Source organism: Haliotis cracherodii, unplaced genomic scaffold (assembly GCF_022045235.1).
Source record: "Haliotis cracherodii isolate W230 unplaced genomic scaffold, xgHalCrac1.p SCAF_18, whole genome shotgun sequence".
Classification (NCBI taxonomy): Eukaryota; Metazoa; Mollusca; class Gastropoda; order Lepetellida; family Haliotidae; genus Haliotis; species Haliotis cracherodii.
Window position 1 is genome coordinate 13,015,962 of NW_027266273.1, and position 144,179 is coordinate 13,160,140.

Below are 144,179 nucleotides of genomic sequence, written 5' to 3' on the forward strand. Positions count from 1 at the left end.
TCTCCCATCGTTTTATGCAACTATGGAGACTTCGCTTGTAAAAGCGTCTCAAACCAGGACTTGACTTCAGAAATCAGTGTTTCATCATCTGTGAAACGTTTTCCCTTCAAAAATGACTTCATGGTTGGAAAGAGGTGGAAGTCAGATGGTGCAAGGTCAGGAGAGTAAGGGGGATGTGGAAGGATTTCATAGCCACAGGACCGCGCTTCTGTCTGGGCAACATGAGAGTTGTGTACTGGAACATTGTCTTGCAGGAGACGGACACCCTTGGTTGGCATGCCACGTCCTTAAGCTTGATAGCGTCCCGCAATTTCCGCAGCAGTGAAGCATAATAAGCTCCTGTAATTGTGGTACCCTTTGCCAAGAAATCCATCATCACTACCCCATACTGGTCCCAAAACACCGTGAGCATGACCTTGCCTGCAGAGGGTTGGACACGTGCCTTCTTTGGGAGTGGTGACTCCACATGCTTCCATTGCATCGACTTACTTTTAGTCTCAGGATCATAGTGATGGACCAATGTTTCATCCTGTGTGATAAGTCTGTCAAAAAAGTTTGCCTGTTTTTTGGGCACATATCCAAAAGCTCCTTTGAGCTCGTTCCTGCTTTTGGATAGGTGTGAGCAACCTGGGAATCCATCGTGCAGACACCTTATGCATGTTCAAATTGTCATGGATGATTTTTTCCACAGACCCTACACTGATCTTGACATCTTGTGCTAACTGGTGAACAGTTATACGTCGGTCTGCCAAAATGGCGGTCTCCACTTGATGGATAGTGTCCTCATCAATGGCTGAATGGGGGCGACCAGGAATGGCAGCTGTTTCCACAGATGTCCGACCACACTTGAACTGGCGATGCCAGTGTTTAACAACGTCATATGATGGTCATCTTCCCCATAAGTTGCTTTCATTTCATCGAAAGTTTCTTTTGGTGTGCGACCTTTCAAATATAAAAACCTAATCACTGCTCGGTATTCTACTGGCTCCATTGTCACACCCTACTCAATCATAACACCTGTAAAAGTGGTAAGATTAATAGTTCGGTGCTGCAAATTCAGACATAACCCATAGATACATGTATCATCAACCAAATATGATAACCATAAGTGGTTTAGGGGAAATCTTTAATGAACACCCCTCGTACTACTGAAAAATATATAATGTAAACATTATTCCAGGTAACATGAGTTTGGACGCAATATTTTAACTTTTAATGACACGCCATGTTAAAAAACTGATTTATCTGTTCAGTGTCGTAGTTTTGCTGTTCAGTGTAATATAAATACATGTCATAAAGTTTTTCGCGGAGTTTGGCAACGGTGTTTAGTAGATCTCTGGTTTTGATGTAGAACAGCACCACAAGTAAGACTGGCGACTATGTTTAGACATGATAATGTTCCTGTCATTTTAGACTTTTTAATGACCTAATCGTAAAAACACCAGAAGAATAACCGGAACAGCATTTACTAAAACTTGGGAAACTTAGTGAAGACATGGAACAGAAACACCCCAAAGATGAGAGGGTGGCAAAGGATATTAGCATTCTATTATAGATAACTTACGTCAACAAACGGGAGTTTATCAATAATGATGTAATTACCCATACAGTTGTCAAAGCTGATGATGTAAACCTCTCTTCTTGTCCAACATTCAAAAGTCAGCGCTTCATTTGCTGGCAGTGTACTAGTATTGCTTGGATGTCAAATCCAAGACATTATTCTCAGGTTCTTGGCCTCTCACAGCAATTGGTTTTGGTAATGTGTTCACTGAACAGAAATCCAAAATGTATGTGCAGTTTTCTTACATTTTAAACAAATTTGTGGCCTGAGGAACAGAAGTTGTAAAGCCCATTGCATTCAGTGTCTTGTGGTATCGGGCTTTGATTTACCGACAGCGTTTAGAGTTATATTTGTTTGTTCAATATTGTGTGTTTTAGTTCTGCTATTCAGAGCGTAAAGTATGACTATGCGATACACAATTCCCTTTGTCACAATAATGATATTGTTCCAACAGTTAAATTTCTTTGTGAATAGAGGAGTTTATGTCACCCATGTTTGTAGTTGTCATTTGTTATATAACATGATATAATTATCAACAATAAAACTATTTACTTACTTAACATCTACTTTGTGTTGTCAACCGTTAGTGTGATTGTATTATTCCTCATTTCACTATTGCAAACCTTTGCTTTCCAGTATTTCTTTACACAATTTTATAAGCATTGTTTGCATCAGCGGCGGTCGGGTAGCCAACAGCGCTCGTTCGTCACGCCGAAGACCCGGGTTCGATTCCCGACATGGGTACAACGTGTGAAGCCCATTTCGGGTGTCCCCCGCCGTGATATTGCTGGAATATTGCTAAAATCGGCGTAAAACCTCACTCACTCACTCACTCATTGTTTACAGCAACAAGGAAGCACCAGGGGTAGGTACTAGCCTCTAGTGATAACATCTAATCATTCCTGTTCAGGCATAATCACCGCCTCAGTAGTCTAAAGGTAGAGCGTCCGCCCGGAGAGCGGAAGGTCAGGGGTTCGATCCAAAAGAGCAAAGACGTTCAAAGATGGTACTTGTAGTTACCCTGTCTGGCGCTCGGCATTAAAAGGCTAAACCAAGAACTGGTCGGCTCGGAGTCAGTATACTGTGTCTGAGTGAGGTATTGGTGTTAAACTGCGGCATGGTATCTCAGTGAGCTAGCACTATAAATCGGCATCAGTCCGGACTTGTACAAGCAGCCACACACGCGCGCTATATAAGTGCTATAATCTTGGATGCGACGTTTCACCTCACATCAAACAATCTGTATAATACATGAACTAGATCTCTGTAGACTGCAGTTCACGGACATCAGATGTACACACATTTACATCTACTTTGACAGCTCCTGTTTACTTGTTTTTAATCGTCAGATGTTTAATTCCTAAATACAAGTAGCAATGTAAGCACGCTCTTGCGCTTTAAAGGGTGAGACAATGGTAAAACAGAGTTAAGTGATTACACTGTAAGCACCAGTACTGTTTAGAAACTGAACTATTGTTTAGTTCGTAAACACTTGTTTATAACATACACATTGTTTACATAATAAACAAACACGCGTATATTTTGCGTTTGATATATAAACATTTTTAGATATTGTTATCGTCCCGAACCTCTCTCAGCTGATTGACCTTCGGGTAAGTGCCACCCTGCTTCGTTTGTTTCGAATAACTTCATCTCATTAAAAAAAAGGAAAATCAGGTCACACCAGAGCGGCTGCTTCACTGTGCGACGAAGCATGGAACGTATATGGATATAGGGTTGGTCTGGAAAACGAAGAAATACAGTCACCCATTTGTATAATTACGAAAATATATTTGGCATTGGAAAAGACACTTCAGCCAACGGCTGAAAGTAATGAAATGTCAGGCATTTCTGTGGAATCCTACAAAGGATATTGTTGCTCTTATCATCCGGAATCGATGATAGGGGTGTCTAGTGCATCTCGGGGACGCCGCTTTGTACATGGGAATCATGGATTTGAGCGGGTGGGCGAGTTTGGTTTAACGCTTAATGCCAACGAGCAATATTCAGTTATATCACAGCCTGCCAACTTGGAGTGGGAGGAAAGCCCTACATGGTGCACGTGTATGGTGGAATGCGAACCCACCATCACTGGTTTCTGGTACGCCTAGGGGACGCAACTCCCTACATGGAGTTAATCGATTGAACGCCGGGTATATGTTTGGTTTAAGGCCGGTTTAAATCACTTATTTCACAGCGTGTCAGATTAATGTGGCAGGAAAGCCGGAAGTGATGTAGATCCAAACCAAGAAACGTAATCGGGACAAATGGGCAATTGGAACCCACGAATCTCCTTTGGGTCTATAGCCTGTTTAAAAAAGGTTAGGCGTAATCTATTAATCTATTAATTATCTTTATAAAACGTGTTATAAATGTTGCTGTCCATTGTTGACAGATATTACATAACAAAAATCTTCTTGACATCGCTATATGGCTGCAATATTGCCCGATGCGATGTAAAAGTTTAGATCAATCACTCATTCGAATCCTGGATTTGAGGTTTCTGGCACGCCTAGGGGATCTAGATGCAACTCTGCACAGCGAATTCGTGGCTTTGAGCTAGTGAGCGAGTTCAGTTTAACGCCGCTTTGAACAATATTTCAGTTAATTCACAGTCTGTCAGTTTGAAGAGAGGAGAATGCCGTAAGTGATGCATGTGTAAGGTGATGGGATTCCATATTTCGAACTTGTCGGTCTTTGGTAAAAAAACAACTTTATTCAAAGCGCGACAATGCGACACTTTTTGCTTGTTTTTGCAAGGGCGACAATGCGACAATGAGACAACGCGACAATGTCCCTTCTAGGATTCGACAGATGTAAGCATGATAGATTACACAGAAATGACACGAGTGACACCCGAACAACGCGAGTGGAACCTGGGTATGATACATATGGGAGCCAACTATCCTTGAACTTGTGGTTGCAGTAACTAACCCGATGCAACGTTACAGACCGACCGGGCAAGAACAGTGTCGTATGGCGGAGGGGGCGTTGTGGCGTGGACAGAAATGTATGGACAGGAGATAACACCACTGGTCGTCGTTAACGGAAATCGGACAGCTCAGCATTACATGGATGACATACATAATTAGGCCAGAAACATACACCGAGGGAGGATATGGATACCGAGAACCATTCTTGACCATATGTTTTGCTTTGTTTGCTCGACAAAAATTGCTATCGCATTTTCCAATGGCATGGCACTTGATTACAATATGCTTCGTAACACCATTGTGTGAAACCTAATAGTTGTCTTTTAGATCATGAACTGGCGCAGTGGAAATGCAATGTGTACCATTCGTGTGCTTCTACGGACTTTGCTTCAGTAGTTACTACATAGTTCATCGTGAAGGGACCGCATCCGTGGTCTAGTGGTAGAGCGTCCGCCCGAAGAACGGACGGACAGGGATTCGATCCCCGGCCGCGTCATACAAAAAGACGTTAAAACATGGTACTTGTTGTAGCCCTGTCTGGCGCTCGGCATTAAGGGGATAAAACAAGGACTCGTCGGCTCAGAGTCAGTATACTGTGTCTGAGGGGGGTATTTATGTTATTGGTATCTCAGTGAGCTAGCACTATAAATCGGTATCAGTCCGGACTAGTACAAGCAGCCACACACACACACACACACACACACACACACACACACACACACACACACACACACACACACACACACACACACACACACACACACACACACACACACACACACACACACACACACACACACACACACACACACATACACACACACGTGCATAAACGTACCTATATAAGTGCAAAAATCTTGGACGCGACGTTAAACCCCATTTCACCTCACCTTATCGTGAAGGTACATGCTTTGTCAGTAACTATATCCTTTTGGTAAGTTATAAAGAACTTTATAGACAATGAGAGACAGTGGAAGGTCGGTGGTTCTGTCCCCTTGTCATACCAAAACAACTAAATATGATGGTATTTTTTGTTACGCTGACTGGCGCTCGTCATTAAGCTGGTAAAAGAACGACTTGAATAAGTAAACTTCATTTCCCCTCAACTGTAATGATACTCCAACAAAACAATACCAGTGTATTGGTTACACCCCTACATTGATTGCAAGAAGCACAAACACTGACACGCTGACATGAGACAAATAGTGTGAGGAATTCTAAGAGTGTTGCGAAACCGCCATACAAGGTAAGATCGATCAGTCCAGAGAACAGTGCCACAGTGCAGCAGAGTCACCAGCTTCGAGAGGACATCATGACGCCTTATACCACCGACGGCGTGGCAACTCTGGTCTGTATGTTGATGACTGGAACTGTTCTTGGCGTTCAAGGTAGGTTTCTGAATAATTTTAAGAAATGATATCAATTTTCGAAATGGGGTATTAAATTCACTCAGCCACATGCCAAAACCATCGGAGTTATTATGAATGATAATGATAGATAGTTTTTTTTCATTTTCCGCTTGTAGGTAACTTATGTTCGGTAACTACACATGTACTTTAAGTGGCATTTAGAAGATGTATGATGAATAAGGAAGATAGTTCTATAGATATACAACTTCTTTTTTGCAATAAATGCGACCTTTCGATGGAGAAACTATCCCCGTTATGAAGCAGTAGAAATTTTGAAGGCATATACAACACCAGGTGTCCTCACTGATGTTCATTGGTCCAATTATCATTTTCACAGCTATTTTGCAGTTTATGCCAAAATGGAATCTGTTCCACGGATAATCTGGACTGGTTATTCTCTTCAGGTCTTTGAAAGGCATTTAGAAGTGATACACATAAGGAAAAGAATATATGGATGTCAACTTCTTTATTATGAGGACGATTCGCTGTGCAGAGTTGCGTCCCTTGGGCACGCCAGGAAACCTATGATTGTGGGTTCGAAGCCCGGTTCGCCCCAATTATGTTTCTAGGTTTGTCAGCACCATACCCGTGCTCGTGGGTTTCACCGAAGTGGTAAACGTCTAAGATCTGCATCACTTCGGGCTTTCCTCCCACATTAAGCTGACACGCCGTGATAAAACTGGAATACTGTTAAAAGCGGCATTAAACCCAACTCACTCACTCACTCACTATTATGAGGAACATACATGTAATTAGAAGTTGACATCCATATATTCTCTTCCCCATGTTTATTCTCTTGCATTGACTATTTATACAATAGCGTGAAAACGGTGTTAATATTCGTTGTAATAGGGCAGCTGTATATCCATAGAACTATCTTCCTTGTTCAAGTTGTGCACGGACACGTTAATGAAACAAACGGTGCGGATAGATACGCCAGATGTCATTTTCTCAAATTAAACCATTATGGTCACGTCACGCTGTTGTTTCCCTAGGTGATTGTGCGCCATGAATTCACTGGGCATTCTGAACGCGCATTTTGTGTGAGTAACACTCACACAATAGATCGTTATGGAAAATTACAAAGACATTATTTACGAACGATACCATACTATAAGTCAAGGAAATCACTCGCATTGTTTTAGACCTTTAGACCTATTCTACCCCGGATCTTCACGGGCCGAATTAGTGATGCACGTCTTTTATATATTATAGTTTCTGTATATTAATATAAGGCTGAAAGAGACTTTCATCCTGTGAGTACAACGATAAGTGATAAAAAAAAATAACCCTAACCCTAACCCTAAGGGTCAGTATAGGTCAGTATAGGTCTGGGCCAGTATCCATTGTTCGTCAAAACGAGGAATTGGACGTTACTATGTGTCACGTGGTCAACTCTGTAGTTCTATGTCGGTCTTTGCTCATGCTATAAACCATTTGTCTGGCCCAGATTCAGATACTTGCAAGTCAAGTTGTAATATTTAAGGCTGCGGCATGAAACAACATTCGTTCACTCAGTCAGTCATAACAACTGACCATCACTGCCATCAAATCTCTACTTTTCGGGCGCACTGGTGGTCCGGTCGTCCAATGCGCCGAGGTTCGCTGTGCAGACATGTGTACTTTACGATGTGCCTAAAACCTATGATCTGAATGATTCGAATCCCTATTCTCCCTCATTATGTTTTAGGACTTACAGCACCATACCCATGCTCGTCGGTTTCACCAGAATTGTCAAAGTCTAAAACCTGCACCAGCTCGGACTTTTTTAGTGCGATATTGGGGCGAGTGTCTTATGGTTTTGTTCTTAATTAAGATAGTTGCTTGGTGAATATTTGTGTATGCCCAGGAGAAGCTTTGTTTGTGGATTCGTTATTTTCTATTTCATTTCTTGATGATTCAAATGAAGGTTTTAGTCCAAATGGTTGAGGATGAGGTCAGGCTCTCCCCAGCCACCCGGAGGTCTAAAATTTTGATTCATCCACATAGCATCTGTGTCGCCCCAATACATTGTTAAGTGTGAGCAACTGCATGTTTAAAATGGTTCCATTCCTGAATTGGCCATCCCACCGTGTTGTGGATATAAGCTTCGCGATCTCTGGCAAGCGTCGAGATTGACATGGTTACGTCAGATAGACAAACTAATGCATTTTGTTCATACATTAAACTGATCTCATAAATTTGAAATGTAAATATTATAGTCAATGTAAAGTTATACACACGGAATTTGGTCTGGAATCCTGTCAAACATATTCGTATAATTGTCAACAATATAGATATACATACATAAAATACATAAAATATATATTTTAATCGGCATACATTCCACCACATGACATAATTAAAATGTTCTAGTGCATTCAGATAAGGCGATTTCCAAAATGAAATTAGAATAAGGCTCGTTTCTAGAGTAAAACCTCTTTAAAAAATATTATCCGAAACAAATATATATGTGGAGTGTATTTAATGATTTGGGGTTGTCTAACTGAATTGAACCATGTTGTTTCTGTGGCTCTGTTGTTTGTTAATATTGGTTGTGAGGTTGTCTAGCTTGATTGAACCAATGTGTTCACATGGTTCTGTGGTGTGTATAGATCGGTTGTGGGGTTGTCTAGCTGGATTGAACCGTTGTGTTTACATGGTTTTGTGATGTGTATAGATCGGTTGTGGGGTTGTCAAGCTGGATTGAGCCATTGTGTTTACATGGTTCTGTGATGTGTATAGATCGGTTGTGGGGTTGTCTAGCTGGATTGAGCCATTGTGTTTACATGGTTCTGTGATGTGTATAGATCGGTTGTGGGGTTGTCAAGCTGGATTGAGCCATTGTGTTTACATGGTTCTGTGATGTGTATAGATCGGTTGTGGGGTTGTCTAGCTGGATTGAACCGTTGTGTTTACATGGTTCTGTGATATGTATAGATCGGTTGTGGGGTTGTCTAGCTGGATTGAACCATTGTGTTCACATGGTTCTGTGGTGTGTATAGATCGGTTTTGGGGTTGTCTAGCTGGATTGAACCGTTGTGTTTACATGGTTCTGTGATATGTATAGATCGGTTGTGTTGGATTTGTTCTGTGCATGAATATATGCTTAAGCGTAAACATAACAATTCTTTATCAGGGGTCACGTGTGGCCCAGTCGACTGAAGCGCCGCGACTCGCTGTGCAGAGTTGCGTCCCTTGGGCACGCCAGAAACCGATGATTAATATTCCATTAATTCATTGATACTGCCTGTAGTTGTGAATACAATATAACTGGAAAGAATGGGAGAACAATACTACAACCCACGGGAGACATGCTCTCTTGACCCAGTGGCTAGTATCTATTTGTATACTTCAGTATTTCCTCAAGCATATCTGCTCTTTTCTCCTTGAATGATCCATCATACTGAGCTCAGGTAGTCCTTAATATTAGCTGTCTGTTTTGTCTTTGGGGTTGCTGCACTTGTCTCCATCACCAGTCAATTAGATATGCTTATGTGTTGGTAAAGATTGAAACTGGAAACATTGGAGAATATTACTTCCAATGCCACAGTGAACTATAACGTTCTTCTTCCACTCTACATAAGCTGTTTCAAATGCATGTCGGGGATCTGAGTACTTCGTCAAGCATATCTGATCTTTTCATTGGAATGGTATTGCTTAGCTCAAAGAGTGCTAAATATTAGAAGTTTGTTGAGTTTGTTGAGTGGTTGTGTTGTTGTCAAGTTGGACTGAGCCATGGTGTCAATGTGGCTCCATGGTGTGAATGGAGTGGTTGTGTTGTTGTCAAGCTGGATTGAGCCATGGTGTCAATGTGGCTCCATTGTGTGCACGGAGTGGTTGTGTTGTTGTCAAGCTGGATTGAGCCATGGTGTCAATGTGGCTCCATGGTGTGCATGGAGTGGTTTTGTTGTCAAGCTGGATTGAGCCATGGTGTCAATGTGGCTCCATGGTGTGCATGGAGTGGTTGTGTTGTTGTCAAGCTGGATTGAGCAATGGTGTTAATTTGGTTCTATGGTGTGTACCGATTGGTTGTGGGGTTGTCAAGCTGGATTGAGCCAGAGTGTATATGTGTACGTATGGTGTGTATAGATTGGTTGTGGAGTTGTCAACCTGGATCGAGCCATGGTATAAATATAGCTCTATGGTATGTATAGATTGGTAGTGGAATTGTCATGCTGGCTTGAGCCATGATATAAATGTTATTCTGTGGTGTGCATAGTTTCGTAGTGGAGTTGTCAAGCTGTATTAAGCCAGAGTGAATATGTGGCTTTATTGTTTGTATATATTGGTTGTGCAGTTGTCTAGCTGAGTTGTGTATGAAGCTCTACGGTGTGAACATATTTTTTTGTGGAGTTGTCAAGCTGGATGAAGCCGTTGTAAAAATGTGGCTCTATGGTGTGTACCGATTGGTTGTGGGGTTGTCAAGCTGGATTGAGCCAGAGTGTATATGAGTCCGTATGGTGTGTATAGATTGGTTGTGGAGTTGTCAAACTGGATTGAGCCACGATATTAATGTGTCTCTATGGTGTGTACAGACAGGTTGTGGAGTTGTGAAGCTGGATTGAGCCATGGTATAAATGTGGCTCTATATGGTGTGTATATGTTGGTGGTGGAGTTGTCAAGCTTGGTTTAGCCATAGTGTTTATGTGTCCGTATGGTGTGTACAGATTGGTTCTGTTGTTGTCAACCTGGATTGAGCTATGATGTTAATGTGGCTTCATGGAGTGTATATATTGGTTGTGGAGTTATCAGGCTGGGTTGAGCCATGTGTATATGTGTCCATTTGTTGTGTACAGATTGGTTGTGGAGTTGTCAAACTGGACTGAGCTATGGTGTTAATGTGGCTCTATGGTGGGTATATTTTGGTTGTGGAGTTGCCAAGCTGGATTGACCCACAGTGTAAATGTGGCCCTATCGTGTAAATAGATTGGTAGTGGAGTCGTCAAGCTGGATTAACCCATGGTATAAATGTGGCTCTATGTGTGTGTATAGATTGGTTGTGGAGTATTCAAACTTACTTGAGCCACGATATAAATATGGCTCCATAGTGTGTATAAATTGATAGTGGAGTTGTCAAGCTGGATTGAACCATAGTATAAATGTAACTCTATGGTGTGTATATATTGGTAGTGGAGTTATCAAGCTAGATTGAGCCATGGTATAAATGTGGCTCTATGGTGTAAAAAACTGGTTTTGGAGTTGTCAAGCTGGATTGACCCATAGTATTAATGTGGCTCAAAAGTGTGTATATATTGGTAGTTGAGTTGTCAAGCTGAATTGAACCATAGTATAAATGTGGCTCCATGGTATGTATAGATTGGTAGTGGAATTATCATGCTGGCTTGAGCCATGATATAAATGTTATTCTGTGGTGTGCATAGTTTCGTAGTGGAGTTGTCAAGCTGTATTAAGCCAGAGTGAATATGTGACTTTATTGTTTGTATATATTGGTTGTGGAGTTGTCTAGCTGAGTTGTGCCATAGTATAAATGTGGCTCCATGGTATGTATAGATTGGTAGTGGAATTGTCATGCTGGCTTGAGCCAGAGTGAATATGTGGCTTTATTGTTGTGTATATATTGGTTGTGGAGTTGTCTAGTTGAGTTGAGCCATAGTATAAATGTGGGTCTATGGTGTGTATAGACTGGTTGTGTTTATGTTATGCTCGATTGCGCCATGGTGTTAATGTGGCTCTATGGAGTGTATATATTGGTTATTTGGTTGTCAAGTTGTATTGTGCGATGATATTAATGTGACTCTATGGTGTGTACAGACTGGTTGTGTTGTTGTCAAGCTGTATTGAGCCATGGTATAAATGTGGCTCGTTGGTGTGTATAGGTTGATAGTGGAGTTGTCAAGTTGGATTGAGCCATAGTGTACATGTGTCCGTATGGTGTGTATATATTGGATTTCGCGTTGTCAGGCTGGATTGAGCCATTGTGTTAATGTGGAACCATGGTGTGTATATATCGGTTGTGGAGTTATTAAGCGTGTGTGAGCGATATTCTTAATGTGGCTCTATGGTGTGAATAGATTGGTTTTGGAGTTGTCAAGCTGGCTTGAGCCATGGTATAAATGTGGCTCTTTAGTGTGTTTAGACTGGTATTGTTGTTGTCAAGCTAGATTGACCCATGGTATAAATGTGGCTCTATGGTGTGAATAGATTGGTAGCGGAGTTGTTAAGCTGGATTGAGCCATGATATAAATTTGGCTCTTTGGTGTGAATAGATTGGTTTTGGAGTTGTCAAGCTGGCTTGAGCCATGGCATAAATGTGGCTCTTTAGTGTGTTTAGAGTGGTTGTGTTGTTGTCAAGCTGGATTGACCCATGGTATAAATGTGGCTCTATGGTGTGAATAGATTTGTAGCGAAGTTGTCAAGCTGTATTGTGCCATGGTATAAATGTGTCTCTGTGGTGTGTAGAGACTATTAAAGTTAAATATCAAAGCTATCGTGGTTGTCATATGAGTTTATGTGGTATATGTTGAAGTATTGTCGATAATCGCGCCTGTCTGATGGTTGGAAGTAATTATGTGGTATATTCTAACTATTGTCAGTGTTTAAATGTCATTGCCAGTGTTGACATTAACTCATTGTTTAAACAAATTCGCTTCTTTGAGACATGTTATAGAATGGATGGTTACTGCTTTGGTATTTGATCCTGTGTAGGGTTTGTTTTGAGCTTGGGTATATGGTGTGTGGTAAAAAAGCCCATCTCTTTATCTTCGTCATGACTAAATATTCCATCAATGCCGTGCGTCCATGGCAAAGACAACTCTCAGAAGAGGAATGCAAGGTGCCAGAGCTGATGCATTCTTAACGTTAACAGGGGCATACGGGACTCCAGGCAGTAAACATCTTAGATATCTCATCAAAACAACACTCGCATCAAAGAAAGTCCAGCGGGAATAGAGATGTTTTTGTTTGCCATGCACGGGTGGCCACCATTAGTTTCAAATAATGCGCTCATAATAAATCGCAAATCAAATGGGTTTCTCTTTTATTCGTATCGTTAAAAATCGTTTTGTTTTCTACGGGGAAACTTCTCACCTGAAACAGTTGATGTGGGAAGAGCATTTTGAACACGACAATCGATTATCTAATGACATGTTTTGTAACTTATCCAGGAAAAAAAATTACGACTGCCCTTTTTCATATGCTTTATCTGCTTCCTTCTACCATACGCCGTGACCAAGAGACTCTTGGGGAAACATACATTGTTATTTTATCGTGTATCAATACTCTCTACTCGAGTACTGAGCTCACTGAAGTCCGGACCTATATGTTGGATAAGCTTGGGCGTTGAAATCCCCAGTGCCATGTGGCAATGCGAGTGGCTCCGAAACCCAAGGGCGACCATCACGACCTTCATTCCGAGAATGCCCAGACAATGTCAGGTCCTTGTGTGGGTCATCAAGTGTGGTTATACTAGTCACTCTTCAAAACAGTCATAAAGTCATGACCACAGGATTTACCTCCCTATGGAAAATACAAACACTGTAAATTTTAATAACAAAGAAGACACTGATTGCTTGAACCGCGTGTCAGCGTTTTGCTGATTATATTAACATCAACAAACCATGGTCCACCACAACCAACAGCAACTGAGCTATCTGATCTCAAGAAGATACAGAAGTTTTACAGTTGCTATTGAAACTCTTACGGCCACTCTATTGACTAAAGTAAATGGCTTGACAAGTAAAACTGATGATCTGGAAATTAGATCTCGCATGGATAAGATGGTAGTTCTTGATGTCCAAGAGAAGATAGGTGGTGACAGAGAAACATCGGTAGATTGTGAGGAATCTAAGAGGGATTCTTACAGATAAGTTGCATATGCCAGATGGTGGGAATGATAAAAAAGTGGGGATAGAGAGAGCACTTATATGTAGAATCGGGAGGAGGAATGCAGGTGGGAAAATCCGCCATATAGTTTACAGGTTGACAAGAAATAAACTTAATCCCCAGACTGGCCAGGATCAAACTGAAACAATCAACATTCAATTAAGAAGACAAGAAGAAATGTATGACGTGAATGCTAGAGAATAACCAGTTTCCGAGACAGATTTCATTTCGCGTAAAAGGTAAAGCTACGGTGAACATTATATGCATGGAAACATGTCCTGCCATACTGCCAGCACCCGTCACTCACACAATATTCATGTAACTGTTAGTGATTGATTTGCAATGCATGGCAGCACTACCCGACGGCGGTCTGACAACAAACCAGACAATCAAATGATAGATGGACCAGAATATAAAATAACACGATAGCGTGTTTTCTGATTTTGTTGACACTAAAAAGATATGTTACTTTTGAAGTATTTATATCATTATTTGAATTCTGCCGCTCATCCCACATATGGTGAGGCCCAGAGAGGGAGGGAATAAAGCCTTCATCCGAATTGATAATTTTGTGATATGTAACAGTACGTTTGATATCAATATGACCACTGGAGGATTAAAACCGTGACGGCTAAGGATGTGGCCGGGACCTCGCACTGCAGATGAAAACTATGAAGTCTACATCAACATCGCCCGTTGTCATTTCAACATGTTCTCATGGAAGTTACTTTCACTTAATAGACACTTTATTGACAACAATTGGAGTGAACCATTGTCAAAATTCACATTTGTTTCGGATAATTAAAACCTGGCTTTTCGCGAAAACCTGGTGTCATCACAGATTTTTAGTGATCCATTCAGGTCATGGATTCTGTTTTGTCGGATAATCGATACTTATTTTCTCTGGCCTTGACGTTTAATGTTTATTCTAACTCATATTATTCAGACTTTCACAAAAACTCACACAGTGTTCTCAGTGTCTAGCGACAAAGGTACTAGTATACATATAGCAGTGTGAGATGTATAGTGTATGCACATATATCTTCATCACATTATCACATAACATTATCACACCCTAACGATGCATCTGATATCAGATTAGATAGGTCTGTTTCCGCATGGATACGAAGGTCATTCATGGATTTGAATATATTTTACCAGAACTCTCTGTCTGTTATCATGGCAAAGACACAGCCTTACCAGCCAGATGACGTGTGAAGTTAGCTGTACGTATGATTTAGAGGTAATACTTGCTGGAGATTTTAATAGTCCAAATAGTGTCTGTTAAGTAACCGCAAGTAAATGTGCAATTGCGTATGTAATGAGTCAAGAGTTGAATGTTCTTGAAGAAGCATACATTGTTTACCTACAAAAGATCCACCATGGTCGCATCCGTGAAACTAGCAATCGTGTCCTTGTCCAACTTCTTCCCAAAAAGATTTTAATTTTGTTTTTTAAATTACAAAATAGCAAAAGGCACAATTTCAGCGTGTTCATCTTTCAAGTTTCGATCAAATGTACTGAATGTTTTTCGAATTCTGCCCCGGAAACAAACCCCATCTCCAATGGAGTCTATGTCCAAATTCTTTCCATAAAAACTTTAAAAAATAAAAATTCGAAAAATATCAAAAGGCACCACTTCAATAGGTGACTGACAAATGTGCCAAGTTTCGCTCAAATACACTGAATGGTTTTCGAGTTCTGCCACGGAAAAGGAAATGGTAATGGATAGACAGACGGACAGACGGACGGACAGTCAGACTGGCTCACCGCTATGTCCCCCCCCCCCCCCGCGTTATATGCCGGGGGGGGGGGGGGGGGGGATATACAGTAATGAACAATTTTGGACGTACATTACTACAAATTTGTAAAACTATACATTAAATGGCAGACACCCAGGAGATGAATGTGGAGAATAATACATATGCATAGCCAATGGAGATGTCAGTGCTGTGGAAGTGCTGTGGACTTGTTCAGCTTTGTTTCAACGTATAAATATAAAACGTCATTTGCGGAGGAAAGACAGTTTGCATAAACAGATTCCACTAGGCGTAAAATTCAAATTAGGGGTGAAAAGTTATATGAAAGGATCACCCCATTTCAACATATCAGACATTCATATTTCTGACCATTTTCCTTGTAAAGTGTAAACAAGAAAATACTGTCAAGCTTCTATAACTGTGTCTGGAACAACGATCAAGCTGTTGATTAATATAATACACTAAATGATGACCTGTCAACTTTACTGTGAAAAGACATTAACACTCACATATGAATTATTTGATGTTGATATATGCGCGACATGGATAACTGATCACCACCATGCGACGCAATCCGCGTTTTCGTTTCATAATACAAAGTAAAACTAAGCTGATAAAGAAACAATAGCCTATGAACCCAAATGGGTGTTTTATTGTACTAAAAACAACGACCCCGTGTCATTTCCTACACGAGTTGTCAACATTTTGTATAACCTCTTTAAAGGTGTTAATGCAATGTACAAACTTTGAAAATATTCACCCGTATTTACATGATGATGATTTCCTGAATACAAATCCTACCTCAGCAATGTCGGACAACCCTATTTTATGAACAGCGGGTAGAGGTTGGGGGTGGTGTGTGTGGGGGGTGGGGGGGGGGGGGGGGGGGGGGCTGGGGGGGGGGGGGGGGGGGTAGAGGTTGCTTTGTAACGACGCTTCACTGCTACTTATTGCCCCTCCATCACGTGAATGCTGAGTAGGCATACAGAGTTATATATACATATATGTATATAAGATAGAATCCGTGAAGACCCGGGTTAGAAAAGGTCTTCAGCAACCAATGCTTGCCGTAAGAAGCGACTATGCTTGTCGTAAGAGGCAACTAACGAAATCGGGTGGTCAGGCTCGCTGACTTGGTCGATGTATGTCATCGTATCCCGATTGCGTGGATCGATGCTCATGGTGTCAATCTCCGGATTGTCTGGTCCAGACTCGATTATTTACAGACCGCCGTCATATAGCTGGAATATTGCTGAGTGCGGCGTTTACAACCAACCAACCAACAACAAACAATCAAAAAGTTTTATGTGTTCACAAGTTGAGATGGTTGAGGTTACATGGCGTAGTATAATTGATTGCGAACAATCAACAAAAGTGTGTGCCTTGGATTTGGTTACACGATCTGGCGAACGTGTATTGTTGTTTTGTCGCACCATTATTAGGTAGACACTCGACACTATGTCCAGTGCCGATGAGACTAAATGCAAGCACTTAGAGCGAAGCCAGTACATAATTTTATATTGATTTTATGATTCCCAGTTATTAGTCGATGAGTGGTAAGACCATGGGTGAATGGTAAGTGTATTTCATATTTTAGGGCAAACCTTAGCACATGTGTTTATAAAAGACGCACTTCCGGCGATAAGATTGACACAGAGATGTTATTTTCACAACTGAAAAAAAAGTGATCAGATAATTTGGCTCCAAATTTGATTAGAAAGGCCGGGGAATCGTTAGATCAATAATTTACTATTGTTATACATCTTTTAAGAATCTTGCGATTGCATTTGTCAATCCGTACAACGTGACGAAACAACACATTTCAATGTCGACCCCGAAATCATCTGACAGACACTTACCACGAATATTGATTCGTCTCATGATCATTATGGACCTGTCACGTGATGAATATAGACTCGTCTGCTAGAAACCAAGATGGCGTCTGGTACGAACAAATCACGGTTCGCAGCTAAGTTACCGTAATGAAATAGAGGACGGCGCACATGTTTGTTTATCTAGTACAATATGCAAATAATAAGGCAGTCAGTAAGCGAAAACAAGGACCCTCGGACCCGACCCCTGCAAGGATCCTCTAATACAACATCAACTGGCCTTGGACATACATCTTGCGTTCGTGCTACGAAATGAAATTGTTACCTTGACTTTGTATCTTATAAAAAGTGTTATGTAAAACGATTGTAAATGGGGGTGGGGTGGGGGGACGGGAGGCCCAGTCGTCTCTAAGGCGCCGCGATTCGCTGTGCAGAGTTGCGTCCCTTGGTCACGCCAGAAACCTATGACTGTGGGTTCGAATCCCGGTTCGCCCCGATTATGCTACTAGGTTTGTCAGCACCATACCCGTACTCGTGGGTTTCACCGAAGTTGTAAACGTCTAAGACCTGCATCACTTTGGGCTTTTCTCCCACATTAAGCTGACACGCCGTGATATAACTGGAATACTGTTAAAAGCGGCGTTAAACCTAACTCACTCACTCACTCACTCACCATTGTAAATGGGCCTGTGGTCATACATATAATAAAGAATTGAACTGAATTGAATTGCCTCGACTGCTTCGGCGATCTGATGGGACCACCTAAGGCGTCGGGTCCTCTGGTCCTTGTTTTCGAATATTGACCTCGCCGAGAGTAGTTATTGTATGTTACGTAACATTAACAAGCATGCACTTTGTAGACTTATTCGGCACCAGGGGGATATTTCTAGGTGTAGTTGGAAAAAGACGGTGTGTCGATCAAAGACAATAACTGCAACATTCCCTCGGCTCCAAGATCAATATACAGGGTTAATAATGTATCACTGTATCTTTGGAGACAATGACTAAACTTTGTCAAGAGTGCAGTTCCTGTGTTCACTTGCACAAACAATCTTACCTCTATAATTATTGTAGATAATTAATTTCGCGATCTAAGGCTTCGGCTACAATCGCCATCTACTTGCACAAAGTGATTGTAGGCTAAGATCATTGTATGCTTCAATAGAAACTTACAATTGGTCCGGCCCAATCTTAAGAAGCTAAGATCGTTGTAGTACCTGAATAAACTTGACAAAAGTGCAAGACAGGGTTTGTTTCACATAAACAATCTGCTTTACGTTCAAACATAGCCTCTTTGTTTTGTTATGATGATGCATGATTCGAATCGACACTTCAACAACACGAAGAACGCACTACAGATTTAACGTCAGAAATATCGTTCATTGCGATAGTGAACCACATTACTATAGAGTCGATATCTAACACTACTATTCCCACCCGACTCAATGCTGGAAGAAGTGTGAAACAATATACCTTTTTCTATAATCAAGAGAAGGATACAAACGTAAGTTGTCAGTCTGACCTTTTGGATAACTCAAGGGCAACTAATGTTAATTTATACTCTGGGTGGGAGTGTTTTCCTTATGCATACGCCTGTTTGTAGAATCTACGGACCTTGCCCAGTGTATTAATGTTGTAGAATTGCTGAGCTCCACCTGTATTTCTTTTGGGTCACATTCGTGTCAGTGATTTTGTCTTGAGTTTATTATTAAAATAATCCACAATTAAACACAAGTTGAAGTACAATATCATACATGTTTACAACTAAAAACGAAATGGGACGAGGGACAAGCGGTTTTAGCACATGAACTTTAAAAAATGCACGTATCTATCAAACAAGGACATATACATGATGAGACATTTGAAATTTGTGCAATACCATCCTGTGAATAACAAAAGTAATTCACACTTTTAAAAAATAATTATCAACATACTCAGTAATTAATACCCAGTGAATATATAATAAACAACTGCTTTCTTGACATATTAATATATACTATTCTTATTTTCCGTCCATGCAGTCTTGAAACCCCCCGTCTATCAGTGTTTTAAAAAGGTAGCCATAACATCCTTTGTTACAGCGGCGAAACGAAAACATGACGACCATACATTATGTGTCACACAATCTTGGTATCGAACCGGGCCCTCAGTTAGACTAGCGATGGATTTAACCACTGAGCTACCCCACCACCCCCTGAGTCATTGACATGTGTTCATGCCAGTGTAGATGTATGGGAACCGATCAAAGCCATTTCAAACCCTTTGGTTTAGACACTCTACAAGCACTTGTGGGTAAATCCTATTAATCGCTAAAGGAGTATGAATAGGCGTTAAAAAAATTAAGTTTATATTATTCTCAAATACTCTTGTTCACTAAACAGCATCACTTTAATTCTACATTTTATGAAGTCTGAAACAGTAATAAAAGCGACAAAAAATCCACGATCAAAAGAACTAATGGCCATATGTTCGCGAACAGGTTAGCGTATCCTGTTACACAGATGGTAGCGGTCACAAATACATGCAACGGCAAGCAATGAATGTTGTAACCCTTCTCAGAAATCTTTTGAGCGTTGTGTGACGCTTTTTGAAATCTTCGTAGAAAGACCATGCTCGATTGTACATCCAACTCCCATGCCGTAACATAGACTGACGATAGTCATAGCGCTACGTCTGTCGTAACTGCCGCACTGTAACATAGACAGATGATAGTCATAGCGCTACGTCTGTCGTAACTGCCGTACTGTAACATAGACAGATGATAGTCATAGCGCTACGTCTGTCGTAACTGCCGTACTGTAACATAGACAGATAATAGTCATAGCGCTACGTCTGTCGTAACTGCCGTACTGTAACATAGACAGATGATAGTCATAGCGCTACGTCTGTCGTAACTGCCGTACTGTAACATAGACAGATGATAGTCATAGCGCTACGTCTGTCGTAACTGCCGTACTGTAACATAGACAGATGATAGTCATAGCGCTACGTCTGTCGTAACTGTCGTACTTTAACATAGACAGATGATAGTCAGAGCGCTACGTCTGTCGTAACTGTTGTACTTTAACATAGACAGATGATGGTCATAGCGCTACGTCTGTCGTAACTGCCGTACTGTAACATAGACAGATGATGGTCATAGCGCTACGTCTGTCGTAACTGTCGCACTTTAACAGAGACTGACGATAGTCATAGCGCTACGTCTGTCGTAACTGCCGTACTTTAACATAGACAGATGATAGTCATAGCGATACGTCTGTCGTAACTGTCACACTTTAACATAGACAGATGATAGTCATAGCGATACGTCTCTCGTAACTGCCGTACTGTAACATAGACAGATGATGGTCATAGCGCTACGTCTGTCGTAACTGCCGTACTGTAACATAGACAGATGATAGTCATAGCGCTACGTCTGTCGTAACTGTCGTACTTTAACATAGACAGATGATAGTCATAGCGCTACGTCTGTCGTAACTGTTGTACTTTAACATAGACAGATGATAGTCATAGCGCTACGTCTGTCGTAACTGCCGTACTGTAACATAGACAGATGATGGTCATAGTGCTACGTCTCTCGTAACTGCCGTACTGTAACATAGACAGATGATAGTCATAGCGCTACGTCTGTCGTAACTGTCGCACTTTAACAGAGACTGACGATAGTCATAGCGCTACGTCTGTCGTAACTGCCGTACTTTAACATAGAAAGATGATAGTCATAGCGCTACGTCTGTCGTAACTGTCGCACTTTAACATAGACAGATGATAGTCATAGCGCTACGTCTGTCGTAACTGTTGTACTGTAACATAGACAGATGATAGTCATAGCGCAACGTCTGTCGTATCTGCCGTACTGAAACATGGACACACAATATTCATAACTCTACGGTTGTCTTAGCTCCCATACTTTAACATGGACACACGATATTCATAACTGTACGGTTGTCGTAACTCCCACACTTTAACATAGACACATGAAGGAGGCCCTCATTTACAATTCTCCAAATAAGCAGTAGACTGATCGCATAACGTTTATGTTTCAAAAATGAAGTATGTGAAGAATGTAATTTCTTTAAAAGAGGGAAAAACATCCGTTAACGAAATTGATTATAAATTCGGTTTAGATACTGATCAGTATCAGTAAGGGTCGTTCTAAGGTTTACAGAAGAGAAAGATCAAGTAGGGTAACATCTTCAAAACTTCACGTGTTTGTATACACTGCGTTCCCACATCAACCGTAAATCCACACGGCAGCTTTGCGTCGTAGTTGCTATTTATAACCAAAGGATCCAGCCAGCCTGACCAATGAGCTCTCAGATCTCACAAACAGCAGCTTTTCTTACACTATAGCCTTATGGCTTCACTCTTTACGTTGCCTCACCTTAAGGCAACAGAAGGATTGGTAAAAATTCATGCACGAAGAAGGGCTAACATAACATCCATGAGTTAGTATTCTATCGTTGCTCGACTGAAAACAGACAAGCGCTTATATTGCATAGTATTTCGGCCTTATGTATTCAAGATGTATGAAAGATGAAAGTATAACGCACAAAGCCGTGAAGTACTAACGATGGTATGGTATAGCTTAAATCTTACTATATGATTCTCAGTTTCAGAAAGGACATACGTGACGGTTTTTACACAGAACTTTGATGGTACTGCCGGAAATATGTACCTGTACATAACCTCATCGCGCCCTCAACCAGTTACAGTTCAAGTGATTGTTCCGTATCTCAACAACGCAACTCCTTTCCAAAACCTCACTCTTGACCCAGGACAAAGAACCAAGGTCACATTGTCCCATGATGTACAGATGCCGACAGGAACTACGACGTCAAACAGGATAATCCGCGTCGTGGCCTCCGACGATGTTACAGTGCTGGCACTGAACGTTGAAGCGTCGAACCTTGATATGTATCAAGTGAAGGAGACGAGCCAACTGGGAAAGGAGTATGTGGTCGTGGCGCCTGACTCCTACAGTTCATACGGCGCAGCAACGGTGGGAGTAGTCTCCCCTTTCCCAAACACTCAGGTGAAGGTCACCCTTCCAGAGTCACATGCTAACATTTCTGCAGTAATAAATGGACTCCCGGAGATATTATCTAGGGAATTTTCAGTCACATTGCAGGAGAACCAAACGTTTCAGATGCAATCCGTCGATGAACTTTCTGGAACGTACATCACATCCAACAAACCTATTGCCGTTTTGACTGGAGTAAATAGGACCTCATCTTCCAAGGATCTTTGTGCGGACGGGCAAATAACTCAACTTCTTAGTTTAGATAAAATAGGTACTAAATACATTGCTTTTGGATTACCTTTGTCTGATGTCCAGGACTACATAAACATCGTCTCCACACAAGCCGACACAGAGATCTCGTTTGATGGAACAACGTCAATACTCGCCAATGCAAGGGAGATAACTAGGCTACGTATTCAGCGAAATCAGTTCAAATTGATTGAAATGTCGAAACCAGCAGTCGTATCCATGACAACCAAATCAGGTCGTTCTGGCAGTATCCAGGGTGATGTGTCCACGTACATGCTTCATCCCCTTCCACTGAAGGGCCTGCTTTACACAATCACAGTGCCGGATGACACAGCGTTCCCTGACCCTCATAGATACCTTGTCATCATGGTCGAGAACGACGGCGTGGACGACATTCTGTTGGACGACGCTGCCATCACAGGAGCAGCATGGATGCCAGTCACGAACACCAATATCTCAGCCTGCTTCTATCTGGTGACAGATAATATGGAGGCCAGAGTCCTGAGACACAGACGAGGGAAGCCGTTGGCTGTGTATATACTGGGCTTCGACTATTGTCAAGCATATGCAATTGCATTTGAAGCCAATGAAAGAGATGTAAGTAATATTTATTGAATTACACATATAGAAAAGCATAAAAGCATTATTATTGTGAATCTATAAACGGTATTGGGGCGTTCATCTAACAGCTAGAAATGTGGTAAAGAAACTATTGAATACTTTATAAAGAAATATTGCCAATTTTATTTATTTATTACAATTCAGTGACTACAATGGATATTAGCTCATCAAAATACACGCAAATATACACGTATCACTATATGTTCACATTAAACGACGATCCAGCTACAGAAACACAGAACCGTTAATGTAAGTTGGAACCTAAACATATGTTAAGAGAGTACCAAAGTCGCGACTAGTACATATTTGAAACCTCTACATGAACATATGCAATATCACAGAACCGTTAATGTATGTTGGAACCTAAACATATGTTAAGAGAGTACTAAAGTCGCGACTAGTACATATTTGAAACCTCTACATGAACATATGCAATATCACAGAACCGTTAATGTAAGTTGGAACCTTAACATATGTAAAGAGAGTGTATATATATACGCGACTAGTATATGTTTGAAACCTCTACATGAACATATACAATATCATAGAACAGTCAATGTATGTTGGAACCTAAAGACATATACAGTCAGTACCAAAGTCGCATTTCATAGCTTTTTAAAACTTCTGCACAAACACGGGCAGTATTAAAGGATACTTGATGTCATTTGGGGCCGTAAACATATTGACTGTGCAGTAATAATATGTAGACAGTTAACATATATTTGAAACCTCTGATTCCTCACTTCATATTGTTTGACTTTCTTCTGCGTTAACACATCTGAGTCAGGCATAATGATGATGTTTTGATGTTGACAATAAACCGACTACAAGACCATTTCAACACAATCACACACACACACACACACACACACACACACACACACACACACACACACACACACACACACACACACACACAAACACACACAAACACACACACACAAAAACACACACACACAAACACACACACACAAACACACACACACAAACACACACACACACAAACACACACACACAAACACACACACAATTGTTGAGTTCTGAATATTTTGACCAGCAAAGAAAAACATTAATTGATAATATATATCTAAACTGATCAAACATATATCCTTTAAGCATTTGATGTCAAATATGAGAACTTACCATCTTAAATTTTTTTTGTAAACATACTCTCTGTACTAAAGTAGACCGCTGTTGCCATTTGATCACATTGTATTTTTGTATATATGTATGTTATTATGTTGCTCATATACCACCGTCTGGTGGGTTGGGATAATAAAGAAATTGAATTGAAATTGAGATTGACAGCATGCGCTCCGTGAACACTGTTCACTGGCCCACATCAAGATTATTCACATAAGACGGGCAGTATCGGGTAAAAAATCCCGTTTCAGATAACACACTGAAAAATGCATACACTATAGGAAAGGCTGGAAAGCGAAGCTTTATGCCCAATGGACGTTTTATCGTTGTTTGCATAAAACTGATTTACACATTGTTTTGTTGCAGAAACTTCTCCCTGCAGTCAACCAGACTCAAGGTTCGTATTTCGAGCACAAACATCAAATCTATGCAAGCACGTATATGGTTTGGTGTCCCACTCTTATGACTCCATCATCAAATTGTAAAGGTTTAGAAATAAATGTTTACAATATAGAAATAACATGGGACCGTTAGTACGGTAGAGACAATAAAAAAAGCTGTTCAAAATAATATATACCAGAAAATACATTGTATACAATGTACATGTATTATTGTTTGGCTTATACATGTTGACTTAAATAGTAGTTCTAAATGGTAGGATGAGTGTTACCTTTATGCACTGATATAGTTCGCAAAACTTCTTTCTTGGTTTCTCTGCACACCAGTGCTCGTAGATTTCACCAAAGTTGTCATCGTCTAGGACCTGCATCAGTTCGATCATCTGAAATACTGTTTGCATGGGTATTTATTCTAAAACGAGTACGACCCTGACAGCCGAGGCTTTCGTGTTGCAGGCAAAAAGGATACTGTCAGCTTATTGATGTATGAGCAAATGACTTGACACTTGATGGTTCAATGTTTCACGTAAATACGATATGCCAGTTGATGGTTCAGTATTACATGTGAGGAGGATATTGCCAGTTGATGGTTCAGTATTACATGTGAGGACGATATTGCCGGTTGATGGTTCAGTATTACATGTGAGGACGATATTGCCAGTTGGTGGTTCAGTCTTACTTGTGAGCACGATATTGCCAGTTGATGGTTCAGTATTACATGTGAGGACGACTTGCCAGTTGGTGGTTCAGTATTACATGTGAGGACGACATTGCCAGTTGATGGTTCAGTGTAACATGTGAGGACGATATTGCCAATTGATGGTTCAGTATTACATGTGAGGACGATATTGCCAGTTGATGGTTCAGTGTTACATGTGAGGACGATATTGCCAATTGATGGTTCAGAATTAGACGTGAGGACGATATTGCCAATTGAAGGTTCAGTATTACATGTGAGGACGATATTGCCAGTTGATGGTTCAGTATTACATGTGAGGACGATATTGCCAGTTGGTGGTTCAGTATTACATGTGAGGACGACATTGCCAGTTGGTGGTTCAGTATTACATGTGAGGACGACATTGCCAGTTGATGGTTCAGTATTACACGTGAGGACAATATTGCCAGTTGGTGGATCAGTGTAACATGTGAGGGCGATATTGCCAGTTGATGGTTAAGTGTTACATGTGAGGACGATATTGCCAGTTGATGGTTCAGTGTAACATGTGAGGACAACATTGCCAGTTGATGGTTCAGTATAACATGTGAGGACAACATTGCCAGTTGATGGTTCAGTATTACATGTGAGGACGACATTGCCAGTTGGTGGTTCAGTATTACATGTGAGGACAACATTGCCAGTTGATGGTTCAGTATTACATGTGAGGACGACATTGCCAGTTGGTGGTTCAGTGTAACATGTGAGGACGATATTGCCAGTTAGTGGTTTGGTGTAACATGTGAGGACGATATTGCCAGTTGGATGTTCAGTGTAACATGTGAGGACGATATTGCCAGTTGGTGGTTCAGTATTACATGTGAGGACACTATTGCCAATTGATGGTTCAGTGTAACATGTGAGGACGATATTGCCAGTAGGTGGTTCAGTATTACATGTGACGACGACATTGCCAGTTGATGGTTCAGTATTACATGTGAGGACGATATTGCCAGTTGGTGGTTCAGTATTACATGTGAGGACGATATTGCCAGTTGGTGGTCCAGTGTAACATGTGAGGACGATATTGCCAGTTGGTGGTTCGGTGTAACATGTGAGGACGACATTGCCAGTTGATGGTTCAGTGTAACATGTGAGGACGACATTGCCAGTTGGTTTTTCAGTGTAACATGTGAGGACGATATTGCCAGTTGGTGGTTCAGTGTAACATGTGAGGACGACATTGCCAGTTGATGGTTTGGTGTAACATGTGAGGACGACTTTGCCAGTTAGTGGTTCAGTGTAACATGTGAGGACGACATTGCCAGTTGGTGGTTCAGTGTAACATGTGAGGACGATATTGCCAGTTGGTGGTTCAGTATTACATGTGAGGACGATATTGCCAGTTGATGGTTCAGTATTACATGTGAGGACGATATTGCCAGTTGGTGGTTCAGTGTAACATGTGAGGACGACATTGCCAGTTGGTGGTTTAGTGTAACATGTGAGGACGACATTGCCAGTTGGTGGTTCAGTGTAACATGTGAGGACGATATTGCCAGTTGGTGGTTCAGGGTAACATATGAGGACGATATTGCCAGTTGATGGTTCAGTGTAACATGTGAGGACGATATTGTCAATTGATGGTTCAGTGTAACATGTGAGGACAACATTGCCAGTTGGTGGTTCAGTGTAACATGTAAGGACGACATTGCCAGTTGGTGGTTCAGTGTAACATGTGAGGACGACATTGCCAGTTGATGGTTCAGTGTAACATGTGAGGACGACATTGCCAGTTGGTTTTTCAGTGTAACATGTGAGGACGATATTGCCAGTTGGTGGTTCAGTGTAACATGTGAGGACGACATTGCCAGTTGGTGGTTTGGTGTAACATGTGAGGACGACTTTGCCAGTTAGTGGTTCAGTGTAACATGTGAGGACGACATTGCCAGTTGGTGGTTTAGTGTAACATGTGAGGACGACATTGCCAGTTGATGGTTCAGTGTAACATGTGAGGACGATATTGCCAGTTGGTGGTTCAGTATTATATGTGAGGACGACATTGCCGGTTGATGGTGCAGTGTAACATGTGAGGACGATATTGCCAGTTGGTGGTTCAGTCTTACTTGTGAGCACGATATTGCCAGTTGGTGGTTCAGTGTAACATGTGAGGACGACTTTGCCAGTTGGTGGTTCAGTGTAACATGTGAGGACGACATTGCCAGTTGGTGGTTCAGTCTTTCATGTGAGGACGACATTACCAGTTGGTGGTTCAGTGTAACATGTGAGGACAACATTGCCAGTTGGTGGTTCAGTGTAACATGTGAGGACGACATTGCCAGTTGGTTGTTCAGTATTACATGTGAGGACGATATTGCCAGTTGGTGGTTCAGTGTAACATGTGAGGACGACATTACCAGTTGATGGTTCAGTATTACATGTGAGGACGACATTGCCAGTTGTTGGTTCAGTATTACATGTGAGGACGACATTGCCAGTTGATGGTTCAGTCTTACTTGTGAGCACGATATTGCCAGTTGGTGGTTCAGTGTAACATGTGAGGACGACTTTGCCAGTTGGTGGTTCAGTGTAACATGTGAGGACGATATTGCCAGTTGGTGGTTCAGTGTAACATGTGAGGACGATATTGCCAGTTGATGGTTCAGTGTAACATGTGAGGACGACATTGCCAGTTGGTGGTTCAGTGTAACATGTGAGGACGACATTGCTAGTTGGTGGTTCAGTATTATATGTGAGGGCGACATTGCCGGTTGATGGTGCAGTGTAACATGTGAGGACGATATTGCCAGTTGGTGGTTCAGTCTTACTTGTGAGCACGATATTGCCAGTTGGTGGTTCAGTGTAACATGTGAGGACGATATTGCCAGTTGGTGGTTCAGTGTAACATGTGAGGACGATATTGCCAGTTGGTGGTTCAGTATAACATGTGAGGACGACATTGCCAGTTGATGGTTCAGAGTAACATGTGAGGACGACATTGCCAGTTGGTGGTTCAGTGTAACATGTGAGGACGATATTGCCAGTTGGATGTTCAGTGAAACATGTGAGGACGACTTTGCCAGTTGGTGGTTCAGTGTAACATGTGAGGACGACATTGACAGTTGGTGGTTCAGTCTTTCATGTGAGGACGACATTACCAGTTGGTGGTTCAGTGTAACATGTGAGGACGACATTGCCAGTTGGTGGTTCAGTGTAACATGTGAGGACGACATTGCCAGTTGGTTGTTCAGTGTAACATGTGAGGACGATATTGTCAGTTGGTGGTTCAGTATTATATGTGAGGATGACATTGCCAGTTGATGGTTCAGTATTACATGTGAGGAAGATATTGCCAGTTGGTGGTTTGGTGTAACATGTACCATATGTTCCCATATTTTGGGGGGTGAACATATTGACTTGCCTTTGCATGTTTTTGTGATGGTGCCACCCGTGGGACAGGATAGGCTCACCTTTTCGCGAACACCTGGTATCATTACTATTTTATAGTGATTCATAAACACTTGCTCATGATATAGTCGGAATTGTACACTTAGAGTTTTCTGCCTTTGTGTATCGACAGTTGAAACTGTCGAAAAACAGTAAGGGGCGGTCGGGTAGCCTAGTGGTTAAAACGTTCGCTCGTCACGCCGAAGACCCGGGTTCGATTCCCGACATGGGTACAATGTGTGAAGCCCTTTTCTGGTGTCCCCCGCCTTGACATTGCTGGAATATTGCTGAAAGAGGCGTAAAACCCCACTAACTCACTCACTCACTCACTATCAAACAGCATAGTCAATCGCAGTGTCGATACACAAAGGCGGAAAACTCTAAATTGTTTTGGTTGTCCCATACCCATCAAATACATTTCCTTGTAACAACGGCACTTATTTAGATGCTACTAATAATCCATCTTCCCGAGGCAAGAGAGTTAACTGACTCCAGTTTCCACCCTTGCCGAAATAGGCCGGAATTCCTTGACTCGTTCGATGCGACACCATTGGCTATTACGAGTTATGTCCCTTCTGTGCCTCTCCTATGTACCAATCAGATTCCATCTCTCGCATCACTTGCATTTGCTTAAAAAAAATGGTGGCGCCCTGTCTAGACGATCGGATCGATAATCAAGATCTATATTGTGATATAACGGGTCTTACATCGCGAAGTGCATCAAATCACGGGAACACCTTGATTAAACATGAAAAGATTTGGCAAATATCTGTTGACAACGAGTTGGTGGTGCACTTGCTTTGCCAATCCTGCAATCGACCGAAATCTGCATGACAGTTATCGAACCGGATTTCGATTTTTTCGAATTTGATTGGACAGCGCATAGACTCGTTAGTCTAGCCAAACTCCATAATACCAGAAACTGGACTTTATAGTCAGTTAACTCTCTTGCCTAGGGAAGATGCTAATAATCATCAGACATAAACTTATAAAATACTCTGCCACATAACAGCTGTTCCTTCTGAGGACCATATTGTCGGCTCGTGGCACGGTGTTCCATGTGAGGACTGCGATGTTATTGTGCTGGATGTAAATAATAACGTAGCTGTAGTTATGAAAGATACTCGAGTAATAAAACACTTACATAACAGTTATTATCTTTAATGTCAATTATATAATGAATGCTATTTCTCATGTAACTTTCAATATAATACATTGTAATTTGTATATGTATCATGTTTGGAAGAGGCATTCAGATATGCAGAATTTGCTTGTTTGCTAATCCCTCCACACTATGGAAATAAATATGTTTATATCACATGTGAGGACGACATTGTCACCTGATTAGGTTATCTATGTTAAAACGAGACTGTTGGAAACTGATGGATCAGTGTTACATGCGGTGAAGCCATACATCATCAGGGGGTCGATTTTGTCTGTGATGGGATTTTGTATTGAGATTAGATATTGCTTCAGCTACAGCTATAAAACCAGATATGTTTATATCTAAACCTATGAGCCCGAATTTCCTTCTGAGAAAAAACACCCCGGCAACAATGTTATTTTTGTGGTGGGCATTTTCTCTTTTTCAAAAGTTAGAAGCTTAATTATATTTTTCAAAAAAAATTGAGGATAATCAATTTTCTTCCATAAAATCAAAAATGTTAACAAGATGTTTACAGTGCTGCAACTTTTGTTTGTTTCAGTTAACTCCCGAGATTTGCGTGAACACGCAGGAAAAAGAAAGACGTCACAGCGGATGACGTTACTCACTGTACCATCCCTCCAAGCTTGTTTCTCCTTCTGCTTCAACTACGTGGAATGTGAAGGTGTGAACTTCCTAAAGAACGCTTTGCCAATGGACATCAACTGTGAGCTGTTGTTCACCGAGACTGACGGAGAACAAGACAGCGCAGACTGGACGTACTATCAACTCGTGCCCAACTGATTCTGGAAATTTGTTAATGATGATAAGTTAAACGAATTCTTGTCAATATGATTTGCTTTGTGTGCTCGACAAACGTTAACGCATTAGCGCGTTAACGAATTGAATGGAACCTGATTACAATGTGTTTCTTACCATTTATCATCTTGTATTGAACAAACGTTTCTGTATCGCTTGAACTGAAATGAAAATTGCCTTGATTACGTGTTCTGCAGCAGTGTTATACTATGTTTACTATTACACTGTTTTTACTATCATAACCACACGAACTAACATACAGGTGCCACCCTGCTTCTAAATGTTGAAACAATTTCAAATTGTTGTGGGTCATTGATAATAATAAGACTACGTTAACTACGTGGTTGCTCAAAGTGCACTTTTTACCACTCAACAATCATTACAACCAACTACCCAGCTCCAATCCTTCTATGCCCCAATAAGAGCCAACAGCAGAAACATCAACAGCCCGCAACCCCAAAGAACCAACGGGTGTAGTTTATTAAATTGAAACATCCCGCCCCGTCAACACAATAATACAAAAGCAAAAGCAAAAACTTCACATGGGTATGATTTAAAAACGATATTACATGGCAGTAGTTTAGTTAGCAGTTCTACAAACATGACTATTCTTAAATCAGTTCACGATTTCATTGTCAAAAGCAAAAGATTCGAGTAGCTTAATTTTATGCATGTTGTAATGACTGACTGACTGAGTATGGTTTTACGCCGCTTTTAGCAATATTCCAGCAATACCACGGCAGGGGACACCAGAAATGGGCTTCACGCATTGTACCCATGTCGGGAATCGAACCCGGGTCTTCGGCGTGACGAGCGAACGGTTTAACCACTAGGCTACCCGACCGCCCCTGCATGTAGTAATGGAAAACTGCTACATCTTATTTCACAGACACCACTTGTATTAGCTTCATATATTTCATTTGTGCATTTATTATGTTTATGTTTAGCACTATCTTACATATAATCTTATATATAACCAGCTGTTGTAAAGTTATTACCTGGAGAGGTATTTACATAAGCAAGTTTTGCTTGTTTACCGATCCAGATTTCTTTTGAAATAAAAATATGTTTACACCATATATGACGATGTTATTATGACAACTATTTTTAACAACGCAGAAATGGAATAATTTTTGTATAACGGATACAATATTATGTAAGTATCAAAAGTTCAAGAATCTATGAACACTAAATATCTATCACACGCAACCCATTAGTCCATAATCCATAAGTATAGACCGCCTCCATGGTCTAGTGGTAGAGCGTCCGCCCGGAGAGCGGAAGGTCCGGGGTTGGATCCCCGGTCGCGTCATACCAAAAGACGTTAAGAGATGGTTCTTATTGTTACCCTGTCTGGCGCTCGGCATTAAGGGGCTAAAACAAGGACTGGTCGGGTCGGAGTCAGTATACTGTGGGGTATTCATGTTAAACTGCGGCATGGTATCTCAGTGAGCTAGCACTATAAATCGGCATCAGTCCGGACTAGTACAAGCAGCCACACAAACACACACACGTACATGCACGTCGCTATATACGTGCAACAATCTTGGACGCGACGTTAAACCCCATTTCACCTCACCTCACCTCACCTCACCATTATCATTATAATTCTTAAAAGAATCGTTTAGTCATTCCTTCCACATTTTCACAGACTCTTATGCCTGTAAGAACACTTGTTATTATGGATAAACACATTTACAATTTGTTTTAACATGTTTGTAAAACAGATACTTATTTTCTTATCGGGCATTAAGTAAGGCACACAAATCGATTAATTAAAACAATATATTGATGAGTGCATTTTAATCTATATAGATTTTCATTAATTGTGTGTTGCACTAAATGTTTGAAAATTCAGGTGGGCTGATAAAATAGAATGGTATATTCTGGTATGGTATATGTGAATTAGAATATTCTGTTAGATAGGCCTTTGTGATTTTCGGTTCCACCGACCATGATACTTCACACCGGAAGTTTAGTATGTTGTTGCCACAGTTCCACGTGGAACTCAATCATTAGGACACATAACACAGGAACTTTCAGTTCATACTCTGTCGATATTTACAAGGTGAGTGTAGAGAATACAAGGTTAAGCATTTGGTATTTGTTATAGATAGTTATTGAGATGCTTTTCTTCGATTAGTTGTCTTGATTTTTTTATTCTGAATGTACGGGGTAAAGGAAATATTTGTATTACAACATGCGTATTTTACTAGACAACGATACGTTTAGATGTATAACAGGATGCATATATAGAACGTAACAATGACAAGTTTAGATATATGACAACATGCGCATATTACCTGACACTGACAAGTTTAATAAAAGCGACAAAACACTTTCCATATTCATTACAAATGTCTACCAAAAACAATGATACCATGTGTTCGCGAAAAGGCGAGCGTGTCCTGCTCTACCGGCGAACGATTGACTTGCCTTAGCATGTATTTGTGACAGGTGCCCCCAGTGGGGAAGGATACGCTCACTTTTTTGTGGACACCTGGTATCATTACTATTTGATAACGATTCATTTCATTTCATTTTAGGTTTCAGTTTTCTACTGGATGTGGAAAGGGTTTTGTCCCTTTATTTATTGACGTATACCTTGTTTATAACATATTACATTAGTACATACGTAAATACTCCTGAAACTAAAAAGCATAATCAAGTCTTTGATTGGGGAAGTATAGTACATTAACAACACACATGAACAACCATTGAATGATGACATACTAGTATTGCCAACAAGACGTCAGTGCACACGTGCATTGCGTTGGGTATAAAAGGGTTAAAACAAGGACTGGTCGGCTCGGGGTCAGTCGTACCCTGAGTGGGGTATTCATGGTAAACTGCGACATAGAACCTCGGGCGCTAGCATTATAAAACCGGCATTAATCAGGACTAGTGCGTACGTATACACACACTCACGTCACTTTATAAGTGCAAATAGTCTAGAACGCGATGGTAAACCTCATTTCACACCGCTCACTGCTATATCTAGGAGTATGTTACATGGGGGTTATATACCTGAATGTGTGAATATGGGTTTCACATCGTTCTTAGAAACATATAACGGAGACCGGTAAATGATCTAATCTGGACCAGGCAAACCATTATGATCTATATGAGCAACTATCCACGCCGTCCGGTAACGATGACTACAACTGAGCCTCATCTCATGATACATTAAATCGCCTCGTACGAGAAGCATAACTTCCGGGTGACCCAGAATCCTGAATCAGGAAAATCAATACTTACTGCAGTGGGTTACTAAATAAATATGTATATGCACCTCGTGTCATCGGTACAGCAAACCTCAAGTATTGGTTAACATGAACAGAGGCAAAACAATTCGATCACATAATCATTGTATAGGTTATTCAATATCATGGACACCAAGGAAACAGATATGCCCACGATCAATCCACTGACAATTTACATGATCCAACAGATCAATGGTGTCTATTTTAAGGGATGCTTTTGTACTTTAGTTGGTGCCCATTTCCAGTTTTCAAACAGGACGGCATGTTGCCAATAATGCCCCATGTCAAACTGAAACATTGTTTCTGTGTCATTGTTTTGCAGAATTAATATTTGAGTTATCAGCCGGGTATAAAGTTCAGATAATGACTGCTTAACGTTCATTGGATACAAATTTTGATCAATCGTTTCTGATCGATTGTGCGCCATGATATAACAATAATAATGAACATGAAACTCTTGTCAATTATCGATATTGATAAGTAAACAACGGTTATAGTTGATGATTTAGTGATTGAGTTACATCATCTGTTGAAGTTATAACACGGCGTGTCAGTTAGATGTAGAATAAAATCCCGAAGTGGTGCAGGTCTTACATAGTTTGCTACTTTGGTGAAACCCACGAGCACAGTGACCGTGTTTAAGGATTGTATTTGACTTCTCCTTGTCTACCTGCAGGTCACTTGGACAGTGTCAACACCGCAACCCGAAGGTAGAATGACGTCAAACGTGATTGAAAAAAGCATCCTTTCTTGACCGAGGTTTCAACTTTTACTTGTTAAACAAAAAATGTTTTGGAAAATATTATCAGGGGGAGAAAAGTGTGAGGTTATAATTTCCTCTATCAGCTGCCAGGAGACGATACCAGCGTGGACACACTTCAACCTTGAGTAGAAGCAGAAACGATAAAAGGCACCTCAGAAACCTATGACCGTGGATTCGAATCCCTGTTTGTTCTTATAATATTTCTAGGCCTGTTCGCATCATACACATGCTCATGGGTTTCACAAAAGTGATAACCGTCGAAGACCTGAATCACTTTGGGCTTTCCTTCTACATCATTCTGACACGCCGCGATATAACTGGAATACTGTTCATGGCTCTTTAAATCCAACTCATTCACGCTCTGAAAAATCGATAATGGGTACTTATGATCTTCCGTATGTACTTGTCTGGCGGGAGACGTTAGATGTTTCCTACAGAGACTAACGTCTGTACACATCATGATATTTTTACAAATATTTCATAACCCGACAATACGTGTTTCAGGTCTTAGCTATTACTCCACGTTTCAGTTATACCAAATATATCAGGAGACAGAAATAAAGATGTAAAGTATATTTCGGAATTTGAACTATTGAGGTAACCTACTTACAGTCGCTTCTGTGTTCTCTGAAGGAAGATGTTTGATGTAACTAACTGATAGTAGCGTCATTATTCCTCTGACGGAAAATGTTTTATGTAGCCTACTGAGAATAGCGTCGTTATTTATTTAACGGTAGGTGTTTTATGTAACCCTCTGAGAATAGAGTCTGTATTCTCCGACGGAAGATGTTTGATATAACATACTAAGAATAGAGTCTGTATTCCCCGACGGAAGATGTTTGGTATAACATACTAAGAATAGAGTCTATATTCCCCGACAGAAGATGTTTGGTATAACATACTAAGAATAGAGTCTGTATTCCCCGACGGAAGATGTTTGATATAACATACTGAGAATAGAGTCTGTTACCCCCGACGGAAGATGTTTGGTATAACATACTAAGAATAGAGTCTGTATTCCCCGACGGAAGATGTTTGGTATAACATACTGAGAATAGAGTCTGTATTCCCCGACGGAAGATGTTTGGTAGAACATACTGAGAATAGAGTCTGTATTCCCCGACGGAAGATGTTTGATATAACATATTGAGAATAGAGTCTGTATTCCCCGACGGAAGATGTTTGCTATTACATACTGAGAATAGAGTCTGTATTCCCCGACAGAAGAAGTTTGGTATAACATACTGAGAATAGAGTCTGTATTCCCCTACGAAAGATGTTTGGTATAACATACTGAGAATAGAGTCTGTATTCCCCGACGGAAGATGTTTGGTATAACATACTGAGAATAGCGTACCCAGTCATTACCCAGCTTTTCAGTTTATACCAACTATATCAAGATATCTAAAAATTATTGAACTCTTACTTGTGTGTTAGATAGTAGAAATATTCCCAAATATATATTTCACATCTGTGTCATCGTTTGTCTCAGTGGAAAATGATGCGTCGTATAATCACTTTGAGGTATTCTACTTCGAATAGCGTCTGAGGTCTCTGACGGAAGATGTTTGTACGCAACGGGTTGAGGGATCACCTCATCCCGCCCCGACGTCCAGCGATACGGCCAATTCTGCTTCCATGTCACTGCCAGCATTTCAGTTTGGAGAAGACAGCATTTGAAGTTCAGAAGACAAGACTGGTATGGTGTACAGTTGACAGATGAGCTCAGGTTTCACCTGGACAGCTCTGATGGCCATAACAAGTGTATGTGTCAATCTTTCGTTGACTGTATTGTACCTCATTTCACCAATAAGAATTATACAGAATTAGGGATACATACTCTAATTGATGAAATGATGTACAATGTAGTCAACAAAAGATTAATAGGATGAGGTTGTCGGGAAGAATTATTTATCTGATGGTCGGCGTTTTGCAGTTGCTGTTTCCCGTTATACTGATAATACCAGTGACCAATGATTTGTGCTTTCCAGTTTTTCCGTCACTTGCCAACACGACCAGAAAGTGACGTTCCCCCTGTTCTCTCATGTTACAAATATACGCACATAAGTGCAGTGTTAACACGTGTCACGGTGATATTTTAAGAGATACATGTTTACGTTATATGATACTGCGAAAGAAACACAAACTTAAATCTTTAGTAGTGGCGAATTGGAGATTATTGACTCCCTCGACCTTGTGCAAAAAATGTCTGATTAAGTTTTTAAGTTATGAACCAACGTTTAAGTTGAGATACAGAAATGCAAGCCACGATTTGTCCTGTTTACATGAAATAGTGATTGATTCGCCCCTGTTATGAACCGAAGCGGAACTCCGTTTTGTAATTTTTTTAATTCAGTTTGTCAAAATGCGCATATACATAACGACCATCCTCTGAACCAGCTGTAGTGCGCAGTGCAACTGTGTAGTTGTCATTCGAGAGAAGCTAGCACAGAGCAAAGGTAGGTTCGCCTTGTGTTTATGTATATCTTTACTTATTTTAAGGTGTTGTCACGTATCAAATAGACCTGACGTCTCTCGTGGTGTTGGTTTTCAGAGCACAATTCATAGATCCAGTCAGACGATTACCTTTTAATTATATGATCAAGTGGAGAACATTGTTTTTGGTGGTGAGGTTTGTGTTTGTCTGTGAGGTTGTGTTTGGTAGTAGGTCAGGTTTGTGTTTGTCTGTGAGGTTGTGTTTGGTGGTGAGGTTTGTGTTTGTCTGTGAGGTTGTGTTTGGTGGTGAGGTTTGTGTTTGTCTGTGAGGTTGTGTTTGGTGGTGAGGTTTGTAGTTGGATTGTGGGTTTTGTTTGGTGGTGAAATATGTCATTTCTTTGTGTGGTTTTATTTGGGTTGTGAGGTTTGTGTTTGTCGGTGATGTGTTTGTTTGTGTGTTCAGCTGTACGGCCCTGACAATAAAACAATTATTTTAAGATAACTTTGAAAAGTTTGTGATATGATCTTGACACATATGTTTTGATCTTCCTAAGTGCTGTATCTGTAAGCACATCCGCATTGTGGGTACCCCCACTGCCAGTTAGCTGTAAAGTGTTAATATCGTGCTATATATAAATAAATTGTATTTCAGTTTCATGCATTTAATGTATGTATACTATTTCTGAATAACTATCATAAAGCGTATACCTACTTATATATTTCTGTATGCCTCGGTTATATAAAAAAGACGGCATGCATTCACGGCTAATCCATCGATGTGGCGTTCGCATACCAACAGCAGAATCCCTCGACTTTCCCGGGACGATCTGACATTCAAAGTGGCGTTCCCGGCCCATAGCCATTCAAAATTAACATGTCGTGTGTATTAGTTTCCACAAAATCAGTAATTGCACAGTCGTGTCACTGGTTTTTCGGGTTCATCGTTCACTTTATTGTCTGGTTTGTTCACAGGTCGCCGTCGACGCATGGCAGGAGTACTGCTGTGCCGAGACAGGCAATAAAAGTTACTTTTTATGCAAATGTTGTAAATGGCGGGCGCTACCGGTGGCATCACTGATTTTCAAGGGTCCATTCATAACGTTCCCAGCTATTTTGCCTTTCACCTGATTTTTTAGTCTTTTTCGGCGGGTCAGCTAGACTGGTTATTCCCTTGCATTGACAATATATATTTGTGAGGTTATGATTGTTTGTGATGTTTGTGTTTGTTTGGGATGTTTGCATTTGTTTGGGATGTTTGTGAGGTTTGTCTTTGGTGGGGATGTTTGTTTGTGAGGTTTGTGTTTGATGGTGATGTTTGTGAGGTTTGTGTTTGATGGTGATGTGTGTTTGTGAGGTTTGTGTTTGGTGGTGATGTGTGTTTGTGAGATTTGTGTTTGGTGGTGATGTTTGTGAGGTTTGTTTTTGGTGGTGAGGTTTGTGTGGTTTGTGTTTGGTGGTGATGTGTATTTGTGAGGTTTGTGTTCGGTGGACATGTTTGTGAGGTTTGGGTTTGGTGGTGATGTTTGTGAGATTTGTTTTTGGTGGTGATGTTTGTGAGGTTTGTGTTTGGTGGTGATGTTTGTGAGATTTGTGTTTGGTGGTGATGTGTATTTGTGAGGTTTGTGTTCGGTGGACATGTTTGTGAGGTTTGTGTTTGGTGGTGATGTTTGTGAGATTTGTGTTTGGTGGTGATGTTTGTGAGGTTTGTGTTTGGTGGTGATGTTTGTGAGATTTGTGTTTGGTGGATATGTGTGTTTGGGAAGTTTATGTTTGGTGGTGATGTTTGTGAGGTTTGTGTTTGGTGGTGATGTTTAGGAGGTTTGTGTTTGGTGGTGATGTTTGTGAGATTTGTGTTTGGTGATGATGTGTGTTTGTGAGGTTTGTGTTCGGTACACATGTTTGTGAGGTTTGTGTCTGGTGGTGATGTTTGTGTTTGGTGGTGATGTTTGTTTGGGAGGTTTGTGTTTGGTGGTGATGTGTGTTTGGGAGGTTTGTGTTTGGTGGTGATGTGTATTTGGGAGGTTTGTGTTTGGTGGTGATGTTTGTGTGGTTTGTGTTTGGTGGTGATGTGTGTTTGGGAGGTTTGTGTTTGGTGGTGATGCGTATTTGGGAGGTTTGTGTTTGGTGGTGATGTTTGTGTGGTTTGTGTTTGGTGGTGATGTGTGTTTGGGAAGTTTGTGTTTGGTGGTGATGTTTGTGTGGTTTGTGTTTGGTGGTGATGTGTGTTTGGGAAGTTTGTGTTTGGTGGTGATGTTTGTGAGATTTGTGTTTGGTGGTGATGTGTGTTTGGGAAGTTTGTGTTTGGTGGTGATGTGTGTTTGGGAAGTTTGTGTTTGGTGGTGATGTGTGTTTGGGAGGTTTGTGTTTGGTGGTGATGTGTGTTTGGGAGGTTTGTGTTTGGTGGTGATGTGTATTTGGGAGGTTTGTGTTTGGTGGTGATGTTTGTGTGGTTTGTGTTTGGTGGTGATGTGTGTTTGGGAGGTTTGTGTTTGGTGGTGATGTGTATTTGGGAGGTTTGTGTTTGGTGGTGATGTTTGTGTGGTTTGTGTTTGGTGGTGATGTGTGTTTGGGAAGTTTGTGTTTGGTGGTGATGTTTGTGAGATTTGTGTTTGGTGGTGATGTGTGTTTGGGAAGTTTGTGTTTGGTGGTGATGTGTATTTGGGAAGTTTGTGTTTGGTGGTGATGTGTGTTTGGGAGGTTTGTGTTTGGTGGTGATGTGTGTTTGGGAGGTTTGTGTTTGGTGGTGATGTGTATTTGGGAGGTTTGTGTTTGGTGGTGATGTTTGTGTGGTTTGTGTTTGGTGGTGATGTGTGTTTGTGTTTGGTGGTGATGTTTGTGAGATTTGTGTTTGGTGGTGATGTGTGTTTGGGAAGTTTGTGTTTGGTGGTGATGTGTGTTTGGGAAGTTTGTGTTTGGTGGTGATGTGTGTTTGGGAGGTTTGTGTTTGGTGGTGATGTGTGTTTGGGAGGTTTGTGTTTGGTGGTGATGTGTGTTTGGGCGGTTTGTGTTTCGTGGTGATGTGTGTTTGGGAAGTTTGTGTTTGGTGGTGATGTGTGTTTGGGAAGTTTTTGTTTGGTCGTGATTTGTTTTTGGGAAGTTTGTGTTTGGTGGTGAGGTTTGTGTCTTAATAAAGGTTTTGATTATTGATCAATGTCACCATATCTAGAGACACCTGTTATATTGGCTGCAGAAGAGGTACACTCGACTAAGGAACATCTGATTTGCAGGGTTAAGTGATGAAGTCAAACATTTTGCATTCAACTGATGACATGCATATAATTTGCAGGGTGTGTCTGTAACAGCTGAAGGATAATTATGTAGACATATTCAAAGCTGTTTATTATAATATGCATTTGTACAAACACCCTCTTTTCGAAGTGTGTATTTTGTAAACAGGTTTGTCAATTACATAAGGTAAATACTGTTATTACGTTAGCATACATGGTGACATGTTTATGTGGAGAGCCTAAATACACATTGGTTTTAAGCAAAATCTATAACATTGAACTCTTCAGGGACACAATATTGTAAACATGTGTACTTCTTCTAACAATATTAATGATTTTATTTGACTGTCCCTGTACATTTGGCTCTAGGAAAAACTATCCAAATCAATTAATCATTTCTCTTGTAGGGCCAAAGTTTGGGGTGAACATATTTTATCAATGAAAAAGTTGATCGGTTGCTCAAAAGAAACGCTTTAAAAGGGAGGTTTAATATTAATAATTAGGTCGAATTTCAAACTTGCAGTAGAAATGCATCAAAGACGCTGTTTCAATTTCAGCATTTTCATTCTATTACAAATGTTGTATCAAAAATATATATGTATAATGTCCGCAGCATAAACAAACTTTCATAGTTATTTTATTTTTGCCCAATTTTCGATTTTTAAGCTCGGCGGAATCTCAGAGTAAACCATGTTCGGCCTTTGTGCTTCGCGTGCGACAGAACATGCGGGTACCGTGTGATGACTGTTAGTACACGCCGAGACGCGAGCTTCTGTAAATCTATCGCATCCATTTTGTATGTACTCTTTTCATGTAATGGAAATACAAGTATGACTATCTGACGCTGCAGTTTGTATACATTACGTACTCATGTTTGCACGGCATCTGTATGCGTTTATCCCAAAGAAGAAGAAATGTATGATTACATCTTAATAGAATTCACCAAGGTGTTTATTAATGAATGTTGAGTTATCTGGCAAATTTGATGTTAACCGAAACTGTTTATCTTTCATTTATCTGTAATTGCATGACGCATAACGTAAACAGAAAGGTGCAGCAAAAGTCTACGTTTAAGAAAAATCATGGAAGTTCAACGGCGTTGAAGATGTACTTGCTAACCTGAAGCGATAGCACAACATTAAAAGCGACAAAAGCCGTTCACTAAAAATAAGAAATCTTTGGCCCAGAGACCATTGTATGATTTCGACTACATCTTTAGCATGTTTTAATGAATCACTATCAATGTGTTCTCAAGGATGTTTGTTTACATTTTGCCATGTTTACTCTTTTCGCGAACACCTGGTATCATCACTGTTTTTCGGTGGTCCATTCATACGATTATTTGGCCTTTTTCGCCCTTTGGGATGATCGTTTCGGCGCCTGATGGAGGCTTGGTTGTTCTCTAGTGTTTTATATTTTCATATTAGAAAATATAATATTTTGTCAATCAGTATTTTGAGATATACATATGTTTTCTTCAAAAGAAGTCAAACAATTATTTATGGACACAACATATTCAGTGAATACATTTTCGTAAAACACTGATCATGAATATGTCTTTCCCAGTTTTTACCAATGATCGGCCAACTGATCAGTGATGACCAACACTTCGACAAAGAAAATCTTTACCGTCACGTTTATCGTGTCGGCCATTTCGACGTCTTGTACTTAATATAAATGTGTTACGACGCGCTGTCACTGTGACTGGCTTATTGAGGTAGATCGTTACAGATTCCCATCTAATGAATATATTTGATTACATTTGTTGTAAACAAACTACCAAATATGTCACTGTAGAAGAATGTGAGCATACATGCGCTCTTGTCTCCTCTACTAATGAGGAACTACTTCATTCCGCGTTACGGATGATTGTTGTATGTGTCAGTTTAAACATAAAGACACACGTACTAAATAAAAATGTGTATAGTTCGACATCCTTCGAGGTAAAAATAGTGATATAAAAAGAAGAAGCTCCGACATTTATACAATGCTTGGTCCTCTCTCCGTGAAGGTTCATACACAAATGAGTGAGTGAGTGAGTGAGTGAGTATGGTTTTACGCCGCTTTTAGCAATATTCCAGCAAAATCACGGCGGGGGACACAGGAAATGGGTCTCACACATTGTACCCATGTCGGGAATCGAACCCGGGTCTTCAGCATGACGTCATACTCCAATGAACTCACACGAAGTGACAGTCAATTCCTAATTAAAACAAACGACCAACACCACGCCGCCTCTACCTCAATTGAACTATTATAGCCATGACCTTGACTTCTCACTATCTTTGACTCTGACTGCCAGTCATATTATAAATGGTTTTTTAAGGTTATCGTTTCATATACTACCGCTGTTATCGTGTGGAATACCGTTTGGAAATACTTTATTACCAAACAAAATTCATCAAGAACAGATTAATTGTTTTCCAAAATTGTCACACCTTTCTCATGTGTTACAATTAGCATGCTATCAAATATTCTACAGTCTAAAGGTCTAAAATGTTTTGTGAATCTTCATTGATTTGCTGCCAATGTATATTATCCTGTGAGATCTATGTATGATACATGAGACGACAAAATCCAGTTTTAATCTGGGAGTTGTTCATGGTCTCAGTTTTATTGCTTTGCTGTCAACAGGACTTATGTTTTTAATGAATATTTCAACAAAATATGTACCTTTTAGTTTTGTGTCATGTGGTGTTATTATCGAACGCGACGTGACCATAATTATGTCCAATCGTCATTAGTTCGGTGGCCCAGTCGTCTAAGGCGACGCGATTCGGTGTGCAGGGTTGCGTCCCTTGGGCACGCCAGAAACCTATGATTGTGGGTTCGAATTCCGGTTCGCCCCGATTATGTTTCTCGGTTTGTCAGCACCATACCCGAGTTCGTGGGTTTCACCGAAGTGGTAAACGTCTGAGACCTGCATCACTTCAGGCTTTCCTCCCACATTAAGCTGACACGCCGCGATATAACTGGAATATTGTTAAAAGCGGCGTTAAACCCAACTCACTCACTCACTAGTTCGGCTTACGTCCTCAACGATAGTCGCACATCAGTACCTAACTATTTCAGTTCCTTTTTTATACCATTGGTTATCATGCCAAATATCCTTGGTGAGTGAATGAGTGAGTGAGTTAGGTTTAACACCGCTTTTAACAGTATTCCAGTTATATCACGGCGTGTCAGCTTAATGTGGGAGGATCCGTGCCCCCGAAAATCCTTAGTGTTTTGCTTGGCATATTTGTTTGTTTTTTTAGTGTTGTGTGGTGACATTTTTACCGCGAGTGAGGTTTCATATGACAGTTTATACATCTTATACATCATCTATGGTACACCTATGATACGTGGACTGCATGTGCACTAGAACTGTGTATACGTCATGGGTACAGTGTACCACAGAGGAGTGGCGAGGTGAAATGGGGATTAACGTCATGTTCAAGATTATCGCACGCGTGTGCGTGCTTGCTTGCGTGCGTGCTTGCCCTAGTCCGGGCTAATGCTACCATGCCGCAGTTCAACATGAATACCCTACTCAGAAACAGTATTGACTCCGGACCAGGCGTTGTTTTATCCCATTAATAACGAGTCAGAGACAGGGTAACAACAAGTACAATCTTTCGGTATGACGCATCCAGGATCGAACCCCTTCCGCTCTCGGGCAGACACTCTATCCACGGAGGCGGCCTGTGCCAGAGAGGTGTCATATGTAAGCGTGGCTTCTAGTAGTAAATGGATTATAATTTACGTGCATGTTTGTGCATATATACTTGAATTCCGTAGAGGTTAGAGTGTAATGCAAAGATAGGTTTCTAATAGGTTCCTGTTTACCTTCAGTAAAAGGGGCACGGGGATTTCCCATTAATATGGATGTGTTTTTGGACATTGGGTCCTGTGTATCACGTGTTTAGCATCCGTCTGTTGTCTATAATATCTTTTTTGCTGTATCCAGCATTAATTTTGCTTGAATAATGCGGCGCAACACACAACTCAGTCACTCACTATATCACAAGCCTGTATTACATTGCAAAATCTGTTATATCTCCAGCTACAGGTCCTCATGTAACTAGCCAGAAACAGTTCGAGAAGTTCTTTGAAAGATTACAAAAATCATCTTTTCATCCGAATTAATCCGTATTGTTTGTTGCCACACGACAAGAAACTCTTTAATTGCATATAGTCTCTATATCTATGCATTACTATCACACCGTTGTGTCGAACTTACGATTATCTCAAAGTAAAAACTTGGTCCCTGCGTGTCCCTTCTTCATTCATCATGTTTCGGTTGTGTTGAACTTCGGATAACTCGGAATATTTACAGAGATCCCTTCAATTCGTACACAACGGTGTTTGACTGTATATACATGGGTTCTACAATACTGGAAATATCGTATATATAATTTCATCATTTGATATTTAGGGGAGGGAGCGGCTGTCTGGGGGTGGGGCTTGAATGTTTTGAAAAAACTATAATGAGAAATGCTCATTCTTTGCCCCCTCTCCTTCCCCAACAAAGGAAAAAGAAACCCCAAACAAAAAAAAAGAAAAAAAGAAAAAAAACAAGCAACAAGTGGGTCTTACACATATACCCCCTCTTTGAGTTTTAAATGGTTTGCCCCTAACAGTACAACATTCAACCCTGAGTACAACTGCATACAACGACATGTTGTCGATCTCAAGCTCTTTAGACGGTACCCTTTAGATGAACAGCTCAATAGAGTTCAACCAAATTTAGACGGCAGTACATCTAACGTTGGTAAAGTTTGTAATATATGCCATTTTTATGCATAAAATGTTCAATTTGGAGTGTCGCGCCATCGTCTTGCTTCGTCAGGAACGACACAACAAAACAACCCACGTCACCAGCAGCAACAGCATTGTTGACGAACCTGCAACAGAGGAGGTCGATGTTATATATTACAGGAAATAAGTATATATATTACTGAACGAATCCCCGGAAGATATCGTTTTATTATGGGTGTATTTCAAAACGTATCTAACGCTTGCACAGTGCTGCCGAACCTCATTCCAATGAGTGAGTGAGTGAGTTGGGTTGAACGCCGCTTATAACATTATTCCAGTTACATCACGGCGTGTCAGCTATATGGCAGAAGTGATGCCGATCTCAGACGTTTACCTCTTCGGTGAAACCCACGAGCACGGGTATGGTGCTGACAAACCGAGAAACAAAATCGAGGCGAACCGGGATTTGAACCCAAAATCACTGGTATCTGGCGCGCCCAAGGGACGCAACTCTGCTCAGCAAATCGCGTCGCCTTAGACGACTAGGCCCCCGTGCCACTTTCATTCCAATGACCAGCCGATGCCCAAAGTAGTCCCGACTGCATCTGATGTTATTACACAATGTGTAGTGAAGGTGTATTGTTATAAAAACGGGTGATTTCTTCACGGATGAGTCATAAAATGAACATAATATACATCTTATTTACATGTTTATCACATGTACAGGTAGATTTGCCACAAAAATATTTAATACATTTTCATTACGTTTATACCTGAAACACCGATTGTCGAGACTTGGTGAGATATGATGTGTACAGTAACGCCTCCGGTTAACATGTGGATTGTACTGAGTATACAGGAGATCCCGTATTGACGTTTCTTAAAGTGGATTAAAGAGGGTTCGCTTTATGTAATTATATCACTTACAGCTCATTTCCCGGACTCCAGCATTTACTGAAACACACATTAAACTAGATGAATATGGTGCATGTAATAGGATAGGTCAAGTACTGGGAACTTCAGCAACTAACGTCCCATGCGCATAAGGCGTATATCACAAATGATTCATATGAAACCACATGTTGCTTGAAATCGCAACATGTTAACATCAGAAGAAATAATGGTAACTATAACACACACAAAATAATAATAATAATAATAATAACAATAATAATAACCCAAAAAATAACCAATGCAATAATAAAAATTACCAGTGGTCAAGATAAACAGTAATGATAATAATAACCACCAATGACAATCATAATAATAATAACAATAATAATAGTATTATGTCTATTTACAGATGACGGTAACACAATAGCAGGCAAACATGTACTTATAAAAGTACCTGACGAATTTTATAAAAAGTTCAGACTGACAGTAGACGAAAAGGGAACGTCACATACGCTATGAAGCAATCCACACGCACCATGAAGCATTCTGATTGCTTATGGCTATAGGGCATGCAATATTCATCACCGAGCTGTACCTCGCCAAATGCACGCAGATGACGTCAACACTTTAATATAGCACGCAAACGTGTATTGCATGTTAATGTTTAACACAACACATGTTCCAGTGTATGTGTCACACCTGATTGATCAGTGCACCGTTTATTACATTATTTTGTTTTCAGTCATTGAATAGGTTTTATAAGCTGTTACGTATAGTTGAAAGCTACTGCCTTTGTTTTTTTGCTGTAAAAATGCCACAGCGGTCTGTAAATTATCGAATTTGAATCAAACCTACCATGCAGTGATTGGTGTTATGTATAGGACATGGATGTAAGGGACATTCTCGCGTTCTCTCGTTCTCGCATGTTCAGATCTGGACCTTTGGAAACAAGCTAGATAAGCCTTAAGTCCGAGAATGTGAGATGTCGAGAATGTCTCTCACAGTTATGCGTACCGTCGCACGCCGTCGGGGTACACTATCATCCAAGTTGCAACCAATCCAGATAGTCGCTTCTCAAGCAAAAGTTACTGGAGATCTCATGTAATTATTGTGTCATGTATTATTACGTGTATTGTGATATTTTGTTTAGGACATGAGTGACACATTTTTAGTCATCACATTCTATTAGATACAGCTACAGATGCTTTTTAAATAAGTTAATAAGAGGTTAACGCCGCTTTGAACAGCATTTGTGTAATAATTGGCCTGTCATCTTATTCAAGGAGGGAAGACCAAAATGACACAGGTCAGGGCTGACCAACCTAGAAACATAATCAGGGCAAATCTGGGATCATAGGTGCCTGGCATGCCTAAGGCACACAACTCTTTGCACAGTCAGTCGCGGCACCTCAGACGACCCTCAGACAACCCATGGCCCCCTTCTAAGATAAGTGAAAATGCTACTCACTGTTGATGCCAGAACACGTCCTGGTGAAGTTGGCAGTGGCCAAGGCCAATAGACTCGGAAGACTGATGGTGTCTTGCTGACACGCTGCCAGGTCTTGTGACAGGCACGCCCTGTAATCGACCAGCGACCTGCACACAGAAACAATAACCCTCTATGGTATTGCTTAACCTAAACCTCGAACCCTCGGCATTCAGCGGGTGCTTTGTCTTGACCATTGCATCGCCGCTGTGAGTAATAACGTTCAATGGGATATATACAATTACACAGTCTCACAAGCCAATATCTTGCATTATCCTTATAACGTTTGAAAGAAATATGCACCTGATACAAACAATGTTATGATTTGTTATATCCTGTTCCATTCAATTAAAGATATTGTGAGTGAGTGAAAATATTTAAAACAAAACAAATGCAATATTTTGAATCTGATTGGTCCAGCAATGGTTTCAAATCACAATAACCACCTCTGATGACCAGTTCATCGTGCAAGCTAATATCAAAAGAACAGTACTTCCTCCTAATGATTGTCATTGACATAAATATTTAGATATGTAAAATTCATGTAACAAAATCCAGAGCGTATCATTTGGGGCAGGAAAGACTGTAGAAATATTTCTGGAGTTTGGTTCATATTTTTTTTGAGACAACAGAAGCTTGAAATTAGGCGTTGTCTGTCTCCGATATATTTTTCTGTGTGACGTCATGATAGTGGGGTGGCTGCTTCATCTTGTTTAGGCGTGATAACATAATGTTTGCTGAAGAAGTAGTTTCAATGTTAATGAAACTCAGTCAAGCATTCTGACACCCCATGAAAACGAATAGTGGATTTGGGAAATGTTTTCAGCGAACTGAGAGAAAACAAAGAAATTGGTGTGAGTTAGTGAGTGAGTGAGTGAGTTGGGTTTAACGCCGCTTTTAACAGTGTTCCACTTTATCACGGCGTGTCAGCTTAATGTGGGAGGAAAGCCCGAAGTGATGCAGGTCTCAGACGTTTACCACTTCGGTGTAACCCACGAGCACGGGTATGGTGCTGACAAACCTAGAAACATAATTGAAGCGAACCGGTATTCGAACCCAAAATCATAGGTTCCCGGCATACCGAAGGGACACAACTCTGCACAGCGAATCGATGTGCCTTAGACGACTGGGCCACCCGTGCCCCCACAAATTGGTGTGTGGTAGTGAGGCCTGAAGGCATGCAAGATTGGAACAACTTTGTCTGAGGTTGAACCTTCATTCACGTTTTCATACCTGGGTATAAGCTACTAATCACTGGTTTCGAGAGTCATGCGTTTTCAAAGTGTTTCAGTACATATTGATGAAAAAGCACAGGGATTGAGCTCGAGTCAATTACAACGACATACATTTTTAAAGACCATTGCCAGTATTCTCTTAATACATTTTCAACAACCTGCTCCAAACCTTTGACTCAGTGTTGGACACAGACTGATTCAATCGTTAACACCAACATATTCGTGTTGCTTTCGTCATGGTAGAATGAAGCAGAACAGGCTGTTTTCAATGTGGAATTAGGTTACCTGTAGAGGGCTAAATTGATCATGGAACCGTACGCCCACTATCATCTCTGTAGGTTACCTAGCTTTACACTGAACGTATGTCTCTCTTGTAAACATGTAATTATATATTAAACTATTTTTGTCACGTATGCCATGACATACAACGATGCAAGGCCACAATTTCGATATACTCGTCTAAGGGATTGATTACTAGTGGAAATATACTGGGTGTGGGATCCACATATTGTTGCATAACTGAAATGCTCGAGGATATACACCTGTTTTCCCAGCATGAATGCCTTGTATACCTGTATATCGACAAGATATATATATACTCACCTACAGTAATAAAGGACCACCGTGTTGTCTATGTCGCCCGTTATATAAAGACGTGATTCGCAGGACTTTAGTTTTGTTAAACATGACAAATAGCTTGGACTTGATCCTTATGACATGAAATGGATAGAAACAATTATTCAAAAATATCATCTTTGACCATTCATTTCCTTAACTCATTAGTAGCATTTTGTGACAAATGCAGCATTATTGATTCATATTTAATCATTGTATTACCTGAATGTCATTCTCTTTTAGAACTGCCAGATGTTACAGGAAGATTTGAACCAAGTTCGTTCATTCCATGATAAACATGTTCATTAGATTTCTAAAACTTTACCACAGCGGTAACCACATCAGACACATTCAACAATCTTACCGTCTGGACTACAATACATTGCTTTATCGTTCGTCACCACCTCTCCCGGCAATGTCAATGCTGTTGCTGTGGTGTAGATATCATCACAGCCCTCCTGCAGACTTCTCCTACACGCCAGGAAGGCCTCAGCATAGCTGGGGAGAAGTGCGTGTAAGTCACGGTGTATTTAATGCTTTGGAAGGAATATACATAGCTGTGTATAGGATAGGTCTTGACTGCAATAAAGTGTACCTTCATAATCACCAGCAGTTCTAAATGAAATATACCACGAGGTGTTGAAAGTAAAGAGAACATTAATCACAAGCATTTTTTTAAACGAAATATACCACGAGGTGTTGACAGCAATGAAAATAACCTTAATCAGTTTTAACAGAAATACACAGCGAGATGTTGATAGTAAATAAGTGGTCCTAAATGCCTAGTTGTTGCCTAAAAAAACGTTGCCAATTTTTTTCAAAGAACGTATTTGAGCCGTGACCGTCATTGAACTGTACATTATATTTGAGAAGCGCCTTTGCGTACATGTAGGGGGCGGTCGGGGAGCATAGTGGTTAAAGTGTTCGCTCGTCATGCCGAAGACCCTGGTTCGATTCCCGACATGGGTACATTGTGTGAAGCCAATTTCTGTTGTCCCCCGAGGTGATATTGCTGGAGTATTGCTAAAAGCGGCGTAAAACCATACTCACTCACTCACTCATTCACTCACTCACTCACTCACTCACTCACTCATTCACTCACTCACTCACTCACGTACATGCAGCCCATCGGGACCCATCGGGACCCACCGGGCCACATACAGACTGACTAACTGATTAGTACAGTGTAATAAAAGCAAATTCACACCAAATTAGAATACACCTCTTGGAATGCTTGAAAGCAATAAACGGATTCCATAAAGATTGTGTCATTCTAAAGTATGATTCGGATTTATTCGGCAATTTTGTATGGTACTACGTATACCATTAGGCGTATAACTGAACACACATGAATTCGAGAGTCAGAATCCCGCAGGGACGTGCTGCAAAATGCGTTTTTTATCGTTGTACAATCGACTCTGTTTGGGCCAGAGATTTATTTAAGAATATGGAAATGGTTTTGTCGCTTTTATTTTTTGTTAAGATGATATCACGTCATGTTATGAATAACGTTCAGAAAGACACAGCATCTGGATTATTTCATGACATCAGATGTGTGCCAAAGTAACGATCTGTTTGATTGGCATTCTTACAGTTGGTGAGTTAGTAAGAAAACGTACAATAAACCAGAAGTTTTCATCCATAAATCTGTCCGTTTTCTTACAAAGTAACGATATTGGATGTTCAAGACTAAGTGTACATGTCAATCCTGAAACATGTATCTGTGTTATGAGAAAACAGGCATCTGCCGAAACAGAATTGGGCGTAAAATAGTGATGAAAATTATATGAATGGATCACTGAAAATCTGTGATGACACCCGGTGTCAGCGAAAAGGGTAAACGTGTCTTCTCTAACAGTAGCTCCTGTCACTCACATTATTTTCACAATGAAGCAAATGCCCGTTTGTTGACTCACGTCTAGACTGACCTGCAAAAGTCATCCCATTTCTTCTCCTCCAAACTCTGGGTGACCAGGAGTGACGTAGTCTGGCACGTGATGTACTGGACAGCGCACGATGTGTTCCCAGTTTCTACAAAGATCATAACATGGGAGGAGAAGCAATGTCTACACGTGTACATCCTCGATTTGTACACCATTTACAATTGAAATGGTATATTTTGTCGTTGTTTGATCAATCGATACTATAATGACTTTTAGGTATAAGCCCGGTAAATGTTTAAACTTCGGAGCAAGCAAAAGAATTGGTCAAAAGAATTCTTCATTTTTATACAAGAACGGTCAATGAAGTTGTTTTTTGTGTTAAGGGACAACATACTATAATCGACTAAAATATGAAGTGGATATCACTTTTGGGCGAAATAACATATTATGTCCGGATTACTTTCATATTGTTTTCTGTATGCTTATTAAAGTATATTTTCATCAATCATACAGTTGCGACAAGTTCAAAATAAGGTTTCAGCCTGGTGTCTTAACTTTACGACGACCCTTAACCTAATACATGTATAAACCTAACCCTTACTCTATTATAAACTTAACCCTTACCCTAACCCTAAAAAAAAAAAACCACACCCTTACTTCAATATGAACCTCCCTCCCCCGAAAATGAATATTAAGCACTATGTCATTTAGCACTGATGAAATGCATCCCACTCACCTCTACGGCACGACAAACTGACGCTGTCATTCAATGCTAGAGTCATAGACGTAACGTTGAAGACTGATTGATGACAAGATGATAGATCACGCAGAACACACACAACATACTGCTCCAGAGCGCTGCGGACAACACGTTAAATGCATTAATACACCCCAAAATCGTCGATACACATATCAGATATATGAGATAAAATAGTTGATTGACAACTTTATTGTATTATTTAATTGCTTTCTGCAATCCGTCATTGTGATAATTTGGACATCACAATAGTGCATATAACGGGGTCCAACATCTTCATTTGACGTTGATCCATTAGGTGCGTGTTTATTTTAATAACAGGTTTCTCCGTTGGAATTTCAGAGCAGAATTTTTAATACAGTTTCAAGGCAGAATTCTGTATACATATTCACGGCAGAATACATAATACATTTTCAGGGCAGAATACCTAATACAGTTTTAGGTCGGAATACCTAATACAGTTTCAGGGCGGAATACATAATACAGTTTCAGGGCAGAACACTTTATACAGTTTCAGGACCGAATACCGATTCAGCGCAGAATACTTAATACAGTCTCAGTGCAGGATGCTAAATACAGTTTCAGGGCTGAATAGCTAATAAAGTTTCAGGGCAGAATACTTTATACATTTTCAGTGCAGAATATTAAATACAGTGTCAGGGCAGAATACTAAATGCAGTTTCAGGGCAGAATACGTTATCACGTTTCAGGGCAGAATACGTAATCCAGTTTCAGGACAGAGTACTTAATACAGATTCAGCGCAGAATACTTAATCCAGTTTCAGGGAAGAATACGTAATCCAGTTTCAGGGCAGAATATTTAATACAGTTTCAGGGCAGAATACTTAATCCAGTTTCAGGGCAGAATATTTAATACAGATTCATGGCAGAACGAAATAAATGGTGATTTGGTTGACCGGATTGCTGTTGAGAATAGTATGAATCAGGCTGTAACGGTGTGTGTGGTGTAATATACATTTGGCGAGGTCTCTTTTGCTTAAAACTCTGCAGAATTCTTTCTATTTCAAACTGACACCTCGTGAACTGAAACACTGTTAACACTGTTAACACTCACTCACTCACTCACTCACTCACTCTGGATACAGTACCTGCAGGCTGTGTTTGACGGACCTGTCTGGGACCGGTCGTATATCGCCAGGCAGGCACTGTGTCGTGACAGGCACTCCTGGTAGCCAGGATTATTTCCTGGAAGACACAAAGACCCATTCTTCAACAGTTGCAGACACTACATGTTTTAGCTCTTACTGACACAGTACCTGTGAGGTAGGTGTGTTTTTATCGTTTGTTCATTACAATCTAACGTTGTGGTTAAGGCGTTCCCTCGTCAATCCTTAGTCCCTAATTCGATTCGCTACATGGGTATAATATGTGAAGTACAATCCTGGTGTACACTGCTTTATAGTGCTGGAATATTGCTCATACCACACCCATCCACTCTTCACAACGATACCTATGTACAGTGTAACGCCGTTAACTCGACGTTCGACAAGATAACCGGGGTTATCTGTGGATCAAGACAAGCGGACAACTGGTATGGATTCTGCCGGAACCGTCAACTTACAACGTCATAATCGACTATTCGAGGTAAAGGAGTTAACGTTTCGGTGTCTGTGTGCGTGCGTCTGCGTCTGCGCCTTCGTCTGCGTATGTGTGTGTACACGTACACCGAAACATTGTTAACTCCTTTAACTCGAATAGTCGATTACGACGTTGTGTAATTATATATATGGCAACTGATACTGGAAGGTGTATTTATTTGATGGATCTCGTATATATGAGTAGCATGTGTGAACATTGTAGTGAGCGAGTGAGCGAGTGAGCGAGTGAGCGAGTGAGTGAGTTGGGTTTAACGCCGCTTTTAACAGTATTCGTTATATCGCGGCGTGTCAGATTAATGTCGGAGGAAAGCCCAAAGTGATGCAGGTCTTAGACGTTAACCACTTCGGTGAAACCCACGAGCACGGATATGGTGCTGACAAACCTAGAAACATAATCGGGGTGAACCGGGAGTCGAACCCACAATCATATATAGGTTTCTGGCGTGCCCAAGAGACGCAACTCTGCACGGCGAATCGCGGCGCCTTAGTCAACTGGGCCACCCGTGCCCCGCAAACATATCAGGATTGATTCAAAGGCATACGTTTACGTTCAAACCTGTTCGTCCGGTAATGAAAAACAGCGATATATGCTGTACTGGTGCAGTAAGTGGTCTTAAGACGGTGTGTATGCAACGATATGTAACGATATGTAACGATATGTAACGATATAAAATGTGAGTCACGGGTGACCAGGTAGTCTTGAGACCACCATTCGCTGCACAGACTTGCTTTCCCTTCGTCGTGCAGACACAATGATTGTGGGTTCTAACAGAAAATTACCCTGATTGTGTTTCTAGGTTTGCCATCACCATACCAGTGCTCGTGGGTTGTACCCTGATTTTGTTTCTAGGTTTGCCATCACCATACCAGTGCTCGTGGGTTGCACCAAAGTGGTGAAAATCTACAGCTTTGTACAGCTTTGCAAGCACTCACACTCATCTTACATACAGATCATGGTTTACACAGTCTCGTATATCTTTGTGTTGAGGGTTGTCCACTCCCGAAATACGTACCACTGGCGCAGTAGACAGCTTGTGTGTTTCGGGTGTGGTTGAGTAAGTTTGCGGATGTTGTGTTACAGCCAGTGAGAGCCGCTTCCAAACACGATACATACGTCTCCGAGTGGCTGAAATGAGAGAAAGTAAAAAACAGCTGGCGACACGTGGAGTTGTAAGGCTATTCATGTAAGCAAGGCGTCGTGCCTCCATGTCCTAAAATAAACATCACAGGTTTATCACGTCTGGGGAATATTAGTCATATGCATGATTATGTATCTTACTTTGACACGCCAACAAATAAAAAGCTCACTTGAGAAGTTAGATTGTGTATACATACCCCAACACTACAAATAGATATGAGTATATACTAAAGATTAGTCTGTCTTACAGACCCTGATACAAATATATATCAAATACAGCCCATGCAAGTCTATAATGTTTGGCAAGTCTAGATCACTGCAGTATCTGAAAATGAAGAGAGTCACTGGGCTCCTTTTTATTATATTTTTATTAAGATAACTGAACAACTGTTTTTATGTACGATATGTTCATTTCAGAGACTAGATTTTAGTCTAACTAAAGATGGACTTCAAATAATCTTCTAACTGTAGACAGTTGTAGTTAGGTCTGTGACCTACCGGCGGTATCGAATATAGCCTGTAGACTGTGGACAGTTGTGGCTGGGTCTGTGATTTACCGACAGTATCGAATATAGTCTGTAGACTGTGGACAGTTGTGGCTTGGTCTGTGACTTACCGACAGTACCCCCTGTAGTCTGCTGATTGTAGACGCGTGGTTGCCATGTAAAGACTGTCCTGACAGGCTGGATTCTCGATGCAGGTCTCCCCCAAAATGAGACCTGAAGTTACATATTAACCTAAAATGTTTTGAAAACACTTTACATAACAAGAAAATCAAAAGACATAAGGGATATTGTTGTAGATTATAAACGTTGAAGGGATGTGTTCTCGACAAATATTTTATTGTCTAGTGTTTCAGAATGTGTGTCATTACGTGCATTTAGACCGGGTAAAGTGGGTATTTGTTTACTGCCGCACTCAGCAATATTAAAGCTATGAGACGGCGAGCTGTAGATAATCAAGTCTGGACGAGACGATTCAGTGGTTCACATCATGATCATCAATCTACACAGTCGGGATACAATGACATGTATCAACCATGTCACCGAGCCTGACCACCCGATCCGTAAGTTGCCTCTTACGACAAGCATAGTCGCTTTTTAAGGCAAACATGGGTTGCTGAAGATCAATTCTAACCCGGATCTTCGCGTGTCTTAGAGCCAAGATCCACGTCTTATTCTGACGGTTGTTTGACTACAGTGAGTCAGGTTTTAACTTAGCACGGCGCTTTTAGCAATGTACTACCAATATCACGGCTGTGGATAACGGAAATGGGCTTCACACATTTCCCAACGTCGGTGACGATCGAACGCTTTAACCACTAGACTATACGACAGCCCCCTTTGAAAATATCATGGAGTTTTCAAATTCCAGAGTGAAATATGTCTTTAATGTATCGTAGTATACCGACCACAAACTTCTCCTTGCCCATCTGACGTGGTAACGTAAAGGATCAGAAAACGAACAACGACCCCAACATCCGGGTGTTTAATTACATTCCTTACAATAACTGCTTTGTGGAACGTAGAGACTGTTTCCTCGTAAAGTTAAGTGGGCTGTTTAGGCATAGAAAGAGTTATCTATAAAAGAGGGACAAACGTCTGCTGAAGCTCTTTATTAAGTGTTTCTGTCATTGATCAAAGTAAAATTCAACAATTGTATACATTGCACTCACTCACATCGTTTCATCAAAATCACAGGAAACCCGTGGTTTTGATTTTGTATTTGGACAGAGAAGAGGCTGATGTCAGAAACTGCTTCATCCATTACTATAACAAAGCACTATACAGTATGGTTTAGTTTATTTATTTATTTATTTATTTATTTATTTATTTATTTATTTATTTATTCATTTATTTATTTATTTATTTATTTATTTATTTGTTTATTTATTATTTATTTATTTATTTATTTATTTAAAGAACATGCGACACTATACGTCTTTTACTGTACTTATTTCATTTTGAACATCTGGATAGCTGTTTCTTTGTGTGTGACACATGGATAATCATTTTATTACACCTGTAATTCTCTTACACGTGTTCACATATGTTTATGATGTTTGTTATTTTTGTATATGCACATGTTCCAGCCTTGCGTTCTTATTTTTATTCACCAAGGACACATTTATTGCCAAATGTATTGCAAATGTGTTTGTGATTGTGTCGGTGAAACGTCGCTGCTTGGTACACACTTTTTAACCAACATCTATATAAATGTTGTAAGTGCCTTACAAGTCTTTATGGTTGGACACATGCTTGTTTGCACACTACACTATACACATATCATACAGTCGGCACAGTTATGCCCCTACGCGTACAGAAAGCTGCCACGGGGACATATAATTGAAATATTATTCAAAGCGGCGTTAAAAAAACTCGCTCGCTCACTCACGTTTTTAATTCATAACACAAACACGACAGTTCTTCGGGGTTTAAGCTTTATTAGACCAACAGTCATGTTACGCACTTAACATTTTGCTTGGCATTCCATACTAGTTGTATCTCAACGCTATTTCATATTACTTTTGTTAAGTCCTCTACGTAGTCCATTGCGCAGTATGTTTAAGCCAAGTATTGTAGCAGTTAATAATAAACTTTCAAAAACAATATTACTTCAATTTTTGTTCCTCTGTTGCCTTTCTAGCGCAAACATAAAAGGTATTCCTGTCAGCGAAACATGAGCAAATGACTTGAATGTAGCAAAATCGGTGCTGTAAAGGTCAGGGTTCACGTTCAGTCAATCAAATGCCCAGAGCAATTGGGTAAATGCAGACGTTGATAAAATGTGCACCGAAATGTTTGTATCAGTTTCATTTCTCTAAGTTACAATCGATAACATAAACTGAAGGCCACTTTAAAAATGAAATTTCATAAATTAAAAAAAACACATGTTCAAACAGTGAGTGAGTGAGTTGGGTTTAACGCCGCTTTTAACAATATTCCAGTTATATCGCGGCGTGTCAGCTTAATGTGGGAGGAAAGCCCGAGTGGTGCAGGTCTCAGACGTTTATCCTTTCGGTGAAACCCACGAGCACGGGTATGGTGCTGACAAACCTAGAAACATAATCGGGGCGAATGTTCAAACAGAATCAATGTAAAACACATCGTCCAAACAAAACTATGCACTGGTCAGAAAGTGATACACGTCCACGTAACGTATTTTTGCAGAAAATGCAAAAGAAAATGACAGTTATGTGCCGCTTTGGCAACCGAAACTACACGTGTAATAAGGTTATATAAATGATACGGATGGTATTTACTGCACTCACACTGATAAAAAATAAATAACCACAGAAATACGAGCGGGCCCTGGATATGATACACATGGGAGCCAACCATGACCACATTGCTAGAATCTTGGTTGCTCCCAGAACTCTTGATGACACTCAAGACACTACAAGATAAGACGTACTTTGTTTCTTTAAACAACCTCGTATGTGTTTAGTATAGATGTCTGGACCAACCATTAGACACTTAAGATACAATGTCAGTGAAATACCTTCTTAATGAAATACCTTAACATTATACAGATAACTCTGGCTTGTGTAGTCTGGATTGTCATGATTCTACAGGAACACCTTTAGAATTCTTTAAGACAAGCAAACCAGGTTTTTGTGAGAATCCGTCGGATCGTTAGCCCGACACTGTTCCACACTGCCAGACTAAGCGGAAGTCGTGACAGACACTTTTGAAGATTGCCGGTAAGAATAGTTTCTTGTAACTTTGGTCCACCAACGAGTGATCCTGATGCCATTTAACACACTCATCACGTTCCGTCATCTACATGATACCGAGTGTCGCTAACTGATCAAAACGGCTCTATGCGTCAGACCTCTTCAAATAGTGGTAAGTTAAATTATCGCTTGAGACCCGTGAAGATCCAGGTTAGACTACGTCTTCAGCAACCCATGCTTGAAGTAAAAGGCGACTATGCTTATCGTTAGAGTCGACTAACGGGATCGGGTGGTCAGGCTCGCTGACTTGGTTGATGCATGTCATCGTATCCCAATTGTGTGGATTGATGCTCATTATGTCAGTCACTGGATTGTCTAGTCCAGACTCAATTATTTACAGACCGCCGGCATAAAGCTGGAATATTGTGGCGTTAAAGAACAAACAAACAAAAAATGGTCAATTGGTGTGCTGAACAAATGTAGTGAGTGAAAGCGTCTTGGGTTAAGTTCCAGGACAGTTTCCTGCAGCCAAATAATCGACGCAAAACATCTCATCCTGCTCTTTCGACTTTTTTGTCTGAAGAATAATGCTTTGATTGATAAGTAATATGTCCTTAATATACCCTTTAAAGGCATGCGTCGATGACGCTTCGGCTCCCGTGTTTTAGAATGCATGTGAAGGGGTACAACCCCTTAAACACCCTGTTACTCATCGTTGTCATCGCGAACTGGTACCTACAAACCTAAGTGATTTATTGCAAAATATGTCCCACGGTAGGTAGTATTCGGACGGCGACTTTTATATGTGTGCAGGGTTATTAAATAAATATCTAATATACTGCATTCCTTTGCATAATAATATAAACTACATATTCTAAAAAATATATGTGTACATAAGTTCCAATTCATAATCCCTTTATCCCCAATGAAACCCATAAAACAACATGTATTGAAAATATAAAGGCTTTCATAAACTAGCGCTTGCTATATTGGTGGCAACGCGTACTCGTATAGAATACTGAAGCAGTGTTGCGCGTCTCTATTCATATTTGTTCGAAATTAATGTTGCCAATAAAAGCCAGCGAGTTCACATGGCAATGATATGTCAGCACGTATATCTAACGCCCTATCATTGTCAACGGATTGCTCACAAAAGCGTATTGAAAGTCCGAAAAAGAATCATTTCTATAAAGGCATTTGTTGGAGACATTATCTAATATATATAATACATATATAATAAACCTACTATTACAAACCACCATCACTTGCTTGATAAAGGTGTTAGGATCTACACCGAAACGTCGCACTAATCGTAATAAAGAAGTTGTTCATCCATAGAACTTGTCTTACTACTTGTACAAAACATATTACAGGGCCTGATAGGAAAGACAGCTAAAACGATATTTCAGCCAGCATGAAGGTAAGCGAGGCCTACGAAAATTCAAATGAACACTATCGATAGCTACATTACACACACACACACACACACACACACACACACACACACACACACACACACACACACACACACACACACACACACACACACACACACACATTGAAACTAATATTGTTTACATGTTTTGAAGTTAGAAAATCCTACTTTGCAGACACATGTTGCTTTCTTGACTTACCTTCCCTACATTATTCTAAGACATCCTCCTTTCGCAGTTGTTAGGGCTATACAAGGGGGAGGACCTGTTCTGATTAAGCCAGATGAAGGTTTATTTAACTAACATAGCAGTGCTCCTAAAAGACACATGTTCATTAAATGATGCAACTTACATCTGCGGGGCGATCGGGTAGCCTAGTGGTTAAAGCGTTAGCTTGTCAAGCCGAAGACCCGGGTTCGATTCCCGACATGGGTACAATGTGTGAAGCCCATTTCTGGTGTCCCCCGCCGTGATATTGCTGGAATATTGCTAAAAGCGGCGTAAAACCTCACTCTCTCACTTACACCTGCATCTGTTTTCAAAAATAATATTCAAATAAAATAGAGAAAAATAAATATTATGGTTAATGATATATAAATACAATTTTGATTACAAATAGAAAACATTGTGTCAGATTTCTTTGCGGAGACAAATGTCAGTGTTTAGACATTCGTAATGCGGGATCACATACCCGAGGCTAAGTTAATGGGGCGTGAGACGGGAGCGGCACATCTCGATAACCCAGATTCACTAGGCTGAGTAGATCACTGACCATCAAATTATTATGACTGGGAAACCCTATAACGTGTAGTAAATGTTGTTCATAGTTACGTTTTAGTTTCTATAAACAAAGAGAACTAACGATGGATTAGACTGATACACAATGATGCAGTGATTATGTACATGTTTGGGTGGTACATTTAACTGAGCTGATGATTCATAAGTATAGTGGGTAACCTACCACCATCAATTGGTAAATAAATGCGAATATCATAAGAAATCTCCACTTCAAGCAGAGTCCAATGTACGATTCCGGCTATGTCATGAGCATCTGCTTATAAATCACTCTCTAATATTGAAGATACCAGGTGGTCGAGGCAAAAGCAAATAGGGTACAAGTCAAAATAAGGAATTGCATCCGACATAATTTTTGTCACTGATGCGCCACATCTGGTAATGTTTTCCACATTTATACCATAAAGCTATTTGAAATCTTTACTGCTGTCTTGACTGCTGTAACCCTGATCAACCAATCTTTTTGTAAGAGTCGTATGATGTTGTTTGAAATATTGGTAAAAAGAGCATGCTCGGTTCCATCTAAAACGTTGTGAAATGTAGACACCAAAGGCTGGAGCTGCTGGCATATTGCTCAACATAAAGACCTTAAAGTTAGTATTGACTCGTTATAAAGAAGATGCAATGCAATGCAATGCAATGGTTATAATATGGTCCCTCATCTTGCCTTAAGCTTAGATTGCCAACAATCTAACAAAAAGATGCATTCATCTGTGTTATGACTGTAGGCAAAGTGAGGGCCCATCAATAGAAAGAGGTGGCTGATAAAAATGTTATACGCCCTTGTATATGTTTGGTTGAAAACAGTCACCACACTGAGACTGTCTACTACTTGGAACCACACGTTTCTCGTGCGTACTTCGGTGTCCTCCTGCCTGTTAAGGTACGTTATATAGGCACGGTAGTTGCGAATAGAATGACTCAGAGTTTCGGAATGAAATACGCAACCAGTTAGCATTTTCATTGCTTTAATAACTCCATTTGAATAATGTGCAGCAGCGTCATTGTAAATATAGCAACTATACATGTTTGCATGTTTGTATCACTACGGTATTATGTTTGCATGTGTGTATCAGGGCGGTATACACGTTTACAGGCTTGTATCACGACAGTATTTTGTGTACATGTTAAGGACGGTATTGTGCTTGCATGTTTGTATCAGGGCGGTATATAAGAATTAGTGTACATGTTTGTATCAGGACGGTATATAAGTGTACATGTTTGTATCAGGGCGGTATATAAGTGTATATGTTTGTATCAGGACGGTATATAAGTGTACATGTTTGTATCAGGACGGTATATAAGTGTACATGTTTGTATCAGGACGGTATATAAGTGTACATGTTTGTATCAGGACGGTATATAAGTGTACATGTTTGTATCATGACCGGTTTTGTTTTCACATGCTTGTATCAGGGCCGTATATAAGTGTACATGTTTGCATCAAGACGGTATATATGTTTTCATGTTTGCATCAAGACGGTATATATGTTTGCATGTTTGCATCAAGACGGTATATATGATTGCATGTTTGTATCAAGACGGTATATATCTGTGCATGTTTGCATCAAGACGGTATATATGTTTGCATGTTTGCATCAAGACGGTATATATCTGTGCATGTTTGCATCAAGACGGTATACATGATTGCATGTTTGCATCAAGACGGTATATATGTTTGTATGTTTGTGTCACGACTGTATACATGATTGCATGTTTGTATCAAGACGGTATATATGTTTGTATGTTTGTGTCACGACTGTATATATGTTTGCATGTTTGCATCAAGACGGTATATATGTTTGTGTCACGACTGTATACATGATTGCATGTTTGCATCAAGACGGTATATATGTTTGCATGTTTGTATCATAACGTCATTTTAGTGTCCATGTTTGTATCAGGACGATATATACTAATATTAATTTTACATGCTAGTATCACGAGGGTTGTATACAATGTATGTGTGTATGTTAGTATCAGGATGGTATATATGTTTGTATCAGGACGATACATATATTTACATGTTTGTATCACGAGGTATATATTTTTACATGCTTGTGTCCGTACGGTATTGTATCAGTACATTATTTTCACGCTTGTATCATAACAGCATATATGTTTACATGCTTATGGAAGGACAGTATATTATAAGTTCAAGCGGTATCACCCGCGGCAGGATGTATGTGGTTTTATTCTTCCATCGTCGGGTTCTAGCACTCACCTCCGGCTCGTGATATAAAACCTAACCTAGGACACATAAAAACACACATACCCCGGGTGATGCTGGTATAACGAATGTTTCAATCGAAAATTGTAAAAAAACACCTAAATATTGAAAATTGATAGAAACAGCTGGCCAACTTGTGCTGTGTCACATGACATTCATTAATTCGTAACCAACATACAGTTAAAAGGGGAAAAGAAATATGTTCTCCCGCTCACACATTTATTTCCCTACCCGGCGGGATACATAGATCACGTGAATCAATCAGATCTCAAAATGTATACATGGATGTGAGGAAACTGTTTACAAGTTTGAATCATGGTGGTAGATATATTTACATCATTGTGTCTAGGCGGTATGTATGTTTACATGCCTGTAGCATGACGGTATATATGTTTCTTAGCTTGTGTTTGGACGGTATATATGTTTCCATGCTTGTGTCTGGACGGTATATATGTTTCCATGCTTGTGTCTGGACGGTATATATGTTTACATGCTTGTGTCTGGACGGTATATATGTTTACATGCTTGCGTCTGGACGGTATATATGTTTACATGTCTGGACGGAAAATATAATTACATGCTTGTGTCTAGACGGTATGTGGGTTTACATGCCTGTAGCATGACGGTATATATGTTTCTTTGCTTGTGTCTGGACGGTATATATGTTTCTTTGCTTGTGTCTGGACGGTATATATGTTTACATGCTTGTGTCTGGGCGGTACATATGTTTACATGCTTGTGTCTGGGAGGTATATGTGTTTACATTCCTGTAGCATGATGGTATACGTGTTTACATTCCAGTAGCATGACGCTATATGTGTTTACATTCCTGTAGCATGGCGCTATATGTGTTTACATGCCTATAGCATGACGGTATATGTGTTTACATTCCTGTAGCATGACACTATATGTGTTTACATTCCTGTAGCATGACGCTATATGTGTTTACATGCCTGTAGCATGACGGTATATGTGTTTACATTCCTGTGCCTGGACGGTATATATGTTTACATGCTTGTGTCTGACGATATATACGTTTACATGCTTGTGTCAGGACAGTATACATGTTTACATGCATGTAGCATGACGCTATATATGTTTACATGCCTGTAGCATGACACTATATGTGTTTGCATGTCTGTAGCATGACACTATATGTGTTTACATGTATGTAACATGACGCTATATGTGTTTGCATGTCTGTAGCATGACGCTATATGTGTTTACATGTATGATTACCTTATATAGCAGTATGTTTGCTGGTAGGTAACTTGGATAGATATATGCTGACACACATGTTTTTTTGGAAAAGCGATATGTAATATAACCGAATCCAAGGGTTCGTGTAACGGCAATGGCAAGAGCACTGGAAAACTTAAAAATCTGATTCTTTGTCATCAGTACCCATACCCGAGTCATTATTTCTTACTTAAAAAAGTATGGACTTGAACCAAACACATTAACGCTTTTCTACTCTAATGGGAGAGATAATGCATTGATATGTTTAATGTTAACATGTTTACCATATAAATATGCTTCAGCAACCCTTTTGCCTTGTCAGTTCGCAAGGCTATACATGAACATGTTTATTACAAGTAAACAAACGCATGCTTTACAATGACAACATTACGTTAGATGATATGAAGTCATTACAAAATATGTTAAGTAAGAATAAAAATATATGGATAAACAACATCTTTATTACAATTAAGAGCGACGAATCGGTGTAGGTTCTAACGCCGTTATCACTTGCTTAGAAGCTACACCGAAACGTTGCTCTTATTCTTATCCTTACTCAGTGCCCCAACTTCTAAATGCCTATCAAAGAAGTTACAAAATACAGTAAACTGCGGTTATAACGAACACGCTTTTAACGAACTTACGGATATTAAGAACTTACTTTTTTGGTCCCGATTATTTGCTGTAGTTATGCTGTATATGTGCTTATAACGAACTACGGTTATAACGAACTAAACTTAGTAGTCCCCTTGAGTTCGTTATAACCGTACTTTACTGTATGTTGACAAAATATGACCCTTCACCTTTTATAAAATACATACATAACACGTTTCTAAGTCATGGGGCAAAGGGTTCCCACATACTTTGAACGTTCCGATTTAGTATAATCGGAACATAGCCTATATCCATAAATCGGTGAAAGAATTTTGGGTGTGTATGTGTACATCATTGTTCCCCGCACGGAAAATCCTCAGCTCATAGAGGTCTTTGTCAGTCTGTAGTAGCCCCGTGAAAGAAAAGTCTGTATAGTAAGGTGTATACAGTGCACGGCATGCCGCGCCCTGTGAGCGAGGTCGATGGGGGTCGGTAGTCGCTAGCTATATATAGGTTTGTCAACTTGCATAAAAAGTGATAATCCACTGACACCAGAACCGCATGAATAACAACACTTTACTGCATTGAGTTCAAGTATACCACATACCAGATTGTTTTGACTTAGGTGTAAAAATTTGATATAAGTTCGACACAGCAAGACACGGCTCACTTCATTGGAACCGTCTCCGTCTGACTTATTGATTGGAAAATTCGGTCAAAATGATTTTAAGGGGAACATCTATTTATTAATGTATCCTAAACGTGGACTTCTAGTACAACCCGAAAAGTTCCGGTTCAGAAGTAGCCCATGCTTGTCGTCAGTCAGGCTCGCTGACTCGGATGATATCATGTCATCGTATCCCAATTGCGTAGATCGAAACTCATGATGTCAATCACTGGATTGACTCGACTGACGACATATAGCTGGAGTATTGATTGCTGAGTGCGGCGTTAAACACACACACAGCATAGTTTGTGTCGGTCAAAAAGGTAGAAATTATTCTGACTTTTACCCGACAAACTAAATACATATGCTAAATAAAAACATTTTCCGGATTTCAAGTCCGCCCCACTTATTGGAAAATAAATGCAGCAGGTATTGTTTCAAATCTGTCAATATAACTTGTTTCAGGATATAGCCTTTAACTTTAACGGTAGTAAACGGTATATCATAATTGCATAGTTTTGCACACTAATCATCCACTTACCTGCTAGAACAAACATCAACAACACTATCGGCGACATTATCGACTCGGCGACTACAGTGATATCAATGACATTTCCTTCACTCCACTCTGGAGGGGAACAAGTCTGGTCCCTTCTTACCCCTCACGCCCACAACAAGTTGTGTTTAGGCGCGTCACGAATGCCTGCGTGTTTATGAACAGTTGTTTTGCTTTTCACTCCGTGTTTTCTTCCATGGCTTCAGGATTTGCTTTTTTTTGTGTGTATCATATACGTATTAGAAAATATTGTTTGTCATTGTAAACACAAAATGTTTCCGTTATGCAACGCAAAATGTGTTGTATGATCTGTTTCAATGAAAGGGCGGATACAGCTTTTTTTAAAAGGGGGGTTGCACAATTAAGATCTATTTATTGTCTTTGGTGGTAATTTATACAGAAATAAAGATTTTTTTCGGAATTAAAGGGGGGGGGGGGGGGGGGGGGTGCGGCATTTGCGTTTAAAACCCGAGGTCTAATTATTTTTCGCCTAACAAAGCTATGACGTCATGATTCAGCATCATTGCCGTGACGTCACACTTACACATAGAAACATGTGCACGCCGCAAAGAGAGAGGTCCCGTGTGTAGTGATGGTTGTACCAACATAAAGTCACTGAGAGGCACCTACTCTCAGTGTACGTCCATATAATATTCAAACAAACGTCTAAATAAAAAAAACAGAATTCATTCCATGATCATAAGAACGCAGAGTCGTGCCGACTATATCATGTGTTTATGAATCACTATCAACTAGGGGTGATACAGTAAACTACGGTTATAACGAACTCGAAGGGACCACTAATTTTAGTTCGTAATAACCGTTGTTCGTTATAAGCACATATACAGCATTTATACAACTCATGGTAGAGACTAAAGAATAAGTTCGTTATATCGGTCAGTTCGTTATAAGCGTGTTCGTTATAAACGTAGTTTACTGTACCATATGTTCGCGAAAAAGTGAGTGTATGCTGCCCCAACGCTAGAAACCGTCACAAACACATACAAGGGCACGTCAGTTGTTATACTGACAAAACACAGGGACATATCTAAGTCAAAGAAGGGAATTGCATTTCGCATCCTTTTTGTCACTGATTCATCAAATGTCCTCCTCGTCACTGGAAGCCCCTGTCACGTTGGACGTACATCTAACGTCTAGCTGACACCATAGAATATACCTGAAATACTATTAAAATCAGCCTTAAGCCAAGTCCTACATTCACTCCTATTAATAGGTATATAGTGTCATCTTTTTGGAGGGTATGCTAGACGTCCTGAACTCCATTGCACCAGGTAACTGAAGAACACAGTAAAAGTTTGCTCCAGTGCATCCATCCTGTTTAACTTATACCGAAAAACTGGCAAACATTCAACTGTAAAAAGTGCGTGTCTTATTATAAGCAATTTGTCAAGGATGTGAAGCGGATATTAACAGTGACGCGTTCGTGTTGAGCCCATCAAAGGGTATAAAAATCACAAAGTATACGCCAGGATTTAGAGGTGCCATGAACCACACAGTCGAGAGGTAGGTGTCAATAGTGTCTGCATGGTTATATGTATAAAGGAATGTGTTTATCACATAGTCAACCTGTTGTAATAAATACTGTTTCTCGATGGATTGTAAACACGAGGGTATTCAGTTCCTGCTGTTACAATATTCAGCAAACAAGCTGGGACAAGTCAGATATATATATTTCCAATTGACAATACCGTGGTATATATCCCCCGGAGAACTATACACCTGTAGTCTGAAGGTAGTCACCGTGACCAGCTACACAGGTGTGTGAGCAGCACTCCGTGTCTTTAGGGCACAAGCGTCACAACCGACTCGATATGTTAAGCAGACCGTTGATCTGGGCATCATATGACCACCACTCACAATGTCACTGTGACACGGATATGCAGTAGTCGCATGTGCCATCCATGGAGTAGGTTGGGCCAGCTCTACCCGGGGGTTACCCTGACCACATGACTTATAGGTAGGTGCCCATTATACAGCATGTGCCAGGTCGATGTTCGCTGAATTAGGTCAGTGTGTGGCGGGTTTTTTCCCGACAAAACAGTGTCATGTAGCTGTACTGGTTTGAAGTTTACCAGGATATTAAAGTCATATCATAATACATGGCGAATGTCGCCATACGTTATTTGTGTTAACACCTATAAACGCCCCGGTCGTTCGTAATGGGTGACCAAATAATTACTTTTCATGTCATTTCGACATTTCAAAAATAGAATGTTGGTTGCATATATCGACATTAATCAACTGTTTACGTACAAATTATTATCCCTATATTGTTAAACGTCGAACTTTCATACGGCTGGAGAAATTGTTTGACACGTCATTCATAGGATAAGTGTGTATCCAACAAGGATGCAGCTTTTTCCGGAAATAATGTCCAGACCACCACGATCACCAGTTGAACACAGAATCTAGACTTGACGAGTCTTCTTGAGTAGTAAAATTATAAGCGAAGCACAACGAGTGGAGATAAGTGTTTTAGCGGTACGCCAGGTGTGGGGCGAGTGTTCTCCGTTAGCGAACGACAAAAAACACATGTTTGTAAACTATGAGGCCAGCACGTGAAAAAAACAGCAATACTCCTATGGACACTAAACACACACCTTAATGCTGATATTATGTAGTATGAAGTATGTATCAGAAGCACAGAATATACAGTTATTAATCACTGTCATTATCTTGCGTTCTCTTACGAACAATAACAATAAAATACGACAAAAAGACAAAATTTAGCTGGGAAACATTTTGCTATTCAAAGTACACATTCTAAGTTATCTTAACTGACTAATACCATGACAAGTACAAAATAACAAGCGTCCCAGGAGTAGTCTGTGCTGTCTAAGTTGTTGTTGGGGTGGTTGGGGTGTATTGCCACGGCGGATATGTTTCACTACAGTAAGCCTGGTGAAATTTGTGTTTAATTTGTTGGAGTCGGCGGGTTCGTAAACCGAGTTGTTGTTTAAAATGTCTGGCCTATTAACACTCTGGATGACTGACAAATAAGTTATTAAACATACAATGTATCAGCGTGACCACGCAGTTGAATAAGCCAACACAAGTTAGTATTTTGAGTCACACCCAGAGAGACTCAACTGAAGAGAAGATATCACGCCCATGTCACACCTGACTGATTATATTCCCAATATCATACTTATATGCTATTTAAATCACGCAGCGTAAATTGTTTATTTTTGTTGTGTCATGTATGAGTGAAACCTGAATTTGAAAATAAAATGTTTACTTGTCAATCAAAGGCACCAAAAGAGAATCATCTTCAAATAGCGGTTAGTTAATGATATGTGTTTTACATGATGGGTTGTAAACCGATAGTATTATAAGGTTCCGGCTGTTTCAGAATAGACCAAGAGATACTCGTGAGCAACCCTGTGTCCGGGGAATCAGGTTGCATGAAATTGTTGACAATTGTGAAATAGATATAAACAGAGGATCAAATGCAACTAAATCTCTCAGTTGATTTTGTCACGTGTTTTATTTTCAATTGAAAATACCTTTAGTTTGTAGTATTATATAAACAAATGAACTGAACTGGCCCTTTATCGGTACTCAGATGCTTCTTCATTGATGTATTCATTAAAATAAAATTTGATTTAAAGTCTAAAAACTTTAAAACAAGGAAATTCGCACAATACAATATCTTAAGTATCTTATCTTTAAAAATGAATAAATTTCCTTTCTTGGCACAAATTTACAACATTTCAAACATGGTAGAGGTCATGCAGATCCAAATCAATGTCTTACCCCAGTCTTTAGTTTTACACAAAAATGCTCAACCACAAATCAACACGTCCCATCTTAATTCTGGAAACCCAATAGTCCAGAAACTCTACGGTCTTTGCCCAGTCTCGGTCTAAGATATTTACAAAATTAAACATGCTGTTTCCATGGAAACATACCAAGGAAGAAGAAATGAAAAAAAAATTGTTCAAAAACTCAATATTTACTGCCCATGGGCGAAGATTGGCCCATGGGTAGGCCCATGGGCGAGAATATGTTCCTTTACTTAAAACTCATGTTTTTGTTTCGCAAATACATAAATATATTTCTTGCAAGTATCATGACACAAAATGTTACTCATTTTAACTGAATTCAACGATTTTATAGCGATATTGAAATATTTCGCCCATGGGCGAGAAAAAGGTTTGGCCCATGGGCGAGAATATGTTCCTTTACTCAAAACTCATGTTTTTGTTTCGCAAATACATATATGTATATCTTTCAAGTATCATGACACAAAACGTAACTCATTCAGGGATTATAAGCATGACATGTGATTCAACTCATTTTAACTTAATTCAACTTATTTTTGGCGTTATTAAAATATTTCGCCCATGTTTTTGTCAGTCCCTTTAAAGCATCAACTAACTGTGTGCAAAGTATATTGTATCATGTGAAATATACTTTATATTATATCATTACATTACTATTTAAAAAGGGCCTTTGGTTAGATGTTTCCTTTATAGAAGTTTTAGAAATTTCACCTGTTTTACATATTGTAGCGATCTTTAATGAACCCGGCCTTACCTCTCAAAACGTGTTGACAGTTTATTATACGAATTCATGCGCGTGTACTCCAATTCATTGGAGTTATTTTCCACAACATTAGAGTTTAGTTAGTTTCTTTTTCATTTCCCATTTTATGTCCCGTTGATACATCACACTGGGCAGTTACGTGACACTAGGTATGCAGTATACAGGTACACGTGTGCGTATTTAAATGGAAAAGAACTATTCGTCTTTTATCGCATAACGTCTAGCTGAATATTTCACATTCTAACGAAATCTCGAAATAATTATTTGATTACATGCGGTGTCGAACTGACCAGTGGGAATTATGTTTCAGTGTGATTGAGGAAAACTTGAGTGAATATTGTGACACTAAAGCAACATTTAAATGCATTGTCACTTTTGGTATGAAAATGGTAACAGTTAAGAAAAACGCAACAGCCTTCTTGTGATAATTCTCATATTCGCATTAGTACGTTGTATCTAATTACAGTGCCCAGAACCTATAGAATCACCTGCAAATAAGGCCGACACTGTAATTAGATACGGTTCTGGGCCGGAAGAGCGAATCTTAGCCATAATCAACTCTAAAATCTCTTCGCTTTCGTGAAGCTACAGTAAGACTGGTCACGCTACAGTAAACACGGGATATTGCTATACCGGGACTCTCAAATTACAAGAAAAACACAGAAATGCGCATACCGTAATCACAGTAGTAATTTATTAGATGCTGAAGTATAGTATAGTTGCACAAAAGAAATTTACAATTAACAAATTTAATAAATCTAATACCTTAATATTTCATAGCTGTACATTATAATTTCTACAAAAACAACAATAACTTATATCTTAAAATATAATGGTAAATACATTCCATAATATATGTGCGGTTGCACTGGCATACACGTTGTGTTCAAGTCATTCACTCCAAGTGGATCAGGTCACCCTCGTGATCTGTGTACTCAGCTTCGCCGATGACGTCGTTAACGAGATTGTCTTTCTCAGCCTGAAGACGGTTTTCAATCAGCCGGTATCTTCTCTTTCTCTTTCTGGTTGGTTTCATTACCGTATGTTCCTACGTGGGCGGGTGTCCACAAGAAGGTTATTTGTTTGCCTGCCTTAGTTAAGTCGTTGGAGCTTTTAAGTATTTGATTTATTAATTTAGGTCGGCTTTTAGTATTTTTGTTTTGGAGGTCTTGTAGTCCACTTAGGGAGTCGGTAAGTATTAGGATTTTATTGTGGTTTTTGGATTCTTGACTATGGCGGGCTGAGGCCATGCCCATTAGTTCTGCCGTGAATATTGATTGGTTGTTTGGGAGTCGGAAGGATTGTTTGGTTTTAGTTGGTTGTGTGGTAACCATAGATAAATAAGTTGCACTCTTTATACATACCATCCAATACATACTGTTTGTATTCTTAAGAAACGACACTCCTCTAAACTCATCGGTATCATAACCCATATCAACTAAGAAACTAATTGTTTGTTCAATTAAGAAACTGATCATTTCTTCTCCTGTGTTTAAACATCCAACAGTATTATTTTTTACGAAACGACTCCCTAGTAAATCTCCTCTCCTCTGTTTGAACAGCACGGGCGCTAATCTAAACTACGGTAATCCGGTGTTTTTATAGCAATTACTCATTTCTCGCTTTCGTAGGACAGATACCCCAACTTGGGTTTTCGCTTTACTGATACTAGGGAAAATTGGATATTCGCTAACCAGGCACGACACCGACAGGCTGCCAACAAAGAGAAGAAAATATCGCAACCTCGACACAAGTGTGCTCAGTCAAACAATGAACTTACGACCGGCAGAAAACAAGTCCAGTTGAGTATACCGATGCTGTATCTCAACCGTGTTGGTCTGAAAAACTAAACATGCTAATTAAACCCATAATCGTATAATTATTTTTAATAGAAACCGTATCTTAAGTTGTTCTTGCTCTGTATCATATCGTTACTTACTTACTTACTTTGGAGATTTAACGTGCGCTTTCCGACTGATGCGTATTTCGCACACGGGCCCGGCCAGGCCATTTAATGTGTTTCCGAAAGGGGCGAGGGTGGTCTGTGCAACCCAAGAGGGGGCTTTAGGGGTTGCTTATATAGAATTTGGGAATTTTGAGATTTGGAATAGATGCCGATGGGATTGGGGAGGAGAACTAAGGGAGCTGGGTATGGTGGATGATTGTTTGTTTATGTGATTTTGATTTGGTAGGTTATTATGGTTTTAGATGCGTTTTATTAGTTCCGTTTTGATTAAGAATACGCCTTAGGCCTTGAAGTTTTCTAGTTTATTTTGTGGGTTTAGTATTGCTTCTAGAGTGAGAGCCTTGTTTAGATTGAGGGTGGTTTGTAATGCGGTTCGATGTGTGAGGTAGTGTGTGCAGTGGATGAGTGCGTGTTCTGGGGTTTCTGGTTGTTTGCAGTGTGGGCAGTTACCTGTAGTGTGTTTTTTAAAATTTTTTAGGTGGTTATTTAGGTTGGTGTGTCCTGTTTGGAGTTTAGTGATTACTCTGTCGAATTTTTTTGATGGATGGAGAATTTTTGGTTTGGTTAGTGGTTTGCTGAGCACTCTTTTGATTTGGCTATTTGAGTTTAGATATAGGTTATGCCATTTTTTTGTGATTTTTTGTTTGTTTACACTTTTAATTTCTGATTTTGAGATGGGTAAGTTTAAGCTTATTTCTGGGATTTTGAGGGATAGTTTAGCTGCTTTATCGGCGTTTTCATTACCGTATATTCCTACGTGGGCGGGTATCCACAAGAAGGTTATTTGTTTGCCTGCCTTAGTTAGGTCGTTGGAGCTTTTAAGTATTTGATTTATTAATTTAGGTCGGCTTTTGGTATTTTTGTTTTGGAGGTCTTGTAGTCCACTTAGGGAGTCAGTAAGTATTAGGATTTTTTGGTGGTTTTTGGATTCTTGATTGTGGAGGGCTGAGGCCATGCCCATTAGTTCTGCCGTGAATATTGATTGGTTATTTGGGAGTCGGAAGGATTGTGTGGTTTTAGTTGGTTGTGTGGTATGGACTCCGAAACCCGTGTGTTTGGAGGTCGGATCTGAGGATCCGTCCGTGTAAATGTGACACCAATTTGGCCAATTTCCGTGTATGTATGCTAGTGTGGTAGTTTTAGCTATGTTTGGGTCGGTTTGTTTATTTATTTGGCTAGCTAGTGTTGTGTCTATTTTGGGTATTTTAAGTTTAGGGGTGAAGATATTTGATTGTTTGCAGTTTTGTTTAAGATTTTTAATTTGGTGTTCATTTAGGTAGTTTGTTATTCTTACGGATATTGGGGTAAGTGAGGGGTGTTTACGAGCTAGAGCTTGGTTTTTAGGGCTGATGTTTTGGTTTATTAAGTTTTGGATGGGAGGGTTTGATTGGGACGCGGCCCAGAAATTTAAGCTTAGCTGTTCCCTGCGTAGACTTAGTGGCATTTCTCCTGTTAGGGCCTGAAGTGAGGTGTAGGAGGTGCCATGTTGGGTGCGTGTAATGAGTTTGAGAGCCTGATATTGTATTGAGTCAAGTTTTTTAGATAGAGAGTTGTTTAGGGTGTTGTATATGGCGCAGCCGTAGTCTAGTTTTGATCTAATTAGTGATATGTAGAGAGAGAGGAGAGTATCTTTGGAGGCTCCCCAGTTAGAGCCAGTTAGGCATCTTAGGGTGTTTAGGTCTTTACTGCATTTAGTTGTTAGGTTTTGGATGTGAGCATCCCAGGTGAGATGTTCATCGAAAATAAGTCCTAAGAATTTGGTTTGTTTTTTGAAATTTGATTGTTTGATTGTTTAGCTGGAGGATTGGGGAGGCGGGTTTCATGTTTTTATGTTTGAATACTATTCCTGTTGTTTTTTCTGAGTTAAGGGAGAAGCCCCATTTGTCAGCCCATTGTTGTATTTTATTAAGAGATTTTTGGAGTAGATTTTTGGCCATTTTCATGCTTTTAGTGCGGATCCAGATGGCTCCATCATCCGCGAATTTTGATGTGTTTACTTTAGGGGATAGACCCTCGAATAGATCGTTTATCATTATATTGAAGAGGGTGGGGCTGAGGATACTGCCCTGTGGAGTGCCATTTTCTAGGGGACATTAGTCCGATAGAGTTTGGTCTATACCCACGGTTATTTTACGATTGTTTAGGAAGTCCTGGATGTAGTTTATTATCTGACCTTTGAGTCCTATTTTTTTAAGTTTTTGTATTAGCCCATCGTGCCATACCATGTCGAAAGCTTTAGAGAAGTCTAAGAAGATGCCTGTGGTATATTGTTTATTTAGTTGTCCTGTCTTAATATCTTGTTCTAGTCGGGCGAGGTTATCTAGGGTTGAGCGGCCAGGAGTGAAACCGCTTTGATCTGGGTTTATGATGTTATTTTGGGTTAAGTAATGTTGTAATCTATTTTTAGCCATTGATTCCATTACTTTACATAAGTTTGAAGTTAGGGATATTGGTCTATATGAGTTAGCTTGATTAGCTGGTTTATTAGGTTTAGGGATTGGTATGACTAGGGCCTGTTTCCAGGGAGTAGGAACCTGTCCGTTTAGGTAGATGAGATTGTATAGTTTGAGTAGTGCCTGGAGTAGTTTTAGGGGGAGTTTTTTAATTATTTGGTAAGAGGTTAGGTCTAATCCTGGGGCTGTGCCCTTTTTCCTGTTTTGGATTACGTAGAGGAGCTCCTCCATTGTGTAGGGTTGATTTATTTCTAGATTGTTAATGTTTGGTTCTTTTGTGGGTTTGTTTTCTGTTTTAAGTTTATCTTGGAATTTTTGGCTGAAGTTGCTGTTACTGCTAACGGCCGAAAAGTGGTTGGCGAGATTATTTGCTTTTTGGGCGGGGTTGGTTGAGTTGTTAATGTTAGGTTTTTTTTTATGTCGTTTTAAGCCTCTAATGGCGTGGATTTTGCGCCAGACCGTTCTGGCATCTGTACGGTTATTTATACCTTCGCAGAATTTTTTCCAGTCTCTACTTTTGGCTATTTGGACTAGTTTTTGAACCTGGTGGTTTAGTTCGTGGGCTATGTTTAAATATTTGTAGTCGCGTTTTGCTTTATTGAAGGCTGTTCTATTTCTTCATTCCACCATGGTACCGTCGGTTTGCCTGTCTTAGATGTTTTGAAGGGGATGGAGGTTTTGGCTGCGTTTATTATATAGTCTGTTAGGTTTTTACAATAGGTTTCTGGATCATTATTTTCTATTTCGTTTAAGTTAGCTTCGTTGCAGATATCTTGGAATTGGTCCCGGTTAGCTTTATTGTAATGGAATTTTGGTTCTTGGTTTTCTGTTTGGATTGGTACGTTTGTATTTCCTATGGTTATGTTTATGGGGAAGTGGTCACTACCTAGCGGGACGTCGTGCACTTCCCATTGAGTGCTTTGGGCTAGATCTGCGGTGCATATGGTTAGGTCGATAGCTGACATTTTTTGGTTTATCTTATCGTACCTCGTGGGTTGGTTGCTATTAAGGAGTACTAGGTCGTTTGTTTCTATCCATTCGGAGATTAATTTGCCATGATTATCTATTTTATCATCTATGCTCCATGTAGGATGGTGAGCGTTAAAGTCTCCTAGGAATGTAGTAGATTTATCGCTTATTTTGAGTAGTTTGTTTAGATCCTCAGGTTGGACTTTTTGTTCCGCCCAGTGGTAAATATTTATGATGTTTATGTTTCGGTTATTTAATGTGATTTTAATGCCGTTGGCTTCTAGGTTTGGCGTGTCTATTTTTATTTCTTCGTAATTTATATCTTCCCTGATAAATATGATTAGTCCTCCTGCAGCTCTTCTTGTTTTCGGTTTAGCTCTGTCAGTTCTAACTGAGTTGTAGTTAGGTAGTGTAAATTTCGATTTTTTTGAGAATTTGGTTTCCTGTATACAAGCTATGTGAGGGCCTTTATTTAGTTTAAATTTAGTTTTTAGTTCATGGCCGTGGGAGGTGAGTCCGTTGGCGTTCCACTGAAAAATATTTAGTCCTTCCATTATTGGTTTCGGGTGATTGGTGATTTAGTTTTTAGTTTTTATTTTATTCGGTGAGTTCTTTTAGATGTAGGTTAAAGAGGAAGAAGGGAAGATCGGTTAATTTTAGATTGAAAGCTACTTTGTGGAAGGATTCAATACTAGCTTTTGGTGAGTTTTGACTATGCATGTATGCTAGGAGTAAGGTGAGGTTATTTAGGTTTGGGGTGTTGGCTGGTTGGGAAGTTTGGTTTGTTTTAGTTGGAGTAGTGTCTATTGTTTCCTCAGTAGTGGAGAAATCTTCGTCATGGGTTGGATTAGGTTTAGCTGGTTGAGTTTCCATGGGGGAGGCATGTGATGTGGAGGGTTGTGAAGGTGTTGGCGGGATGGGTGTAGCTGATGTTTTCTTAGTGTTTGTGTTTTGTTGTTGTGCTTGCTTGTAGGAGAGTGTTGTTGCCATATGGGCTGTAGGGTGCTTGGATGAGGGTCATGTTGTGGTGGTCATTTTGAGGTTTGTTTTGCATGCGGGGGTTGATGTTTTGGCTATGTGAGATGTGGGAGGGTTTGTGGTTGGTTGAGTGGCTGCTTGTGTGTGTGAGGTGGGTGCGGTTTCTCGGTAGGGGTCCCAGACAGAGCTGTCGGTTATGGGTGTGGTGTTTGTTTGTGGGATGGTGTTTGGGTGTGGTGTAGGGAGGAGTGGTTTAGATGCAGGTGTAGCAAATTTTCGTGTTTGGATTTTAGCCGTTTCTATGTTTATGTGTTTGTTGGCCTGCTGGGTAAGTGTGTGTCTGTGTGGGCATTGGTTTGAAAGTGAGGTGTGTTGGGTGGATTTGCAGTGGATGTACCAGGGTGTGCATGTGCCTGGGCAGTCTGTTTGTGCGCATTTTTAGGGCTCCAAGCCGAAAGGCTGTAGAGCCCTATTGTAATCGTTCGATTTATTATTATTATTTATTATTATTATTAGGGCTCCAAGCCGAAAGGCTGTAGAGCCCTATTGTAATCGTTCGATTTATTATTATTATTATTATTTATTATTATTTATTATTCCGCCGATTTTTGTACCACACCTGGCAAAATAACCATGGGGTCGATTATGTTCTAATTTTGTGTGTGTATGTGGACCGTTGGGTACTAGTGCCCGCCAAAAACCCAAGGCCGTAGGCCCAAAGACCAAGGGCAGATAATTAAAAGAACAGAATTTTTTGAAGATGTATTTCGCCCTAATGCTCCGCAATGGCTTATCCGATTACTTTGAAACCTAGCATGTATCTGCTGCTTGAGCTGCTTGACATTTTTTGTTCTTTGACTTTGGTCATTGGTCACGTGGTTTGGCAGCCATATTGGATTCAAGGTTTTTACAGTGTCTTTTGGGTACCTGTTTTCAAATGCAAACAACTTTGAGTCCACTGCATGAAATGCTTTCAAATTTTCTGAGAATGGTCGCCATACAGAACACATCAAATGTTAATAGCCGATTTTGGATATCCTTTTTAGTTGCGGCCATATTGGATTTTGATTTTGATCATTTTTTTCACCCAAATTTTACTTTAAAGATCATATCTTATAAGGTTCTTAACAGAAACTATGGAAAGTTTGCATAAAGTTTTGATACTATATGTACCTAATTTTTTTCTGGGTTGCATACTGAAAGCACCACCGCTTGGTGGTATTATTTGATTTTAGTAAAATGTGAGACTTGAGTACAAATACTAAAGGAAGCGCCTCATAAATCTACCATAAACCCCCATTCACTGGCTTTGCAGATACCCAAACGTTCTCCACAGTCTTCTTCATTATTATGTGTACTACCCTTGACGATCAGGATTAGAATTGGCCTTTTTCAACCGATGCTTGTCTCAAGAGGCAACTATGCTTGTCACAGGAGGCGACTAATCGGATCGGGTGGTCAGACTCGCTGACTTGGTTCTTCATTTTTCAATTGCCAATTGCTATGGTACCTTATTTTTGACAGCGTTGTTAAAAGCAAACCATTTGCGGATTAGAATATGGAGGTCGGAAATGGGTTAAGTACACTCTGGGAAACTGTGGCACACGCCAATTTGGTAGCGGTAATGTCCTGAAAACGGTGACTATCTTTTGACGGAGTTGGTACAAGCAAACCATATGCGGATTCGAACATGGTAGTAGTCAAACATGGGTTAAGAACACACTGGGACACATGGGGTGATGTCTCGCAAGCGGTTCCTTACATTTGATGGCGTTGGTACAAACAAACCATTTAAGGATTCGAACAGGGTCGAAGTTGGAAATTGGTTTAAACATCCCGGGACACCCAGGCACATGTCAACTTAGTAGTGGTGATGTCTCACAAGAGGTTTTTTACATTTGACGGCGTTGGTACAGGTAAACCCTTTGAGGATTCGAATATATGAACGAGGTGGGAAACAGGTTTTAGCACTTTATCTCAACAATGCGACAGGAACCCGGGGCCCGAGGAACGCAGAACGCTAATCCATTTGACTGGAGCCCAGCTGACATAGAAGTTACGGCCTGTTGAAGAGTCACCAAGCCGAAAGGCTGAAGAGTCCCAGTGTTAGCGTTTGATTTAATATTATTATTATTCCGCCGATTTTTGTACCAGAGCTAGAAAAATAACTACTGGCTCGATTATGTTCACATTTTGTGTGTGTATGTGGACCGGTGGGTGCTGGTGCCCGCCAAAATCCCAAGGCCGTAGGCCCAAAGACCAAGGGCAGATAAGATAACTAAAAGAACAGAATATTTTGAAGATGTATTTCGCCCTATTGCTCCACAACCGCTTATCCGATTACTTTGAAACCTAGCATGAATCTGCTGCTTGAGCTGCTTGACATTTTTTGTTCTTTGACTTTGGTCATTGGTCACGTGGTTTGGCAGCCATATTGGATTCAAGGTTTTCACAGTGTTTTTAGGGTACCTGTCTTCAAATGCAAACAACTTTGAGTCCACTGCATGAAATGCTTTCAAACTTTCTGATAATTGTCTCCATACATAACGCATCAAACGTTAATAGCCGATTGTGGATATCTTTTTTAGTTACGGTCGTATTGAATTTTGATTTTGATCATATTTTTCAACGAAATTTTGCTTTGAAGATCATATCTTGTAAGGTTCTCCACAGAAACTATTGCAAGTTTACATGAAGTTAGTGTGCCATATGCATCTCATTTATTGTTATTGGTTGTATGCTAAAAGTAACACCGCTTGGTGGTAATATTTGATCAATACTTTGGACACCCCTGGAACACGCCAATTTCATAGCGGCGATTTCCGTTGACATCTTTTGACAGAGCTGGTACAAGCAAACCCTTTATGGATTCGAACATGTTCGAGGTCGGGAATGGTTTTAGAACAGACCTGGACACACGCCAATTTCCTTGCGACGATACCCTGCAAGTGGTGCCTACATTTGACGGAGTTGGTTCAAGGAAACCCTTTGAGGATTCGAACATGGATGTTTGGGCACAGTGTTACTTGGAGCCCGCCATTGCTGCTTGCAGCTTTAATTATTATTATTATTATTTATTATTCCGCCGATTTTTGTACCAGGCCTAGCAAAATAACCACTTGCCTGGTTGTGTTCAAATTTTGTATGTGTATGTGGACTGTTGGGTACTAGTGCCCGCCAAAAACCCAAGGCCGTAGACCCAAAGGCCAAGGGCAGATAACTGAAAAACAAGTATTTTTTGACGATATATTTTGCCCTGCTGCTCCACAACCGTTTGTCCGTTTACTTTCAAACCTTGCATGTATCTGCTGCTTCAGTTCTTTGATATTTTTTGTTCTTTGACTTTGGTCATTGGTCACGTGGTTTGGCAGCCATATTGGATTCAAGGTTTTCACAGGGTTTTTTGGGCACCTGTCTTCAAATACTATCTCCTCTGAATCCACTGCATGAAATGATTTCAAACTTTCTGAGAATTGTCTCCATACAGAACACAACAAATAAGCATAGCCATTTTTCGGTATCTTTTGTAGTTGCGGCCATATTGGATTTTGATTTTGATCATTTTTTTCACCGAAATTTTACTTTTAAGATCATAGCTTGTAAGGTTCTTGACAGAAACTATTGAAAGTTTGCATGAAACTTTGAGACTATATGCAGCTCATTTTGTCCTGGGTTGCATACTGAAAGCACCACTGCTTGGTGTGGTATTATTCGATTTAAGTAAAAAAATCAGACTTGAGTACAAATACTGAAGGAAGCGCCTCATAAATCTACTATAAACCCCCATTCACTGGCTTTGCAGATACCCTCGCGTTCTCCACAGCCTTGTTCAATATTATGTGTACTCCTTGACGACCAGAGTTAGAATTGGCCTTTTTCAACCGATGCTTGTCTCAAGCGGCAACTATGCTTGTCACAGGAGGCGACTAATCGGATCGGGTGGTCAGACTCGCTTCAGACTTGATTCTTCATTTCTCAATTGCCAACTGCTACGGTACCTTATTTTTGACAGCGTTGTTTAAAGCAAACCATTTGCGGATTAGGATATGGTCGAGGTCGGAAATTGGTTTAGTACACTCTGGGAAACTGTGGCACAAGCCAATTTGGTAGCGGTAATGTCCTGCAAACCGTGACTATCTTTTGACGGAGTTGGTACAAGCAAACTATATGCGGATTCGAACATGGTCGAAGTCAAACATGGGTTAAGAACACACTGGGACACATGTGGTGATGTCTCACAAGCGGTTCATTACATTTGACGGCGTTGGTACAACCAAACCATTTTGGGATTCGAACATGGTCGAAGTCAAACATGGGTTAAGAACACACTGGGACACGTGTGGGGATGTCTCACAAGCGGTTCATTATATTTGATGGCGTTGGTACAACCAAACCATATGCGGATTCGAACATGGTCGAAGTCAAACATGGGTTAAGATCACACTGGGACACGTGTGGTGATGTCTCACAAACGGTTCATTATATTTGATGGCGTTGGTACAAGCAAACCATATGCGGATTCGAACATGGTCGAAGTCAAACATGGGTTAAGAACACACTGGGACACGTGTGGTGATGTCTCGCAAGCGGTTTATTACATATGATGGCGTTGGTACAACCAAACCATTTTGGGATTCGAACATGGTCGAAGTCAAACATGGGTTAAGATCACACTGGGACACGTGTGGTGATGTCTCACAAGCGGTTCATTACATTTGATGGTGTTGGTACAAGCAAACCATATGCGGATTCGAACATGGTCGAAGTCAAACATGGGTTAAGAACACACTGGGACACATGTGGCGATGTCATGCAAGTGGTTCCTTACATTTGATGGCATTGGTACAAACAAACCATTTGAGGATTCGAACATGGTCGAAGTTGGAAATTGGTTAAAACATCCTGGGACACCCAGGTCAATTTAGTAGTGGTGATGTCTCACAAGAGGTTCTTTACATTTGACGGCGCTGGTACAGGTAAACCCTTTGAGGATTCGAATATATGAACGAGGTGGGGAACAGGTTTAGCACTTTATCTCAGCAATGCGACAGGAACCCGGGGCCCGGACGAACGCAGAACGCTAACCCGTTTGACTGGAGCCCAACTGACAAAGAAGTTACGGCCTGTTAAAGAGTCACCAAGCCGAAAGGCTGAAGAGTCCCAGTGTTAGCGTTTGATTTAATATTATTATTATTCCGCCGATTTTTGTACCAGAGCTAGAAAAATAACCACTTGCTCGATTTTGTTCACATTTTGTGTGTGTATGTGGACCGTTGGGTACTAGTGCCCTCCAAAAATCCAAGGCCGTAGGACCAAAAGCCAAGGGCAGATAACTAAAAGAACAGAATATTTTGAAGATATGTTTCGCCCTATTGCTCAGCAACCGCTTATCCGATTACTTTGACACCTTTCATGTATCTGCTGCTTGAGCTGCTTGACATTTTTTGTTCTTTGACTTTGGTCATTGGTCACGTGGTTTGGCAGCCATTATGGATTCAAGGTTTCCACAGTGTTTTTTTGGGTACCTGTCTTTAAACGCAAAGAACTCCGAGTCCACTGCATGAAATGCTTTCAAACTTTTTGATAATTATCTCCATACATAACACATCAAACTTTAGTAGCCGATTTTGGAATTCTTTTTTAGTTACGGCCGTATTGAATTTTGATTTTGATCATTTTTTTCAACGAAATTTTGCTTTAAAGATCATATCTTGTAAGGTTCTCCACAGAAACTATTGCAAGTTTACATGAAGTTAGTGTGCCATATGCATCTCATTTATTGTTATTGGTTGTATGCTAAAAGTAACACCGTTTGGTGGTAAAATTTGATTTATATTGTGGACACCCCTGGAACACGCCAATTTCGTAGCGGCGATTTCCGGTGACTATCTTTTGACAGAGTTGGCACAAGCCAACCTTTTATGGATTCGAACATGTTCGAGGTCGGAAATGGTTTTAGAACAGACCTGGACATCCTGGCACATGCCATTTTCCTTTCGTCGATACCCTGCAAGTGGTGCCTACATTTGATGGATTTGGTTCAAGGAAACCCTTTGAGGATTCGAACATGGACGTTTGGACACAGTGTTTCTTGGAGCCCGCCATTGCTGCTTGCAGCTTTAATTTACATTTAGTTTTAGGGTATGTGCATTGGGAAGCAGTGTGGTTGTATTTGAGGCACTTTGAACATTGCTTAACCTGCTTTATATAGGGTTTGACTTCTAAGTTGGTGTGGGCTCCGAAGGATATGTGTTTGGGGGCTTCAGGGAATTTAGCGGTTTTTTTAAAGTTGATTATGACAATGGAGGTTGGGACCGTTTTTCCGTTTCTAGTTGAGGTTATTCTGCGCGTGCTGGTGATTAGGGGTTGAGGGTTTTGGTCTTGGTTTATGTTAGCTTCTAGAGAGTATAATTGTAAGTCCTCAGTTGTTTCCCTTGGGTTAACCCTAATTACGCCTCGTGTATATTGTTGCCAATTAGGTGTTTGTTTGATTACCGTGACGTGGAATATTTGAGTTATTTTATTTGCTGCGTTGTAAGATTCTCGGTTAGGAAAGATTATTTGGTATCCTTTGTTGGCTTTTTTAATATTGTTGTAATTTATTTTTTGTCTTTTGAACCAAAGTCCTATTTTGTCTCTAGTGAGAGAGTGGTGCCTGAGCCTGCTGAGAAGAAGTAGAGGGCGAAGGTGGTGAGGAAGGCGGCCGGGGAGGGTGTTGGCGATGGAGGTGGAGTGGATGTGTCGAGTTTGCGTTTTTTGGTGTTTTGTGGTGGCGAGTTAGCTGGTTTGGTTGGGGTGGTGTATGTCGTGTTTTCGCCATACTCGGTCGGGACGATGTTTTCGAGTGACCTCCCAGAAGTGTTGTGCGCTTCCGCAGGCGTGGGTGAGTAAGGAGCTGGAATGTCTGCGAGTGTGGCGTTGCGGGTGTCAGTCATATTGTTTGGGTGTTGTGTTGGAGAGCGTGTGTTGTGGTAAGTGGTGGTGGAGTGTTTTGGGGAGGTGAGTTGGTTTGTCGTTTTTACTTGGTGAGTTGTGTTTAGGAGGCGGAGGAGGTTGCGGTGGTTATTTGTTGTTGGTTTTAGTAGGAGGGTTTGGGAAATGGATTATTTATTGAAGATTAAGTTTGATTCTGGAAGGCTGGGATAAGGTAAGACAAGTGGAAAGCGGGGATTAAGAGATATTTAGTCGAAGGAGTGGAGGTATGTGAGTGGTGGGCGTGGGTGGTGAGTAGGAAAGAGCGAGCGTTGTGTTTAGGAGAAGGGGGGATTAGGTGTTTTTTGATTTTAGGAGTTGGGTCAAAGGGTGTGTTTGAGTGGTGGGCGTGGGTAGTGAGTAGAAATGAGTGCGAGCTGTGTTAGGGAGATTGGGTAGGATAAGGTGTTGGTTATTTAGTGTTGTTGTTTTTTAAGGATTTAGGGGTTTTATGATTAATTCGGTGAGAGTGATTTTAAGAGTATGTGAATAAGGATGACATGATAATTACCGATGATGGAGTTTCCTTGGATGGCTATCAGGCAATGCTCTGTGCTGGCTTGGGAAGTGTTGCTCGCTGGGAGTACAAACTGCAACTGATTGTCTGGCGAAGACTCGTTTATTTACAAACCGCTGTCCTGTAGCTGGAACACTGCTAGGTTCGGCGTTAAACAACAAACAAACAAACGGTGAGAGTGATTGTAAGAGTATGTGAATAAGGCTGAAAGGATGACGTGATAATTACCGCTGTTGGAGTTCTCCTTGGCTGGCTATCAGGCAATGCTCTGTGCTGGCTTGGGAGGTGTTGCTCGCTTGGGGTACAAACTGCAACATATCGTGTATTTCATCTGTATATGTATAAATGACTACACTTTTACCGCATATTCTGCAACAGACTATAATTAATCACCTTATTATTGTCTCTCCATTTACCATGGCTGACTGCACTAATACTCTTTTAACAGTGGACACCGATTTCAGTATACATGTAGGTTTTTTGTTCAAAAAGGAATATGCAGGAAATTATATGTAAAATTTTGGTTTGGGATTGCCTAAAAGTCGGGCCGGGCCGGGCCAGCGGGTATTACTCAAAATGGATTGCAGAAAAATAAAACGAAACGTGCATATCTAGGCAGATCTCAAATGTCCACAAACGTATAGTTTTTCTCATTTCATTGAGTTTGAATCAAAATGCATCTTCAACAATGTATTAAACTGATAATTATGACTACATACCGTGAGTCCTCGTAGAAAAGTCAGTGTCTTGACTGTGTGTTTTCTTAGCGTGTAGGGGTGTGTTGTCCTGGGCAGGAAACGACAGTGTTTTGACTTCTCTTCTTTAATTAATTAACGTGTTGGGCATCCCTAATTAACCTTTACTAATTCATGTTAAACCAACACATGAAACTCTACATTCTCAACATAGTCTCTATCAGAAGTGTTTGGCTTGTGCTCGGTCCGACTTGCCCCGGGCTGTCAAAATCAACTTTAAACACACAAATGTATCATCAAATGTATTAACATCTATAGATTAGTATAATATCTACCTATATACCACTTTAAAGTGTCTCAGTTCGCTGTATTTAAAGAAAACAGGGTGCTCAAAGTGAAGCCCTTTTTCCCTCTACATTCTCAACATAGTCTCTATCAAAAGTGTTTGGCTTGTGTTGGGTCCAACTTGGCCCGGGCTGTCAAAATGAACTTTAAACACATAGATGTATCATCAAATGTGTTTACATCTATCGATTAGTATTTTATCTACCTATATACCACTTATGTATGTATCATCAAAAGTGTTTATATCTATACCTTGTTTTCTTTAAATACGATGTACTGTGACGGGAACATAAACATTATAATGATATTGATGATGATAGTTGTTTATGATGAGGATGATCACCATATTTTAACGTCTATGGTGTGATTAACAAGGAGGCTTTTCATGATTGAATTTAATCGTGCACTATTGCACATATTTATTTATCTGAAGATCCTCTTGTGAAGCATGTTAAGACTGAAAACAAGTCATTCAATGGACTTTCCTAAACGACCCATTGATGTAGTACTGAATATCAATGTTAATGTTTATTTTGTTTATGGTGCTGGACAGTACAGAAATGAGCGTCAATCAAGCGAAGTGCCATATCAAATCGACCCAGAACAAACACAGTATCTTTGGTATGGTTCGACCCTCTTGTTACCGTAATGTGTGTTTTTGACTCCGAGACCATCAATGGTACGACCCAGAATATGCAGAGGGCGTCGTGGGAAATGATAATTACATATAAAATTCTTTGGAATACGCCCACATACAGAGTCAGACGTATCCAAGCGAACAAACCTGATATGGTCCTTTTTGATAAATCCAATGAAACCACTGTATGACCGATTTATCTGTTTCTTTTGAAACTAATGAGATTCAGGAGAAACAAGGCAAAGACAGTATGAGGACCGTACTAACGAAATGTCAAGCTAGCTTCCCAAGTTTTTATACTCGCCATTCATGACAAGAAAAATCCCGTTTCCTGACGCTTAAAATAGTGTTTATATTCATTAAAATGCACACATTTCCAAATATTCGAAATATTCCAGTGTCCATACCGTCCACTATCCTTGAAGGATAATGATGACGTAGACGACAAAAACGACAACGACAACAACGATGTGCTGGATTGACTTTCAGAAAGCATATGATTCTGTCTGTTTGGACATGTTGTAGAAATTTACGTCAGTGTCCACATCATCCACTATCCTGGAAGGTGTATCTTGCCATATATGTTAGCGGGTAGAGACACAAAACCAAAAAATTAATAAAGACATGACACATGTGTATGCATACAATTTGGAATAATATGGACAGTTTACAATCCTAGACACATTCCACATTAAGCCATGTTAGATCAAGTTTTCACTGCTGTTTTATGTATGAGAACACAAGAAAGTTGGTATTTGTCAGTCATTCAAATCTCGGGTTCAGCAAAAGTTTTCGTATCTATTTTTAGTAAAAATCGTTGGGATTTTTGCGATGAGGGTGTTAGTTGTCAATTTAGGTGCTTAAAATGCACTTAAATGAATCCTTGGAGTCTGTAACCTTGAGAAACGTTGTAATGTTATTAATACAAAAATCAGTAAAAGGTAAAGCATATATTTTGTGACCGGAACTAGCATGTTCGAGGTAAAGGTTACGTTTTGTGTACCATCAAAAGCATGACAGTGATGACATTTCTTCAAAACATGACAAAATCCCTATCATCCACAACATGAGAGATATTTACCTCGAATGTGTGTACCGAACTCTCGAACCTATTCTCCGATCACGACCGCCTCACCATAAAAATACATATAGATTTGGACCTGTGAAGATCAAGGTTAGAACAGATCTTCAGCAACCAATGCTTGTATTAAAATGTGACTATGGTTGTCGTTAGAGGCGACTAACGGGATTGGGTTGGTTGTCAGGCTCGCTGACTTGGTTGATTGGATGCATGTCATCTTATCCCAATTGTGTGGATTGATGCTCGTGATATCAATCACTGGATTGTCAGGTCCAGACTTGATTATTTGCATGACCTCCCTCATATAGCTGGCATATTGCTGAGTGTGGCGTTAAACAAAAAAAGCAAACAAACAAAACATATAAATTTAACCGCTTACTTCAAATTCGAGATAAAAATACATAGCGCCATCTCGAACTCCCAATCTGACTTTACAATAGAACTGTGTACCATGATATCGAAATTTGAATTTGCCACCGTGGCAACATTGTCAAACTTAGTTTCATCCACAGAAACTACTGACCTTTTTCGCAAAACTAAAACTCAACTCAATCCTTCACTTGTTTTTCTGTCACAATGATTATTACCTGCGAAATACATTTCAATTAGTCATCGAGATACATTTCAGTTAGCCACACCTTACACCTGTTGTATTCTGAATTGATCATCTATGCAATCGTATTTCTATGGATATATAATACAGTCTGTTACTCAGTTTTAATTCGCTTAATGACTTTCTACATAGGTGAACAGGGACATTTATTTTACATGCAAACAACATGTTATTCAGGAAAATATAATTACATGATAGGGGTTTGTGAACACACAAATAATTATTAATTCAAACACCTCTTCCTATAAAAAAACATATATATTAACACACACAAATGTTTTTTACAAACAATAGTTGATTTTATGCTTCCAAACAAACCACACGCAAGCTATTGTTGAATTTTAAAATATAGCCAACTCAAGGTAAATGTATCCACAATCATATTTAATCACAAATATCGTTCTGTTCTATATAAATGTAACAAGTGAACTAACCATTTCAGTGGATCTCAACATGGACACACATGGACAAACTGTTGGAGATGTTCAATGAGTGAATGTTTATTTAATGAAGTAAAAACGTAGATTCTTTCTGTTGGTAAATACATGTAGCTGTACATCTTTTAGATGTTCCAAGAGAAAATAATATGATATCTACCTATATACCACTTTATAGTGTCTCGGGTCGCGGTATGTAAAGAAAACTTGGTGCTCAAAGTGAAGCCCTTTTCCCTCTACATTGATGATACATCTGTGTGTTCAAAGTTGATTTTGGCAGCCGGGCCAAGTCGGACCCACCACAAGCCAAACGGTGTCGGGCCGGGAAGTCGAAAATCTATTTACCAGTAGTACCGGAAAGGCGAATGGAGGGGTAAGGGACTGGGGACCGGGAAGGCGAATGAAAAGATCAGTGATGTGTACCCTCGTTATGTATACAACGGACACTTATACATTGAGGACACTGGGGTGTTGTGAGACGGAAAAGTGAAGAAAGAGATAAAAAAAAATTGAACTCGGAGAATGTGATTGCTAACTTCCATTGAACTCGTGAACCTTGAAGGATGGCGTCATCACCTGAACAAGAGCGCCCAGAAGACTCACCCTTACATCTTCGAGGTAGTGAATCTTCTGAAACGTGAACAATCTCTAACCGTAGTGAGGGTTGAGCAGCTAGGCGCTCACCCAAGAGTACCTGTTTGGAAGAGAAAATACCGAGTGATTGACTCTAGACTCCGTGCCTTGAAAGAAGATCTGTTGAACCAATTGACGACAACAATGGACTACACTGATGATGTGGCAGATCTAGTGCACTGGGAATGAACTGAATTATTACATAAATGATAAAATGTATGTCTATATACATCTTCAAATACATGCATGATATATGATATGTTATACTATACTTGTTATATATTGACTTTGTTGCCCAGATTAGATAGTGTCCTCATTTCATTGGTGTTTTCTTTGTAATTAACAAGTACCGGGAAGGCGATCATCTGCCATAATAAGAATTTTTGTGATGACCGGGAAGGCGAACGTAGTTTCTAACTCTGAGGGATTGATTTTCGCCTTCCCGGCCCATAACCAGCCAAACACTTCTGATAGAGACTATGTTGAGAATGTAGAGGGAAAAGGGCTCCACTTTGAGCACCTTGTTTTCTTTAAAAACCGCGATCTGAGATACACTAAAGAGATATTAAGGTAGATATAATACTAATCTATAGGTGTGAATCCATCCATTTGTTACATCTGTGAGGTTTAAGTTGATTTTGACAGCCCGGGCCAAGTCGGACCGAACACTTGTGAGACTGTTGAGAGTATGAGGAGAAGAGGTCTACTTTAACCAACGTGTCTGCTTTATACACGATGAACAGTGACATTATTAAGTGGTATTTACATAGATAAAGTACTATCCTATAAGTATAAACGCTATGCCGACAGATGGAAATTTGTAATGCGAAAGCTGGAAGTATTTGATACGTTTCAAATTTTATTTCGTTTAACGATTGCTCTTTTACATGTTACCGAGATCAGCGACGCTTACACACAGCTCCACTTTCTGGTTTTCAAGCGATTTACTCCGAAATACCTAATTATGTTGCACGTTTTTGGTTGGTGATTGTTCTGTAATGTCATGTGTGTATGTTGCATCAATAATATGTAGGTATGATTGCCGATAATGAAGTAATTAGCCAATAACACTTTGACGCGTCTTTTAGGCCATGCCCAATTGTACTTATGAGATATTTGGTGTCCCATAGCCCGTATCGGCCGGATGATATGCAATAATTGTTTTTAACTGTTTGTGCTTATGTATGTATATCATGCGACACCTTAATAAAATATTTTCTTCTTTTTCTGTAACAACTAACTGTGTACTAAATACATGTTTGAATGTTATCAGTTTTGCGTTCTGAGATACAGTGATGTAAGAATCTTCTACAATTAACAATACATGTATATAATAAAATACAAAACTCTCTGCCGGAATTTTTCGTGGAAACCATTCGATCAAGTAAAAATGACTGCGTGACAAGGCGAATCAACTATTTATACCCGATAAAAGAAACTTCCTTATTTTAGGAACAGTGCTATAATAGGACATTTGAAATTTCTAACAAGCAGATACATTAGAGACAGTGACTAGACTACATGTACGTAATCCGTATGAATCAAAGGTGTAAAATAACTGAAAATCATATCTATCGGAGACCTACCAAATTTACCAAGTTTTATTATTACTAAACTTATTACAATGCAAAATTACTTTAGTGATACAGTTTACAGAGGAGAGGGCATACACACAAGTATGTTGCTTCCGTGTGTGAATGCAGGTTATACTTGGCATATCAGTTCTCAATTTTATACCGGTCGTATATCTGAATTTGTATATGGAACCATGCGTACAACATGACAATTACTTGCTAGTCGTCAGTCTACAACACACATAACACGGTCAAACAATTTTGACCACCGCTTTTGCAAGTTATTTAGTACAATAACGTTTTATTAAAATCTATTTCAATTTGTTTTCATCATTTTCCCTATTCCATTCCATGCATGTTTATGTTACTACATCTTATTGCTCAAGTCCCCAAATATTATAAAAACACTTTAATGTTTCTCCTTCCTAATCTAACGTTAAAAGATTTCAGGTCATTACCATCATCTAATACACAAGCGATGATACCAAGACATATTTAATTCGGTTTTATGGTCCATGCGGTCTTACAATTGATTTTATTAGTCTATAAATCTTATGTCTAGTACATATTTTCGTAGCAGGGCCGTTAGTTGATATCAGGAAGGTAACATCCAGTTGAATTCCCAGTTGACGTATTTACTCTCTTTTTTTTTATATCAAATATGAGGACTGTATACGACATACGTTAGTCTCTTAACGACGTTTCTACAATTAATATTTTGAATATGCCGTTAATATGCCAGTTGTGACAGGCCTTAGGATGATGGTATGGTAGCTGTAGCAGTCAGATTGACAGTCGTTGTTGCGTGCGTCACTAGGTAATTAGTACGGCATCGACCTTGTTGATTGTTACTATACTATGAGGATTTCTGTGGCCAGTGGCGGACGTAATTCAAACTCCTTCCACACTGACACCGCATCAAATATATTTGTGTACCGATTACATAACTCTTACGGAGAATGGGGTGGTAGTTCACCGGACGACACTGTGTATATTGGGCGGCTCCTTTGGTATCTCCTCCAAACATACTTTTATTGAATGACCAATTAAACGATGATACACATCTCGTTGAATATATCAAGGCACTAATTCATCTTTCATAAACATTTTTTGTCTTTGTGCTTAATATATCCCTATATCAACGAAAATATGTAATGCATGTATCAACAAAAAAATATACATATACAGGCTAGGTATTTGCCCAGAGCAACACCTGCATAACTGTTTATTCACGCGTGGTGTGGTAGATCGTAATTGACCGAGAGCAGGTATTGTAGAATCACCTGTAAATAATGCCGACACTGTAATTAGATACAACGTACTAATGAGAATATAAAAATTATCATAAGAAGGCTGTTTTTTTTCTTAACTGTTACCATTTTCATACCAAAAGTGACAATGCATTTAAAAGTTGCTTAAGTGTCATAATATTCACTCAAGTTTTCCTCAATGTCCTGTAAACATCGCACCGCATTTAATTAGATAATTATTTCGAGATTTCGTAAGAATGTGAGATATTCAGCTAGACGTTATGCAATGAAAGACGAATCGGGTTTTTTCCCAATTAAAATACGCGCACGTGTACCTGTATATTGCATATCTAGTGTCACTTAATTTCCCAGTGTGGTGTATCGGTGTCTAGCCGGGAGAGCCACATTTCAGAAATGGCTATTGCCGGTAAAGCCACATTTTCAGCTGAGTGCATTTCACCTATTCTAGCAGGTAATTAATTAATCTGATTTCCGATACCTTTATATGAGTGTCCCACATTTAAATTACTAACCGTGGTGTTCTTTAGAGATACCTTTAAATGAGTGTCCCACATTTAAATTACAAAGCTTGGTGCAGAAAGAAGGTCTGGTGATGGACTATAAGGAAGATGAGGAGGTGAAGAAGCTGGTGAGAAGAGCTGCTGCCCTCCCTCTAGTACCTCGTGACAAAGTGGATGATGTGTGGCTTGATGCCATTGCTGACTCTCCTGCTGGCCCTAAAGTGACTGCCTTCATGGACTACGTGACAACCAGTTTAGTTCAAGGAGGGGCCTTCATGCCAGAGATTTGGAACCATTTCGAAAACCAAGGCCACCGTACCAACACTCACCTGGAAGGGTGGCATACCAGTGGTCACGTGGGCGACCACGTGGGCGACCTCCTTCATCTGCAGTAATGACATTAAATCCATTATGATATTCATATGCTATTCATATTCATCAATGTAAAGTTTTGATGAATATGTTATCATTGTTGTATAAAAATTGAGAAAACAAGACTTGTTTTGTTATATACGGTAACCTGTTAGAATCACAAAGCATGTTTTGACAGCATAGCCGCCAGAGCCACATTATACAATCACGCAACCATAACCATTGCCGCGAGAGCCACATCAATTTGGGCTATCTATTTTCGAAATGTGGCTTTGCCGGCCTGTAACCGGTGTATCAACGAGACATAAAATGGGAAATGTAAAAGAAACAAACTAAACTTTAATTCGTTGAAACATAACGCCAATGAATTGGTGTACACGCGCATGAATTCGTATGATAAACTGTCAAAACGTTTTGAGAGGTAAGGCCGGGTTCATTAAAGATCGTTGCATTATGTAAAAAAGTTGAAATGAGTTAAACTTCTGCAAAGGAAACATCCAACCAAAGTCCCTTTTTAAATAGTAATGTAATGATATAATATAAAGTATATTTCACATGATACAATATACTTTGTACACAATTAGTTAATTCTTTAAAGGGACTGACGAAAACATGGGCGAAGTATTTTAATAACGCCAAAAAATGTTGAATTAAGTTAAAATGAGTTGAATCATGTGTCATGCTTATAATCCCTTAATATATTTGCGAAACTAAAACTGTTGAGCAAAGGAACATATTCTCGCCCATGGGCCAAACCTTTTTCTCGCCCATGGGCGAAATATTTCAATATCGCTATAAAATCGTTGAATTCAGTTAAAATAGTTAAATTTTGTGTCATGATACTTGAAAGAAATACATTTATGTATTTGCGAAACAAAAACATGAGTTTTAAGTAAAGGAACATATTCTCGCCCATGGGCCAACCCATGGGCAGGCCCATGGACGACATAGTGTAAATATTGAGTTTTTGAACAATTCTTTGTTCATTTTTTTCTTCCTTGGTATGTTCCCATGAAAACAGCATGTTTAATTTTGTAAATACCTTTGACCGAGACTGGGCAAAGACCGTAGAGTTTCTGGACTTTTCAGTTTCCAGAATTAAAATGGGACGTGTTAATTACTTTTTACAAATTGCTGCAGGAATGAGTAATGTTTAAATAGAAATATAACAACAGTTCTTTCAATTTTCAGTTAGATAAAAACCAAATCGGTATGCTTTCTGTTGCCCCCCAGCTTATGATACAACATGTCAGATATATAGCCTCCTTCAAGTGGAGCGTATACAGCCCCGAGTACAACATGGCAGACTATGTTTATGTAAAAAGACGCTATTCATGAGGTTATGTGTACACCTACCATCATGTAAATGTTATATAATTTTATATCTGTATTAACCTTCAAATCCACTGAAATATTTACGATATTAAAATATTTACGAACTGATGCTACCTGCGTGGTTCACATGACGGCACACATGAAACACATGAAAAATACACAAGTCTTCATACTACCTTTATTTATATATCCTGGAAGCCGTATAGCACATGACACCACACGGCCGAATAACATCAATAAGCTTGCCAACATAGTTATTTAGTCATTTTCATTATCCAGTATGGGAAAATATATTACCATATGTGACGTAAATAATTAACGGTAAGAGCAATTTCAGTCTAGTAATATAATATTTTTTAACGAAACACTGGGGAACCAGACTCACATTTATGTGACATTAAACAATACGTATCCGTGAACTCCTTAAGCCCTTGAACATCAATGCGGAATAGAATCATGCGCTCGTGTTGAATTAAACTTTTGCCTGTCGTGTTTGTTAGATCACAATGGCGTTTGGCACCTCACAAGATAAGATTTATGAACATGATCAGTGATACACACGTTCCAAGCTGTTGTGTTTGACGCCATGCGTGACTGAACACACCCACAAGCGCAGAAAACCGCATCTCTCCACTCTCATGTCAATCACCAAGTAAGATATCAACCTGTAGCTATTGCTCGATCATTTAAAAGACGTCATATAGCCTTGGCTTCCCAACATGCTTGGTTTATCTGTTCTGTTTTTACCATTTAGTTTCCTTTTAATTACTAACTGTCATGTTCAAGTCATTTTGTTTGCTCTGGAACAGTATTCTGATACTAGAGGTCTGACCAACTGGCTATCAGTGTCTCTTTGCATATGGATTACTACTTACTCGTTTGTCTTTTTAAACAGAGTGTGTTTGTCTAATACATTGAGAACGTTTTTCATAAGATGCGGGCAGTTTCCATCATTTGGGGCAGCATTACAGATCTCTGTCAATCAATACTTTATTCAGTGTGAAGGGCATAGCCCATATGCAAATAGTTGATTGATTGTTGTTTTACGCCACACTCAGCAATATTCCAGCTATATGACGGCGGTCTGTAAATTATCGAGTCTAGACCAGACAATCCAGTGATTGATATCATGAGCATCGATCCACCCAATTGGGATACGATGGCATCAACCAAGTCAGCGAGCCTGACCACCCGATCCTGTTAGTCACCACTTACGACAAGCATCCATATACAAATAGCATACTGCAGAATACATCATTTTAAACATTGTTTTACAAATACTTTCTTCTTTAATACGCATGATAAATAAAGGGGCATGGGGATTTCATTTGTTCTGTAACGTTTGCGACAATGTTCGTTCTAAATATATGCATATGTGCATAAGTAATTTCTTTGGTAGATATTTAATTCTAATAGCATCTAAAATAGCACATACAAGTAAAAAATGCTATTCATCTTCTGTACCTTGATCAAATAAAGGGCAGTTTCTTATGCATATATCAATTGTTTGCCACCTACCTTCTATAACAACCCCTATAACATGTCATGCACAATATCATATTGTTTAGCTGATAAGTTACCCCCTCTCCTGAAAACGACATTTAAATGTTGCATGTTAACAGCCATTTCTCACTTACCTACATAAGAATCTATATTTATCTGACGCTGTCAATAACAGCAAACAACAACATTAACACTTCTTTTGTATCCGGAAAGAGATGAACCCCATGGGCTTAATGTGCCATAACATCTGTAGCTAATTCATTTATAAATAATGAGAAGAACATAGGGCTCAGCAAACACCCTTGTCTAAAACCAAATGGACAATCAAAATGATCTGTGAAATCTGTTTTAATCTAACACATACTTGATTGTCTGGTTTCTGTTACAGGCCGCCGTCGCATGGCAGGTGTTCTGTTGTACGGCGTGGTGCAATTAAAACTTACATTTTTAATGCATATTGTGTAAATGGCGGGTGCTACCTGTGGGGCAGGACATGCTTAACTCAACTCAACTCAAAATTATTCTACAAAAACACCCACGGTAGTACAAGAGAAAAGTTATAAATTTCAGGAAAGTAATTGAATATAAAGCAAAATGGCCGGATAAGCAAAATAAGATGAAGATATACAAATAAAATACATGTCGTTGAATGATCATTCACTCATGGTAATGCACCCACATGATTATTTACAATGTATAACAATAAATCATAAGAAAAGTCAATATAGTGTACATGGGAACACATTAGTTCGTATACTATAAAGGCATGCACGAGTATAAATAAATTAGGTATTTATTTCATATTTCTTTCCACGATTGAGGAAAAATGTGCGAGCTTCTTAAGATCTATTACTTTTTTGGAAGAAAGGAGGTTTTTAAATTTAGTGATATTAGAATAATATGTGCATTTATCGGCCATGAGAGAGGTTTCATATTCATTAAATGCTTCACATCTAAATAGGCAATGAAATTCACCAGCTATAGCTATAGTTAACACGTCTGTTTATGCCAAGCCAGCGGCCAACTTCTATATGTAAATGATGGTTACATGTTCGGAATTTCAAAATAGGGTTGTAAATATGTTGAGGTAGTCGGGGTAGTTTTTTCAAATGACGGTATATGTTTTAGGTATTTATAGTAATTTCCTTTTGAACTCTGTTCAACGTCCGCCCTCCAATAAAACTGACCTTTCTGAATATGTTCTACCCGAGTGATTACCCACTATCTGGATACACTCTGTTGGTCGGTTAATATATATATATAGTTTTAACATTCTTGATCCAAACATTATCATAATTGCTATCTATGTGCTGAAAATATGCAAAGTATCCAGTGCAATAGTTTAATTGAAGTACACAGTTTAGAAAGCTTATGACAGTAATTGATTACTCGTTTAGTATAAAGAGGTGTTCTACCTAGTTCTCCATATGCCATGAAGTTAGGGGTATAATTTCTAAGGCCACACGCCAGCTTAAGAAATTTCATGTGAATCTTTTCAATAACATCCATGTGTCCATATCACCATGTTTCGAATAGCTAGGTAAACTTCAAACATCAAAAGTTTTGAGTAGACAATCAAATGGCAAATTGTAATTTTCGGATTTTCAAGGAGACAGGACATAGCCTTAGATGCGCTTTCTGCCAAACTTTATATTGCCGTCTTAAAATTTCTATTTCTGCTGAAGGAAACGTCCAGATATGTATAATCGTTCACAATTTCTAGCTCAGAGTTTCCAAAGTGGAAGTATAATTTACTATTCCCTGATTAACCGCTCCCAAAGATAAGTATTTTTGTTTTGTGCATATTCGCATTTAATTCCCATACATCACAGTAAATTCGAAATTAGTTTGAAGTATCCTGAAATGTAGGTGTAGATTTAGCAATCAGTACAGTATCATTAACAAGGTCTGTTACCTTGTGCTTTGGTGAAATCATGTTGGCTATATGTCAGCATGCGACTTATTTCATCCGTGGGTGACAGGACATGATATATTTTCTACTGGTACGGCATCCTTTACATTATTTTTGAACTGTAAGACTGCAAGCATATGCTTACTCTCAGTTTTGTTGTCTACTGTTATTTTTGGTATGAGCTTAAGTTCAACAGAGTAATGAAATAATCGATTGCTCTACATCCTTGTTCAGAGATGTACTTAAAAGAACAGCCACTGTCTCCGACAACACGACCATTGAGTTTATGCAATCTATATATATAAAAAGATTCAAAAGTAAATTTCCATATGCTACTATCAGTGGTGGATCTTCTTAATATGTATTCACAGTACGCTTGGTTAACCTCAGGCAAACTACATTCAGAATATCCATAACAACACTCGTACAATAAGACATGGTTGACTTCTTAACACAAACGCATATGCCCCAGTCAACCACACTTGCCAAGTTTGATTGTATTGCTAGAGAAGAGTATAATGCCACGTAGTTCAGGGCTAGCTGTATATTTGTCTATATACACCTCGTACGTTTCTTATAACATGTAATATCATGTGACCTAATACTGTCTAGAAAATCAATACCGCCTAGTTCACTTCGCAGACCACCTGTGTTCCATGTGTATATTCATGACAGAAGACAATTTGATTACAGTGCATTATCTTTTTGGGAACGATTTATTTATGACTTGGTCCGGTCATATTCCTATTTGGATGCATTGCTCGCCTGACTTTGTTTAGGAGTCGATGAAGCCTGGAGTTTCAATAGAGCGGTATAGTCTTTTCTTCCAGTAGTCTGTACTGTGACCGTTTTTCTCGTGAGTACGGTCATTTGGTTCAGTTGTGTTCTTGCACTGATCTTTGTGTTGGATAACTGGACGACTATTCTTGAAAGAAGCTGTCAGTTCCCTCTGTTGGTTCTGCAACATTTGTCTCGCTGACGTTTAGTTAGGTAATTTGAGACACCGACGGAATCCCAACTGAAGACAAGGTCTCATCTTCAGACAAGGTCTCATCTTCAGTACTTCAACTGTGTCCTCACTCAATACTAATTTGGCAATAATTGGGCGTGGGCCATCAGTGTCTCGTTTCCTGCCTACATAATACCCCCGTACAATATATATGCGAGTCAAATCTCTATCTTTAATGTGTTTGTTAAAGATACAATAACATCTTTGCATGAATCAGAATTCTCTTGATTACTTCCCGTAACGCCATAATATACAACATGATCACTGCGGCTGAACAACTCTAATCTGTGCATGATTTTATTTTTTCTAGTTTGCGTTCAAGGAGTTCGGATTTAGTGATAGTTAATAGATAATATCCTGCAGGTGCTACACACTTTTCCATGTCACTCTGCACCTTTTAACTACTGTTTCTAAATGATCACATTTGTTTGTCGCCTCAGTCAACTTGGCTTTTGTTGAGTCTATTTCAGTCTGCAATGAAGTTCTAAAGTCCTTTAGCTCATTCAAGATCGCCGATTAACCAGCATTAAGGTCTACCGTTGAGATTGGACTTGGATTAGATTCCACGTCGTTTGATAACAATAGTCTATCCCGGATTAAGTAGCTGCCACTGTTTCCTACATGAAAGGACTGTGCACGCTGCAGTGGTCAAAGGAACGTGTCTTGTGACGTCACACTGATCAGCCAAATGTAAAGGTTACCTCCTTTATTTAGTCAGACAAACTAATTGTCAGAAACAGAAACAGTTTATTCTCTCCAAACAACAGGGGGTGGTATGAAAGAGTGCAAAAGAATAAGCATGTACACATAAAGTATTAGTATGTGACAAGATGACAGCATGTCATGCATGGATATATTATATCTTGTCTGTTTTGTGTTTTCTTACTGCGTTAGATATTTCATCGATAAATCCCGATAGGTTCTTTGGATCTCAAGCTTTTTGACTGAACAATAACCTATTAAATGTATACACATTAGACCATTATTCTCGTAAGCAATTGGTAAGTATTCAAGTCTATGTTATAGCAGAGCCTGGCATCTCAACAGATAATGAAACTCGAGTGCAACTGAAGGAGAGTTGCACAGTTCACATACACAATCCTCTTCTTTACATTATCCCAACGGCCAGAATCAGTTTATTCTCAGAAACCACAAAAGGTGGTACAAGAGCGTATTACAATAAATAATTATGCATATGTACAAAAAGCAGACAAGATGGCAATTAATAACAACATGTGATTACCTAGCATTTTTAATACTAATGGACATTTTTACTATAAATCTCGATAATTGTTTTAGATCCTGTGTGTTTGTTGTTGATAAGAGTTTTACAAATTTTATAATACTTGGCCATTCAGTATTATATGATGAGATAAATGTTCGCCTCTCTCTTTTAAAATAATTACATCTGAATAAGTAGTGAAATTCATCAGCAATAGATGGGGAATTACATAATTTACAAGTTCTATTTTCCTTTGGAATATTTTTCCATCAGCCTGTCTCATTAGGTAAATTATGATTACAGGTTCGAAATCGTAGTATTGGAATTGCTATTCGTTTTGGCAATAGAAGATATTTATCGAGAACCGGAGTGTCCTTTAAATGTTTATAGTATAAGCCTTTAGAACCAGAATTAACGTCACTTCTCCATCTCTGGAAAAAGTGATCTTTAAGTATTTGCTCTACTTCTGACACTAGCGACTTTGTTGTGCAAATTGACGGATTGTTAAATACATAAGCAGGGTATGAAACTCCCAAAAATTTCAACCAGGCCACAGGACTGGCTAGCTGAAATACTTGCCAGCCCTGATCAAAACCTGCCTGCCCACTATAATCATATGTTTAATCATATGTTTCTCAGGATAATTTAATTAAAACTTTAAATCGAATTCATTGAACATGAAGTAATGCAAGAAAAGAAATAGCAAACACTTTTTAGGTCAGATTTGTATTTAATATCCTAGAATACATCATGTAAATATCCTTATTCCTAAATAGGGCCTCATAACATTAATCATTTTAACACCAAAGATGGACAAAATGTTTAACGACTGGTCATAATTTGCATGCGAACATATTGCATTTTTATTTAATAGGACACGAATATGTAAAAATTTCAATTAAGAACAATATTAAAATTTGTATTTGGAACTTTAAACCAATAAACAGTCATCAGATATATGAATACATAAACCGATCTTATTAGAATTGAATAGGGCAACTCTGATATGTTATTTAGGTATTTATTTCTTAGCATACGTACACCGAATTGTAGGTTATTGTCATTATGGGATCGCTACAAATTGCGTACTGAGGAATATATGACAAGGTTGTCACACATCTATCGCCGTGGAAAAAGCAAAAACGACTTTTTGCGCAATTAATGTCTACATTTGAACGAGGCATATGAATTATCATTTAATATAATGTAAAATATACCCAGAAAATAAAATGTGTAAATGATTAAATATTTATTTGTATGCATATAGATATACTAGTAGATGATTGCTTTTAATATTTATCATATTCGATTTTATCAACGAGCATCATTAAAAGCCAGTGTTGTGGGTTCTAACAGTTGCGCAAATGCCGAGATCGATGTGTTGATCTGTGTTAATACTAGGCCTATAAACCGCAAACATATAGCGAGTTGATATAATGTTCGTAATCACTGCTGATAGATCCAATAATATAACCCGTGATACCATAACGTGTGAGTATCGTGTGCTGTTATTCCCACGATATCGTGCATATTATGGTAAATATTTCATTATTTACACGATATATCTACATATTATGGTTAAAGTTCTGTTATTTACACGATGTCGTGCATATTGTGATAAATTGTCTGTTATTTATACGATATCGGGCATATTGTGATAAATTGTCTGTTATTTACACGATATCGTGCATATTGTGATAAATTGTCTGTTATTTACACGATATAGTGCATATTGTCTTAAATTGTCTGTTATTTACACGATATCGTGCACATTGTGGAATATGTACCCTTTATGTACACGATATCGTGCGAATAGACACAGCCCTTGTAGCATAAGCGCATGGCTAAACTATTGGTTGTCTAAAAGCTAACGGGGATTCTTTTTGGTTACATTTTATTATCGGGAAATATTTAGAATATTTTCACATATGAAATATATCCCGACCGTCGGGCAGGGGGATTTGAAATCTTGCAGCCCGAGTTGAAATTAACCCGTCTCGGACGGTCGGGCAGGCAGGTATTTCGAACACTGACATAAGATAATCCAATACTGTCTAATATATCCATAACACATCTAACCCAGGGATTTGTTGATGCAATAGTCTTGTTCCCATTAATTGCTTGATATGTTAATTTGTGCCAGAAAGATATCATTCGTTTACAAATTATTATTCTTAATGGTAGCCTAGCTAATTCGCCATATATCATATAACGAGGAGTTGAATTCATTAATCCTGTGATAAGTCTGAGGAATTGGAGGTGTATTCTTTCTATAATTTCTAAATTTTCAATGCCCCAGATTTCTGAACCATAAGTTAATATTGGTAATACCATCGTATCAAAAGCTGATAATACACAGTCCAAAGGTAAATTTAAATTTCTTGATTTTTTTATCAGGCAAAACATTGCTTTCAAAGCATTATCACTGAGGGACTTAAGACTTGATACTAGTTTTCTATTCCTGTGAAGTACAATTCCTAAATACGTATAAGTGTCGACAATATCTAGAGTTTTATCAGAATAGTGAAATTTATGTTTCGAATTCTTCGATGGGCCACCACCGAAAATCACAATTTTTGTTTTATTTATATTTACATGCAATTTCCACTCTTCACAATATTCATTAAAAGTGTCCAAGGCTTTCTGTAAACCTTCTGGTGATTCATCAAATAATACAGCATCATCTGCATACAATAGAATTATGAATTGGATCCATACAATTAAGTCTTTATCTTCATCATAATTGAGATTAACTCCTTTACTGCTCACTGCCATGCTGTATCTCCATTCTTGTACGAAAGTGATCCTGTAGTACCTCGCCTACCTTGGCAGCCAGCTATGTGGTATTAAGGTAATAGGGTTGCAGAATATATGTTAGTTAACAGTTATTATGGTCTTAATCCATACCTGCCAGGTATTACTTATGAATGTTTGTGGGGCACGGGTGGCCCAGTCGTCTAAGGCGCCGCGATTCGCTGTACAGAGTTGCGTCCCTTGGGCACGCCAGAAACCTATGATTGTGGGTTCGACTCCTGGTTCGCCCCGATTATGTTTCTAGGTTTGTCAGCACCATACCCGTGCTAGTGGGTTTCACCGAAGTGGTAAACGTCTGAGACCTGCATCACTTCGAGCTTTCCTCCCACATTAAGCTGACACGCCGTGATATAACTGGAATACTGTTAAAAGCGGCGTAAAACCCAACTCACTCACTCACTATGAATGTTTGTATATTTAATAAAGCTGAACATTGAGTTAAAGACTGTCGGAAGATTGTGTGGGCTGAAAAGAAGAGATATTTTGTTTTATATTGAAAGGGGTAGACTGACTTAAAACAGGATCTAGGTCCTCTGGTGAGTTACAATGATTATATGTGCCATTTAGATGTCTGTTTTCTTTGAAAAGGGTATAATTCAGTGTTGTATAGCCACTGATAATTCTTGAAATTGTTTTGCCTGAATAGTAACTGATTTATTAAGTGATTTCAGTACTGATGTTATATGAACGAGAATATTAATTAAATCGGGTCGGATGTTTAAATGCTTGTTTTGAATTTTTGTTATGGAGCGAAAAGAGAGAAATTATCAGAAATGAGTATTGGTTTATATTTGTGTGCTGTTGAGATGGCTAGTAACCAGTGTTGTAATAGAGTGATTATATTTTTCATTATGGTTGTTTGTGGTTATTTAGATGGGTTGGTCTACATGGATACCTATGACTGTGGTTTATTTTTGTTTGTGATCCATCGCTATAAATATGGGTATGTGTTGGCCAGTTTGTTTTTATGAAACTGAGTACTGTTGTTGTTCTCTTCTGTTTTGGTTACGTTAGGTGGAGCTTGTAGTGTATTGTGAAGCGAGGTGTCTGTTTCAGGAGGAGTTTTGTCATGAATGCATTCATTTGCCTAGGGGGCATGTTGTATGTTATTCAGGTTGTGTGTTTGGAGAAGTTTATGGAAATCTGTTAAGTATGGGCCTTACTTGGGGTGGTTTTGAATATTTGAGTGTAGATTTTCTTGTGTTGTATTTTGTTGTGATTTGTTTGCAGATAGGGTTATATAGTACACCAGCCAAGTAAGGTAAGCGGATTCGTTGCCTTTTGTGAGTGATTGAAGTTAAAAAGGGTCGGCGACAGGGTGCTACCTTGACGGCTGCCATTTTCTAATGCATCAGATAGGGTATTGTGAGATTTTACTGTTATGTTTCTGTCAGAAAGGAGGGATGAATTTAAAATGGCTTTTTTTCTAGTTTTTGAATGAGGCTATTGTGTCAGGTCTATAAATATGGCCAGAATGTATTGTGTTTTGTGCTTGTGCTTTCTGGTGTCTTGTTCTATATGTAAAATGAAATATGTCTATTTCATTAAAGTTTGTCTATTGGATGTGAAACCGATCAGGACTGATTGGATATTTATTATATATATATATAGATTCCATAATTTTACAAATGTGGGAGGGAAGCGAGATGTTGGCGTCAGGAGTCCGGCTCATTGTGGGGTTTCCCCGTTTTAAGGGGGCGGTCGGGTAGCCCAGTGGTTAAAGCGTTCGCTCGTCACGCCGAAGACCCGGGTTCGATTCCCGACACGGGTACAATGTGTGAAGCCCATTTCTGGTGTCCCCCTCCGTGATATTGCTGGAATATTGCTAAAAGCGGCGTAAAACCATACTCACTCACTCACTCACTCCCCGTTTTAAGGACTGGTACCACCTTAGCTTGTTTCCATTGTTGGGGTAGTTTGCCGGTTTTCCGTATTTGGTTAAAAAGCTGTAATAATAGTGTCTGAATTTTCATTGGATTTGTTTGGAATAGTGTAACAAATGGTACGAGTATGTAGGCCTGTGGCTGTGGCTATGTTTTTGTTTTTGTTTTTAAGAGTTGTTCATAATTCTTGTATGGTTACGGTTTTGTTGATTGGTAGGTGCATGCGGTCTAGTCTTTAGTTTCAGATAGTATTTTTAATATTTATGTTTTAATTAGTTTCGTTTGTTTGTTTTTATGGTTATAAATATATAATTTTTGTGCGGGGTATGTGGAGCTGCTTGGGTTAAGAATGTTTGTTCCACAGCGTTCTAGTAATTTGTTTGCCAATTTTTAAGGTCTTATAAAAGATTTGCCAGTGATTTTTCTTTGCTACCATGATAATTTGTTTGGTATTATTTCTGAGTTAATTAACTAAAGGCAATTTAGAAGGTCTCTCTTAGATTTTATCATTTTGTTGCTGGTACTGGGTTGTGTGAGTGGTTTATTTCAGAGACGGGGATACATGATGATGAAGTGGCAATTTCATGCTTCATTTTACTTGTGAAGTTTTAATTGAAGGTGTCTATGTTGTTATATTGTATTTTTGTTGTGTCTGTTTGGTTGCAGAGTTTTATGAACAGCTGCCAGTTTGATTTGTCTTACAATTTAAATTTGTTAGCAGGGTATCTTGGTCTAAAAACTTGTCGTTAGCTTGTGAAGATTTATTTAGTAAATTAAGGATATTTTGCTGGGGCAGTCATCACTGGCCCAGTGTCATTATGAACTTCCCAGCTTGTCGTTTTGGAAAGTTTGACTGTAGTTATTGAACTGTCCACTGCAGTTGGATGTTTGTGATAGCTAGTTGGGTAAACTGTTTGTATAATTGTTGTGCCCAAGAGTAGGTGTTGTGCCCAAGAGTAGGTGTTGTGCCCAAGAGTAGGTGTTGTGCCCAAGAGTAGGTGTTGCGCGTGGAAATCCCCGAGGAAATGTGTATTTGGTTTTATGTAGTTGGTAAGAATGTTAAGGTCACCTTGAGTAAAGGGTTTGGTTTGGGCATGATAAATATATATTATAGTTAGTTTTGTTTTATGTATAGTGGTGTTTAGTTTGCTTCGAGAGAATTGCATTGGTCATGGGGCTAAGTTTGAATTTGCGTTTAAATGATGGGTTTGGGGTTTTCTTTAGACTATGAATGGCTGTTAAGCAGCTGTAGAAGCATTTTTGTTACACTTTGGACTTGTGAGCAAGACTTTGGAAGTTTTTAGCAGTGGGTTACCTAATGATAAGGGCAGCTGCTATCAACTCTATGAGTTTGTTTGTGTTATTGTTGAATACCTTTGATGTGCACACACGGTATTTCATCCAATGTGTAGTAATAAGCGTTAATGTTTAAAATGTTTCGTTACCATAGAAACCAGCTTCCTCGAGCATATTCGAGAAAAAGCTAATTGCATTTATTGGAGCAGGGTGCCAATCAGATCACCCAGGACAATATCAATATAATGACGTTCAAGTAAAGGAATGTTTTTGCATGTACTAATGTGCTGTCTATTCTCCCTCGACCAACTGGTGTAAACTACATTAGCTAATTGCTTCTTATTCCTCAATGTGACCGCCTCCGTGGTTTAATGGTAGAGCTTCCGCCCGGAAAGCGGAAGGTCCGGGGTTCGACCCCAAGCCGCGTCATACCAAAAGACATTAAAAGATGGTACTTGTTGTTACCCTGTCTGGCGCTCGGCATTAAGGGGCTAAAACAAGGACTGGTCGGCTCGGAGTCCGTATACTGTGTCTGAGTGGGGTATTCATGTTAAACTGCGGCATGGTATCTCAGTGTGCTAGCACTGTAAATCGGCATCAGTCCGGACTAGTACAAGCAGCCCCCCCCCCCCCCCCCTCTCCCCCCCCCCCCCACACACACACATACACGTGCAATAATCTTGTGCAATATAAGTGCAATAATCTTGGACGCGACGTTAAACCCCATTTCACCTAACCTCAGCTTTTCCTCAATATAACGCAATATTCAACGATCTACGCTACACCTGTATATTTTCTGGCTAAAAATCTAAATGCCTTTGGGCATAACTAGGGAATTTGATATGAATGTGCGCAGGAGATATACCTAGCTAGCGATAAGATTCACATCAGGTATTCGACCAGACATGCTGTGCATGCTCTATGTGCACAAGCCCTATGGCACGTTAACCTACATTGTTATGAAGTCACTGTCTAGATCAAGTTCCAATATTCCAGGACATAAACGGACTACTTGTCTACGGAGTTTGCTGTGTAGTGTTGCGTCCATTAGTCGTATCCGGGGTAGAATAGGTCTTCAGCAATCCATGCTGGCCGTAAAAGGCGACTATGCTTGTTGGGTTGTCGGGTCTTCAGGCTCACTGTCTTGGTGGATACATGTCATCATATCCCAATTGTGTGGATGATGCTCATAATGTCAATCACGAGATTGTCTGGTCCAGACTTGATTATTTACAGACAGCCGTCATATAGTAGTAATATTGTGCAGCGTTAAACAAGAAACAAACATTAAATATTCATATAATTGATTTTTAATGCCTGTTTCTAAGATGCCTTCAAAATATATTTATTAATGATATGTACGTATATTTATATCCAGCGAACCGATATGACGATGAAGATGATGATTAGTGCACTCTTGGTTACGTGTGCCATTACCCTGTCTTCCTCGCAAACTCTTACCAACAACGACATCACCAGCATCTGCGATGCAGTCACGACACAGGGCCAGTGTACGTCCTGTAACTGGTGTTCTGTGAGGAACGACGGCTTTCCCTTGAAAGTGAAAGAGCTGTGCCGAGTACGTAACAGCCCGGGTGGTTGCAGCCTTGCTCTTTCAGATTTCCCATGTTCGAACATCACGACCTTCTTTAGCCAGTATTGTTCTCCGCCCAACGCCTGGGCTCATCAGATCGTGTGTCCCATTGCTCAGTTGGCTGCTTCCTGCTTTGTAACAAGTAAGTATTATTTATTTATTAAAAAAACAACATATTATACATACCTTATACATGAGAAAATCTGAAAACTTGCGCATATAATCCGGTGAAAATGTGATTTCATACTTCGATAAATGTAAGAGTAACATCTAGTCTTTATGGACCCGTGAAGATCCGGGTAAAATAGGTCTTAAGCAACCCATGCTTGACGTAAAAGGCAATGTTGTAGTTCTGGTTCGCCTGATGACGGGTCCATGCTGGATAATGCTGTGTATTGTGGAATATTAGACCAATGTACGTACGCCACAGTGTTTGCTGGTTTTGTTATTACCACACTGGAATGCATCTCATACAACAGTATGACAGTTACGATCCATTTATGCTCAGGAAATACCGAGAGAAAAATAAACAACGCGGACTGCCATGTTGAATTTTACCGCGGTTTGGCATCCAGGACGTGACGTATAGGTATGCAACCCGTGAAGATCCGGGGTACAAAAGGTCTTCATGCTTGCCGTAAAAGGCGACTATGCTTGTCGTTAGAGGCGACTAACGGGATCGGGTGGTCAGGCACGCTGACTTGGTTGATGCATGTCATCGATCCAGTTTGAGTTGATCGATGCTCATGATATTAATCACTGGATTGCCTGGTCCAGACTCGATTATTTACAGACCGCCTCCATAAAGCTGGAATATTGCTGAGTGCGGCGTTAAACAACAAACCAACAACATCTTATCTTCATGGTGTTCATGGTGATTCCCGACCAGTGGATCCGTATGCATTCCAGTTATCATTCTCAGCTCCATGGGGAGTATAACCCAAACTGCCTAGGGGCGCTAGAAGGTTTTTACGTCCACCTCACATACCGGGTACCCATTTTCTGCTAAATGAACAAAGGCACATTTGAACTAAGTCACTTGCCAAGGGTGAGACCCCAAGTTTTGACACTTGGGTTTCGGATGTATGCACGTATTTGTGTTTCCACCATCTGGTCTTCTACCATTAGTATTAGTATTATATATCATTTTAACAGTGATTAATTACGAAATGAATTAGTTTCACAAATTTAAGCAATTCTAATTGGCAGTGGGAATATGAAAACCTGCACATATAATCCGGTGAATGCACAAAATTCGTACTTGGATAAATGTAAGTTTGGCCGGAAGAAGCAACTGCGTTCCAGTTGATAAACTCTATATTAGGTCGGTGTCAGGGATTTCCTGTTGTTCCTGCGTTCCAGTTGACAAGTCACTTGATAAACTCTATATTAGGTCGGTGTCAGGGATTTCCTGTTGTTCCTGCGTTCCAGTTGACAAGTCACTTGATAAACTCTATATTAGGTCGGTGTCAGGCATTTCCTGTTGTTCCTGCGTTCCAGTTGACAAGTCACTTGATAAACTCTATATTAGGTCGGTGTCAGGGATTGCCTGTTGTTCCTGCGTTCCAGTTGACAAGTCACTTGATAAACTCTATATTAGGTCGGTGTCAGGCATTTCCTGTTGTTCCTGCGTTCCAGTTGACAAGTCACTTGATAAACTCTATATTAGGTCGGTGTCAGGCATTTCCTGTTGTTCCTGCGTTCCAGCTGACAAGTCACTTGATAAACTCTATATTAGGTCGGTGTCAGGGATTGCCTGTTGACAAAACCAAATACTTAAAAGCTCCAACGACCTAACAAAAGCAGGCAAACAAATAACCTTCTTGTGGATCCCCGCCCACGTAGGAATTTACGGCAACGAAAGCGCCGATAAAGCAGCTAAATTATCTCTCAAAATACCAGAAATAAGCCTAAACCTACCCATCTCAAAATCAGAAATTAAAAGTGTAAACAAACAAAAAATGACCAAAAAATGGCATAATCAATATCAAAACTCAAATAGCCAAATCAAAAAAGTGCTCAGAAAACCACTAGCCAAACCTAAAATCCTACACCCCTCTAAAAAAATTGACAGATTAATTACAAAACTCCAAACAGGACACACTAACCTAAATAACCACCTAAAACAACTTAAAAGACACACCACAGGCAACTGCCCCCACTGCAAACAACCCGAAACCACAGAACACGCACTCATTCACTGCTCCCACTATCAAACACACAGAACCACACTACAAACCACCCTCAATCTAAATAAGGTTCCTACTCTAGATGAAATACTAAACCCTCAAAATAAACTAGAAAACTTCAAGGCCCTAGGCGTATTCCTAATCAAAACAGACCTAATTAAGCGCATCTAAAAATTAATTAATCTACCAATCCAAAATCCAATAAACATACAAACACCCACCTCACCCGGCTCCCTTAGTTCCATCCTCCACCCACCTCGGCATTTATTCCAAATTTCAAAATTTCAAAAAATCAATATAAGCAACCCCTAAAAGCCCCCTCTTGGGTTGCACACACCACTTTCACCCTTCTCGGAATACACTAAATGGTCCGGCCAGGCCCGTGTGCGAAATACGCTGTAGTCGGAAAGCGCACGTTAAATCTTCTATATCAGTCAGTCAGTCAGATTGCCTGTTGTTCCTGCGTTCCAGTTGACAAAGGCAAGTTAGTTGTTCACCTGAAACAAAACATTGGGACACATGGTGAAAAGTCAAAACAGGGAATCGCTCATGACGCTACATGCGTCCCTTCACGTTTTTGCCCAGCAAATTAGTGAGAGGGGTTACCACATGTGAGACATTTCGGCAAAATTTATGGTAGTAACCAGCCATACCAAAAAATCTCATAAGTTCCTTTTTGTTTTTTGTGGAACTTGGGATTTTGAAATACCTTCTACCTTTGCTTGTAGCTGACCTTTGCTTATGGACATTCACTTTTCACTAAACTTATAGTCACCTTGTCTGCAGTGAGTCTCTCGAAGAAGGCACGGATTCTCTTCAGGTGTTCGCCCCACCCCATGGAATGGTTCATACTATCGTCAGCATAGGCTTTTACACCCATAAGATTGGCTGTCATTGTGCAGCACGTATTGAATTTCCTTCTACAGAGTTTAAAGCTTGATTGGATTCATCCGGTAGGGGTGTTGTTTCACAGGCACATCGTCACCTACATCTACATCATGACACACTACATCTGTACGGCCAGATAAATCCGTGAACAAGTGAGGAATCTCTTGAATTAACTCTGACACTTGAGCCTTTAGCTCAAATGATAAATGACTAAACTTAGTATCCAAGATAGCTAAAACGTCAGAATTGTTTTGCTAAGGGCTACCATAATCAATGCCATCAAACTTGACAAAGTTACAATTCTTATCAGTATCACAACCTACTGCAATATCCACGGGAGAAACAGTGGCAACACACTGAGCAGGTACATTGTCATGTAATTCATGTTACTTTCTAATCATATTGACATGACAAAGCTGTGTCTGTTTACGATGGTCTGCTGTTTGTACAACATAGTAAGTATCACTGACCTTTCTGGCAATAACATAGGGACCGTTCTGCCTAGCACGTAATGGTTGACCAGGGATTGGCCAAAACACTAAGACGTCATTGCCAGGACTGAAGTTTCTCTCTTGAGACTTTTTGTCATAATGTACTTTCATTTTGTCCTGGGATTCCTTCAAGTTATCCTCAGCAACTTCACAAGCTTTTGTAAGCCTAGCCCCAAATGATAAGACATACTCCAACAAACTCATTTCATACCTATCATTGAGTCAATGTTCCTTTAAGTCCACTACTAGTATGGCAAAAGACAAGGTGATAAAAACTAAAACCTAGGGAACTCCCTCACAGCAAACAACAACAAATGAATGCCTCTATCTCAGTCTCAAAACAGTAAGTCCTTATCATATTCTTAAGAATCTTGTGAAATCTATCTAAAGCTCCTTGAGATTCAGGGTGATATGCACGAGGCTTAACCTGAATTATGCCTAACTGGTGCACAGCTTGTTGTAAAACACCTAACATGAAAATAGAACCCTGATCTGACTGTATAATCTTAGCAAACCAACCATGGTGAAGAAATTTATCAAAGCCTTGATTATAACCTGAGCTGTAAGTTTCCCAATTGAAATCTTGTGGAAGCACACATGGTAGTAAACATGTACTGATTTCCTGACTTAGTTTTAGGCAAAGGGCCAATACAATCAATGATAACCCTGCTGGAAGGTACTTCAAAGGCTGGACTGGGTTTAAAAGATGCTACTGGGATCTTTTCTGATTAGGTTTGCCAACCATTTGACACGCATGGCATGTTTTGCAAATTCAGTCACATCATGCTGCAAATTAGGCCAAAATGGGACAGAATTTTGTCACAAGTTTTGTTTATCTGCCAAAGGAGTTTCATGTGCCAAACTCAAAACATGCTTTCGATATGAATTTGGAAGGACAATTTGATGGACGACCTTCCGTTCATTATCAGCAGGTACATTTGGCGGCCTGCATGCCCTCATCAAAACGCTACCCTTAAAATAATAGCAAAGTGGAACCATGTCAGCTTCTTCTGAAGAGAGTAATTGCCCCGTTGGCAAGAGCTTTGGGTTATGGGCCCTTCCCCTTTAACTTAACTTACAGCTCCCTACCCAGAACTGGTTCCTCAACAGCCAAACTGTCAGAATGTTTGCACTCTCCCTCCAAGATTTAGACAGGTCAAGTGAATGATCCATAACAGTGCCAGCCAAATCATAACTGGAGTAATTCTCAGAGGAACTTCCCATCATCAACATAGCACAAGTCACAACCCACAAAGGACTTATGCCTTGAATTTCTTATTTAAGATTTTCAGTACTTTCGGAAGTGCTAGGCTCAAGACCAGTAACAGGATCAGGCAAACATCTTCCCATCTTCAGCCATATCTTACAAACTCGTACGCAAAGTTATGTATACATTATAATTTCTACACAATTATGGATTTGTAAATGCCTAAATGTACAACCAAGTAACGTTAATGGTTGTTTTCTTTCAGCGGAGGCTTCTACGACCACGGTAACTACGACCACGGCAACTACAACCTCGGTGCTTACAACGACTACAACAACCATGCCTTCAATTCCGGGACCAGACGTCGCCACCAAAACGTTCCGTATGCGACTATTTTCAAATCTTTTTTGGCGCTACCTACTCTGTGCATTTAGAGCTCGTGTTTGATCGTAGATATTCTCTGAAACGTGGACGTGCTCGTGTTTGGCCGGTCACCGATACATCACATTATATGTGAGGTGAGGTGAAATGGGGTCGCGTCCAAAATTATTGCACTTATATAGCGACGTGTACGCACGTGAGTGTGTATGGTTGCTTGTGCTTACCCACTGAGATACTATGCCGTAGTTTAACACGAATACCCCAGTCTGCTTCAGGGGCGGTCGGGTAGCCTAGTGGTTAAAGCGTTCGCTTGTCACGCCGAAGACCCGGGTTCGAATCCCGACATGGGTACAATGTGTGAAGCCCATTTCTTGTGTCCCCCCGCCGTGATATTGCTGGAATATTGCTAAAAGCGTCGTAAAACCAAACTCACTCACTCACTCTGCTTCAGTATACTGACTCCTAGCCGACCAGTCCTTGTTTTAGCCCCTTAATGCCGAACGCCAGGCAGGGTAACAAGTACCCTAAACCATCTGTTTTGGTCCGGGCGTCACTTTATATGGGATCACATAGAGTGCCAGTGTCGTGCTAGAGTGCCAGAGTGTTGTTGCTGTTGCTAAAGTATATAAAACTCGGCGTATTTGGTCTAATGCAATGAAGGTAGTTTTTTAGACAAAAATAATCTGTTTTGTATTGTAGATTGGTAAATGTATTTAACAATAGAACGTGCTTCCTTTGAGAGGTAACTTGATATTTAGTCGCGATCCGGGATAGAATAGATCTTCAGCAATCAATGCTTGCCGTGAAATGCGACTTTGTTTGTCGTTAGAGGCGACTTACGGTATCGGGTGGTCAGGCTCGATGACTTGGTTGATGCATGTCATCGTATCCCAGTTGCGTGGATCGATGCTCATGATGTCACCCAGGAGATTGTCTGGTCCAGACTTGATTATTTACAGACCGCTGTCATATAGCTTGAATATTGCTGAGTGCGGCGTTAAAAAACAAACAAACAAAATGATGTTACTGTCAGGAGATTGAAAGTTTAATTTAGTTAAAACAGAGAGTTGTAAAATTGTTTGTACGGTCTTCATTCTCAGGGACCCCTTGCACACAACGGTGTGTCCGCACCGACATAGTGGCCTCAGAATGTGGTGGTTCAACGCGGCCCGAAGCGTGTACCATGCTCGAGGATCCCACGTTAGATGGTCAATACACCTGCTGTACAGGTTAATACAGGTATGGAATACACTTCACGTAAAGGTTTATTGTAAGATCCATTTAACAAATTTCGCTTCGTAAATCAGACTTACTTCACTGTTTTTGTGATTCGACAAAGACGATAGACAATATGGCCCTGATCAGTCTCGTGTTCATACTATACGCACTGCTGACATATCCTGTCAAGCAACGTATTGGAAAGCAAATCCAGTTAAAGCGTACGGGACATTATTTTAATTTTGGGTTTTGTTGATAGCAGCTTCTCAACTATCAACATTTCGCCAATGACTTAACTTCATAACCGAACACTACACATGAATGAGAGCGGGTCTGGTAATCACTTTGAATTCAAATACAGTAAACTACGGTTATAACGAACTCAAAAATACGTATAGTTGGTAATAACCGTAGCTCGTTATAAGCATATATATATATATATATATATATATATATATATATATACACAAATGACGGAGTCTAAAAAATATGTTAGTTATATCGGTCAGTTCGTTATAAGCATGTTTGTTATAATAGCAATTAGAGTAAATATTTGAACAAGATATAATATATAAAGAACAATATAGTTCAAATTACTATGATGGAGTACATCATTTATTAAAACGTAGGTTATTAAAATGTAGAAGACACGTGAAGATCCAGGGTAGAATAGGTCTTCAGCAACATATGCTTACCGTAAAAGGCGACTAACTATGCGTGTCGTAAGAGGAGACCGGATCGGGTGGTCATGCTCGCTGATTTGGTTGATGCATGTCATCGATCCCAATTGGGTGGATTGATACGACTGATGTCTGGACCAGACTCGATTATTACAGACCGCCGTCATACAGTTGGAATATTGCTGAGTGCGGCGTTAGACAGATTATTCAATACATAATACATAGGCATAATTTGGTACGTGATGTACATGGTTGGATGTTAAATTAAGTTACACACTTCTCACCATGGATCATATCAGGAAGTTTAGCAGTGTTATCCTTTAGTCTCTGCTTAAATAAATATAGAAATAACTGCGGGTCTCTTGGGAAATTCATGCATATGAAAAGCCTTATGCATAATAGATTTCTTACATCTGAAACCATTTTGTAACACTGATATGGTTATATACCAGGCACCATTCTAAGTAACTTAAGCCAATACTTAACTAACCTTAATTGGCTGGCTACAAAAAGATCACTACGTCCTGTTTCACCAGTAAATCATAAGACCTATACATTTATAGTAAGTGACTACACTCAAAGAAGACGAACAAAAAAACATTTTCATGTTTTGCAACAATACCACCATTTCTAAAAACTACAGCATTGGTTTTATTAAGACTTACTTCAAGACTCCATTCAATCTCATTAAAATCAGATCTTAGTTCTCGCTACCGCTAAACAAAGATCTGAGGACATCCCATTACGTGTCACGTCAGACCGACCTTGCGCGAACTTTGACCGACCAATGGAATGACCAATCAGAAGGCAGCTTTCTCGTGCTTTACGGCGCTAATTTCAAATTTGCAACTACGCTTCGAAACATATTTTGACAAATACTCGATTACAAACTTGAAACCTGAACTCAAAAAAACATTCTGGAATAGCTAATAGATGGTCTAGATTGTAAGGATTCGTTCGTTAAACCCGTAAATATCTTTCGGAATACCCCATGTTAAAGTTTTCGAGGTTGTATGATTAGAAATCATATTCCGTCACTTTAATAATCTGGTAAGCGACGCTCTGATTGGCCGGATGAAAGGTCGTTCTGACGTGACCCCTAATGGGATGTCTTCAGATCTTTGTTCAGCGGCACACTGTATCACACTGTAACACATTTAACTGTTTTAGCCACTTGCAACATCTGACAGATGCATATATGTTTTGCAAAAGTACAAACATTTACCACACCAATTATTTATAAGTAAATACATAACTTTTTTCCTACTAACATAGTCAAACGTTTTTTTAAAGTCAATAAATCCAAAATAAAAGCGACCTCTGGTTTTGCACAAATAAAATGACGTCCAAAAGCAACTTTTCCAGAGTTTGAAATCACTCTTGCTCAAATGCAACAAAACATACATGCATGAAGTTAAGTGTATTAAGAAGATCAATATATCAACATAATCAACACTGAAAATGACAATCATACCGCGACCGAGAATGACGTCAGAGCCCCCCAAAGTTGGGTGTGGTACAAATCTTGAGCTTTCAGAATCATGGACAATAGGCAGAGTACATAAACAATCGCTCACGTTCAAAACAAGTCATTAGTAGAGTGTGTGAACACCAAATGCCTCAATACACGCAAAAGCTCTTCGACGCACAGAAAAAGTCAGTCGTCTGATGAGGTCACGTGGGATTTGACGCCATTCTTCTTGGAGGGCCAAGATCTGTTCTTGCCGGTTGGCTGGAGAGTGTGGTCGTTGTCGAACACGACGATCTATGAAGTCCCAGAGGTGTTCTATGGGGGACATGTCGGGTGAGCGTGCAGGCCACGGCGGGACGTTGACGTTGTTGGCTGCGAGGAAGTTAGTCACAATTCTGGCTGTATGGGCTCTAGCGTTGTCGTGCTGATAAATGACACCACGTGGCTGCTATTGGAGAAATGGTAGGGCAACTGGACGAAAATGTTATCCATGTAACGCTGAGCTGTCAAGTTTCCGTCAACGATGACCAGCGGTGTCCTCTCCTGCCCACAGATCCCTCCCCACACCATGACACTCCCTCCACCATATGGTACGACCTCCTGCATGCAACACGCCGCCGTTCGTTCACCCCTTCAGCGGTAAACACGTTGTCTTCCATCAGCCCTAAACATACAGAATCGACTTTCGTCAGTGAAGACAACCCTCTGCCAGTCACGTCGTTGCCAACGTCGTACAGTCCGGGCCCATCTCAATCGCAGACGACGATGTTGCGCTGTCAATAGCTGTCCTCTGTATGGTCTAAAAGCTCTGATTTCATGAGCCCTGAGTCTCCTGGCCACTATGTGTCAACTAACCGTGTGACCTAAGGCATTTGTCGCCGATGACGTCACTGTCAGGAAGCGATTTCGGAGGTGCAAGGTACGCAAGTACCGGTCATCATTGGGCGTGGTCACCCTGGGTCTGCCTGTTCTTGGCCTGTCAGCGGTCCGCCCTGTCTGTCTGTAACGTTGCATCAAGTTGGTAACGGCAACACGGGAACCAACGAAGGTTCGAGCAATATAGGCGTGGGTGGCTCCCATCTGTACCATACCCAAGCCTTGTTCACGTTGTTCGACTGTGAGTCGTGGCATTTCTTTTGTGTTTTTTTATCACTGCGGATGTCTGACTGGCCGTTGCAATCGTGTTATACCCTTACCCGCACGTGTATTTGCAGTTGTCAGTGGTGCACGTGTTTTTCATTTTTTCGCGTGTTATCTCGCAAACATGTAAAGGAGGACTAACATTTTCTGCATACACTATTGTTGTATTTAGGTCATGTGTTTTAGATAGACTTCATCGACAAAAATTATACTTGTCTGAAATTTATATTTTCAGTTGGTAAAGTTTCTTTTGGACGTCAGTTTATTTAGAACAAAGAGGTTGTAAAACAAGCAAGTTATCAACAGAAGAGTAGTTCGGCCGGAACCCTACTTGAGAATCATTAACTTCCATCCATATTCATACAGCCATACATAGCCTTCATTAATTTATTTATTTACTTTTTGTCATTATTCTTATTAAGCCTTGCTAAAAGTCTTGCTAAACATAGTGAATTTCCTCTCAGGGTCGATCTGGGTGATTACGAGAGAATCAGTGTGTTACACATGTATTCCGTATGCGGAATGACGGAGTTCTGTCTATCTTCTAAGGTGTAACAAACTAAAATGGAATTAACCATACACAAATACATTCCCGTGACCATGAAGAGGTTTCTAATAGTTTTAATTCCTCCGGTGGCTCATCAGAAATGTCAACGGCTTGACAATTAGAAGGATTGGCGTTCGTATCCAAGATTGAAACAGATTTCTCACCCCTTTGAAAACGTATTTAAGGTGCACAGTCCAAAATGAGACAGAGAAGTGAATGGGTCAAAACGCCTACATTTGACATAAAAACATCCATTGGGCGGGTTGCCTGTGATTTTGTATCGACATTAGATAGTTTCCAGCTACAGCTACGAACAAAACCACATGGATTGTTTTAAGGAAAAAAGCCTTGCAACAATGTATATTTGGTGGGGGAATTTTCTGTCTTTTTTTCAACAGTCTGAAGCATAATTATTTTTTTGAAAGAATTTTCAATTTATTTTTTTCCGATTCATTCACACTTTTTATTGTGTTACATTCCCACTGAAACTACAAGGCTGAAAACGGTGATGAAACTTTGTATGAATGATCCCACCTATGGTGTATCTAAAACTGCTCACAAAATCCTCACCGGCTTTAACATGGCCCAATTATTTCAACTCAATCCAGGTGAGCTACAGTGCCACCCTGATGCTTGTATATAAAATATTTATTTTGATTTTCAGAGGACATATCAACAGGGGATCCTGAACTCCACCATATCAACAGAAAGTGTACAATTAAGACAAAACGGTTGCTTGTCAAAGATCATATATCAATTGACTAATATGTATTTCAAACCTTCGAAATAAAAATAAATTGATCGTGGAGCAATTTGCTTTCTGTCTTCAAAACAATAAAATAAATCAAGACGGTATAACGTTTCTTGTATCTGACTTGTTCTCTGATAATATATGTATCATTTAGAACATTTGGTTCGGATGACAAACAGATAAAGTATGATACATTAGCATTGCAGCTGAGTTTTCCATGGGTTCAAGACGTGCTGTTCTTAAAGTGTAGATATCATGAAAAATTATAGCAATAGACTTTTCGTACATCATTATGTAGCAAGTGTGATGTACGTTACGATGGCCGAGAAAATCAGCGTGAATGTAAACTTAGCGATATTGCGCATAATTAAACGTACTTATTTTGAGGTCAATATTTGTAACAACCCGCGAATCTTAACGGCGATAACGAGGGGGCGTGGTTTAAATAGCACGGCCGGTGTGACATTGAAAATGGACCCGCGTTGAAAAGTGACCCGGGAGTCAGTATTCAACGTTGAAAACATACCCGGTCTCAGTTTTCAACAGACCCGGATCACTTTTCAACAGTTGAAAAGTGACCCTGTCAGCTTACCAAGTCGTTAAATAGTGACCCCGGCCTCGCGTTGAAAAGTGACTCCGTTGAATTATGACTTGTGGTTTATTCTGCTTTCCAGAAGACTTTGGCAACATGTCTAAATTGGTGCAAATATTTATCAGTGTGTTCGTGATGAGGGTTGGAGGTGACACGCATTTATAGGCATGTGTTAACGTATACATATAAAAATTGCCATGGTTCCTGGCTTTAGAAATGGTTGTCACGATATGGCTGAAATATTGCCGATGTGACGTGAAGCATTAACTCACTCACCCACTTTAGAAATGTCCAATTTTAGGAGCGTGGGATCCATCCACCCCCTTCTACTCAATACGTGCCTATACCTGCTAATCTACCAGAAAATTATTTGTCTCGGTGTTGTCCCGAAGTCTAAAATAGACATAATTTTGATATTCGAGAGTTCAGTGATGGTCATGGGTTTATGAATTCAAATATGTTCGAAAGTTGAGGATCAATGCACCAAGTGAGTGAGTGAGTGAGTATGGTTTTACGCCGTTTTAAGCAATATTCCAGCACAGCACGGCGGGGGACACGAGAAATGGGCTTCACACATTGTACCCATATCGGGAATCGAACCCGGGTCTTCGGCGTGGCGAGCAAACGCTTTAACCACTAGGCTACCCGACCGCCCCCAAAGCACCAAGTACTTCAGACATGTCGGTGCTGTGTAGAAAACAAGACATATACATTTTGCCATCGTTTTATTGAATGAATGATCTCAACTGTCCTGTCTGGAAGTAACATGTCGTGTGAGTGAGTTGGGTTTAAAGTCGCTTTAACAGTATTAAGGCGTGTCAGCTTAATGTGGGAGGAAAGCCCGAAGTGATGCAGGTCTCAGACGTTTACCACTTCGGTGAAACTCACGAGCACGGGTATGGTGCTGACAAACCTAGAAACATAATCGGGGCGAACCAGGAGTCGAACCCACAATCATAGGTTTCTGGCGTGCTAAAGGGACTCAACTCTGCACAGCGAATCGCGGCGCCTTATTCGACTGGGCCACCCGTGCCCGCAGTCCAACCGAGATATAACTCCGACATTCCAGCTTTGTTCGTCATAGTGGAGACTGGACTTTTATAGTTAGTTAGCTCCCTTGCCTAGTGTAGGTGGGTAATGGTGTCTCCAAGAAATCGATGAAGACGGGAATACTGCCACTTGGGAACACAAGCAAATATTACTATATTATTGTGAGTTCGTTTGTTTGTTTGTTGCTTAACGCCACACTCAGCAATATTCAAGCTATATGACGGCGGTCTGTAAATAATAGAGTGTGGACCAGACAATCCAGTGACTGACATCAAGAGCATCGATCCACGCAATTGGGATACGATGACATGTATCAACCAAGTCAACGAGCCTAACCACCCGATCCCGTTAGTCGCCTCTTACGACAAGCATGGTCGCCTTTTACAGCAAGGATTGGTTGCTGAAGAGCTCTTCAACCCCGGATCTTCACGGGTCATATAATTCAGTGAGCTTTAATACTGGTTGGTGATTACGATAGAGACAATGTGTGCATGTCCCATAAAGAGACAAAGATACTCTACTGCAACACTATGTGCAGACCTTCGATAAACTGTCCTTCGATGAGTGTTATATAATATAGATTATTTAAGGATAATGCTTTTGCAGAAGTAGATGCTGCACCATTGCAAGAAACAAAACACAAAGACTTGAGTTGGATGTAAGGCCACAGGTTTATATACAGAAAAGTACAAGGACTGGAGAACACTCAGGGCTGGGAAACGCTAAACACGACTGACTGTCAACCCGAAGGAGCCCGGACAGAACAGCAAGCGCGGTTCCGAGGGTACAAACCATACGGAGCCAAATGATGGGAACCCCCAGGGAAAAGCGCATAGGGGGTCTGCTGTAGGCTCTACAACCACCATTATACAATAGAGCCTAGAGGGTACTCCTCAAAGACCCCCAAAACACCAAAATCACAACTCCCAGCCCAAAAGTGTTCCGCTACGCGTACAAACCAATTGTCGTGCGATGTAATGTGTAGAATGTGCCAGTCCAGGATCATCTCACCTGTTGTGCACATACAAACCCGTGACTTGTTCGACACGTTTGTGCCAGGACAGCTCTTGCCTCGCATATATTAACTTGTCCACAACTACAATATAAAGGAAAATAAGCAGCAGAACATGTTCCTGATACATGAAGCATACAAATACATGAAATAAGATTAACTATCAACTGAGGAATTGTTATACAGATATATATGTTTGAAATGAGAAGTAATGGGTGGGATGGGAGGGGAAAAGCGTGTTACAGGTGTGGTTGTGCGAATGAAAAGAGGATGTAGCAACTAAATTCAGCTGAAACATGGATTACTTCCCTTTGTTTAGTGAACGTGAAGAGCAAAGACTGAATAATACACTAATAATGTGCCTTGCGCTATTAAACCTGGAAGAGTAGCTTCCCTTTGACCCTGGACCACAAAAGCAGGGGGAGAAGGCCCCTTGAATTGGAATAATGTAAGATTACCAAAATAATGCATTTTATTAGTTAGTAATAAACTTAATTATATAGGTATAACGTATTCAAGTCACGATATGGCTGAATTATTGCCGATGTCGCTTAAGTTTAACCTACTCACTCTAATAATAGTCATCATTTGTTGCACATGACTGGTCGCTTTCTGAACTGAGACTTTCTAAAGGGTAACCTTCTGTATAGACAAGGTTAGGGTTGTTTCCACAATTGTTAGACCGCTATGGTTCAACTACCCTGTACTTTATCATTGAGTATGAAGAAGTAATTCCACAATAGCAAACATTATCTTCTTGGTCAACTGGACCATAACTTATGTAAAAAAAATTCAGCTACAAAATCAAATATTTCTTTCTTTAAAACTATAAGCCTGAATGTTATTTTTTAAGCCAGGCAGTGTCACAGCAAGACCCGTGAAGATCCGGGGTACAAAAGGTCTTCAGCAGCCCATGCTTGCCGTAAGTGACGACTATAAACGGGATCGGGTGGTCAGGCTCGTTGACTTGATTGATGCACGTCATCGTATCCCATTTGGGTGGATCGATGCTCAAGATATCAATGACTGGATTGTCTGGTCCAGACTCAATTATTTACAGACCGCCGTCATATAGCTGGAATATTGCTGAGTGCGGCGTTAAACAACAAACAAACAAACAACAACAACAAATAACGTCTTTTAACGTATTTTGGTATGACACGGCTAAGGACTGAACCACAGACGTTCCACTCTACGGGCAGACTCTCTGTGCAGAGGCAATAGACAAAGGAGGGACGTGACGTTAAACCCTATTTCACTTCGAATAATTGCTGATCTGTATATTAATGCATATGAGTTGGAATTTCTGTTCTGAATGGCAAAATCAGAGCACGCCAAGAATCTTAACTTATCATTTTGATATATCGATGGCCTGATAGTGTTGAAATATTTTTTAATAGTCCATTCCCTTTCAATGATTAAAACACCTGGACTAGAAATAAAAGAGACCAGTGAGATCGTTTCATCTGTTTCCTATTAACTCTTAGATACACCCATAACGATGGAACAACATATCCGCAAGATACAACTGCCAACTTTTCCTTCATGTCAAGCAATATGTAAGCAGCTTTCACCGTTGGCATGTAAATTTCACAACAATTAAGGAATAATCGTGCATACGATGTACTTCGTTGCTAGAAATGTATTTAAATGTATTATCTGATGATATAAACAATGTCATCTCTAGATCCATTAGCACACGCTTTGTTAGCCTCACTGGTGGCACGGGTGGCCCAGTCGTCTAAGGCGCTGCGATTCGCTGTGCACAGTTGCGTCCCTTGGGCACGCCAGAAACCTATGATTGTGGGTTCGACTCCCGGTTCGCCCCGATTATGTTTCTAGGATTATCAGCACTATACCCGTGCTCGTGGGTTTCACCGAAGTTGTATCCCAATTGCGTGGATCGATGCTCTTGATATCAGTCACTGGATTGTCTGGTCCACACTCTATTATTTACAGACCGCCGTCATATAGCTTGAATATTGCTGAGTGTGGCGTTAAGCAACAAACAAACAAACGAGCTCACAATAATATAGTAATATTTGCTTGTGTTCCCAAGTGGCAGTATTCCCGTCTTCATCGATTTCTTGGAGACACCATTACCCACCTACACTAGGCAAGGGAGCTAACTAACTATAAAAGTCCAGTCTCCCCTATGACGAACAAGGCTGGAATGTCGGAGTTATATCTTGGTGGGACTGGGGGCACCAGGAAGAGTAGCTTCCCTTTGACCCTGGACCACAAAAACAGGGGGAGAAGGCCCCTTGAATTGGAATAAGTGTTTATGTAATTTTGATTTGGTGGATTATAGTGTTTTTAGATGCGTTTTATTAGTTCCGTTTTGATTAAGAATATGCCTAAGGCCTTGAAGTTTTCTAGTTTATTTTGTGGGTTTAGTATTGCTTCTAGAGTGAGAGGCTTGTTTAGATTGAGGGTGGTTTGTAATGCGGTTCGATGTGTTAGGTAGTGTGTGCAGTAGATGAGTGCGTGTTCTGGGGTTTCTAGTTGTTTGCAGTATGGGCAGTTACCTGTAGTATGTTTTTTTATATTTTTTTAGGTGGTTATTTAGGTTATTGTCCCGTTTGGATTTTAGTGATTACTCTGTCGATTTTTTTTATGGATGGAGAACTTTTGGTTTGGTTAGTGGTTTGCTGAGTACTTTTTTGATTTGGATATTTGAGTTTAGATATAGGTTATGCCATTTTTTGGTGATTTTTTGCTTATTTACGCTTTTAATTTCTGATTTTGAGATGGGTAAGTTTAAGCTTATTTCTGGGATTTGGAAGGATAGTTTAGCTGCCTTATCGGCGTTTTCATTACCGTATATTCCTACGTGGACGGGTATCCACAAGAAGGTTATTTGTTTGCCTGCCTTAGTTAGGTCGTTGGAGCTTTTAAGTATTAGATTTAAAAATTTAGGTCGGTTTTTGGTATTTTTGTTTTGGAGGGCTTGCAGTCCACTTAGGGAATCGGTAAGTATTAGGATTTTATTGTGGTTTTTGGATTCTTGACTATGGAGGGCTGAGGCCATGCCCATTAGTTCTGCCGTGAATATTGATTGGTTGTTTGGGAGTCGGAAGGATTGTGTGGTTTTAGTTGGTTGTGTGGTATGGACTCCGAAACCTGTGTGTTTGGAGGTCGGGTCTGAAGATCCGTCCGTGTAAATGTGACAATTGGCCAATTTTCGTGTATGTATGCTAGTGTGGTGGTTTTAGCTATGTTTGGGTCGGTTTGTTTATTTATTTGGCTAGCTAGTGTTGTGTCTATTTTGGGTATTTTAAGTTTAGGGGTGAAGATATTTGATTGTTTGCAGTTTTGTTTAAGATTTTTGATTTGGTGTTCATTTAGGTAGTTGTTATTCTTTGGGATATTGGGGTAAGTAAGGGGTGTTTACGAGCTAGATCTTGGTTTTTGGGGCTGATATTTTGGTTTATTAAGTTTTGGATTAGAGGGTTTGATTGGGATGCGGCCCAGAAATTTAAGCTTAGCTGTTCCATGCGTAGACTTAGTGGCATTTCTCCTGTTAAGGCCTGAAGTGAAGTGTAGGAGGTGCCATGTGATATACAGTGTGGTTGACAAGTATATATACAAGTAGGAGGCAATGTTTATACAGTAGAGTAGATGTTGTTATACTGGAGTAGAGAAGCCTGTTATGTATACAACAACAACAACAACAACAACAACAACCGTTTATTTCGCTTCAAGGTCATAGTTATGACATATTGAAGGTACAAAGGGAGATTGATGGTGACACGAGGCATGAGACAGACGTGCGTCAACTATACGTTGAACTGCAACAGACTCATAAATTTAATTAAACATCTTGAGGATTTCTTTTACAAACTGTGCTAGCTATCTTTGTTCTAATAAACTTTCAGTATTTAGCAACATATCAAGTGTTATCGTACTAGGTCTTGTAAAGTACTTCTTTTGAATATATTGCTTATGCAAGTTGTGCAGAAAAGGACATATTGGTAGATAGTGATATACGTCAGCTAAGTCATGTTTATCACAGTGACTACAAATTCTGTCTTCTCGTGGTATATTTGCCCATCGCCCCTTTTCTATTGGTAATCTTTGGTTTGTGGATCTTATTTTAGTGATCGGGATACTGAGTCTTAAGGGTAGCGACAGCAGATGATTTTCAAACTGGATTTTATGTTTAAATATTCGGTAAAATACTGCCTTGGGAGAGTTGTATACCCAACTTGTCCAAGTCTGGCTAAACTGATCAAAGATAAGTTGTTTAATAACACATTTTAATACGTTTATATTTGGCATGAATTGTTGGGTCCATATAAAACTAAGGCCTAATCCATCAAATAGTCCTTTAACATATTCGAACCAGCTGTATTTATGGTTACCGGTGTCTGCAAATAATATCTTATACATAACAGTACACAATTTCGTTGGTTTATTATAAATTATCTTAGACCAGTATGTCAACATTCTTTGTTTAATTAAATCCAAGCTCTTCCAAGCTCTCCATATAAAAAATAGTGGGGTGTGCTTCTTTTTTACCCTTAGTATATATTTTATGAAGTCTGTGTGAACCTTTTCTATCATATCTAGTTTACCAAATCCCCAAATTTCGGAACCATATGTTAATATAGGCACCATTGTTTGATCAAATAATAATAGCTGGCAGTCTATTGGTAAGTCAAGGTTACGTATTCTAATATATAGTAAATGCATAGCTTTTCTAGCTTGAGGCACTAACGAAATCTTGGCTGCAAGGAAGTTTCCAGTTCGTTTAAAAACCAGACCCAAGTAGTATAGTGATCTACTACTTCAACAACATTATCGCCTACCCTAAACACATTATTGTTCTTTCTTGATCCAAATACAACCACCTTAGTTTTATCAATATTAATATTCAACTTCCACTGTTTACAATATTCATAACAAACATTCATGTTATTGTGAAGGTCATAGGCGTTATCTGCAAGTATGAGAGTATCATCTGCATAAAGCAAAACAATTCTATCTACGTCATCGTGCGATGTAACATCAATACCTTTACATATTTTCTGTTGTAGATATTCTTCAAGGTCATTTAAGTACAGGGCAAAGAGAATTAGTGATAGATTTCCCCCCTGTCCAACTCCTATATCACTGGAGAAAAACGATGAATTTTCACCAATAGCAACAATACACGACTTAATGCCTTGATACATGTTAAATATGATCTGGAAGCATTTACCTTGTACATTTGTTTTTATTCATTTTTGCCAGAGTCCAAAGCTCCAAACGTTATCGAAGGCCGTAGAGAAATCTATAAATGTACAATATAGTTCCTTTTGAGTGCCCTGAGGTATTCAATGAGGGAGTGCAATACGAACATGTTATCAACAGTAGAATATCGATATCGAAATCCTCCTTGTGATTCTTATAACAAATTATTATTTTCTAGATAGTTATTAATTCTTTCACTTAAAAATAGAAGTAAACAATTTACCGAGGCAGCTTAAAAGAGTAATGGGTCGGTAAGAGTTCGGATCTTTACGATCACCTTTTTTATAAATAGGTTTGATCAATCCGAGGAGCTATTCTTCTGGTACTATGCCTGTATCAAATATAATATTTAATAATTTTTGATACACTTGGATAAACAAATCAATAGTGTATTTCAAATATTCAGTCTGGATTTCATCTCTTCCCGGAGATTTATTTGTCTTAAGATTCGAAACTGTCTTCGTAATTTCTGCTATTGTTATTTCCTGGTTAAGGATATGGTCATCGTTTCCGTCAACTTGCAGTTCTATATCAGAGTCCACTTCTGGAGATGTATAAATGTTTTTTAAAAAAGTAAAGAAAGAGTCAAGATCAATTTCCTCTGGTTTCGTATTTTCTTAAATTTATTCAGTAACTTCCAATAATCTTTAGTGGACTTTGTACGCATATTTTGCATCGTTTTCTGCATATTAAAACGGTACTGTTTGATATACTTATTCATAACCTTCTTATATTCTTTGATGGCCATCAGTAACGATTTCCTATTTTGCTCTACTTATGTCTACCATGCATCGTCTTGCCAAATGATATTTCTTTCGAGCCGTTTTACAAATTCTTCCAAACCATGGTTTATCCCCAGTTTTAGGTGTATAATTATTAGGTCTGTTAACATAATCTGATATTTGTAATGATGATAAACGGAATACTTCTGCTAGTCTTACCATAATATTGTAGATGAACGTTTTATCATAATCACGTCTATGGTTCATCTGATATAAAATAGTGTCAACTTGGGTTACATCAATATTATTTATGAAATCTATTTTCTTCTCAGGATTCCATATTCTTTTACTGGGCTTCCTACAAGGCATATCTTCAGTGACGGCAACGTTAAGATATAGAGAGAGACCACAGTGTACATCTGAATATAAATTACAAAAGTCCATCACTTCAATGTCAATAACAACATCAAACACTTCCTTTGAACATATTAAATAATCCACTGTGCTTGCGTCTTACAGGTAACGTTTCCAGTATGCTTATCTTGTCCAACTCTTCCATTGCATATTTACATATTAAAAACTTTAATAATAATTCAATTCATTTGTAACCAAAATTATTTGTGTGTTTATCTTTATTAACCCGTTTAGGGCTTATGCTTCAAATTTTGAAAACATCTAGTACACTAAGATCTCCCTCATATACACCATCAAGACCAACGTTAACATATACGCTGAGCAAGTCATCAACTTCAACATGGTCAACAAGTTCAGCTGTTAAAGTCATCTGTTAAAGTTATCAGTTCAGAACATGATCGTTGATAGACAACTTCTTGTCAATTCAGCCCACATATCCTCTTGTGCGAATGGGGAGTTCTCGGGTGGTAGGTAGACACAGCCAAGAATTAAGTCACTGTCAGTTTTGATAAGTTCTTTTGATACACTACACCAAAATACATATCTACAGGTGGCAGGTAATACATGTATATATTTTCTTATTAGATCACTAATAATAAATGCAAGTCCACCAGATTTAGCTTTAGTTGACTGCTTTCTATTATTGTAATACACACTATATCCAGGTAAGTCTAGTAAGTCATAATTGTCAAGTTTTGTCTCACAAACACCCATAATATGGTAACTATTGATCATTTGAACAAATTCTGGGTAATTTAATTTTGGTAACAGGCCACCAACATTTATAGCACAGTATCACAAGGGTAGCAATGACAATCATCGGTGAAGTCAGTGACATAAACAAAGGACGAAGACAGTAATATGAATAAAGGGATTATGGCTGATTGGGGTCTTTGATGAGTTGATTGTACGCCGGGGGTGTGAAATAGCCTAGGTCACGGTTGATTGACGACTGGAGTCTTTTGATGTTGATGGCTTCTTGTAGTTTCCTGATTTTGAAGTCTTTGAGGTTGGTTGCGAGGACTGTGACTCTATCCCACTGAATGCTGTGGCTTGGATTGTCACCAGCCAAAAGGCAAGTTTTAAAGGAATATAAAGGTGAAAAATTGACTACGAGTCACCGGGAGTATACTGCAAATGTTACGGTATTGTTTTTAATAAAACTGTAGTTAATTTTTCATTACTGAAAATACGTTTCTGTCACATTCCTCCCCCCTAAAATCAAAGTAACAACCTGTTACTTTGTTCATATGAAAAGACTACATATATGTATATGTATACCAAGATATATATCCAAATTACTTCTCTATCTTTATTACAAACCCCAAATAGCACTTACAAAATGAAACAAAATATACATAACAAAATATACATAATAATAATACTGTGGAGATGTACAACAAAACAAAATAACAAAAGTATTAAGACAGTCCTGAAACATAAATGCACTTAATTGAGTCTCTGTCACCCTGTCTCTCTTTCATTCCAGGGATGGAATCACATCAAGGCGAATACGCCTCGTTAAACAAATAGTCCATCTTCTTCTCCCTGAACTGTTCCTCCCTACTCAGAGGCTGAATGATTGTCCGTTGATGCCGCTCCTCCTGAGCTCTGCAATGCTGCTCCTCACACTGGTTGGTCCTGGATGGAAGTGGAGGCAAAAGATCTCCTGGATCGATGAAATCCTGGTTTCTTCCTTCTGAGGTTGCAAACTGGGCTAGCGGACAATGACTTTTCACATGTCCCTTCACATGCTGCCGTACCTGAAACACCTTAAAACAAGTGAGGCAGCGATACAGTGTGACGGTAGCCTTATGAAACTTCGCCCAGTGGTCCAGGAGACGACGAGACGTCGTGCTTTGCCCTGGGCAGGAATGAACTGGGCAAACACACCCCAACCCCACCCCCACCCCACCCCATCCCCACCCCACCCCATCCCAGCAAATTCCTCACGGACATACTGGTCCTGGAACTGTCTCAGTTCCTCTGAATCGACATTAATTTCCATTGCTGTCTATCTTTCCTATATCAAAATCAAGAAAACAAACACATTTACCAAACAAAAAACAAAGAAAATTAACTAAACTTTCCCCACAGGATCTTGCATCATCGGTCACATATGACATTCGTTCAGTGATCTTATTACGGTGTGTACAGAATTCGGGGACATACAGTACGACCACTCATAGTAGTGGTTGGTTCAACAACATCATGCACCTCATCCACTGAATCATCTGAATTGTCCAAACCATCCCCATCCTCAATCTCTGAGGTAACATCCAGCCAACTAGCCGGTTGATTTCTACCCTCATATGGTTTCAACTGGTCAACATGAACGCTAATTGATGCTGAGTGGCTACTTTTTTATTTTGTAGGTGAGTGGGGAGAGTTTCCCAAGGACAAGATATGGTCTAGTCCATCCCAGACCGAGTTTCTGTTCAGCCTTTGGAGGATACCATCGCCAGACCCACTGACATACATCATACTCTCTTCTTTTTAGATTATTATTACAATTTTTCCTTTGTGTTTAAGCAGCTGTGCCTAAATGTTTGTTTGCTTACTCAAAATTCCTTTGCATGGTTCCTCGCAGCCATTCCATGTACTGAACAGGACAGATTTCCTGAGGAACACCTGGCGGAGTACCCACCATAATATCCAGTGGAACACGGACCTCCCAACCTAACATGAGCAAGTTTGGTGCGCAGTTGGTACTGGAGTGTATACTGGACCTATATGCCATCATCAAATATGGCAAGTGATCATCCCAATCAAGAGAGTCTTGATTAACAAAAATGGACAACATCTGTCGTAGGGTACGGTTAAATCTTTCAACAAGACCATCCGACTGTGGATGATATGGGGTCGTACGTGACTTTTGTTTTCCTAACAATTGACAGCTTTTGGAAAACAATTCTGACTCAAACTCCCGACCTTGATCTGTGTGTAACTGTTCTGGACAACCAAACCTACCAAAAATATCTGTCACAAGTTTAACTGCTACAGTTTGAGCCGTATGATTTGGTACAGGAATTGCCTCCTTCCATTTGGGTGAAAAGTCCCCAACAACGATGATATATTCGTTCCCTTGACGTGTGATGGGTAAGGGACCCACAATATTGACAGCAATACACTCGAATGGTGCCCTGACTTTGAACTGTTTTAGGGGAGACTTGCATTTGCCAGGCCCTGATTTACACCTAGCACAGTAATCACATTGTTTACACCAACGACTGATATTGTCTGACATACCGGGCCATTAAAACCTTTGTCTGACAGACTCCAATGTCTTGTATTGACCAAAATGGCCTGCTATTCTATTGCAATGTAATTGCTGGAAAATATTTTCCCATAACACTTCAGGCACAATTAACTGCAATAACCGGTCCCCATTGTCCAGATATATTTGTCAATAAAGCAGATGACCTCCATAACTAGTGAATCCCATTGCCCCCACAAAGCTTTTGAATTAGGTCCTAAATCAATGATTTCTGCTTTCGATGGTTTGTCAGGTGATGCCGTAAACATGTGAAGAATGGCCCTATGGTAGAATCTTTCTGTTGCATAGTCAAACGGTCATCTCTTGACTAAACGGGCAACAGTTAGGTATTTGACTGGTGGTAGACTTGCTACTATGGTTGTACTGACCAGAATTTCTAGTAATAGCTGCCACCGTATGTGCGGAACTATCATCCACAGAGTCTTGATTCAACTCACAACTTCTACTAGAGATACCTAACCCAACCTCTGAACATTCACAAGATTCTCTCCCACACTTCCTAAATGGTCATCTTGACAAAGCATCCGCATTTCTGTGTTTCGTACCAGCTCGATACTTAATTTGGAAATCAAATGTTTCAATAAAGCCAAGCCAATGAGCAAGCATACCCTCAGTGTCTTTGAAATTTCGGAGCCAAACTAGTGGTCTGTTCTCAAAATAAACTTCCTGCCGAACAGGAAATGCCTAAAATGTTGAAGAAAAGTGACCACAGCTAGTAACTCCCGCTTAGTAGCGCAGTAATTTCTTTGAGCAGTATTGAGTATCCGACTAGCATAAGCTAATACTTTTTCCTCCCCATTTTGGATTATGGAAAGTACTGCACCTATTCCACTGGTGCTTGCATCCATATCCCACAAAACCCTGATCCTCTGGGAATGACAATATTTGGGCAGAAAGCAATTTCTGCCTCAGTGTCTCAAATGCTTGCTGGCATGTTATCATTCCAAACAAAACTCCAAAACATTTTCGAGTAAGCCCAATCAATGGTGATTCTATCTGTCTCTACAAAATGCCGATAGTAACCCACTAAACTTAGAAACCTAAGAAACTTCAGTTTGGTTTTCAGGTTTTGGCCAGGTTTTGGCCAGTTTTTTACCCCCTCAGTTTTTTTCCGTGTTACACTGAACTCCATCTTGAGAGACTAAATGACCCAAAAAGGTAACTTGTGTTTGGAAAAGTACACATTTCTTTGGATTTAGCTTCAAATTCGTCCCTCGGAGCTTGGTAAACACTAACGTAAGATTTGTTAGGGCACTTTCAAAATCAGTTCCAAACACAATGACATCATCAAGATAGCAAAGACACTATTTTCCATTTCAATGATCCCAAAACTTTGTTCATAAGTCTTTCAAACGTGGCAGGCACATTTGTTAAGCCAAAGGGCATAACATTTAAAATGAAATAAGCCAAGATGCATTGTAAAGGCAGTTTTCAGTTTGTCTTTTGGGTCCATTTTTACTTGCCAGTAGCCACTAGCCAAATCAAGCGTACTAAACCATTTAGCCCCACTAAGTGTGTCAAGTGTATCATCTATTCTGGATAAGGGGTACGCATCTTTCTGCGTGACCGCGTTCAATTTTCTAAAATCTATGCAATATCTACACGAGCCATGCTTTCTAGTAACCAAACAAACCGGGCTGGCGAAGGACTGTCACTCTGTGCTATGATGCCCCATTCCAGCATTTTGCCAAACTCTTCCTCAACTACGGTCTTTCTAGCTGAGGGAAGTGAGGTGGGGAGGTAATCTTATTGGAGGAGCCTCTCCAGTTTTAATCTCATGTGTGACAAGATCAGTCTGACCAATTACACCATCCTCTCCAACAAATATATCCTCAAATTTACTAACTAGATTTGACAAGGACTGTTTCTTATCAGAGGTCAACTCAGCCGAACTACCATCCACCAGAGATTGTAAGTGAAGGGCAAGTTTGTATCCATTGCCTGTGGGCGTCTTCTCCTATGCAACCTCAATGACTTTATCTACAGGACTCATGTTTCCCATCACTGCACATGGACCTATGTGTACAGACTTATCATTCAAATTCAATACAGACACAATGACCTTGTCCCGACATGGTTGCACTAAACTTTTGCCTACAAACAACCCTTGACCCTGCCAATGTCTATTTGGTTCAACTATACACTCCTTCAAGAGCGACGGAAACCTATCAACCTTAGTCTCCAGAATCATTTCGGACTGTGCTGGAGATTTTACCTTCTCTATAAGCCTTATTCTAGCACAACGAGAGGAAGTTTGTTTGAATAACTTTATTTTGCCTTTAGCTATTTTCAAAACCTTTTAGCTTATCAAAATATCCCCATTGTAATTATTGAAAAATCCATACCAAAAAGGCCAGTTAGACTATCAAGATCAGCCACAACTTTGTCCAAAACACAGACCATCAACCTCAAAATCAAACATTGCTTGACCCTTGACTTCCAACTGCTTACCATTTGCCGCAAGCAGATTTATTTCACTTTCCACCAGCAGATCATGACGAAAACTGTGTCTGGCAAATTTCTGACTGGACAAAAGAGAAATGGGAGAACTTGTATCAATAAGCATAGAACTTTGACCACCATTCAGTACAATATTTGCATAAAGTCACTTTTGATCCCCCTGAACATTACGTACATAGACAATTTCCTTAGTACGGCCTGGGGACCCCTTCACTGTTACCAAAAGGCAACTCAAAAACATCACTTCTCTCAGTTAGGCCTACTGGTTCTTGAACCTGACAAGACAGCTGAAGTGTCGGCCGTCACCTCAGCCCAAATTAGTTTCCCGATCCAGTGGTCAGCATTTTCCTTGTTTTTCTCCAGTTTGAACACTCCCTAGCAAAATAACCCACTTTTTTTACAGTAGAAGCAAGCACCCCTTTTAATTTCATCATTGTGTTTCCGCTTCAGCATAGTTTGCTTGAATGTTTCAAACTTTTGATCAATCAATTTGGCTATTGCCTCTAAAGTAAGCCCTTTGTTTGCTTGATCTTGGGTTTGTTTCTTCCGATTTGACAGCGCAAATTTTACTAGAGGTATCAAATGGCTTCTTGAACCTACTTCCCTCAACTGCTTCCTACTCTACCACATAGGATATAGCCTGTTCTAGAGTCTGGGGATGACTAAAAGTTACCCTTTTTTTCATCTCGAAGTTTGATTAGACCCAAAACATATTGATCTATAATTTGAAGCTCAAGGGAAGTATATGGAATTTCAGGATAAGCAAGCAAAGCTTATCTGTGGAGCTGATACCTATAGTCAGAAGCCAACTCGTCCTTGCCCTGTACGCCCATTTCAGAACTCGCAGCGATATGCTACACTCCTCTCTTTTGGATTGAACCTTTGTGTCAGAACATTTTTGATAGCTACGAAATTGCTCAGCTGACCATAAGTGAGATTACTACTAAAGTTTGTGCTGTACCACGCAAACTCATTGACAATTGCTGAGCTTTTTCACACTCATTCCAACCATTCCATGTGGCTACTTGCTCAAAATGAACGATATAATCCTGCAACTCTGTTTTTTTCCATCAAACGTATCAGGTTGTTTTTCCTGTCTCTGAACCCTAGGACAAAAACTTTGTTCCCTAACACTACTCTGATATGGGGAAGAATATGCTGTTCCCAATGTGCTACCCATATTTACTGTACCTGCTCCAGGTCTCCATCCCCAAGATCTATCAATAATGGCTGGGTAACCTGTTGTGAACCATGGTAAGGTGTTGAGGTATATGGCAACCTGCTGACAGATGGTAAGTCATAATAAGCGTCCTCCATTGCTGAGGATACTTATAAATCAGAGGGGCCAGACAAATCGTAAGTAGCTTACATTTATTCTAACTCCTAATGTACTCTACAAAAAAAATAATCACTTCACATCTACAATCCGGGTCATAGCACCAAATGTAATAGGAAGGGCTGTCACAAACAATGTCTCATGCTTTGCGTCGTGTTCGTCGTCATTCTTAACCTACAGCCGACCTATTTCCCAGTTCTTTTGGGATATAGAGGAGTGATTAGAAAAATAAATAAACAAAGTCACAGTAACAAAATATATAGTTTATTCAATAAATCAAGGAAACTCAAATTATAAACCAAACCCTCAAAATCCTAACATTACCCAACATGCCGTTTTGACTAAATTTCTACCTAGCCAGTTTGCCCTAAATCACTCTTAAGATAATCCTGCATCCCTGCTATGCACTGCACTTCCGTAAAATGTCACCCGCCCCGCCCACTATCTTACCGGTTTCGGAGTCTAACCAAACTCTACTAAATTCCTCTCATATTTTATTAAAGAAGATTTGGACATAGATCCCTCACATATCTACTGGGAACTAACTCCGTCACGGAGTTAAGAGGGGTGCATCACCTCACCTGTATCGATCAACCGATAACGCAAGACAGTCTACCCCAGGTGTCAAGCCCCCTTATATTTACCGCACCAACCGACCTTGACTTCTTCCCGCACCCATCCTAGACGCGATTGGTCAACAATCCGCCCGTCACCCAATCAGAACGCTCCATTCAGACGCTCTGACCGGAACTTGAAACTTAAATGCACCCACGTGCAGACCATGCGATAGGAACCCAGCTGGAAAAAAACATTTCCCCCATTCCACGGCCAAAAGGTAAGTTTTAAGGAATATAAAAGTGGTAAATTGACTACCATTCACCGGGAGTATACTGCATATGTTACGGTATTATTTTTAATAAAACTGTAGTTAATTTTTCATTACTGAAAATACGTTTCGCCACATTGCGGTGTTTTATAGTCAGGGTGGGGCTTTAATCACCATTCAATGATCGGCCAATTGATCAATGATGACAAACACATGTAACACCACAGGTTCATTAACAACTTCCGAAATCGTCACGTTTAGCGTATCGGGCATTTTGACGTCTTGTACTTGATGTAAATGTATTACGACGCGCTGTCATTGTGACTGACTTACTGAGGTACTTCTTAACAGACCTTTCTCATCTAATATGGATATTATTTGAGTATATTTATTACAGAAACTACAAAGTTGTCCCTGTGGAGCATATTGAGCATAAATAAGCTCATGTCACCTCTCGTTTTGAAGCACTATTTTATTTCCGCTGTTTGTTTTGTGGCTGTCAGTGTAAAAATGAAGTCACACATACTAATTTAATTGTGTATAGATCAAGGTTTACGTCCTTTAAGGTAAAAATAGTGATATAAAAAAGTATAAGAAGTTACAGTAGCGGGTGACCTCGCCTTTCCCGATGAACGTCAGTATGTCATGTGATTAGGTTGTCAATCGAGCGGAGACATACAGAACTACTTTAGGGGAATTCCCCAATGTCTTAAAATAACGTCAAATAGGGACGGATTCATCATATGACAATTTCTTTTAGATTATGAACATTTCATCAAAACTAATGCCATAATCTTAATTTTCAAGTAAAGAATGAATTTTTTATCTTTTTATAATATAATTGTAGTCACAAACATCCTCTTGCTAGTATCGAACGCGTCACGTGCGTTGTGCGAACCCCACTGGCCCATGACATCACTGATACCAGAACTATGGCAAAAGCTGATCAGGACGATTATTTTTATAATCGAAGCTATAACAGAGAATGCTCGACTTACCAAAAGAAATCACTGAGCTCCACATTGTCGTGTATTGCTTCAGGAAAGGAAATCCCACCGCGTCCCGAATCAAGCGGTAATCCACGTCATCAGCAGCTAACACACACCCAAAGTTCACAGAATGTTAATATCAATCTATTTTGAGCATCAGCTGGGTGTGGATTTCTTTACAACTCTAACTTTACTGGGTGCAACTTTTATTTCAAGTGAATGACACTGCTGTAGCCGCCAGTTTCTGATGAACGTCAACAAATACAACTTCAATCCTTAAATAAAGAATAACACAGTAGGTACGATCGGTCTTCATCATTTTATACACAGATCAGCGTAGTTTTGACAGAAAATAAAGTCTCACAACAATATAAAAGAAACGTACCAAAACACGAACAATATATTCAATTGAAGAAATGGCATTTTGCACATCGTTTCCTCACCAAATAGTGAATACAATTTGTGTTTAAATTACCCTTGTCACAAAAAAGAATCGACATATCATAGACTGTGAATTCCTGCCACTTGCTCACGTGTTGCATTACTATAAGCATGGTCGAGTGATGTGTGATACCTGGACTGACTGCTGGCACACTACTGCAGGTGCATGCCGTTGTTGTGATGTGCTAGTCTGCACCTGCCTACCCACGGGTCTGCCTGTTACTTCCAGGCCATCTTCCCGAGGAAAGAGCGTTAATTAACTATATAAGTCCATTTCCATCGTTGACGAATTGGGCTGGAATTCCTGAGTTACAGTTTGGCTGGACGAATGAGTCTATGCATAGTCCAATCAAAATCGTGAGACGAACTAGACATCCGATTCGCAAAGAACGTGGATTTCTATCGACTGCAGGATTTTGCAAATCCTTTTATGTTTTTAATCAAGGTGCGCAAGTGATTTGAGGCACTTCGCAAAGTAAGATCCGTTTTATTACAATAAAGGTCTTGATTAACGATCAGATCGTCTTGACAGGGCGTCACCATTTTGTGTGAAGCAAATGCAAGTGATACCAGAGGTGGAACCTGATTGGTCAGTTAGAGGGACAAAGAAGGGGCTTTACTCGTACTAGCCACTGGTAGCGCTACGATCGAACCTGGAAATTCCTGTCTAGTTCGTAAAGGGTGGAAAACGGACTTTAATAGTCACTTAACGCCCTTGCCGGGGGAAGATGCTTCCAGACAGGAAAGAGGAGATATACACTCGTACACATTAATTCAATTAAACGATAGTAAAATGCGTATGCCTTGTTTTCTTCACACATCACCGAACTGTCTAAAGTAGTACTTGGTGCAATGTTGCTCAACCCACACCGAACTTTCGAAAATATTTGAGTGTATAATCCCATGACCAGCACTGAACTGTCGAATATAAAAACTATCTCTATTTTAGATTTCGACACTTCGGGACGAATGTTCTGGTTAATAAGCACTAATTGGCTACAGGGATCAATCGCGGATCACTATAACGGCAAGGATTGAGGGGGAGGGGTGGGTTGGACATGCGCTCCTAAAATTGAAAAAGAAAATATTTTGCAATGTTAAAATTATATGATAGATGTTAAATCAAGGTTGGTTGACACACCCTACCAGCCATACTCTTGACATATATGGAACCCATGTCGGTAGTATATACAAACACAGGTGACACAACTACTGAAACGGTCGCGTATATTCTGTACCACCTGGTGGTAATACCCAATCAGCTTGCAGGCCTAGCCGACCGTGTTATTTAAACCACGCCCCCTCGTTATCGTTTGCCCTAACACAACAGGCCAACAAACACATAAACATAGATTCGGCCAAAATCCAAACAAGAAAATATGCACCACCTACATCCAAACCTCTCCTCCCCACACCACACTCAAACACCACACACAAACTCTCGGATTCAATCTGGGGCAACCACATAGAAACCGCACCCACCACTTCCACACATCACCTCACACAGCCACCTACCAACTCCCCCATAACATCAACACCCGCATGCAAAGCAAACAGCAAAACCACAGACACACAACGACCCTCAGCCAGACACTCTACAGCCCACAAGGCAACAACACTTCCCCACAAGCAACCACAACAAAAAAACTCAAACACTGAGGAAACCACAGCTACACCCAACACGCAAGCACAAACTCAACACCCCACACCACAAACACCTCCACAGGCCTCCCCAATGAAAACTCAAACAATAAAAACCAACCTAACCGACGAAGACGAGTATTCTTCCACCGAGGAAATAAATGAAATCACTTTCTCAGCCCCTAAAACCAACAAAAACTTCAGGCGCACAAATCCTCAATTAACCAGCACTAAAACTCTTAATAACCTCACACTACTCCTAGCCTACATGCATAAGCAAAACTCACCAAATGCTAGTATTAAAGCTTTTCACTCAGTAGCACAAAAACTAAAACTCACAACTCTCTCCTTTGAGTTATTTCTCTCCCAACTTAGGGAAGCTACCAATTAAACAAAACCTAAAACTCAAAACAAACTAATAACCTCTCATCCCCCAAAATGGAAGGACTAAATATATTTCAGTGGAACGCCAACGGATTAGCCTCCCACGGCCAGGAATTAAAAGCTAAATTCAAACGAGACAAAGGTCCACACATAGTCTGTATACAGGAAACTAAATTCTCTACCAGATCTAAATTCACCCTACCAAACTATAACTCAATAAGAACTGACCGAGCCAAAACAAACCCAGGTAGAGCCGGAGGCGGCCTAATCATATACGTCAGGGAAGATTTAAGCTACAAAGAACTAAAAATAAACACACCGAACCTAGAAGCAAACGGTATCCAAATAACAAATAACAACCAAAAAATTAATATCATAAATATATACCACTGGGCAGAAAAACAGGTCAAACCTGAGGATTTAAACACCCTCCTCCAAATAGGCAATAAATCTACAATCTTCCTAGGAGACTTTAATGCCCACCACCCTACCTGGGGTATAGAAGATAAAATAGATAAACACGGAAAACTCATCTCAGAATGGATAGAACAAAATGACCTAATACTACTAAATAACAACCAACCTACTAGATACGACAAAATACACCACAAAATGTCGGCTATCGACTTAACCATATGCACCCCAGATTTAGCCCAAAGTATTCAATGGGAAGTACACGGGGTACCACTAGGTAGTGACCACTTCCCCATAAATATAACTATAGGAGACGTAAACATCCCATCACCAGCCCCAAACCAGGAACCTAAATTCCACTACAACAAAGCCGACTGGGACAAATTTCAGGACATTTGCAACCAGGCTAACCTAGCTGACCTAGAAAGTAACGACCCCGAAATCTACTGTAAAAACCTCACTGACTATATAATAAACGCAGCTAAAAACTCCATTCCTTTCAAAACAACCAGCATAGGCAAACCCTCGGTTCCTTGGTGGAACGAGGAGATAGAACAAACGAGGCGTAAACGCAAATCCGCATTCAATAAAGCCAAACGTGACTTCAAACACCTAAAGATAGCACATGAACTAAATCACAAAGTACAAAGCTTAGTTAAAACAGCTAAAACAAGAGACTGGAAAAAATTTTGCGAAGAAATTAACCATCATACAGACGCCAGAACAGTTTGGCGCAAAATCCACGCCATTAGGGGCATTAAACGTCATAAAAAAACTCCCAACGTAAACAATTCAACAAACCCCACTGAAAAAGCTAATAACCTAGCAAATCACTTCTCGGCCGTCAGTAGCAATAGCAACTTCAACCAAAAATTCCAGGAACAACTAAAAGCAGAAACCAAATTTACCAAAGAGCCAAAAGATAATAACCTAGAAATTAATCTCCATTTCACAATGGAAGAACTACTCCACGTCCTACAAAATAGGAAAAAGGGCACAGCCCCAGGCTTAGACCTTACTTCATACCAGATAATTAAACAACTACCACCCAAACTACTCCAAACTCTTCTGAAACTCTATAACCTCATATATCTAAACGGACAGGTCCCATCACCTTGGAAACAAGCCCTGGTCATACCAATCCCCAAACCCAATAAACCAGCTGACCAGGCTAATTCATACAGACCAATCTCCCTAACTTCTAACTTATGCAAAGTAATGGAATCAATGGCCAAAAACAGGTTACAACACTACTTAGAACAAAACAACATAATAAATCCAGACCAAAGCGGTTTCACTCCTGGACGCTCAACCTTAGATAACCTCGCCCGACTAGAGCAGGACATTAAAACAGGCCAACTTAACAAACAATATACTACAGGCATCTTTCTAGACTTCTCCAAAGCATTCGACATGGTTTGGCATAATGGGCTAATACAAAAACTACAAAAAATAGGACTTAAAGGTCAAATAATTAACTACATCCAAAGTTTCCTAACAAACCGCAAAATCACTGTGGGCATAGACCAAACGCTATCGGACCAATGTCCCCTAGAAAATGGCACTCCCCAGGGCAGCATCCTAAGCCCAACACTCTTCAATATTATGATTAACGATTTATTCGAGGGACTATCCCCCAAAGTAAACACATCAAAATTCGCGGATGATGGAGCCCTCTGGATCCGCACTAAAAGCATTAAAATGGCCCAAAACTTACTACAAAAATCTCTAAATAAAATACAAAAATGGGCTGACAAATGGGGCTTCTCCCTAAACTCAGAAAAAACCACAGGAATAGTATTTAAACACAAAAATATGCAACCCGCCACCCTAAACCTCCAACGAAACAACAAACCAATCAAATTCCAAAAACAAACCAAATTCTTAGGATTGATCTTCGATGAACATCTCACCTGGGATGCTCACATTAAAAACCTTGTAACCAGATGCAGCAAAGACCTAAACACGTTAAGATGCCTAACCGGCTCCAACTGGGGGGCCTCTAAAAACACCCTCCTCTCACTCTATATATCACTAATTAGGTCCAAACTAGACTATGGCAGTGCCATTTACGACACCTTAAACAACTCTCTCATTAAAAAACTAGACTCAATCCAGTATCAGGCCCTAAAACTAATCACACGAACTCAACATGGCACCTCTTCCACCTCACTCCAGGCCTTAACAGGAGAAATGCCACTTAAACTACGTAGGGAACAACTTACCCTAAACTTCTGGGCCGCGTCCCAATCAAACCCACTAATCGAAAACTTAATAAAACAAAATATTAGCCCTAGAAACCAAGCCCTAGCCCGGAAACATCCACTACTTACTCCAATTTCCCAAAGAATAACCAATTACCTAAACGAACACAAAATAAATAATCTTAAACAAAACAATAAATCATCCAATATCTTCACTCCAAAACTTAAAATACCAAAAATAGACACAACACTAGCCGATACACTAAATAAACAGACCGATCCTAACATCGCTAAAACCACCACACTAGCATACATACATGAACATTGGCCAAATTGGTGTCACATATACACAGACGGATCCTCAGATCCGATCTCAAAACACACAGGTTTCGGAGTCCACATCGCACAACCAACCAAAGACACACAATCTTACCGACTCCCAAACAACCAATCCATATTCACGGCCGAACTAATGGGCATGGCCTCAGCACTACACAATCAGCAATCTAAAAAACACCAAAAAATCCTCATCCTAACCGACTCTCTCAGTGGACTACAAGCCCTCAAAAATAAAAACACTAAAAACCGCCCCAAACTAATAAATCAAATACTCAATAGCTCAAACAACTTAACTAAGGTAGGTAAACAAATAGAGTTCATTTGGATCCCCGCCCACGTAGGAATCTTTGGAAATGAAAAGGCAGATAAAGCAGCAAAATTATCCCTTAAACTCCCAGAAATAAGCTTAAACTTACCCAGCTCAAAATCAGAAATCAAAAGTGTCACTAAACAAAAAATTAACAAAAAATGGCAAAATATATACCAAAACTCAAATAGCCAAATCAGGAAAGTACTCAAAAAACCCCTAAATAAACCCAAAATACTACACCCATCCAAAAAAATCGACAGAATAATTACCAAACTACAAACAGGCCACACCAAACTAAATAATCACCGTAAAATAGCTAAACTACACACAACAGGAAACTGCCCACATTGCAAACAACAAGAAACACCAGAACACGTACTCATTCACTGCACACACTACCAAACACACCGAACAACACTACAGACCACCCTAAATCTTAAAACCGGACTTACACTAGAATCAATCCTAAATCCACAAAATAAATTAGAAAAATTCAAAGCCTTAGGCATATACCTAATAAAAACAGGACTAATTAGTCGCATTTAAACCCCAAATAAAATATTAAAACCAAAACTACCTTATTTGATAACCACCCAACACACACAGCTCCCTTAGTTCGTCCCCCACCCACTCTTTCTTTCCAAATCTCAAAATTTCAAAATTACTATATAAGTAACCCCTAAAGCCCCCTCCTGGGTTGCACAAACTCACTTTTCCCCTTTTGGAAACACATTAAATGGCCTGGCCGGGCCCGTGTGCGACATACGCTTGCAGTCGGAAAGCGCACGTTAAATCTCCAATATAAGTAAGTAATAAGTAAGTAAGTTATCGTTTTTAAGATTCGCGGGTTGTTACGTACTTTGAATTGAGCGCAATATTGCTAAGTTTACATTTTCAAGCTGTTTTTCTGTACATCACACTGGCTACATAATGATGTACGAAAAGTCTATTACTATATTTCATGACTCTTACTCTTTAAGAACAGCAGGTCATTAACCCATGGAAACCTCAGTTGAAATGCTGATTCATCACACTCTATCTGTTGGTCTTCCGAACTACATGTTCTTAATGATAAATAATATGAGAGAACATGTCAGAAACAAGAAGCGTAAGACCATCTGGATTTTTGTATTGTTAAAGTTAAATAAACATAATCCAACATGATTTGAAGACAGAAAGCAATTTGCTCCACCATCAATTTATTTTCACTTTGAAAGTTTGAAAATACATAGTCAATTGATATATGATCTTTGACAGGCAACCATTTTGCCATAATTGATACACTTTCTGTAAATGTGGACTTACATGATCTCAACTCAAATGTTCTCAATGCCATCTTTATGTTTGGTTATTCAGTGTGGTGTGGTGTGGACACCCGTAGCCTTATCTCGAAGTTTGAAAGACTTGTTTGAAAGTAATTGTGGTGGAGTTCGGGATCCCCTGTTGATATGTCCTCTGAAAATCAAAATAAATATTTTATATACAAGTATCAGGGTGGCACTGTAGCTCACCTGGATTGAGTTGAAATGATTGGGCCAGGTTAAAGTCGGTAAGGATTTAATGAGCAGTTTTAGATACACCATAGGTGGGATCATTCATACAAAGTTTCATCACCGTTTTCAGCCTTGTAGTTTCAGTGGGAATGTAACACAATACAAAGTGTGAATTTATCGACAAAATTAAATTGACCCCGAAAATTATTGAAAAAATAATTATGCTTCAGACTGCTGAAAAAAGAAAGAAAAAAACCGATTATACATTGTTGCAAGGCGTTTTTCTTTAAAACAATTCCGGCCAAGCCCCGTCATTCCACACAAGGAGTTAGTCAGTGACACCCGTACATGTGTAATACACTGATTCTCTCGTTGTCACCCATACCGATCTTGTAAGAAAATTCCCCATGCTCAGTGAGGCTATTCTTAGTTCTAATTTGCATGCTAATACCGTTCCGGCCAAATAAGAATTCCGAAAGAAAAAAACCATAACGAAAGAGTAAATAAATAAAAAATGAAGGCAATTTGGTCAAGCATAATATGAGGATGAATTATGTGTAGGCTGATAGTTAAATGATAAGCATATGAAAAAATGAAAGATTTGGATAAACCTAATTCAATTGTTTGATAGGCATTACTTAGAAGTTGAGGGATGATTTTGTGTCTACTTTGTAATTCCGATGTAAGAAAATGTTGGGCTTGGCGGGAGGGGTAAGGCGGCGATTGGTGGCCGTGTTGTGGTTGTACGTGCTCGAATGTCCTTGACCTTTGTCTTGGCGGTGGGGCTGGATAAAGGAGTTGTTACATTTAGCGTGGCTGGTTGAACTGTAATTTAGCACGCGGACGCCGCACAATTTCGA

At 39.8% G+C, this 144,179-nt stretch overlaps 3 protein-coding genes across 9 annotated transcripts; 2 read left to right on the forward strand and 1 right to left on the reverse strand.

Moving 5' to 3' along the window:
- The first annotated feature begins 5,801 nt into the window (after window positions 1-5,801).
- On the forward strand, window positions 5,802-31,702 carry LOC139465281 (uncharacterized). Of its 2 annotated transcripts, none has more exons than XM_071246960.1 (4): window positions 5,802-5,882; window positions 21,933-23,188; window positions 24,722-24,752; window positions 30,565-31,702. In XM_071246960.1, exons 1-4 carry the CDS (start codon window positions 5,807-5,809, stop codon window positions 30,804-30,806), a joined length of 1,605 nt encoding a protein of 534 aa, XP_071103061.1. In that variant the 5' UTR covers window positions 5,802-5,806; the 3' UTR covers window positions 30,807-31,702. The 2 variants fall into 2 exon arrangements, with proteins under 2 accessions (XP_071103061.1, XP_071103062.1); XM_071246961.1 differs by having other exon boundaries at window positions 5,806-5,882; window positions 21,939-23,188.
- Window positions 31,703-37,232: 5,530 nt separating this feature from the next.
- LOC139465781 (uncharacterized) lies at window positions 37,233-118,265 on the forward strand. 6 transcript variants are annotated; one of them, XM_071247684.1, is made up of 5 exons: window positions 37,233-37,306; window positions 107,002-107,359; window positions 112,258-112,374; window positions 113,474-113,612; window positions 118,094-118,265. In XM_071247684.1, exons 2-4 carry the CDS (start codon window positions 107,011-107,013, stop codon window positions 113,605-113,607), a joined length of 600 nt encoding a protein of 199 aa, XP_071103785.1. In that variant the 5' UTR covers window positions 37,233-37,306; window positions 107,002-107,010; the 3' UTR covers window positions 113,608-113,612; window positions 118,094-118,265. The 6 variants fall into 6 exon arrangements, with proteins under 6 accessions (XP_071103785.1, XP_071103784.1, XP_071103786.1 ...); XM_071247683.1 differs by lacking the exon at window positions 37,233-37,306 and adding an exon at window positions 59,953-59,973; XM_071247685.1 differs by lacking the exon at window positions 37,233-37,306 and adding an exon at window positions 61,594-61,664.
- Window positions 44,662-66,166, reverse strand: LOC139465779 (uncharacterized). The gene is made up of 11 exons (XM_071247682.1): window positions 66,053-66,166; window positions 55,494-55,596; window positions 54,753-54,865; window positions 53,230-53,326; window positions 52,100-52,221; window positions 51,409-51,511; window positions 49,845-49,978; window positions 49,469-49,574; window positions 47,613-47,740; window positions 46,178-46,204; window positions 44,662-45,396 (listed from the first exon to the last, which is right to left on the reverse strand). Exons 1-11 carry the CDS (start codon window positions 66,087-66,089, stop codon window positions 45,338-45,340), a joined length of 1,029 nt encoding a protein of 342 aa, XP_071103783.1. The 5' UTR covers window positions 66,090-66,166; the 3' UTR covers window positions 44,662-45,337.
- Window positions 118,266-144,179: the final 25,914 nt, after the last annotated feature.

Excerpts from the sequence above, each read along its gene's own strand:
- LOC139465281 (XM_071246960.1), top strand. The coding sequence starts at position 5,807 with ATGACGCCTTATACCACCGACGGCGTGGCAACTCTGGTCTGTATGTTG. Across the intron at positions 23,189-24,721 it reads TTGAAGCCAATGAAAGAGAT|AAACTTCTCCCTGCAGTCAA; the intron begins GTAAGTAATATT and ends GTTTTGTTGCAG. Across the intron at positions 24,753-30,564 it reads TGCAGTCAACCAGACTCAAG|TTAACTCCCGAGATTTGCGT; the intron begins GTTCGTATTTCG and ends TGTTTGTTTCAG.
- LOC139465781 (XM_071247683.1), top strand. Across the intron at positions 107,360-112,257 it reads TGCTTCCTGCTTTGTAACAA|CGGAGGCTTCTACGACCACG; the intron begins GTAAGTATTATT and ends GTTTTCTTTCAG. Across the intron at positions 112,375-113,473 it reads CGTCGCCACCAAAACGTTCC|GGACCCCTTGCACACAACGG; the intron begins GTATGCGACTAT and ends CTTCATTCTCAG.
- LOC139465779 (XM_071247682.1), bottom strand. The coding sequence starts at position 66,089 with ATGTCGCCGATAGTGTTGTTGATGTTTGTTCTAGCAG. Across the intron at positions 49,979-51,408 it reads AAATGGGATGACTTTTGCAG|CTATGCTGAGGCCTTCCTGG; the intron begins GTCAGTCTAGAC and ends ACTTCTCCCCAG. Across the intron at positions 47,741-49,468 it reads GTGGTCCTTTATTACTGTAG|GTCGCTGGTCGATTACAGGG; the intron begins GTGAGTATATAT and ends TTCTGTGTGCAG.